Source organism: Scyliorhinus canicula, chromosome 16, assembly GCF_902713615.1.
Source record: "Scyliorhinus canicula chromosome 16, sScyCan1.1, whole genome shotgun sequence".
Lineage (NCBI taxonomy): Eukaryota > Metazoa > Chordata > Chondrichthyes > Carcharhiniformes > Scyliorhinidae > Scyliorhinus > Scyliorhinus canicula.
In genome coordinates this window covers 59,005,084-59,149,262 of record NC_052161.1, presented here as the reverse complement: position 1 = coordinate 59,149,262, position 144,179 = coordinate 59,005,084, and the positions used below count along the sequence as shown (strand labels likewise).

General features: G+C 48.0%; 1 protein-coding gene across 1 annotated transcript; it reads left to right on the top strand.

Annotated features, from left to right (window-relative positions):
- Positions 1-35,272: 35,272 nt before the first annotated feature.
- On the top strand, positions 35,273-87,692 carry LOC119950940 (5-hydroxytryptamine receptor 7). The gene is made up of 2 exons (XM_038773953.1): positions 35,273-36,498; positions 86,257-87,692. The coding sequence occupies exons 1-2, from the start codon at positions 35,969-35,971 to the stop codon at positions 87,008-87,010; spliced, it is 1,284 nt and encodes a 427-aa protein (XP_038629881.1). The 5' UTR covers positions 35,273-35,968; the 3' UTR covers positions 87,011-87,692.
- Positions 87,693-144,179: the final 56,487 nt, after the last annotated feature.

Sequence of the window (144,179 nt, the reverse complement as noted above, 5' to 3'; positions counted from 1 at the left end):
TGATGGGTAATGGAAAGACCACCAGGGGGCAGCACTGGCGTGTATAAAAGTGAGATGCAGACAGCCCTCCCCCTCTCTTTGGCTGATGTGACTGTGAGGAGAACTCAGGGCTGCTAGTGTGGTCAGGCCTAGTTGCAGAGCATAGAAAAGTTGCAACCTTGTTAACTAGTGCAGGTTCTTTAAGTAAGAGCTCACGCAGTTATTTAAGTTGTGTTGTTCAATTAACCTTCTATCAAACTTCTGGACGACTTCTAGCCTCCTTCCAGAGCGTCTACTGTAACTGAGTTGAGTAGCACAGATTACCATCTCTACAGGTAACAAAACAAGGGTAACGGTTTAAAATTAAGGGATTGCCTATATAAAACGTAGATGAGGAATTTTTTTTGTCTGAGTGTTGTGAGCCTTTGGAACTCTCTTCCTGAAAAGGCAGTGGAAGCACAGTCTTTGAATATTTTTAAGGCAGAGGTGGTAGACTCTTGGTAAGCAAGGAGGTGATCGGTGATCGGGGGTAGGCAGGATACAGAATGGAGTTACTGTCAGATCAGCCATGATCTTATTAAATGGTGGAGCAGGTTCGAGATGTTAAATGGCCTACTCCTGCTCCTCGCTCGTATGTTTGTATGTTCAAAGTGCTCATGACCTGTATGCAATTCAAGACAATGAATATACTATTAACAGGCTGCATCCTCTGACAGATCTCCTCACTGCTATCCCTGTCTCCAGCTATGCTGCTGCTCACACGTGATGTGTTCCTCATGATCTGCTGCCCCATCTGTCTATAATAATGGACCCCACTATAGTTTCTGTATCTGTGCTGTTGGAGAGTGGATAAAAGTCATGGAATGGTGCAATCTCAGATTTTTTGTCCTCCTCTGAGGACTCCTCAGCCTCTTCATTCATAATTGACCGAAGGGAGATGAAAGACATGAATTGGCACTGAAATAACAGAAATACTGGGAACGATTTAACAGAAATATTTCTGTGTCACGTTGGCGTGATTGGCAGTGTGTTTCTTGACTGCTGCGTTGGTGAGCTCGCGGCAAGTATTTAACGATACATAATGCTGAAAATGAGCCCCCACGAGCTTCTCGGCACTACTGGCTGTCTCATCGTCTAATTCGCCAGACTCGCACCTCAGTGTCTCGCCGCTAACAAGGGGGAGCTGCTTTTCAAAGCTCCCTTAGCATTCACTCCCAGTCAACACACAAGTATGGCAATGCGCAGACCTGCTTCTCGCTTTGGGGATGCTGACCTGGATAAGCATCTCAACGCTGTGGATGAGAGATGGGTATCCTGTTCCCCCGAGGGGGTCAGAGGACGTGCGGTAGGGCCACCAATACTGCCTGGGAGGCAGTGGCAATGGTTGTCAGTGCAGGCAGCATGACCTAGAGGACCAGCGCTCAATGTCGGAAGAAGACCAACCACCTCCACTGAGCCGCAAGGGTAAGTTAGCACATCTGTCTTGGCATCAGTTCACCCCTCAAGTTCCCAACTCCCCCCCCCCCCCCCCACAAATCACTGGCTGACACCTCAGACCCTTTCCACAGCTGAACTTTGTGCTTGTCCCTCAGCGGTGCTTGTCCCTCAGCACGTACTGGCACCCACCAGCAGAACCCCTTCATGACTAGTTAATGTGCCCACGTATGCCACCTGCTAGAGACACCCTCCCTCCCTCGCCACCCAATCTATTAAGCTTACAAAACCCTCTCTTTATCCCCACAGGAGAATATCACTCATAATAAGTGGAAAGGGCCAAGGCGGGGGTGGAGTACCTGAGATCCGAGTCCTCAACCAATTGTGAGGAACGAGCCCTGGAGGTCGCGGGGTTGACCAAGGAGAGAGCAGACACCATCAACGAGGTTGGCCTGCGTCCCAGATGTGAGGATCCATTGCCCCTTCACCCAGATGACCTGTCTAAAGTGAGTTGTTCATGCCAGACAAAATGATCCTTCCCTCTCACTGGCCACATATCCATTCTCTCGCAGGATCTCCATCTTGTGGGGTCGATAACCCCTTAACACGCAAGAGGCCACCTCAGAGGAGAGCTCCGATGAGACCACCATTGAGGCGTTACAGTTATCACCCCCACCTTCCACCAGCGCAGACATACACCTCAGTGGGTGACATTAGTGGATAGGCTTCTGGGGCACAATCTGGTTAGCACACATAGTTGCTGATGCACATCAGGTGGAGGAAGGAACATCCAAGAAGACAGCTGTTGGAGGTCTGCTGGATCTCAGGACTCTGATGAATCCCAGTCAGATGCCAACCCTCTGGACAAAGTTATTCCAGAGCTGATGCAGAGGCTAGGACATAGCCGTGAGATTCAGGAGGGGATGTCAGTGACATTCCAGTGAGTACGTAGCCAATTGGAGGCATCCCAAAGGCTACGGGCACAGGAAATGATGTTGACAATGTGTGGCACCGAGGCCCGCACTGCTAGGGTAGCAACTGCAGTGAAAAACCTGCAGTACGATGTCCGCGTCTTGAGTGGTGGTGCACATGATTCAGTTTGTGACGACCATGGCTAAGGGCCTCAACATCATGTCCCAGTCATTGAGGGACATGTCCCATATGCAGGTGGTCATTGCTGAGGCACTACAGAGCATGTGTCAATTGCTGAGGGATGTGTCCCATACACAGGTGTACATTCCAGCTGCCCCTTCATCCCAAGGAAACTCCAGGATCCGTCAGGGTGGAGGAAGCACTGGAGGCCAACCCGGGCCTGCCACCAAGTTTTTCCCACTACCCCCCTCCTGACACCGGCGCATTTCAAGGGCAGTGGGTAGAACAGGGTGGCATGACGAAGCCAGTGAAACCAGTAAGTCAACCATTGCCCTCTAGCTCCAGGCCCTCCAGAGGTCATCCGCCAAGGGCATAGAAGGTCAAAAGGCACAGAAAGCAGCAGGCACCCACCACCTCTGATGTGCATCCTGGGGTCACACCTAGATATAGCACGAGGCAATGTAAGAAGATTGAGGAGCAAAGAGTGGGTATGGGGGGGGGGGGGCAGGGGGGGGGGGGGGGGGGGGGGGGTCCACTATGTGTAGACAGGGGAAATGGAAATGTCCAATGTTCACTATAAAACACGTTACACCTGATACATGTGAATCCTCCTGTGTTAATCTTCACGTCGGGTCTACCTGCACCCCCACTCCGTGTTGCCCACCGGTCCCCTAGCATACCCCCACCGCAGACACAGTGGTCCAAGATGCAGACCTCGTTTAGAAGGTTGGTGTGGGCACACTGTCAGCAGCAGAAAGAAAGGCGTCAGGCTTCGGCAAAAATTGAGGAGCAGCAGAACGTACCACACAGTGAGTGATCATCACTCTCCTGCCTTGTATATTGACCGGCTGACGGTGCTGACACAGGCCCATCACCCTCTTGGGAGGGTGGAACATGGTAGTTGACCGGCAGGTAGAGGTGGCCTGCATGAGAGGGAGGAGAGCAATGGGGAGGGGGGGGGATATTGGGGACTGGTAGGAAAAGGAGAGAAATGGGATGGGGAAGGGGTATATGGAGATGGACAAGGCCTCGTCCTATGAGAATCATGTGAGGGTGAGGGTCTCCCAGGCCCTCTGGGCACACCAGAACCCTTGGGGTCCTCCATCTTCCGGTTCCTCCTGCAGCATCTTCCTGGGCTCATCCACCATCCCCTCCTGGTCCACCTCCTCCTCCTCCTCCAGCATATCCCCCACTGCTTTGCCAAATCGTGGTGGCCACAGCAGACCACCACAAAGCAGGAGACCCTGTGGGGGGTGTCCTACACCAGCGTGGTCCAGGGCACTGGAACCGCATTTCGAGCAGTCCGATGCACTGCTCAATGGCAGCTCAGGTGGCGGCATGGGCCTCGTTATATTGGGTCTCCGCCTTCCACACTGGTATCATTAGCCGGGACCTCAGTGCACACCACTTATCCCCCAAATGCCAACCCATCATCCTACAGTGATCCTCGAAGACGCCAGGAATCTCTGTGTCACAGGATCAATTACCTCATGGATCTGGGAGCATCCCAGCAACGGCAGAGAATCCTGAAGCCCGGACATTGTGGTGGGTGTGGTCCAGCGCAACATAATATACCCTGCTGCCCGGGCTTACAAGGTATCCATGACCTCATGGATGCACTTGTGGGCTGTAGCTCGTGAAATGTCGTACAGCTCATAGCTTGAGCCCTGGAATGATCTGGTTGCATAAAGGTTCAGGCCTGTGGTGACTTTCACAGCCACCGAGAGCGGGTGCCCTCCTCCTGCAAGGGATGCCAAGTCTGCGAGGATAAGGCACAGGTGCCACACTATTTGCTGCGACGGAGTCTCAAGGGCGGCATGATAGCACAGTGGTTAGCACTGTTGCTTCACAGCGCCAGGGTCCCAGGTTCAACTCCCGCTTGGGTCACTGTCTGTTCGGAGTCTGCACGTTCTCCACGTGTCTTTGTGCGTTTCATCCAGGTGCTCTGGTTTCCCCCCACACATCCTGAAAGACATGCTGTGAGGTGAATCAGACATTCTGAATTCTCCCTCTGTGTATCCGAACAGGTGCCGGAGTGTAGTGACTAGGGGATTTTCACAGTACTTCATTGCAGTGTTAATGTAAGCCTACAATAATAAAGATTATTATTATTATCTTGCGGCATATGCTGTCCGTCATCTTCTCGAAAGAAAAACGCCTGTACACCTTGTGCTGTCATTGGCGTCCCTCTTTGAGTTCCTCAGCGTGATGATCGGCCAGGTCCTCAGGGTGTGTGGCGGCCCCCTGTACATGGGGTGCCGCCTCCAGCCTACGTCAATGCTGCTGCCGCCTTCTCCAGCACCTGGTCACCTGTGCTTGCACCAGCACCGTGAGGGCAGCCTCTGCAGGAACGACTCCGCCATCTATTTTGGTATCTGTAAGGAATTGGAGAAGGAGGGAAAACACAATCAGTAAGGCTTCCGCCCCGGGACCTTCAAATTCCCCAAGCCTCCCCCACCCTTACATATCCCGTCTTCTCTCAGAGTGCCCTCCAGCAAGCCGGTTCTGCTAGAGAACCTCGCTCTGCACACTCACCCCCGGCCATATCAGGGACCTCTAGACCCCTGACCCCTGCCGAGAATATTAGGGAGCCCCCCCGCCGATCCACACACTCACCCCTTTGGTCACGAGGATATCCCCAGTGCTAAAGCCCAGCTCTTGAGTGTTTGATTGTTGGCAGCTGCCTCTGTGCTGCTGCTGCTATTAGAGTTCAGACAAACTGTTCAGGCTTCAAGGTTTGATTGAAATGTGATGCAATAATCATTGTCTGAGACATGGCACGTGTACCCACAAGAATTCACTTGAGAATATTTTGTTTATTAAATGGTCAATAGTAACAAAGATTTGAAAATCATCTATGTAACATTCCACAGATCACACGAATCATTAAACAAGGAAAGGTCACCTTTCCATATTGGGATCATTCTAAAGCTATAACAGCTCATTTTCACAAAAAAAAACAGACACATGGTATCATTCCTCACAGGTTCCTCTACAAAAATAGAGGATGAGCCTGAGAATGTGTTATCATGCCCAGAATGTTGTTGTAGAAATGATCTTCCCATCAATGTGTGGCTTGTTCTATGAATCAGTGCCATTCTCCATCCAGGAGCCGCAGCTGTGCAGGTCCTCCCACACGGCCCAATCTCACCGGAACCAAATCCTGGCATCCACACATTCCTTTGGCCTTCAAGGTGCAGTTGAACATCCTTGACTTCCAGAGTGTTCACCCCGCGGTGACGTGCCAGATACATGCAGCACTCACCACACCAGCACCAAAAGCATCAGCAATCTGCAAAAGCATCTTGCCGTTAGCAGGTGACCCATTTGGAACAATGTCACACATTAGGTCCCGTAGCATCTTCTTGCTTCAAACCAGATTGTCTTCCGGACTTATACATCCCACTGAACCCGATGTTCCAGGACTCAGGTTTCTTAGAAAAAATTGTCCTTCTTTACGGCTACAGAAAAGGAAGGAAACAGTAACAGCAACCTCCAGGCATCTGCAGCTACCAGCAGGAGCAAACAGCAAATGCAACCTGAAGCTGTGAAGTGCTTTCCCAACTATAAGCCCAATTCCTTATTAACAATGGACTTCAGTTGTGAAGCTAAAGGCTGCTCACTGTCAAGGGAGGTTAAAATGACCATCAACATAACGAAGAACAGGGCTCTGTCCTGGAGGTTTTTAGTAGGGCAAACAGGCAGTAGCTGTAGTTGCTCCTGTTAGGGGCCCCTACAATATTTAAAGATGGCTTGCAGACCTCACGTACAAAATGCCCCTCACCCACACCCACAGTGCCCTTGAGCTGCCTGCTGGAAAATGGAAATGATTACTACCTCCTCAGTTCCTCTGAGCAGCCATTGCACCAGCTTTGCATTTTTAAAAAAGGAGCACATAAACGGCACCCATGTGATTTATCGCTGGGGAGCCAGTTCATTCCTGGGAGGCCATTACATTCTACTTACAATCTCACTGAGGAAAATCAATGCAAATTAAGGTCAATGATATGCTCGCCATATTTGGGCAAGAGTCCGGATCTCTCCCATTGGGAGGTGGGGCAATGCTACTGCCACCTTCTCCAGCATCTGGTCACCTGGGCCTGCACCAGGTGAAAGCGATGGTTAGTGTGTGATATTCGATAGTTTGTGAGAATTAATGGATGGTCAGTGAGTGTTACCAGATAGTGAGTGAGTGATTCCGGATGGTCAGTGAGCAATATCGGAGGGTCAGTAATTGATATTGGATAGTCAGTTCATGATATTGGATGGTCAGTGAGTGACATTGATGGTCAGTTTGTGACACCAGATGTTTAGTGAGTAATATGGGTAGTAGTCAATGTGCAATACTTAATGTTCAGCTGATTATATTGGGTGGTCAGTGAATTATATCAGATGGTCAGTGAGTGATATCAGGTGATTAGTGATGGATATTGGATGATCAGTCAATGATATTGGATGGTCAACTGGTGGCATTGGGCGGTTAGTGAATGATATCAGATGCTCAGTGAATAATATTGGATGATCAGCCTGTAATATTGGATGGTGGGTTAGTGATACAGAATGGTCAATGAGTGATATCAGATGGTCAGTGAATGGAATCAGAGGTCAGTGAGTGATATCAAATAGTCAGTAAATATCATAGAATCCCTTCAGTACAGAAGGATGTCATTCAGCCCATCGAGTTTGTGCTGACCCACTGAAAGAGTACCCTACTTAGATCCATGCCCATCTTATCCCCATAACCCAGTAAGCCCACATAACCTTTTTGGACACAAAGAGCCAATTTATCAGGGCCAATCGACCTAACCTGCATATCTTTGGACTGTGGGAGGAAACCAACATAAATGATACTGGAGGCTCAGTGAGTGATACCAAACATTCAGTGAGTGATACCGGATGGTCATTACGTAATATTGGTTGGTCAGTGAGCAATGTGGGATGGTCAGTTGAAAATATTGGATGGTCAATGAGTGATTCCAGATGATCAGTAATGGTATTGGACAGTCAGTGAATGATATCAGATGGTCAGTGAGTGTTATTGGATGGTTACTGAATGATGTCTGAAGATCAGTTAGTGACATTGGATGGTCAGTCAGTGATAGGGGGGTGGCCAGTGAGTGATATTCGATCAAATTTAGAAAATACTGGACAATCTCAGCAGGTCTGATATGTTCTGTGGAGAGAAAAGGGAGCTAATATTACGAGTCTGGATGACTCTTTGTCAAAGCAGAGTTGTTGGAGCTTGGGTTCTTTAACAGCTGAAAGGAAGAGAAAAAGTTTCTTGTTAAGGCGTCGGATGAGACAAAGGACAGCTTTGGGATGGGGGATGGCACTGCTGGAGAGAGATGTCAACTATGTGCATTTGGCAGTGCATGGTGCTGAACGTGGATCTCAGAATGTGGCAGGAACAGCAGTTTGAGGAACATTGTATGACCTGGAGATACCTGCAATCCTGAGTGGATTCAAAACATGAGGAGTGGAAGTTGAGTTGAAACTCATCTGGGGTAAGTTGGGGGTACAGACGGTCGTTGAGGAAGGAAATATGGCTGTGAAAGCGAGTTGTGGTAAACACCTTGTCAAGTAAAGGAGGACAGGGCAAAACAGACAAACAAAAAACTTGTTGAAGAGAAGAGCAGTACTTTGGCAGGTTAGGAATTCCTGGAGGAGAAGTGGCGGTGAACTAAACACAAAAATAAAAGCAAAGTACTGCAGATGCTGGAATCTGAAACAATAACAGAAAATGCTGGACAATCTCAGCAGGTCTGACAGCATCTGTGGAGAGAGAAGGGAGCTAGCATTGCGCGTCTGGATGACATTTTGTCAAAGTGATATCAGAATGATATTGGATGGTTAATGAACGATATTGAATGCTCGGTTTGTGATATTGGAATGTTAGTGTATGCTGCCAGATGTTCAGTGAGTGATTTTGGATGGTAGAGTATTGATACAGTGTGGCCAATGAGTGAAATCAGATGTGGAAGATGCCTGCATTGGACTGGGGTGAGCACAGTAAGAAGTCTTATAACACCAGGTTAAAGTCCAACAGGTTTGTTTCGAATCACAAGCTTTCAGAGCACTACTCCTTCCTCAATGAAAAATGAAATGAAAATCGCCTATTGTCACGAGTAGACTTCAATGAAGTTACTGTGAAAAGCCCCTAGTCGCCACATTCCGGCGCCTGTTCAGGGAGGCTGTTACGGGAATTGAACCGCGCTGCTGGCCTGCTTTCAAAGCCAGCGATTTAGCCCAGTGTGCTAAACAGCCCCAGTGTGCTAAACAGCCCCAGTCTCAGATTCACCTGAGGAAGGAGCTGTGCTCTGAAAGCTAGTGATTCGAAACAAACCTGTTGGGCTTTAACCTGGTGTTGTAAAACTTCTTACTGAAATCAGATGGTTAGTGAATGATACCGGATGGTCAGTGAATGATACCGGATGGTCAGTGAATAATACCAGATGGTCAGTGAGTGATATCAGATGGTCAGTGAGTGGTGCCAGATGGTCAGTGAATGATATGGGATGGCCAATGAATGATATTGTATAGCCAGATAGTGATACAGAGTGATCAGTGAGTGATATAGGATGGTCAGTGAGCAATATCAGATGGTCAGTGCATGATATTGGATGGTCAGTGAGTGATATTGGATGGTCAGTGAGTCAAAGCAGATGGTTAGTTTGTGATATCAGATGGTCAGTGAATGATATTGGATGGTCAGTGAATGATATTGGATGGTCAGTGAGCAATATCAGATGGTCAGTGCATGATATTGGATGGTCAGTGAGCAATATCAGATGGTCAGTGCATGATATTGGATGGTCAGGGAGTGATATTGGATGGTTAGTTTGTGATATCAGATGGTTAGTTTGTGATATCAGATGGCCAGTGAATGATATTGGATGGTCAGTGAATGATATTGGATGGTCAGTGTGTGATATCAGATAGTCAGTGACTGATGTTGGATGGTCAGTCAGTGACATTGGATGGTCAAGGAGTGATATTGCATGGTCAGTGAGTTACTTCAGATGGTCAGGGAGTGATATTGGATGGTCAGTGAATGATATTGGATGGTCAGTGTGTGATATCAGATAGTCAGTGACTGATGTTGGATGGTCAGTCAGTGACATTGGATGGTCAATGAGTGATATTGCATGGTCAGTGAGTTACTTCAGATGGTCAGGGAGTGATATTGGATGGCCAGTGGATCATATGGAATGGTCAGTGTATGATATTGCATGGTCAGTGAATGATATTGGATGATCAGTGAGTGATATTGGATGGTCAGTGAATGATGTTGCATGGTCAGTTAGTGATACTTGATGGTTTATTTGTGGTACCGGATGCTGCGTAAATTGTATTGGATAGATAGTGAGTGATATTGGACACTCATGCACAAACTCAAATGAGCCGGATGCATTGTAATAACTTTATGATTCAATGGCTGTTTTTTATTGCTCCTTAATGTCTAACACAAAGTTTTTGTGTTTCAGAAATATGAAGCAGAATATTTATGAGAAGGCAGGGTATGTGTGTGGTAGGCTAAAAACAGCTGAAAGTTGAGCAAGGTCAGCAACATGATGGAGCTGCTGATGTAGCAGGCCCCTCATGTTTTTCTCCCATCTCTTTTCCAACAACTGCAATCTGGCCAACTGTGGGGAGAGAAAACTATTTTTGGATGTGGCTAGAGGGAGGATGGTTAGGGCCATGACAGAGAAAAGCCATCAGGGCTGAATGGTGAGCGTTTGCATTTCAGATGGGAAGGGGTGTGGAGGGAGGGGGGGGGGGGGGGGGCAGGGAGAAAAAGTCCCCTATTGCCAGAATGGTGATGAAGGATTCACTGAAAGTTGGGAAGTATCTCTGCTCATCCGGCTCCAGAGAGAGAGAGCTGGAAAACACGCTCACTATCTGGAACCAGCAGTTGCCACCTTTCGCTCAGTGTTGGGTTGCTCAGTCCCAAGGAAACCCACGCACCAGCACTACCGTTTTGAATCATTTCCAATTGCATTGCTGCAGTATGATTTAAATATTTCAATGAACATGTCCTGCCATTCCACAGCGGGTTGGCACAAAATCCGTTACTGTAAAAATTACATGTTGGGATTGTAATTTATGATTTTTATTTTTAACTCCCAAACTTCTTCTGCTCTTCATGAGGAAGTTAATAGCAAGGCCATGCTGTTTAATTATTGCTGCAACATTAATTGAGGACATGGCAATCTTTCCTTATGAGCCACAAGACTAAGCGGCAGCCAGGCAAATGATTCCGAAATAAAGTAGGAGGGAGCTATTTTAAAGATTTTAACATGTTCAAGGACAAGAGTTAGAATGGTAAACAATAAGAGAAACTTAAAAAAAAAGGTTTAATGCAGGTGATGGTCAACTTTGATTGATGGTAGGCCACCTGCTGTAGACCAGGCCCAAATTTCAAGCAGAAGGAACATTGAGCAGAGTGTATAACAAAGTACATGACAGTCAGTCAATCTACTCTCCCCAATTTGAATCCCTGTTCAATGCAACTGTTTACTCCCTACATAAAACTCATACAATTTCAGGGAGCTAAGTAAAACAAATAAGCTTGCCAAAGTATGGGCAATTAAAGTTAATGAAAGATAATCTTTCAAACTCACACAAGGAGGGAAATGCTGGGGAAAACCATACTGAGGGTTGGCAAATGTATCATCACATTTTAAAATATAATAATCTTTATTATAGTCATAAGCAGACTTACATTAACACTGCAATTAAGTTACTGTGAAAAGCCCCTAGTCGTCACACTCCGTGCCTATTCGGGTACACAGAGGGAGAATTCAGAATGTCCTATTCACCGAACAAGCACGTCTTTCGGGACTTGAGGAAGGAAACAGGAGAACCCAGAGGAAACCCATGCAGACATGGTGAAAACGTGCAGACTCCGCACAGACAGTGACCCAAGCCGGGAATCAAACCTGGGACCCTGGCGCTGTGAAGCGGCAGTGCTAACCACTGTGCTACCATGCCGTCCCCATTGGTGAAGCCACATGGGAGGATGACACTGATAATTTGACACCATCACCCGAAAGGAAAATCAACTGGCAAGTAATTATTTTTGGGAAGGTCACCCAATGCCATCTTACTCCAGCTGATGTGCACCAGAAATGAAATGAAATTTAAAGCAAAATAGTTCTCAGTGCTTTTGTATGTTGGGATTCAATGTATGGGGTATCCGTCTAATTTTGATTGTCTTCATCTCTGACTCATTGCCAGACAGTCACTCTGTACCGTGACTATAACATCATCCCTGGACAGTTTTATTGCGATCATTTTTCTTTTTCTTGTCTTTTTTAGGAATTCCTTTCACATCTCTAAATATTAATCTCCATGTCCTCTTTACCTTGGAGCCTGCAATTCACTCCACATCACAGACAAATTCTCCACAAAGACAATAATACCTAATGTTCACAATGAATGATATTCATTTTTAATCTGAGACAAATCCATTGTGCTTCAGTATCTCACTTGTGTGAAAGAAATGTACCCAACTGGGTTTCCTCCAGATACTCTGGTTTCCTCCTACAGTGCAAAGATGTGCAGGTTAGGTGGATTTGCCATGCTAAATTGCCCCATAGTGTCCAAGGTTTGGGTGGGGTTACGGACATAGGACGGGGCAGTGGGCCGAGGTAGGGTGCTCTTTCAGAGGGTCAGTGCAGACTCGATGGGCTGAGTGGCCTCCTTCAGCGCTTATGATTCTATGATTCAACATGAAATACCATCTGATTAGGAGTTAAGATATTCTTAAGAATAATTAGCCTCTCTAATTAGACCCTGCAGACTTCAAAGAATAAGTCAATTTACACACAGTAATCTGTGCATAACTATCTATTAATGATATAATGTTCGGGCTATTTTGAAGGACATTTTTGCTAACAATTGCACTAGTTTTCTAAATTGGAGTTTCCACTCAAATCTATTAGCACCTTGGCAAACATAAAATCTTCCATGAGCCATTGTGATTGGGCAGTATTTTATAATGCAATCGTATGTTGTATTTGTATTTTTCCTCTGAATATATTTCTGGATATGCATAAAATATTCCTTGATACGCATGGGAATCTGCTACAGTTTTATTACTGCAGCTGTAAATGGGTTTATCACAGACACATAAGCATTTTTAATAAGGCTGCCTACTCCACCACCTATGAGTGACCTGATTTTAAATAACTAAAAATGGCGTCAAAAAAACACGATACAGAAACGTTGATCACTGTCATCGGTGTACAGGAGGCTGTTTCACGGAAAATGTTATATTTTCAAAATTGAAAAGTTTATAAAGATGCCTGTTAGTGCCTTTACAACCTAAAAAAAACCTTGAATTTCAAGAGCCCCCGCCCCCTCCCCGAAGACTGTAGCCACCTGAGGTGGCCACTGCCCAACACAAAATGGAAGATTGCAAGGAATGCAGGGAAAATGGACAAGTTGTAAAGAAAGCAGCTTGCAAAGCGATTGTATATTTGGACTGCTGCAGAAACCAGTTTTGACTGCTGCAGAAACCAGACAGCACTGTGAAAAGAAACCAGTTAACATACTAATGAGGCGATACCGGGCGATCCCCAGATACAATGGAAACAAGTTAAACACAGATCGATACATTGAATGGAAGGCCAGACCTTTCGGCACCAGAGAAGCCCAAAACAATAAGTCCCAAGAACCGCCCCAGTGACCGAGGAACTGCCCCATTGTTGGGGGATTCAAATATAATCGATTGGGATGAGACCCAATCAATTCCAAGCAGGTAAGGGAGTCCACCCAAAGGGGTGCGGATCCCCTGGGACCTATAAAAGACAGGTCCCACACATGGTTCAGTCTTCTGATCCAGCCCTCCAGCCCTTCTCTCTCTTTGACCAACACTCCTCCGTGGACCAGCTTTTGCCAAAAAGATCTTGAACGAGAGAGAGGAGAGGTTTGGGACAGCAGCCGCCAACAAGTAAGTGCCTCACAACGATCGCTACCAGAGATAGGCACTCCTGACCACTTTTAACTTATACCAACCTGAAGTCTGCAGACCAGAGCAGAGCAAGAGGCCTTGTTCCCTGACCCAGCAGTTCCTTCGAGATAAGTATTAGTTTATTTAGCAGTAGGAATAAGTTTAATCCTTTTAGCGTGTGCATGGGTAGTTATTATAATTGTATTATAATAAACTCAGTTGTTTGGACTTACTAATTGGTGTATGGTTTTATTGCCTTGAACTTCACCTTGAAGCTTGCGGCGGTGTCTTAACGACACCTGGCGACTCCAGAGCTAAGTAAAGAACACACTCACCCAGAACGACCAACAAGACCCACAAAAGGGGCACATTTATCAAACACGTGACATGGTGATTCACGTGACCCAGGCTGGGTCCCATCACAATGTTTTATTTAAACCAGCCCAAAAAGATGACACTCAATGTAATTTCTGCTCGCTGCTCCTTAACTCTTTGTGCTGGTTTGGCCAATTTCAAGAGAATTGTGTTAAAGAAAAACCTACAGGGAAACTCCAAGTCACTATTCTCTGATTTAGCATTAGCAACAGCATGGAATATTCTCCAGTGTTTTTATGGTTCTGACCTCTTGCTGTCCCCCAGTTCAATTCAAGACATTAGATTTAGTAAATAAAAATAAAGAACATCTCAAAATTAGCCAAACCAATTTGGCAATGAACGACAGATTTTTATTTCAGACAAGAAGTTACTTCACATTCTTATGATGCAGGTACTTCTTAGATTTTTATTTTGTGCATGTGTGATCAGTGCAAACAGCCATCTCATAAGAAACTGGAAGCTTGGTATGAACAGAAACTGGGCCTCGTGCCTGATGTGATGAGAGTTGTTACACTCGGAGTGAAAAGTAAACTCACTTATTGGGACATTGATACCTTATACCTACACTTATACCTTCAGTGTCGGGACAAAGGCAGAATGGTAATTCGCGAAGGGATCCTAGGAAGTATAAAGCTAAGTAGACAGAAATGCAGTGCCAGTTTAAAGGGATTCATTGACTTCTGAGCGCAGGGAGGAAAAACTTGATCCTATTGGACAAAGCAAGAATAGAGGGGATAGTCAATGGTTGGCCACATGTAAACTGGGACAATTACCAAGTTAGAAAATGAAAAATGCTACTCAACTGTCTGGATGTGCGATCGTGTACCACGGTGTTTTGATCAGGGGGAAAAAGGGCAAGTTTCAAGTAAGGACTTTGGAGAAGGCACAGTGAACGGTGAATGTGAGATGGGTCTATATCGGGATGCCTTACACTGCATGCAATCATGCAATGATCATTTTGAGATACTAAAAACAGAAACCTGGGACGGGATTGTCCGACCCCCCGGGGGGTCGGAGAATTGCCCGGGGCCGGCGTCAATCCCGCCCCGCCGTGTCCCAAATTCTCCACCCCCCGAGATTCGGCGGGGCGGGAATCGCGCCACGCCGGTCGGCAGGCCCCCTGCGGTGATTGTCCGGCCCGCGATGGGTCGAAGTCCCGCCGCTGACAGGCCTCTCCCGCTAGCGTGGATTAAATCACCTACCTGACCGGCGGGATTGGCGGTGCAGGCGGGCTCCGAGGTCCTGGAAGGGGGGGGGGGGCGATCTGACCCTGGGGGGTGCCCCCACGGAGGCCTGGCCCGCGATCGAGCCCCACCGATCGGCGGGCGACCTGTGCCGTGGGGCACTCTTTTTCTTCCGCCTTCACCATGGTCTTCACCATGGCAGAGGCGGAAGAGATCCCCCTCCCCTGCGCATGCGGCGGTATGACGTCAGCAGCCACTGACGCTCCGGCGCATGCACGGACTTACGCCGGCCGGCAAAGTCCTTTCGGCCCCGGCTGGCATGGCGCCAAAGGCCGCTCATGCCAGCCGGCGGAGTGGGAACCACTCCAGTGCGGGCCTAGCCCCTCAATGTGAGGGCTTGGCCCCTAAAGGTGCGGACACTTCTGCACCTTTGGGGCGGCCCGACGCTGGAGTGGTTCACGCCACTCCGATACGCCGGGACCCCCCATCCGCCGGGTAGGGAAGAATCCCGGCCCATATCTGAGTTAAAAAATGGTGATTATCCAACACCAGTTTCATGCACAGGTCACAGGAATGGCAGGACCGCTCCAACTGACTGGCAAATAACAGATTGGTAAATAACACTCCTACTGTATCTTCTTCTCCTAAGAAAGAAAGGGAAATAAGATCAATATTGTGAGAACACCATTGGCTCCAAGTCACACATCATCTCGACTTGATCGCATGTCACCATTCCTTCATCAGCACAATGTCAGTGGTTCTAGAAATCCTTATTCAACACTCTTGTGGAAGAACCAGTAATGAATGGAGAGCAATGGTTTCGGGTGAGATACTAATGCCGGAATGGATGGACAATAAATGTGGCGCTAGCACCCACATCAATGAACAAACTAAACATTATTCAGAAGGGAAATCAAACAGAAGTATGGCAAACCAAAGTGAATTCATTGGTTTGCAGTAATAATAATAATAATCTTTATTGTTGTCACAAGTAGGCTTACATTAACACTGCAATGAAGTTACTGTGAAAATCCTCTAATGCGGTATTTGATTTCTCTTTGCTGCTTTCGAGCCATTTTGAAATAACGGATATTTTTGAACGTTACTAGTTTCTGTTACTGAATACCTGCATGTAATGAGAAACATCCTGCATATGAAATTGGATATTTATGGAATGCTTCCACTTCTATGTTCATTGAACTGACTGATAAAGTGATATTTAGAAATAAAACCTTGATGTAGCCCTCAGTTGCACATTTCATTTTCTTCAAAGTCCGCACTGGAACAAATCAACATCAAAAGAAATCTTTCACAGCTAGCCAGAAACAGGAATATTGGTTAGGCTGTACACTGGGGCAAAGATCATCTGCAGCCCTCTGCAGCGTGTCAACCACGGTTCAGTTTTCACTCTTATCTCTAAGTCAGGAAAGTCAGGGGATCAAGATCCATTCCAGGCTCATAATTGAGGCTGAGCTGCACTGTCGGGGCTGTTGCTTTGCAGATAAGATGTCGAAATGAGGCCCTACCATAAAGGATTCAATGTCACAATTCGGAGAAGTGCAGGATGTTTCCCCTTAGCTCTTGGTCAATATTTGTTCCTCCACCAACCTCACTAAAATAGAATATTTGGCCATGAATTTCAGTGCTGCTTGTGAGAACCTGCTGTGCATGAATTGGCTCCCATATTCCCTACATTACAAAGTGAGCCTACTTTAAAAGTACTTCATTGACTGTAAAGTGCTTTGGGACATGCTGCGGTCATGAAAGGTGCTGCTGGCTAATTGCAAGTTCCTTCCTCCCTTTGAAGTGGCACTCTGCATACCAACCATGTGGATTCCGTCCAATACACAAAATTCAAATCAACTGAAATTTCCTTTTGAAGCAGTTGGGAGATATTATTTGAAGGTGGCCCAAAGTTGATGTTCAACAGACACCCAATAGAATATGAACTAGGTCAAATCTATTATTGATCAGTCAGCTTGAAAGTAACCAACATATTTGGCGCTACATTATGCAAACTGCAAAGAAACTCGGTTTCAGTATTTGTGTTACATGAGGGCTATGTGACATGATATTTAAGCTGCAGTAATACCATTGACATCATCCCCTGTGCATCGCAATATGCAAAACAGACTTATGTTAACAGCTTCACCTTACGTCTCAACAAGGCTGGCCATAAAAGGACTCTACACATTTTTCGTGGCATACTCAGCACTCCTGGCATTGGGGAACTGCTTTTTTCTAATATAAGGTGAGGGAAATCAGGATCATATGTTCCCTTACCACCCTAAGCAGATTCCAATCAATTGTTTTAAAATCCCAGTAGAATCATAGAATCATAGAATTTACAGTGCAGAAGGAGGCCATTCGGCCCATCAAGTCTGCACCGGCCCTTGGAAAGCGCACCCCATTTAAGCCCACACTTATCCCCGTACAGTCCAACCGACTGCACTTGGTGGGATTTTAATGGATTTGGGAGGCTTGTCGCTATCAGAATCTCACTTCCATTTCCCCATTGATGCAGAGTATCACTGCCTGCTCAGCTGTCTCATGAATTCACCTGTGCTCACTGCACTTGTAACTGTTGCCCAAGCATTATGTAGTCATTTGCATTTGTTTGCAATAGTTTACGAACCGATCTCTGAAGAAAACTGTATAATTACAAGCTGCTCACCTGAGAGCAATGTGTGGAATCACAGAGAGATGCCAGAATTGAACAAGATGAGCTGGTTGCTATGCAGACAATTCTCTTTGCCTCGTCCTGTCATGTGATGCACGGGGAAACTGCTGGAGTGAATTCCAGTGGATTTTGTGCACTGTGAAGTGTGATGTTGGATAATAATTTGAATGTTAATATATTGCAGTTGGATTTACAGGTAGTGGAATTCAAAGTGTTGTGCATTTGGAATAAATTTCCAATTTCTACCTATGCTTGCACTGTCAGTCCATGTTCCTAAAGTTGCATTATTATGTTTTGAGCCTTCACCTTTTTTCAATTTTTGAACTAAACCCAAATATTTATTTGAGTCGCACCAGAACAGTTACTTCTGCAAAATGAAATCTGATTACATTGTGGAACATTTTGTTAGTGATATTTAATGGAATTAATTGAAATTTCAACTTCAATGTGATTGAACGTTAAATTGGCTGCTATTTGCATAATATAACCGATGGTATGATAATATCAAAAAGTTATATTTTCGAATATCAATTTTGTTTCTTCTATATCTTAATGTCAAGTGGTTCCTACTCGTATCTAGGAAATTGTGTCCACCATCTTGAGAATAGCATTAACAAGAATTTACATTAAAGGTCTTTACTCATGGCACCTCCATTCATTTTAAATAATTTACCATAGATTTGTACTGAAATTCCAGAGACTTAATATAAGTAATATAACATCAGACTGACTTCCCAAGCTATTGATTAATTAAATGATATTGGCAGGACAAATGATTCCATAGATTGAAATTTACAGCGACCCATGATCAATTACTCCCAGAGTATTGATGAAAGCACTTAAGCGAACTGAGTAAAAATGTTTCCAAGCTATGCACACCTGAGTATAGTACACAAATGAGGGACTGTTGAATATCAAAACAGAAATCTGTGCCTACCCTCACAAGAGGAATACAAAACATTCATTTCAGTAACCGCTGCAAACAACATTTATTTAAATATTCAAAACAATATTCCTCAGAACTGTTTAATTCCAGCTTTCCTTTTTTTTATGCTCCACATCTGTAGGGCAGAGGTTCCCACAGGGGCCATTAGCATAGAACATAGAACATAGAACAGTACAGCACAGAACAGGCCCTTCGGCCCTCAATGTTGTGCCGAGCCATGATCACCCTACTCAAACCCACGTATCCACCCTATACCCCCCCTTAACCTTACTTTTATTACGACACTACGGGCAATTTAGCATGGCCAATCCACCTAACCCGCACATCTTTGGACTGTGGGAGGAAACCGGAGCACCCGGAGGAAACCCACGCACACAGGGGGAGGATGTGCAGACTCCACACAGACAGTGACCCAGCCGGGAATCGAACCTGGGACCCTGGAGCTGTGAAGCATTTATGCTAACCACCATGCTACCCTGCTGCCCCAGCAGATGATGGGATTTCAGTGGAATTTCTTCAAAGTAGTTGAATATTGTACTACGACCTTTAGTGTTACACCACCGGCAGGCGATAAGAGAGGGAGAGACTTCCAGTCAGCTATGCTTGGTGCAGAGTGGTGCCTCTCAAGCTACAAGCCTCTGCTGACAGGCTAGCGACTAGTTCCAGGAAATACCTCACTATGGGAATAGATGAACGTCTGCCTTGTGCACTACTAAGTGCAGGAAGAGAAACAAACCTTTAGTCTTAATCACAAGCCATAATTTTGCATTTGTATGCAATATCCAACTTCTCAACTTTAGTGTTTTTCTTGCATTACCTAAACAGGTTAGCACAGACAGTTAGGCCACTACTTAATATCCTTTTCATGTTGTGTGTGATCACAATAATCCTTCAGTTTCTACTGGGGTTTAGTCATAGAATTTACAGTGCAGAAGGAGGCCATTTGGCCCATCGAGTCTACACCAGCCCATGAAGAGCACCCTACCCAAGCCCACACCTCCGCCCTATTCCCGTAACCTAGCAATCCCACCTAACATTTGGACACTACGGGAGAATTTAGCATGGCCAATCGACCTAATCCGCACATCTTTGGATAGTGGGAGGAAACCGGAGAATCCGGAGGAAACCCACGCAGACACGGGGAGAACGTGCAGACTCCGCACAGACAATGTCCCAAGCCGGGAATCGAACCCGGACCCTAGTGCTGTGAAGCATCAGTGCTAACCACTGTGCTACCGTGCCACCCAATTTAGTGAATGCCACTAGTCTAGATCATAATGTGAAGCTATGAGAAACAGGTTCATTAAGATTACAGGAGCTCTCTATTGGTTTCTGTACAGATGAATTCAAATAATTTACATAAATGACTCATAATAAATGCTCAACAAATTATTATAAACAATAACCCTCTTAATTCAGAATAATTACTTTAGACATTGAAAAACTCAGAATTGTATCTTAGTGCCATCAAAAGAGCCCTGAAAACTAATTTTACAACTTACTGCTTTGAAGAAGTTTTTTAATCAGTAGACTATTTTTGGTATTATGCATGTCTGAAATGCGTCAACAAGACCCATTACCATGAATAAAAGTGTTCCAAACTACTGAGGATTTCAATTAGCAGAATTCCTGTTGACTTAACTTGGAGAGTACCATTCTTCCCATAGGGGCACAACCCAAATATCGAAGACCAGATAACTCAGACACAGAGCAGCAAAGTGTCATGGGTCAGGGATTCCCATTGAAAACCACCTAGTTTAACAGCACAGAGACCTGATAAGTATCCCACTGCTTATCCAGTTATGAGCACCTCAATCCAACAGGGTATCGACCTGCTGGGTATTTATTGTCCAAGAAACAAGAATTTCACACTCAAGTGGTAGGTCTGCTGATCTCATTCCTGAGCCCATCAGAATGCAAATTTGATACCCCTAGGTATTGGATTACCGAATATGCCACACAATATCAAACCAGTTCTGAACTCCCATCGCTAACCAGGCATATCACCTTGGGGTGATCTGACCCCAAGAAATTCAATCCCTCTCATTCCCTAACAGAATTGTCTATGACTTTCAGAAAAGAGCAACAACATGTACCAAACAGTGGATAAAAGCAAATTACAGCGGATGCTGGAATCTGAAACCAAAAGAGAAAATGCTGAAAATTCTCAGAAGGTGTGGCAGCGTCTGTAAGGAGAGGAAAGAGCTAATGTTTCGATGAGCTTTGACAAAGGGCCATCTGGACTCGAAACGTTAGCTCTTTTCTCTCCGTACAGATGCTGCCAGACCTGCTGAGATTTACCAGCTTTTTCTCTTTTGGATGTACTAAACAGTTTCTCTAATGTATAAAATATCTCAAGGTGCTTCACTGGATCATTATCAAACAAACAAAAAAATGACACCAAGTCAGATAAGAGGATATTATGGCAATGACCAAAAACTTAGTCAAATAGATAGGTATTAAGAAGTCTCTTAAAGGAGGAATGCGGTGAGAGAGGTGGAGCGGTGAAGGGAAGGAATTTCAGACCATAGTGCTCAAGCAGCAGCCACCAATGATGGAACAATTAAAATCAAGCATGTTCAAGAGGCCAGAATTAGATGAGCACAGGTATCTCAGAGGAGGAAGAGGTGAGGCCATGGATTTTAAAACCAGGATAATAATTTTTAAATGAAAACATTGTCCGACCAGGGACCAATGTCGTGAGAGGAATCAAGCATCTGCAGGTGTGAGCTTGGACCGCAGAATTGGGTACATCCTATTGGAATCATTAAAACCAGTATGAATATCAATGGTATTGCTAAGCCAATAAATAACATTATCCCTGTGAAAATATAACATGATTTGGAAGACTTGAATAATTTAATGCGGCTTAGACATATTGTATAAAATTGCAAGTTGATGCGTATGGAGGAGGAGAATAAGCAGCACCATAGGAGATGAAGATGCACAAGACAGGAGATGAATTAGTGGGGATAGTTTCCCTACAGTACAACATTACTACACTGACCATGAAATACTTCAGGACCTTGTGCACTTCTGAAGTACTCTATCCCATTGCGGTTTTTTCTTCCTTTCTCGATGATGAGGAGGTTCATTGAAACCAACATATTGAACTGATCAGTGAAGTGTGAGCCAAACTGAAGAAGATAAATAGGTTCTTAGGTTTCATTGCCAGAGGCCTAAAGGTTAAGTCGCAGTGCTGAAGGTGAGTTTGCACTTCAGCCCCATTGGGAGTGCTGTGTATCATTCTAGTCATTACATTGGGTAAACCAGACTCCAGGAACAGAGCATAGAAAGACAATTCAAGTGGTAAAGCTGGCAAAAGGCAGCTTAGGGGAAACCTAATGGTGAATCTAAGATTCCAATTGGTAAGCTAAACTCTAAGAAAAGTGAAATAAAGGTTTCATTGGTTTCTTCATGTCCTCATGATTTACCAAAGCATTTCAAAGTCAATTAATTGTTTTTGAAATGTGGTTGTCCTGTTGTTATGTTGGCAAATGCAGCAGCCAAATTGACACACATTGCCTCCTTACAAAGAATAATAGGCCCAAATCTTCCAATCTGGGTCAAAAGCTCACTTTCTGACCCTGATCAGACAAAAGACTACTCATATGTCTTCATCCAATTTGTCTGGCCAATATTCCGATGGAGGATCCTGCAGAATTTAGTCAGCACAGGAAATCTTGGAAACAACAGGAAAGAAATCCGCGCAAAAGCCACGTCTCCATTTTTAAAACCAGCTGCCACAATAACACACTGAGAAGCTTTGGGATATTTAAACAGCTTTTCAGAATGAATGCTATAGGGTGGGTGAGATAAGTGGGTAATGGGGTAGGGTGACAGCTAAGTAGAATGGTAAGGTTGGGTCGGGGATATTGAATGGTGGGGGCTAGTCAGGTCAGGCGGGGGGGGGTGTGATGGGAGGCGTAGTCAGCGAGTCAGTGGGGAGTCAGGTCAGTTTGGGGGTTAGTCAGAAGGTTGGGGGGGGGGGGTTGGAATTGAGCAGGTCAGTTTCATAGTTACCTCGATGTTAGACCAGGGTTTTTCGGTCTAACATTTTCTGGGTAACTATCCAGGTAAGGAAATCGGAGCTGTCCAACTCTCTGATTCTAACTCAGAGTTGGAAACTTTTTCGGAGGGTCAGGGGAATTATCCATTGGAAGTTCAAACACGCCGGGTGATTCCCAGCGAATCAGTGCATTGGAATTTCCAGGGGCCTTGTAGCACAACTTGGGGAAGGTGTACGACCAGTCCTCCAATGATCTGGAGACCAAAAGATCAATAGGATAACAATCAATTAATCTATGGTTGGGTGGTGTTGATCGAAGGATAAATATTGACCATGCAGGAGAAATCCCATTCTCTTCCTCAGATAGTTTCAGATCATCTTTTATGTTCACCTAAATAGACAGATGGGACTTGAGTTTAATAATATCATCCACAAGGTGGCAACTCCAACAGCACAGCTAAATGAAGTGTCAGTCCTGAATATACTCCAACCTGCAAGTGAAGTTTAAATTTATGACTTACAAACTCCACAACAGGAGGCATAGCATGAGCTCAGGTTGTGAACAGACCATTTAGATTTGTTTCAAATTGATTTACAACAGAGTTTTATAAACTTTTTTCCCCTGGACCCACTTTTACCAACTGGCTGACCTTCGTGACCCATGCCAGCTGATCTTTGCGACCCATGCCAGCTGACCTTTGCAACCCATGCCAGCCGACCGCGGCCCATGCCGGCCGACCTTCGCAATGCACCATTTCAGTTACCTTTTTTTTATCAAACAATTTTATTGGTATTTTTCAGCATTGTAAACAGTTACAGATAACAACACAAAAAAAAAGCAAAGAAGGCAAAGATGTGCAAACATCAACGTAAAATCAATACTTCAATCAACCATACTGCACAAGCCCTCCCCTCTCTCATCGACACTACCCGCCAATTTATCCCTCCTCCTCTACACTACTCTCTCTCCTCCCCCCCCCCCCCCCCCCCACTCTCCCTGCTGACGTACACTCTCCCACGAAGAAGTCAATGAATGGTTGCCACCTTCGGGCAAACCCCAGTACAGATCCCCTCAAGGCGAACTTAATTTTTTCCATACCCAGGAAATTTGACATGTCCGAAAGCCATAGCTTGGTCTTCGGGGGTTTTGAGTCCCTCCATGCCAGCAGTATTCGTCACCGGGCTATCGGGGAAGCAAAGGCCAGAACATCGGCCTCTTTCTCACCCTGTACTCCCGGGTCTTCCGAAACCCCACAAATTGCCACCCCTGGACCCATCACCACCCTTGTTTTTAACACCCGGGACATGACACCCGCAAATCCCTCCCAGTACCCCCTAAGTTTAGGACATGCCCAAAACATGTGTACGTGGTTTGCTGGTCCTCCCCCGCATCTAGCGCACTTATCCTCTACCCCAAAGAATTTGCTCATCCGAGCTACCGTCATGTGGGCCCGGTGAACGACCTTAAATTGAATCAGGCCGAGCCTGGCGCATGTTGCGGTTGAATTTACCCTACTCAGGGTGTCTGCCCACAGTCCGTCCTCCATCTCCCCACCAAGCTCCTCCTCCTATTTGAGTTTCAGTTCCTCCCTCTGGGACTCTTCCCCCTTCATGAGCACCTTATAAATGTCTGAGACTCTACCCTCTCCTCCTACTCCTCTAGAGACTATTCTGTCTTGGATCCCTATTGGCAGGAGGCGTGGGAAGGATGGGACCTGTCTGCGGACAAAGTCCCGCATCTATAAGTACCTGAAATAATTTCCTCTTACCAGACCAAATTTCTCCTCCAAGCCCCTCAAACTCGCAAAGCTCCTCTCCAGGAACATATCGCCCACCCTCCTCACCCCCGCCCGCCGCCATGTTCAAAACCCCCATCCAGCGCCGGCCCTAGGGTTGCTGGCGCCCCGGACAAGCTGAACTTCGGCGTCCTTCGGGGGGGGGGGGGCCCGAGGGGGGTGGGGGCGGGGCCGAGGCGGGGGGCGGGGCCGATGCGGGGGGCGGGGCCGAGGCGGGGGTTTGATAGAGGAAAGGAACTAAATTGCACTTTAACCAGTCCTATCAGCTCCTCATGCACAGTTCATCGCAACTGATCCTAACCCTCCCACAATACAATGACTGGCCCCTCCACCAATTACACTTACTGGTCCTAGACACCAAACACCACCCCCTCCTACCCTTACACTGACTCTTACCCCTTTAAGCTGATCCTCTCCACATTACACTGACCCCATCTCATCGTTAATGATCACCTCCTGCCATGTTATTGAGCCCCTTCTTCAACACTCCGACCCAGACACCCTGCCAACCACCCCCAGCCTCAATTAACTGACCTGATCCCAGATTCTTCCTGATAGACTGACCAGATCCCAGGACATCCACGCCACTTGATTCTCACTCTTTGTGCAGATTTCCTGACCACCCACAGAACACATTAGGTGTTTGGGTGAGTGTTGAAACGGGACTCCGTACCTCGCAGACAATGTGCAGATCTTCAATGAATATCTTCATTCTCGGCGGGGCCGAGGCGGCGGGGGGGGGGGCGGCGGGGGAGGGGGCGGGGGGGGGGGGTGGACCCGAGGCGGCGCGCGGGCCCGAGGCGGCGCGCGGGGGGGGGGCGGGCCCGAGGGCGGACGGAAGGGGGGGCGGGCGGAGGAGGTCGCCCTGGGGGAGGGCGGCCACCGCGCATGCGCTGGTTGGCACCGGCCCAACTGCGCATGCGCGGGACCCGAGTCTCTGGCGCCCCCTAACACATGGCGCCCCGGGAGACTGCCCGAGTTGCCGGTGCCTTGGGCCGGCCCTGCCCCCATCCATGCTCCCAGGGGCAAATCGATGGTTATCACATATTGGTGCCCAGACAGATGCACCCACCTCCCCTACATCCCTCCTCCACTGGCCCCATATCCGCAGGGTCACCCCCACTACCGGGCTGGTGGAGTACCTGGCCGGTGACAGCGGTAGGGGAGCCATGACCAGGGCTGCCAAACTGGTGCCCCTATACGAAGCCGCCTCCACCCCCTGCCAAATAGACCCCGTACCCACCATCCACTTCCTTATCATGGCTATGTTAGCCGCCCAGTAGTAGTTGCTCAGACTCGGCAATGCCAGCCCTCCCTCGCTGCGGCTCCTCTCAAGCATCGCCTTCTTCACCCATGGGGATTTTCCCGCCCAGACAAAGCTCATGATTATTTTGCCAGATCTTTTGAAGAAGGACTGTGGGATAAAAATCGGGAGGCACTGGAAGATGAACAGGAATCTAGGGAGGATTGTCATCTTTACAGTCTGCACCCTCCCCGCCAGTGACAGCGGGAGTGCATCCCATCTCTGAAACTCCCTCTTCATTTGTTCCACCACCCTGGTCAAATTCAACTTGTGCAACCTGCCCCAGTCTCGTGCCACCTGTACCCCAAGTACCGGAAGCTTTCCTCAACCAGCCTAAATGGCAGCTCCTTCAGTCTATTCTCCTGGCCCCTCGCCTGTACCACAAACATCTCACTCTTGGCCATATTTAATTTGTACCCTGAGAACCGGCTAAACTTCCTCAGTGTTCCCAGTATATTTTCCATCCCGGCCAGAGGGTCCGACACGTACAGGAGTAGGTCGTCCGCATAGAGAGAAACCCTATGTTCCACCCAGCCCCTGGCCATTCCCTTCCATCCCTTTGCAGCTCTCAACGCAATCGCCAACGGCTCTATGGCCAGCGCAAACAGCAACAGGGAGAGTGGGCATCCCTGTCTGGTCCCGCGATGTAGTCTGAAATAATCTGACACTACCCTGTTCGTCCTAACGCTAGCTTTTGGGGCCTGGTACAGTAGTCTGACCCAATTCACCAGTCCCTCCCCGAACCCAAACCGTCCGAGCACCTCCCACAAATAGCCCCACTCCACCCGATCAAAGGTCTTCTCAGCGTCCATTGCCACCACTGCCTCCACCTCCTTGCCCGTCGGGGGCACCATGATCACATTAAGCAATCTTCTCAAGTTAGCTGTCAGCTGCCTGCCTTTCATGAACCCTGTCTGATCGTCCCCAATCACCTCCGGTACGCAGTCCTCAATTCTAATCGCCAGGACCTTCGCCAGGAGCTTGGTGTCTACATTGATCAGGGAGATTGGTCTGTATGACCTGCAAGGTTCCGGGTCATAGAACATAGAACATAGAACAGTACAGCACAGAACAGGCCCTTCGGCCCTCAATGTTGTGCCGAGCCATGATCACCATACTCAAACCCACGTATCCACCCTATACCCGTAACCCAACAACCCCCCCCCTTACCTTACTTTTTTTATTAGGACACTACGGGCAATTTAGCATGGCCAATCCACCTAACCCGCACATCTTTGGACTGTGGGAGGAAACCGGAGGACCCGGAGGAAACCCACGCACACAGGGGGAGGACGTGCAGACTCCACACAGACAGTGACCCAGCCGGGAATCGAACCTGGGACCCTGGAGCTGTGAAGCATTTATGCTAACCACCATGCTACCCTGCTGCCCCAAGCGGGTCCTTGTCCCGCTTCAATATCAGCGAGATGGTGGCCTGAGACATCGTTGGCGGCAGGGTCCCTCTGTCCCTTGCCTCATTAAAAACCCTCGTCAATGCCGGTCCCACTAACTCCGAGAACTTCTTGTAAAACTCTACTGGGTATCCACCCGGCCCCGGGGTTTTCCCTGACTGCATGGCCTTCAGGCCCCCCAATACCTCCTCCACTGTAACCGGGGCACCCAGCCTGTCCACTAGTCCCCCGCCTACTTTTGGGAATGTTAGCCCGTCCAGGAACCTTTTCATCTCCTCCGGCTCTTCCGGGCTCCCCGAAGTATATAGCTTACTATAGAAGTCCCTGAATACCTTATTCAGTCCTGCCAGGTCCTCTACTCTACTCCCCTCCCCATCCATCACTCTACTTATTTCCCTGGCCGCCTCCCTCTTCCTGAGTTGTTGCACTGGCAATCTGCTGGCCTTCTCCCCATGCTCATAAACCACTCCCCTCGCCTTCCTAAGTTGTTCCACGGCCCTACTTGTGGATAACGCCCCCAGTTCCGCCTGTAATCTCCGCCGCTCCCTGAGTAGGTCCTCCCCCGGGGACCCCACATGGTCCTCATCTATCTGATACATTTCCCTAACCAATCTGTCCATTTCTGCTCTGTCCGCCCTGACCCTGTGAGCCCGAATGGAGATCAGCTTCCTCCTCACTACTGCCTTCAGCGCCTCCCACAGGGTCGCTGCTGAAACCTCCACCGTATCGTTCACCTGCAAGTAGTTTCGCATACACTTCCGAAGTCTCTCACATATCCCCTCCTCCGACAACAATCCTATGTCTAACCTCCATTGCGGGCGTTGGTAACTCGCCCCCCCCCCCGACCTGCAGGTCCACCCAGTGCGGGGCATGGTCCGAGATAGTGATTGCCGAATATTCCGTATTCTTTACCTCTCCTACACAGTCCCTGCTCAGGATAAAGAAATCAATCCTAGAATATACTTTATGAACATGTGAGTAAAACAAGTAGCCCCTTCCCGTCAGCTGTCTGGCTCTCCATGGGTCCACTGCCCCCATTTGCTCCATGAACCCTTTCAGCTCCCTTGCCATTGCTGGGTGTCTACCCATTCTGGGACACGACCGGTCCAGCCCCGGGTCAAGAACCGTACTAAAGTCCTCCCCCCATTATCAACCTACGTGAGTCCAGGTCCGGGATCTTCCCCAGCACTCTTTTGATAAAGTTCACGTCGTCCCAGTTCGGAGCATATATGTTCACCAGCACCACTCTTCTCCCCTCCAATCTGCCCCTTACCATCAGGAATCTGGCCCCCCTCTCTGCGACTACGCCTTCCGCCTCAAATTGAACCCGCTTATTGATCATAATTGCTACCCCCCTGGACTTAGCACCCAAGTCCGAGTGGAAGACCTGGCTGATCCAGCCCTTCATTAGTCTAGTCTGGTCAGACACTTTCAGATGTGTCTCCTGTAACATAATTACGTCCGCCTTCAGAGCCCACAGATGCGCGAACACATGTGCCCTTTTAACTGGCCCATTTAGTCCCCTGTCATTCCAGGTGATCAACCTGGTTGGGGGCCAGACCCCCCCCCCCCCCCCCCACCCCCCCCCCCCCCCCCCCCCACGCCGGTCAGCCATAACCTTTCTCGGGCCCGCCCCCGGCCCGTGCGCCGCGCTATTCTTGGCTCGCCTCTTGGACGCCTCCACCCCCGACCTCCTTTCCATTACCTACTTCAGATCCCTCCAACATCAGCAGAATAACACCCCCTTCCCCCCCCCTAGCAACATCCCCCGGTAGCCCCCCCCCTGCCATCCATTGGCTGTATTCTCCCCCCCCCCCCCCACCTGACTCCCTTGACTAGCCAATCTGCTAGCCCGGTGACTCATCACTCCGGCGCCCACCTTTTTCATTCCCATTGTTTCCCCGACCTCATCCCCACTCCCCAGCACACCCTCCCCCTCTCCAACCCACTGTAGCAAACTCACTAACACAGGAAGGTCAAACAAAATGTAAACCTCAAACCGCCCCGCGAGGCTGCTCCAGGTGCAGTACAGTTCCCTCCGTGTACACAGAAAAGTGTTAATCCACGTCCCTTTCCGAGCATTAATAAAATAACCCCGCAATACCCCATTACCCCTACATCCGAAACAAACCATATAAATAAAACGAAAGCCCCCAACTTTAATCCCCATTGCTGACTGGCCATCTCCCACACCACCCCCCCCCCCCCCGGCAAAAATTGCCCACACAAAAAACAGAAGAAAAAAACCCCAAATACCCCACATGGCACCTTTAAAACAGTAAACAGTTGACCAACAGTCTAGGCATAATCGGCGTCCCTTCAAACGGTAGTTCTCGGACCCTAGTTTGCGTCCGTGTGACCTCGTTTCGGAACCAGCCCCTGATCCCTCGCAAAGTCCATCGCCGGAATGTGGCGACTAGGGGCTTTTTACAGTAACTTCATTTGAAGCCTACTTGTGACAATAAGCGATTTTCATTTCATTTCTTCGGGCTCGAAGAAGTACTGATGCGTAACCCAAAGACGGGCCGGGAACAGCAGACCAAACTTCACGTGCTTCTTGAACAACACCTCCTTAACTTGTTTAAAGGCTGCTCGCCGCCTAGCCGCCTAGCCACCTCCTGGCTTAGGTCCTGGTATATGCGAAGAACACTGTTATTCCACTGCAGCACCCGCTCCTTTTCCACAAACCTGTGGAACCTAATCACCATCGGACGTAGGGGGGGGGGGGGGGGGGAGGGGGGGGGAGGGGGGGGAAGGGGGGGGGAGGGGGGGGAGGGGGGGAGGGGGGGGGGAGGGGGGGAGGGGGGGGAGGGGGGGGAGGGGGGGGAGGGGGGGGAGGGGGGGGAGGGGGGGAGGGGGGGGAGGGGGGGAGGGGGGGGGAACCCCCCGGACACACCTGCCTCGCCTGCACTCTGTGTGCCCCCTCCAACTCCGGCGGTCGCGGAAAGGCTTCAGCCCCCATCAGCTGCATCAACAGGTCCGCCACAAACGCTGTGGCATCCACTCCCTGTGCCCCCTCTGGGAGGCCAATGATCCTCAAATTTTGACTGCGGGCTCTATTTTCCAACTCCTCTACTCTGTCCAGCTGTCTTCTCTGCCTCTCCTTCAACCCGTCAACCTCTAGCACCGCAATTGTCTGCGCATCCGCCTGCTCCTCCACCGCCTCTACCAGCTCCTTACCTTTTTTGTCCTGGGCATCCAGCCCCTGGTTCAGCTGATCCACTGCCTTCTGAAGTAGGTCCAAGTTATCCCGCTTCAACGACTCAAAGCTGCTTTTAATGACCTGCAGCATATTTTCCAGCGCTTGCTGGATTGCTGGGTCCGAGGTCCGCAGGTCCGCCATCTTGGGTCCCGGGTCAGCTTCCCCTGCACCTTGCCTTGTCCCTTCCTCTCCAGTTTCCGTTGCTTCCTGCTGTCCCGCGGTTCCATTCAGCGCTGCCCGCTCCTCCGCACCTCCGTGGCCGTCCTTTCGCCACTCCACAGTCCCGCTATCGCGGGGAATCAGGTCCTAAAGCCCCGCCAGAGTGAGAGCCCCCGAATGTGCGGCTCACTCACTCATTGCCGCAACCGGAAGTCCCCATTTCAGTTACCTTTAATATGAAATGTGAGCCTCACACTATCACTCCAATTAGGTGCACAGCTCAGGTGCAGAGTTCAGCCGAATTCTTTGTGTTGTCTTCATCTTTGTGAGGATGGAAAATCCAACCTCTCACTTGTAGGTAATTGTGAAGGGCAATGGCAACAAAATGCTTGTTTTACTCAGCACTGTATACTCCTTGGAGATGCTACTCTAGAATGCTGACAGTCTCATAGACTTATGGTATGTTTTGAATGTGCTGTCACAGCTGAGGTGCAGAAGTTCAGTCTCTTCATTTGATGTCCACTGTAAATTAATAATTGACTCTGGGGTCTCAAACTCAAAAGGATTTTTCACCAACCTCTTCTCTTTCAAAATCTGAAACTTCTCTGGAAAATAGCGACAAAAACTGTTGATTAGCGTAGCCAGATGCGACTGAATGAAGTTTTCCAGTCTATTAACAGTTCCCTTGCACTATTTTCTTCGCTGTGTCATAGCAGTGTGGGGAACATGTAATAGTTTTGGCTTTGTACTCGCACTTGCCAAACTTTCAATTACTTTTGGAAAGCATCTATTTCTTCACAGTGCCAAAAGCAATCATCATTCTTCTGTTGCAATTTGAGTTTCACTTCATTTATGTTTGCAAGGTAAGATATAATTAGCAACCAACTCTCATTATATGTACTTTCCTACGTACAATGCACATGGGCTTTGGATCCTGATTTGCACTGGCACAATTAACAAAGCCATACGTCAAGAAATCATCTTTATATTGCTGTGCTCCCAATTTCAGTTTCTTCTTAGTCGGCTGTTCACCAGTGGTCCGAAAGCTCTGCATACAGCTCACACTAGCACTGCTTTGTCCTGCCATAGACTCTCCTGTGCAGCTCACACTAGCACTGCTTTGTCCTGCCATGGACTCTCCTGTGCAGCTCACACTAGCACTGATTTGTCCTGCCATAGACTCTCCTGTGCAGCTCACACTAGCACTGTTGTGTCGTGCCATTGACTCTCTTGTGCAGCTCACACTGGCACTGCTTTGTCCTGCCATTGACTCTCCTCTGCAGCTCACACTAGCACTGCTTTGTCCTGCCATGGGCTCTCCTGTGCAGCTCACACTAGCTCTGCTTTGTCCTGTCATTGACTCTCCTGTGCAGCTCACACTAGCATTGCTGTGTCCTGCCATGGACTCTCCTGCACAGCTCACACTAGCACTGCTGTGTCCTGCCGTGGACTTTCCTGTGCAGCTCACACTAGCATTGCTTTGTCCTGCCATGGACTCTCCTGTGCAGCTCACACTAGCATTGCTTTGTCCTGCCATGGACTCTCCTGTGCAGCTCACACTAGCATTGCTTTGTCCTGCCATGGACTCTCCTGTGCAGCTCACACTAGCACTGCTTTGTCCTGCCATTGACTCTCCTGTGCAGCTCACACTAGCACTGCTGTGTCCTGCCATAGACTCTACTGAGCAGCTTTCTCCAGCAGATCCAGTTGTGAGATCCTGGCCTGTTTGTGTCTCTGGCCCTCTCTGCCTTATAACAAAATTATCTATCTTCAGTTATTCACAGTTCTGTTGCCTTGCGTGCTCACAGCTAGAAAATGGAGGAACTTTCTGTGATTTTGCACCGAAAGCACGGATGTACAGGGCACATGCCATTTGTGTACGTGTCAGGTACAGACCTGCTTTCTGCTGCCACTTCTGACAGGAAGGCTGCATCATTCACATTTAAAAGCAGGTTGCGACTGGCATTCTTAAAATGTTTGCTGCTGGCATTGTTAAATGTAGGTTGCAGCCTTTGGGCACTCGCCTCGCGATTGGGAACACTGCGACCGCCCTCCCGACACCCATCTGTGATCCACCTGTGGGTCGTGACCCGCAGTTTGAAAAACCCTGATTTACAAGATGTACTGTGGGCATCGCTGGCTAGGCCAACATTTATTGCCCATCCATAGTTGTCCTTTAGAAGGTGATGATTTGAACCACATCATGGTTCAAAGCAGCAGGGTAGCATGGTGGTTAGCATAAATGCTTCACAGCTCCAGGGTCCCAGGTTCGATTCCCGGCTGGGTCACTGTCTGTGTGGAGTCTGCACGTCCTCCCCCTGTGTGCGTGGGTTTCCTCCGGGTGCTCCGGTTTCCTCCCACAGTCCAAAGATGTGCGGGTTAGTTGGATTGGTCATGCTAAATTGCCCGTAGTGTTCTAATCAAAAGTAAGGTTAAGGGGGGGGTTGTTGGGTTACGGGTATAGGATGGATACATGGGTTTGAGTGGGGTGATCATGGCTCGGCACAACATTGAGGGCCGAAGGGCCTGTTCTGTGCTGTACTGTTCTATGTTCTATACGGACGTGGTGAATGTGTTTACATGAATAGGATGAGAAGGTTTACTAGAATTGTTACAGGGATGAGGAACTTCAGTTATGAGGATAAATTGGAGAGGTTGGAACTGTTCTCCATGCAGAGATAAAGGCTGAGAGGAGTCTTTATAGAGGTGTTCAAAATCATAAACAGGCTGGACGGAGAAGATAGGGAGATATTGTTCCTGCTCATAAATGTATCAAGAACGAGAGGGCATTTAAAGTGATTTAAAGTACTGTGCAAAAGAAGCAAATGAGATGTGAGAAAACACTTTTTCACACAACCAGTGATGGGGGTTTGGAATGCACTGCCTGGATGTGAAGTGCAGGTAGGTCCAATTGAGACATTTAAGAGAGCATTAGATGATTATTGAATAGAAACAATGTGCAGAGGTATGGGGAAAAGACAAGGAAATGACACAAAGTCAAGATGCTCGTTTGGCGATCTGGTGCAGACACGATGGGTGGAATGGCCTCCTTCTGCGCCCTCACAATTCTGTGTGGAACATGCTAGTGGGCCAGGGGTCATAGATTCATAGAATTTACAGTGCCGAAGGAGGCCATTTGGCCCATCGAGTCAGCACTGGCCCTTGGAAAGCACACCCTACTTAAGTCCATGCCTCCCCCCTATCCCCGTGACCCAGTAACTCCACCTAACCTTTTTGGATACTAAGGGCAATTTAGCATGGCCAATCCACCTAACCTGCACACCTTTGGACTGCGGGAGGAAACCAGAGCGCCCGGAGGAAACCCACGCAGACACGGGGAGAATGTGTAGGCTCCACACAGACAGTGACCCAAGCCATAATTGAACCTGGGACCCTGGAGCTGTGAAGCAACTGTGCTAACCACCATGCTACTGTGCTGCCAGTGCACGTCAGTGAAGGCAAGAGCGAGAGTTGGAAAGGTTTTATTTTGATCAAAGTCATTTTTGAAGGATGCCAAGCCGTTACGTGCTGATCATGAATGTGTAAACTGTGTCAGCCATGGCTCACTCCTGCCTCAGAGTTACAATGTTGTGATCTCCAAATCTAGGCGGCAGCACTGAGGGAGTGCTGCACTGCTGGAGGAGCTGTCTTCTGGATGAAACATTAGATGGGGCCGGGCTTTCAAAGAACAAAGAACAGGCCATTCGGTCCTCCGAGCCTGTACCGGTCATGATGCCAACCTTTGCACAAACCTCAGCACTTCCTTGTGCCGTTTCCCTCTGTACCCATCCTATCCATGTGTTTGTCAAAATGCCTTTTGATCGCCGTTAATATATCTGCTTCCACAACCTCCCTTGGCAAAGCGTTCCAGGCACTCACCACCCTCTGTGTAAAAAAGCTGCCTCGCACATCTCCTCTAAACCTTGCCCCATGGACCTTAAACCTATGACCCCTCTGATGGATAAGGGGTACGCGCAGTAGTTAGCGCTGCTGCCTCACGGCTCCGGGTCACTGTCCGTGTGCAGTTTGCACATTCTCCCCGTGTCTGCATGGGTTTGACCCCCACAACCCAAAAAGATGTGCAGGGTAGGTGGATTGGCCACGCTAAATTACCTCTTCATTGGAAAAAAAAATGAATTGGGTACTCTAAATTTATAAAGGACGGATTGAACAGAACATCTGGTCAATGGCTCATGGGGGGGGGGGGGGGGCGGAGGGACAGTCCTGCAGATTGCCTGCCGCCCCTTCCCTCCATGCCAGCGGTGACTTATCTCCCAAATCACTGCAACGGCAGGCGCCCTTTGGGATATCCCGAGGCCAGGAGAGCCACCGTATCCAAAACAAAACGCCAAAGTTTGCTGCGCGCGATCGCAAGATTAAAAGACAAATGAAATTACCGCATCCAATAAATCATTGCAAATGGGATCACCCTTCAAAAAGAATGCACTAAATCATTTCCAAAATGACCATTTTGGAGCGGTGTTGCCAGTTTGTCGCTGGGGAAACAATCCCGAGCCCAAATATGGCAAGAAGCAGCCTTGATGTGCAGTTTCATTGCCCCGACTGAAGCAATATGCAGATTAACCAGAGACAGAGCCCAACGACATTTATATAATTGCTCACCCTTCTTGCCTGCCACGTCAGACTGCTGCTATATATTTCACCCTCGCGCGTCTTCAAAGCCCTCAGTGTGTGAGCGAGCAGAGAGGGCTCTGCTGCTGCAAAGAGATCTGGATGTCACCAAGACTATCAGCTGGAAAAAAAGAAACTTTTACCCCAGGGGGAGGGGGGAACAGACGGCATCCTTCAAAGATATTTCAGTGGGGGACTGTCTGCATCAGCCCCCTGTCCCCCAGGGGCTGTGAAGGAGAAATGTCGGAGCTGAAACTCAGGACTGTGTGTTAGGGAGATGGTCCATTTGGAAGAAGGACCATGTGGAACGGGGTCCAACCAGGGAAATTCCCAGTGATATCCAGCAGGGAGAATTAAACAGCGAGTTTGCAATCTAACCCCACTCGCCTGGTTGTGGACAGAACGGACATTTGGGGTGTTGTTGTTGCTGTTGCTGTTTTATCCATCCTTCCGATCCTCCAGACTTGGGAATATGCTGCTGGCTCTGGGACTGCGCGGCGCATTGTCTCTGAGGCTGGAGTCTTCCCTCCGGAAGCAGCAGCCAGTCCCCGCTCACATCTGGCCAGAATTTGCGGAGTCCCAGGCTCTGAGCGGCACCGGTAGAATGTTCCTCTTGGACAGTCCCAGGTAGACCTTCCAGATCCCAGCGGCTTGTTCACACTTGTCAACTCGGCTCAGCAGCACCCACCCCCAGCACAAGGGACAACTTCAGAGGAAGCCTATCTGGCCGAGTGCGTGGGCAGGAGGAGTCTGAGCTGGTGGACTGGGATAGAGATAGGGGGACTCTGGATGCAGTCTGCTCGCTGGCCAAATGCTCTGGGCAGTCTCCGACCTGATTATGGACATTAACGGCAGCTACATAAGCAATATCCGTTGGCACACCAGAGAGGGAGCGCTGCAGGAACTGCACACCCCTATGATGAGACCTGGCTCTGTGGACAGCCAACTCCTTCACATTGTCCACTACCCCACCGCAGGCAGCTCGCTGCAACACAACAGCACCGACTGCGGGGAGCAGATCCTGCCCTATGGCGACACCGAGAAAGTGATCATCGGGGCCATCCTCTCCATGATCACCCTGCTCACCGTCTCCGGCAACTGCCTGGTCATGATCTCGGTGTGTTTCGTCAAGAAGCTGCGGCAGCCCTCCAACTACCTGATCGTGTCTCTCGCCCTGGCTGACCTGTCCGTGGCTCTGGCCGTCATGCCCTTTGTCATCGTTACCGACCTGATCGGCGGACAGTGGATATTTGGACAGGTCTTTTGCAATGTCTTCATCGCCATGGACGTGATGTGCTGCACAGCTTCCATCATGACTCTGTGTGTCATCAGTATAGACAGGTGAGCGGCCTCTTCCCCTCCAAATACCTGCTCCAGAATAATCTGCCCTTAATTCCCTATCCTCGGAGTAATGTTGCCTCTTCCAGGGAATGAGTGGCGGGGTAGGAACTGGACGGGAGATCAGAGATCTATTGCTGTTAAAGGAAGACTTAGTGGGTTCAGCTTTCAAGAAACAATCGAAATAAGAATTAATAAGAGGCAAATAGTATGAATGTAGGCACTTAAAATAGAGTCAAACATTGGAACTAGTTAACTGTGCTGAGGTAATTCGAGGTTAGCCCTCAGCAAGAAGTAACTGTGGAGTCAATGTACCGTCTTGAACGCTGGACAGGAATATGCATGTACATATACACGGGTAGTATTCAGGCGAGCTAAACATCCCAATGCAAATTCTCATGTAACTGAGTGTTAAAGGTACAGACTGGCGATCGGTATACCCGGTGAGGAGATGAGAAGAAGTGAAGGATTCAGCTGCAATCGAGTCTTGTCGACACGTTCACGGTCACACTGGTTACATCTGATTTGTAGTTACCGATGTGCGTGCACAGTGTGTTGTACAGCAGGTCAGGCGGCGTGAGTGGTAAAAGAGACGGGAGTCACTTTCCAGGTCAATGACCCTTCAACGCTGCCGATTACACACGAATTTAAACCCGAACAACAGGTCAGCATGACCCTTTCCATCAGTTTGCTAAGTTGTGTGTTGCTGGTGAAACTGCAAGAGCGCCTCTGTCCAAACCTTTCCGAACGGCAAAACTGTTGAGAATCCATATTTAATGTTGCAAACATGCCTTAAGAAAAGGAACCCTGGTATAAAGAGTGAGGGCAAAGTCCTCCAGCCGGCACATTGATGAAGTTTACCCTTTAGGTAATCATTGTCATTCAAATAGCAGGTGTTTGAATTCAAAAACTTGCCTTTGATGAAAGGGAATCCTATTGTTAAGTTTTTGCGTGGACATAAATCCATCAAGACTGAAAAACCAATCACCAGCTTCGCAATCCTGAATTAGAAGTTGCACCTACGTATATTTTAAATGGATCCTTTAAAGGAAGGAATGTGTAGTAACCTGCGCGGTTCCTACAGGGTAGGGACAATTAGCTACCCCTTGGCCCTCGGGGAATATAAACTCCCCCCCTCCTCATAAAGGGGCGGGAAAATCGTTAAACTTGCCTGTGTATAAACAGAGCTGGTTAGTTAGGTACCAGCTGGCGAGAAGATCCAGTGGTGCATGAACTGCTCGTGTTGGGGAAATACTATTGTAAATAAAGTTAGGTTTCCTTTGACTCAACGACCGTGTGGTTGGACTCTTCCTGGCCCTCACAAAAGTGGCAGCAAGGATCCGAAATCTGCTACCCCACTTCCCCAGACCTTTTTGTTTTGGATACAAGTTGGAATTTTTTTCTGTTGCACCATGCCTCTCTTTGGGCGTTTGGATGTTTTTGATGCTGCGTGGGAAGACTGGAGCGAGTATACACAGAGAATGCGTTACTCCTTCCGGGCAAATAACATCACTGAAAATGACTGGCAGGTGCTTATTTTGCTTGCTGTCTCTGGTGCACATACATTTGGGGTGATAAGAAGCCTTGTGTATTCAGCTGCATCTGACACCAAAACTTTTGATGACCTTGTGACTTAGGTGGGACAACATTTTAACCCAACCCCGTCCGTGAAATGAAATGAAAATGAATGAAAATCGCTTATTGTCATGAGTTGGCTTCAATTAAGTTACTGTGAAAAGTCCCTAGTCGCCACATTCCGGCGCCTGTCCGGGGAGGCTGGTACGGGAATCGAACCGTGCTGCTGGCCTGCTTGGTCTGCTTTAAAAGCCAGCAATCTAGCCCAGTCAGCTAAACCAGCCCCTGATAGTACAACGTTACCGCTTTAACACCGCGGAAAGGACCCCGAGTGAATCTGTTACCAAGTTCTTATCCAGGCTACGCAGGATTGCTGAGTACTGTGAATATGGTGACACTTTGTCGGAGATGTTACGTGACCGGTTGGTTTGTGGAATCAACAATGCAGCCTCCCAGACAAAGCTATTAGCTGAGCCGGCCTTGACCTTGCAACAGGCCATTCAGATAGCAATGTCCTGAGAGAGAGCATAGAATGAGGGGTGCAAGATGCCCAGTCTGATGCCAAAAAGAAGCCCTCCTTCACCAGGGTCTTTGGTTGATCCCTCAAGATTTGAGGGGGGGAGAAGGGGAGGAGGAACATTGCAACCTATGGGGCAGGGATAATTAGCTACCCCATGGATCTTGGAAATATGTGCTCCTCCCCTCCCCATAAGGGGCTGGGGGAACCTTTCCAATGTACAAATAGAGCTGGAAAGTAAGGTACCGGCTAGAGAGCAGACCCAGTAGCAAATTACTGATGCTGTGTAAATACGATTGGAAATAAAGTTGCGTTTCCTTTAACTCAACAAACCCGTGTTGGATGCTTCATGACCCTCAGAAAAGAATGCTGATGACATTTTCTTTAACATTAAGCAGGTCCGATCTGTGCAGTATTAGTTTCCATTACATTTTGAAGTTTTGCTCATTTTCCCGTGTCCCATTTACAAAATCAAACCAGAGGAAGGCAGTATTAAATCTATTGGCATAATTTTACTGAAATTCTATCTCCTTATTGTTCAGGGAATGTGGGTGTCACTGGCTAAATGAGCATTTACTGCCCATTATATTGCCCTTGAGAAGATGATGGTGAAGCTGCCTTCTTGAACCTCCTAAAGTCCATGTGATGAAGTTAGGGAGGGACTTCACAACTTTGACCCAATGACAGCGAAGGGACTACACTCTATTTACAAGTCAATGTGGTGCAGAAATGGAATTAAACTTGCATGTGATGGTGTTTCCATGCATCAGCCACCCTTATTCTTTTAGTTGAAAGAGTTGGGTGTATTGTTGCTGCGGCATATCTTTTAGCTGGTACACACTGCTGTCACTGTGTACCAATGGTGGCTTAAATGGAGAATGGGTGCTGAATGTGCAGGTTGCTTTGGCCTGGATAATGTTGAGCTTCCTGAGTGTTGGGGCTGTGCGTCTGGGCAGGTGGAACATGTTGTGTCATAGTGTTGATTTGTGGATGATGGACAGTTGGGGAGTGGGAGGTGAGTTTCGCACGGAACTCCCAGCTCTTGCAGCCACCTTGCTTGGCTGCTTGTCCAGTTGAGTTTCTGGTGGATGGTGACCCCTAGGACATTGATGGTTGGAGATTTAAGTTAATATTGGCGTTGAATGATGCTGGTAGTTAGATTCCCTTCTGTCTGAGATAGCCATTGCCTGGCATTGGTTGGAGTCATGCTTTGCACAAAGGAATATGATGGTTGTTGTTCTTTGGGATCAATCATCTCACCCCAGACATCACTGCAGGAGTTATGTGATGTTCCTTCTATTATAAGGTCAGAGATGAAGATGTTCACTGATATTATTCAGCACCATTCGCCATTCTTCAGATAGTGAAGCAGTCCATGTCCAAATGCAGCAAGACCTGGACAATATACAGACTTGGGTACACGAATGGTAAGTAATATTCATGCCACACAAGTACAGGTAATGACCATCTGAAACAAAAGAAAATACAGTTTTTGCTCCTTGACATTAAATGGCATGGCATTGCCATCGCGGAATCCCCCACTATCAACATCCTGGGGTTCCCATTGACCAAAAACTGGACAAGCCTTATGAATACTGTGGCTAAAAGAGTAGGTCAGAGACTAGGAAGCATGAGGTGAGTGGCTCACCTCTTGGCTCCCCAGGTCCTTTCCTCCATCTATAAGGCACTGGTGGGAGTGTGGTGGCGTACACTCTACTTGTCTGGGTGGGTGCAGCTCTGGCATTGCTTGGAAGCTTAACACTATCCAGGCCAAACCAACTCTTTTGATTGGGATTGACACCCCTTCCACCAACATTCCCAGTAGCAGCAGTGTGTACCATATAAAAGGTGCATTGCAGAATCTTGCCAAGAGTCCTTAGGCAGCACCTTCAAAACAGTCACTATCACCTAGAACTGTTTCTCAAAGTTTTTTCCCCCTGGGACCCACTTTTACCGACCGACCAACCTTCGAGGTCCACGGCGGCTGATTTTGGGACATACAGCATGCTCACATACCTTTTAATGCGAAAGGGGAGCCTGCTTGGTTCTTATGATCTCAGTCCAACCAGGATCACAGGAGGCCAATGAAATGTGCATATCAGGAGTACACTTCAACCACTTCCTTCGTGCAATCTTCATCTTTGTGAATAATTAAAATCCGACCCTAACACGTGGGTCAGTGTGAAGGGCAATGGCAACAAAATGTTTGTTTTACTCAGCACTGGCTACTCCTGGGAGCTGTTACTCCAGAATGTTGACAGACTCATGGATTTTTGGTATGTTTTTAATGTGCTGTTACAAGTCGGGTACAGCAGCTTAGTATTTTCTCTGGTGTTGTGGAAATACTACTGTAAATAAAGTTAGTTTTCCTTTGACTCAACAAACCACCGTTTGAATCTCTCTGGCCCTCAAAACTGGCAACCGGGATCAAAAATCAGATAGTCACCTCCCCAGACCTTTTTTTGATGCAAGTTTGAAGATTATTTTTCTATTGCACCATGCCTCTCTTCGGACGCTTGAATGTTTTTGATACTGCGTTGGAAGATTGGAGCGAATATGCATCCAGAATGTGTTACGACATTTGGGCAAATAACATCACTGAAAATGACTGCCAGATGGTTATTTTGCTTACTGCCTGTGGTACACATACATTTGGGGTGATGAGAAGCCTTGTGTATCCAGCTGCACCTGACACCAAATCCTTCAATGAGCTTGTGACTTGACTTTGGTGGGACAACGTTTTAACCTAACCCCTTCTGTGAAAGTACAACATTACTACTTTAACACCACGGAAAAGGACCCTGGGTGAGTCCATTACCAAGTTCTTATCCAGGCTACGCAGGATTGCAGGATACTGTAAATATGGCGATAGCTTATTGGAGATGTTACATAACCGGATGGTTTGTGCATCAACAATCAGCTGAAGCCAGCCTTGAGCTTGCGATGTGTCTCTCAGAGAACAGAAAACAAGGGGTGCAAGACACCCAGCCTGATGCCAAAATAGTTCAATGCCCTCCCTCACCAGGGTCTCCCTCACCAGGGTCATTGGCGGATTCCTTAGACTTTGGAGGGGAGGAATGTTGTAATTTGAGGGTCCGATGGGGTAGGGACAATTAGCTACCCCATGGATCTTGGGGAATATGAGCTTCCCCAATAAGGGGCGGGAGAATTGTTAACGTTTTTTATGTATAAATAGAGCTGGCCAGTAAGAGAAGACCCAGTAGCGAATTACTGATGCTGTGTAAATACTTTTGTAAATAAAGTTGCGTTTCCTTTGACTCAACATACTCGTGTTGGACTCTTCGTGGCCCTCAGAAAAGAATGCTGATTACGTTTTCTTTAACATTAAACAGGTCTGATCTGTGCAGTATTTGTTTCCATTACATGGCCAGTTTTGTTCATTTTCCAGTGCCCAATTTACAAAACCAGAGGAAGGCAGTATTTAATAAAGCCATCCATTGGCATAGTTTTACTGCAATACTGTCGCCTATTCGTATTTTGTACCTCTTTTTAATTGTTTAGGGTCGTCGGTGGCTGGATGAGCATTACTGCCCATTATATTGCCCTTGAGAAAAATGGTAGTGGAGCTACCTTCTTAATTTCAATATACTAAAAATCCTCCTGTTTTGCCAGATGCCTTTTTGAAACACCATCAACTCTATTACTTCATTAAAGAAGTCCAAGTTTTGAAGGTACACCCACAGTGCTGTTAGGGAGGGAGTTCAGGATTTTGACTCAATTACAGTGAAGGTACGAGGATCTATTTATCAAGTCAATATGGTGTAGAATTGGAAGGCATCACCTCTTCGTCCGAACAGGTGTTTCTATGCATCAGCTGCCTTTATTCTTGTTGAACGAGTTGGGTGTTTGGAAGATGCTGTCAAGGAAAACTTAACGAGTGTCGCTGTGTTTACCAAAGGTGGCAAGAGTGAATGTTTAATGTGGAGAATGGTCCTAGCTGATGTTGAGCTTCTTTTGTCGGAGCTACACTCATCTAGGCAAGTGGAGCATGTTCCTCCATACTCCTGTATTGTGGAGGGTGGGCAAGAGAGTCAGGCGGTGAGTTGCTTGCCACAGAATTCCTAGCTCTTGTAGCCAGTGTTTAAGTGCCTAGTCCAGTTAAGCTTCTGATAGTAGTAGTAATAATAATAATCTTCCTTGTCACAAGTAGGCTTGCATTACACTGCAAAGAAGTAACTGTGAAAAGCCCCTAGTCGCTGCATTCGGTGCCTGTTTGGTATACAGAAGGAGAATCAGAATGTCCAAATTATCTAACAACACAAATAGTGCCCCCCCCCCCAGGATATTGATGGTTGGAGGTTAAATGGTAGTGTTGGCATTGAATGACACTGGTGGTTAGATTCCCTTCTGTCCAAGATAGCCATTGCCTCGCACTGGTTGGACTCCTACCTAGCACAAAGGAGGATGATGGTTGTGGTTGTTGGGGATCAATCATCTCAGTCCCAGGACATGACCCCGGAGTTACTCAGTGTAGTGTCCAAAAGAAGCTCGACATCAGCTAGGACCATCCTCCACATTAAACATTCACTCCAGCCACCTTTGGTAACCATTTCAGCTACTTCACCAATGACCCTTGCTTCCATTATTATAAGGTCAGAAGTGGGGATGTTTACATATGACTGCACTGCACAATGTTCAGCACTATTTGTGATTTCTCAGGTAGTGAAGCAGTCCATGTCCAAATGCAGCAAGACTTGGACAGTATGCAGGCTTGGGCTGATGAGTGCCAAGTAACATTCATGCCACACAAGTGCCAGGCAATGACCATCTCAAATAAGAGAAAATTGAACCATTGTCCTATGACATTGAATGGCATTATCATCACTGACTCCCCCACAATCATTATCCTGGAGTTACCATTGACCAAAAATTGAACTGGCCATTTTAATACTGTGGCTGTAAGAACAGGTCAGAGACTCTTGCAATGGGTAATTTCACCACCTGATTTCCCCAAACCCTGTCCACCATCTACAAGGCACAAGTCTGGAGTGTGATGGGATACTCTTCACTTGCCTGGGTGAGTGCAGCTCCATCAATACTCAAGAAGCTCAATGCCATCCAGGGCAAAGCAACTCTTTGATTGGCACCCCTTCCACAAACAGTCACAGTAGCATCAGTGTATACCATAAAAAAGATGCGTTGCAGGATTTCACCAAGTATCCATATTCAGCACTTTCCAAATCCACTAACATCTGGAACAAAGTTTTTTGTTGTTTTTGTTTTGCTGGGACACACTTTTACCAACCAACCGACCTTCAGGCCCCACGGTGACTGATTTTTGGGACACACACCATGTTTATTTACCTTTAATGTGAAAGGGAAGCCTGCTTGGTTCTCACAATCTCCTTCCAATCAGATTCACAGGAAGACAGGGAAATGTGCATATCAGATGCCCCAAAAATGCTTGTTTTACAAAGTACTGGATACTCCTGGGAGATGCTACTCCAGAGTTCAGATAGCCTCATGGACTTTTGGTGTGTTTTTAATGTGCTGTCACAAGTCTGGTGCAGAAGCGTAGTCTTTTCATTTGGAGTTAACAATTGACCCTGGAGTCTCAATCTCAAAAGTATTTTTTTGCCCACCACTTCTCTTTCAAAATCTGAAACTTGTCTCATTTTCCAGTACTTGCCTGCATATGACACACACGTGCTTTGTATTGGCACAGTTGATAAAACCATACTTGCTTGCATATAACACACACAAGCTTTGTATTGGCACAGTTGATAAAACCATACCCCAAGAAATAATCTTTATACTGCTTTGTTCCTGACTCGTGGCTCTGCCCGTCTCTTTCTTGTAACCAAATGATTAATCTTCACAGTTGTTTTGCCTTGCTTGCTAGCAGCTGGAAAATGGAAGAAGCTCTCTGCTGTGATTTGACGTCAAAAGCAAGCACACACAGGGCTGTTGATGTCGCTGTTGGCGTCAAGTATACATGCAAGGCATGTGACGTGCTCACCGCTACCACTTATGGCTGGAAGACCGCACCGGTTAAAAGGTGGCAGCAGCTGCCATTCTCAATACAAATGCCGGCAGTGGCCATTGGCCACTTCTCCCGTGATTGGGACCACTGTGGAAACTCCACCACCCGTCACTCCACGACCCACTTGCACGTCGCGGTCCACACTTTAAAAAACCCTGATCTAGATAGTCACATGGGGACAACACCACTTGGAAGTTCTCTTCTTGGTGGCTCACCATCCTGACTTGGAAATATATCACTATTGCTGGGTCAAAATTCTGGAAAACCCTCTCTAACATTACTGCGGGTATACCAATATGCAGCAGTTCAAGAGGAAGCTCACGGCCACCTTCTCAAGGGCAATTAGGCAAGAAAGGTTGCCGAACCAGTGACGCCCACATCCCATGAATGAATATGTTACTAGCCACTTATTATCCCTAACCTGGCTGTTGCCCAGGTCTTGCTTCATGCTACCCTATCTTGTACTACCATCAACCTATGGCATGAGGTCTCGTAATTTAAATAAAAATGGATCAGTCTCTGAGCACTAGGGCTGAATGTTATGAAATTTAAATGAGCTTTGTCGTGAATGTGCATGGAAAATAACTGCAGAAATTCAAGAAGAACTTGTATTTTGATGCCTGAATTACTGAAGAATCCATTTGCTAACAATGTCTCCAAATATAAGATGCATAAACAAACATAATTTAAAAGTTAATGCATTTAGAGATCTCTCTGCCTACTCAGGTACTCAATGTTACAAGCACTGCGTAATGGAAGACTTCACCAACAAGTTTTTGGTGATATGGAATTCCTTTAATCATGAAAACCGACCATTCCTATGAAACAATGGCAACTTACAGAAAAGGAGACAAGTATACACATAAACAACATTAAATAGCAGCGTCTGTTTAAATAGGCGGGTTATACTTCAAAGCCTAGCTATAAGGGTACAATAAATCAAGCTGTAGAGCAATAAAAATTATTACCACAACTCACACAAATAATAAGCACTTGGCAAGTCATCAGAGGACCATCAGAATTCCTGGAATTATTTACTGGCAAGGTACTAGGTGAAATATCAGAAGATCACCAGCATTGTTCCCTGAAGTTTTTTTTAAGAGTGCCCAATTATTTTTTTCAATTAAGGGGCAATTTAGCGTGGCCAATCCACCTCCCTGTACATCTCTGGGTTGTGGGGTGAAGAATGTGCAAACTCCACCTGGGCAGTGACCCAGGGCCAGGATCGAACCCGGGTCCTCGTCGGTGTGAGGCAGCAGTGCTAGCCACTGTGCCACCATGTCGCCCATATCATCAGCATCGTTGGTACGGCAATCCAGGAAGATACCAGACAAGGTATTGGACCACCATCAACAATTTTGGAATTATGCATGATATGACTTATGCATAATATAAAGCAAGGTATCAGAGATTGATCCGCATTCTTGGAATGATATCCCAGCACAATGTCAGGTGAGGTTAAAAAGGAATAGCAACTCCTTTGGGGCAATATTCTCGCAAGATATCACATGTCACTGGATGTCCTTGGAACCATAGAGAGCTGATGATGTGTTCAGGAGGGGAGGAGAGGAAGGGAGGAAAAGTGGACAGATTTTGTTTTGTTGAAGGGAAGCGAGGTTTCCTGATAAAGTGGGTTGTACTTGAGGATTCAAGAGAGTGACGCCATAATCTTGTTTCCCTCACATAGTTCACTGTTGGGGACTTTCAAAAACTTGGGGAAATTTCTTTATTATCATTACTGATTATTGAGGCAAGTGCATTCTCAGTTTTAAGAAATTGATACAGTTTGAGGTCCTTATAAAACGACACTATCTTAAAGATTAAAGAGAGTTTGAGAATACTTTACTATTTCACAACAATGGTGTGAGTTATGTGCTTCAACAATATAATCAAAAAAATTAACAAATGAAACTTTTATTTAAAAAAAATATTTTTTTTTTCTAGTTTTTACAGAGTAACAGCTCAAGTGTATCTGATATTTACAAACCAGTTTGTATCTTATTTACAATGGTTTTTACATGAGGTCTCCCCCTTCCCTCATTGGTAGTTTAGCTTCCCTCTTAGTGTTGCCATCTGCCCTGGCACCCTGCCCCTTTATCTTGTGTGTGTCCTCCCTTGTCTCTCTCCCCCTCCCCCCCGCCAACCTCTTCATAGTCGATATTGGCCTTGAACAGGTTTTGGAACAGGCTGATGAATGGCTCCCACGCTTTGTGGAACCCCTCGGCCGACCCTCGGATGGTGTATTTGACCTTCTCCAGAGGGAGAAATTCCAACAGGTCTGCCAGCCAATCTGAAGGGTGGTGCTGCTGATCCCCAGCCGATCAGGATTCTCCAGCATGCGATTGGGGATGCAAAAGCCAGGGCATCAGCCCTCTTCCCATATGAAGATCTGTCTGATCCGATACCCCAAAGACTGCCACTCTCAGGCACAGCTCCACCCTCACCCCACAACTTTGAACATCGCCTCGAAGAAGGCTGTCCAGAACTCGACAAGTCTGAGGCAGGCTCAGCACATATAGACGTGATTGGCCGGGCCTTCATGACACTGTTCACATTTGTCCTCCAACTCCGGGAAGAACCTGCTCATTTGGGTTCTAGTCAGATGGCCTCCGTGCACCACTTTAAACTATTATTGTTATTATTGCATGAGGCATAGCCTAGCGCAGGAGGTGGTGGAGTTGGCTCTGTTCAGTGCTTCGCTCCAGAGTCCCCAGCCCACTTCCATTTAGCTTTGTCCAGTGGTAGTCTTGCCCTGTCCAACAACTGTCCATATATGTACCCACAGTTCCCCCCTCCTTACTGTCCGTGTTGATTAGTTCCTCTACTAGAGCTTCTCTCAGAGCTCGGGGGTACTTTGCAGAGAAAGTGTTTAATTTGGCGGTGCCTGAGTTTCTGTCCTGTCGGCAGGTCCTCTGTCAGCTCGTCCAAGGTCTCGTGTCGTTCCCCTATGTAGAAGTCCCTAACCCCTAGTGTCCCCCCCCCATCCTGTCTCCATTTTCTAAAGGTGGCATTATGCATGGCTGGCGCGAATTTGTGGTACCACAGATGGATGCCATGGAGGATATCTCGGTTCGATCTAAATGCTGCCTCATTTGGTTCCACATCTTCAGTGTGGCTACCACCAGTGGGTTGATGTGTACTTGGGATGGGAGCGCTGCTGTGCCGTTGGCTCTGAGGGTCGTTCCCTTGCAGGATGACTTTTCCAGCCTCATCCAGTCCATATTTGGTTCTCGTATACATCCCCTCACCTTCTCTGCTGTGGCCGCCCAGTGGTTGTACTGTAGATTTGGCAAGGCCAGACAGCCCATGTTTTTCCTCCTTTGCTGTGTTGACTTAGGGATCCTCTGGTTCTTACAACCCCACACAAACGCCATAATCATTTTGTCTACTTTGTGGAAATAGGCCTTGGGGATGAAGATCGGTATGGATCTCAACAGGAAGAGGCACCTCAGCAGTATATTCATTTTGATCGTCTGCACTCACCCTGCAAGGGAAAATGAGAGTGCATCCCATCTCTGTAGGTCGTTTCTTACTTCATCCGCCAGACTTGTCAGATTCCATTTCTGGATCTATTTCCAGCCATGGGCTATCTGGGTCCCCAGGTAGCGTAATTAGTTTAGGGCTCATTTGAATGGTACCCTGCAGCTCTGCTTCTCTCCCATTCGGGTTCACCGGGAATGTCTCACTCTTGCCCAGATTTAGTTTGTAGGCCGAGAAGGCTCCGAACTCTCTCAGAAGTTGCATGATTGCTTTCAGGCCGTTCTGTGGGTCTGAGACATAGAGGAGCAGGTCATCCACATGGAGTGAGACTCTGTGCTTTCTGCCTCCTCTCTGGATGCCCCACTAACTTTTTACGTCTCAGGATGCAGAGCGATCACCAGGAGTTCGATTGCCAGGGCAAACAGGAGAGGGGACAGTGGCCCTGCCTTGTGCCTCTGTGCAGATGGAAGTATTCAGAGCTGGTGGTGTTGGTCTGAATGCTCGCCTTCGGGGTGTTGGACAAGAGTTTCACCCATGTGCTGAATCCTGTTCCCAGCCCAGTGCCTCGATGAGGTACTTCCATTCGACTCTGTCGAAGGCCTTTTCTGCGTCCAGGGTGACTATTACCTCTTGTGCTCTCTCCCCGGAAAGAGTTATTATTAAATTCAGTAGCTGCCTGATGTTCGCAGTAAGCTGCCTGTCCTTGACAAAGCCCGTATTGTCCTCTGCGACCACCTCTGGTACGCAGTTCTCCAGTCTCTTGGTCAGGACGTTCACAAGTATCTTTGCGTCTACATTAAGCAGGGAAATAGGTCTGTGTGATCACATTCCGTCGGGTCCTTGTCTTTATTGTGTATCAGTGATATCATGTTGTGTTAGCATAGGGGGCAGGATGTCCCTCATGAGCTGGTCTGCGAAATGTCACATAGGTGTGAGGCCAGGGATAGTGTGAATTTCTTAGAGGTTTGCTGGAAACCTGTCAGGTCCCGTCGCCTTCCCCGCCTGCATGGAGCTGATACTCTCCATGATCTCTCCCAATCCTATTGGTGTTTCCAGCTCCCACCGCCTATAGTCTCCCACGACTGGCATGTCCAGTCCATCGAGGAATCGTTTAATCTCTGCATACCCGTTGGGTTCGGAGGTGTACAGCTCTCAGTTGAAGGTCTTAAACGCTCGGATGATCTCTTTTTGTTGGATAACCAGTCTACTTCTGCTATCCTTCACCTGCTCTATCTCCCTCATGGCTGCCTGCTTTCTCAGCTGGTGAGCCAGTAAGTGGCCAGCCTTTTCCCTGTGTTCGTAGAAGGTCCTCCATGTCTGGCGGAGTTGGTGCACTGCTTTCCTGGTGGATAGCAGTTTAAAGTCACTCTGGAGCTTTTTCCTCTCCGCCAGAAGCTCTACAGTCGTTGCCTCGGACTATTTTCTGTCGAATGGAGTTGATCAGTTGTTGCCTGACCACTCTCTCTTCTCTATCTCTTCTTTTCTTGGAGGCTATAACCTCTCGCCTAATCAGCGCGTTAGGTACCTCCCAGAACGTGGAAGGTGAGACTTTCCCATTCTGGTTATTTATAACATACTCGCCTATGGCTTGTGATATTTTTTGGCCGAAGACCTCATCAGCCAGCAGGTTTGTGTCCAACCTCCATGTGGGGGGCTGGGCACGGCCCATCTCCAACCTCACATCCATGTAATGTGGATCATGATTGGAGATAACTATCATGGAATATTCTGCTCTTACTATTCCTGGAAGCACTATTTTCCCCACTGCAAAGAAGTCTATCCTCGAATATGCTTTGGGCAGCACAGTAGCATTGTGGATAGCACAATTGCTCCACAGCTCCAGGGTCCCAGGTTCGTTTCCCGGCTTGGGTCACTGTCTGTGCGGAGTCTGCACGGTACCCCCGTGTGTGCGTGGGTTTCCTCCGGTAGCTCCGGTTTCCTCTCACAGTCCAAAGATGTGCAGGTTAGGTGGATTGGACACGCTAAATTGCCCTTAGTGTCCAAAATTGCCCTTAGTGTTGGGCAGGGTATTGGGTTATGGGGATAGGGTGGAGGTGTGGGCTTGGGTAGGGTGCTCTTTCCAAGAGCCGGTGCAGACTCGATGGGCCGAATGGCCTCCTTCAGCACTGTAAATTCTATAAAATTGTCGACCAGTGAAGAGAAAGAGAATTCCCTCTCACCAGGTGTAGGAGCCTCTGTGGGTCCATCGCCCCATGATTGTTCCCAGTTCCCGAGCCATGCTGGGGTTCGATCGGTCCATTAGTGGGTCCTGTACACAGTTGAAGTCAACCCCCCCCCCCCATGATCAGTTGGTGCGTGTCTATGTTGGGGATTTCCAGCATGGTCTTCTTTATGAAATCTGTGTTGTCCCAGTTGGGTTTGGACACATTTACCAGAGTTACTGGTCCCCTTCAAGTTCACCGCTGAGCACGATTTATCATCCCCTTGATCCGTAACCGTCCTTGTCACCGTGAACTTCGTTCTCTTACTAATAAATATGGCTACTCCCTCGTCCACGTCCCGTAGCATGAATGGTACCTCTGTCCGACCCAGCCCTTTCTTATCCACAGTCGGTCTTTCTCCCTCAGGTGCATTTCCTGCAGGAAGACTGTGTCGGTTTTCAGGCTTCTTAGTTGGGTGAAGACTCTGCATCTTTTTACTGGGCCGTTAAGTCCCCTGAAATTCCAGGTGAAAATCCCGGTAGGCGATTTTTGGCTCCCCGCTCCAGCATGATCAACCATACCTTCCTGGTAGACGTGCCCCTGCACTCTGGGGTTTCCCTTTGTTAGAGGGCCATCCAAAATGGCCACTGTCGCCGATCTCACCATGAGGCCAGGCCCCTGCACTCCAGGGTCCCTCTTTGTTTCGGAACCCTCCAAAGTGGCTGCTTGTGGCACCATTTGTTTCTTCAGCCTGTTCCTCCCCTGTTGAAGCCCCTACGAAACCCAACTCATTTTTCCTGCTCTGTTCCTTTTATGTTCCTTCTCCCCCACTCCCCAACCAGACGCTCCATTCCTGCTGGCTGGTGCTCCGTTGTCCCCCTTGCTTTCTGTCTTCCTGTGCTAGCTACTTCTGCTAATGTGGTGACCCTCCTCCTGGGGCTGGTCTAGCCCCTTCCTTATGCTCTCTGCTGCCCGCATTCTCTGCCTACACCCTCACCTGCCTTCTCCTATCCTCACTTCTTTTTATGGCCCAGTCTTCCCTTCATGATCGGAATGAGGCAGCACAGTCCTGCACAAACATACTCACAGTCCAATGAGTCTTTTGTTCTTTCAGAGTCTTTCCCTGCATAACTCTCATTGTTGCCATGCCTGTCCCTTGTCCAGGCCGTTGGCTCTGACAAATTAATTTGCTTCTTCCGGGGAGTTAAAGTAGTTTCTTTTTTTTTTTGGTATGTGACTCAGAGCCTAGCTGGGAACAATGTGCCGAAACGTACCCCGTTCTTGCACAGAGCTAATTTTGCCTGATTAAACTCGACCCTGCATTTTGCAAGATCTGCTCCAATGTCCTGGTTGTCCTCCCCAGGTGCTCGCTTTTGTCTGCCGTACCCACCGCAGGATCCTCTCACAGTCCTGGAATTGGTGGAGCTTTGGGATAATCGCCCCCGGCTGCTCGTTCGCCTTCGGTTTCGGTCTGAGCGACCTGTGTGCTCTGTCGAGCTCTGAAGGTTTGTCGAAGCTGTCTCTCTCTAAGTTGCCCAGCATTTGGGCGATCTAGTCGTCGGGTCTTTGCCTCGATACCTTCCGGCAGGCCCACGATATTTTGTCGTCAGGACCTGTTCTCCTGGCCCTCGACTTTTCCCCTTAAGTTCCCCTGGAGCGCCACCAACCTTATTATTTCTGCCTCCAGGGCAACGATTCTGTTGCTCTGGTCCATTGAGGCTTTTTCCAGGTCGAGGATCATCCTCTCCTGAGTTGCCACTTTCTTCTCCAGCCCATCGATTGCCTTCTGCATGGTGGCCATCACCTCTGCCATCACCACCTTGACTCCCACCTGGATTTCTCTGCTGCTCGCCTCCTTCATGGTGGTGAACTCCTTCATAAGGAAGCTCTTCCATCTGTTTCCAGTTGGTGGTGGGGTGGGGGGAGGGGGGAGGCTGATGCTCGGGTCGTTGGTCGCCTTCTCTCCTGGGTCGCCGGGGCCATTTTGCATCGTCAGTCCACTATCTTATCCACCTGCAGTTCGTGGCTCCTTCTGCCGCTTCTGCTGTCTCTTCAGCCCCTCAAGCTCCTGTTTGCTGGCATCATTTCTTGGTTGCCCTCCTTTTGCAGTGAAGGATTTTTTTTTCCCTTCGATATTTGGGCAAAATTCGACTGAAAATGCCTCTTTTGTCCTGGTTTGGAGGAGAGCCACCTGATGTGCGTCTGCTCCGCACATCACCGTCAACAGAATTCAAAATGAAACTTTTAAAATGTGACTCGTCACTTGAGTTTATCCACAGTTTTGGAAGAAGTAAAGTAAGTTACACAAGAGTGTAGAAGATGGCATCTTGTGTGGATACAAACACTTATAAATATAGTTTTGTAATGAGTATACTGTGTCTCATAAGCATTCTAATGAATATAGAAATTATCATTGCAATCTTGCATCATGCTGTAAACCTCTATGACTATTTGTTTTGTTACATTTATTCTCCTTGCTAGTCCTGACTGTATTTATATTTATCAAGGTAATTCAATCTGACATGTCAATATTAGGTTAATGTCAATTTTCCTCGCTTTAAGTAAACTGAATTTGAGATAATACTAGAAGTTTATGTCTATTTATTGCTTTACTAGAATTGCTGTTGATTTGATTAGTTTCTCAGGGTGATTTATTGTTCATGCTCCACAGAATATAACAAAGTTGTTTAAGTATTCTTATATCGCGATCTGTAACTTTATGGCCCAGCGTATCCCTCATGCTACCACCTACCATCACCCTCAAGCCGGGGGATCAACAAGTCAGGAGATCAACCCTGGTTTAATGAAGAGTGCAGGAGGGCATGCCAGAAGCAGGACCTGCCATATGTAAAAATGTACTGTCAACCTGGCGAAGCTGCAACACAGGTCTACTTGCAAAGAAAGCATGCAACAGACAAAACTAAGTTATCCTATAGCCAATGTAGTCCCACCACAACCATTCGTGAATGATAGACAATTAAAAAACTGGAGGAGGAGACCCCACAAATATCCCCATCTGCAATAACTGGGAAGCCCAGTAGATCAGTGCAAAAGACAAGGCTGAAGCGTTTGCAACAATCTTCAGCCAGAAGTACTGTATGATTCATCTCGTGCTACACTGAGGTCTCCAGCATCACAGATGCCAGTCTTCAGCAAATGCAATTCATTCCCCATGACACTAAGAAATGGCTGAAGGCACTGGAAACTGCAAAGGCTATGGGCCCTGACAACATTCCAATAGTAGTATTGTCCTGAAGACTTGCGCCCCTAGCCAAGCTGTTCCTGTATGCTACAACACTGGCATCTACACAGCAATGTGGAATATTACACAGATATGTCCTGTCCACAAAAAGAAGGACAAATCCGATTTGGATAATTACCATGCTCTGAATAACTCAATCCGTCTATGCTCAATTACAGCAGAGGTGTCAACAGTGTTAACAAGCACCACTTACACAGCAATAATCTGTTCATAGTTTGAGTTCCACCAGGATCACTTAACTCTTGCCTTCATTATAGTTTTGCTCAAAACATGAACAAAAGAACTGAACTCGAGAGGTGAGGAGAGAGAGCCCGGCCTTGACAACCAGGGAGCATTTGACTGAGTGTGGCATCAAGGGGCTTGAGAAAAATTCAAGTCAATAGGAATCAGAGGAAATCTCCCTGCTGGTTGGAGGCATACAGAGAACCAAGGATAATGATTGTGGTTGTTAGGGGTCAATCACCTCAGTTCCAGGAACGCTGTGCAGGAGGGCCTCAGGGTAGTGTCCCAGACACAGCTATCTTCAGCTGCTTCACCTTCCATCTATTGTAAAGTCAGAATTGGGCATGGTCACTGATGAAATGTTCAGCACCATTCGCAAATCCTCAGATATCGAAGCAGTCTACGTCCACATGCAACAAGACCTGGGCAACATTCAGTCTGGCATGTCACACAAGTGCCAGACAATGATCATCTCCAACAAACCAGAATCTAAACATTTCCCCATGATATTCAATGGCAATACTATCACTGAATCCTCCACTACCAACATCCTGGAGGTTACCATTGACCAGAAACTGAACTCCATAGAATCCTTACAGTGCAGAAGGAGGCCATTTGGCCCTTTGAGTTTACACTGACCCTCAGAAAGAGCACCTTAACTAGGCCACTCCCCCACCCTCACCCCTTAACCCCACCTAACCTGCACATCTTTGGACACGAAGGGGCAATTTAGCACGGCGAATCCACCTAACCTGCACGTCTTTGGAGAGTGGGAGGAAACTGGAGCACCTGGAGGAAACCTATGCAGACATAAAATCATAGAATCATAGAATTTACAGTGCAGAAGGAAGCCATTCAGCCCATCGAGTCTGCACCGGCTCCTGGAAAGAACACCCCACTTAAGCCCACACCTCCACCCTATCCTCGTAACCCAGTAGCTCTACCTAATCTTTATGGACACTTGAGGACAATTTATCATGGCCAATCCACCTAACCTGCACATCTTTAGACTGTGGTAGGAAACCAGAGCACCCGGAGGAAACCCACGCAGACACAGGGAGAATGTGCAGACTCCGCACAGACAGTGACCCAAGCCGGGAATCGAACCTGAAACCCTCTGGAGCTGTGAAGCAACTGTGCTAACCACTGTGCTACCATGCTGCCCACAGATGAAGACCAACCATATAAATACTGCAACTGCTAAAGGAGGTCAAAGGCTGGGAACTCTGCAGCAAATAGCTCACCTGCTGCCTTCCTAAATTGTGTCCACCATCTACAAGGCAGAAGTCAGGGGTGTAATGGAATATGCTCCATAAACTTTGATGACTGCAACTCTAACAACACACAAGAAGCTTGATACCATCCAAGGCACAATATTCCACCCCAACCACCACCTTAAACATTCACTCCCTCCACTACCGGTGCATATAAAAGATTCACCACAGCGACTCTTCAAGGTTCCTTCTATAGCACCGTCCAAATCTGGAATGTCTACAACCTAGAGGGGCAAGGGCAGCAGAGACTGGGGAACACAACCACATGCAAGTTCCCTTCCAAGCCATACAGTACTCTGCCTTGAAAATATATCACCATTCCTTCACTCTCACTGTGTCAAAATCCCGGAACACCCTCTCCAACAGCACTTTGTGGTGCAATAACATCATTTGATGGCATTGCTTCAGGAAAGGGAGAGGTCACCACTGTCGTCTCATTAGCTATTAGGGATAACAAAGGCTGGCCTAGCTAATGATGCCCTCATTCTATGAAAGAATACATTTTTTTAAAGTTCCTAAAAGATAAAATATAAATTACTTAATGAACAATATTATACTATACTGCTTGAGAACACTGGGAATTTTTACGAATGTTTATTTTATTTCAGTACTGTGATACTTCCTGGCTGATATTATCATAGAATTTACAGTGCAGAAGGAGGCCATTCGGCCCATCGAATCTGCACTGGCTCTTGGAAAGAGCACCCTACCTGAGGTCAACACCTCCACCCTAGCCCCATAACCCAGTAACCCCACCCAATACTAAGGGCAATTTTGGACACTAAGGGCAATTTATCATGGCCAATCCACCTAACCTGCACATCTTTGGACTGTGGGAGGAAACCGGAGCTCCCGGAGGAAACCCACGCACACACAGGGAGAATGTGCAGACTCCACACAGACAGTGACCCAAGCCGGAATCGAACCTGGGACCCTGGAGCTGTGAAGCAATTATGCTATCCACAATGCTACTGTGCCGCCCGATATATCATGATGTATTGTATTGTAATATCTAGGCAAACATACTCAGCATTCAGTGATAGAGAAAAGTTTTGTGCATTTATCGTATTTTCGGTCATTCCTTACCCAGTCTTGCAGCTGAATAGAGATGACCTCATCAGCCTTTTGCGCGAGTAACTGGGTAGTATAACATCGCAGCCTGTAGAAAATTTGAAGAAAATGACCGGCATGTGCTCTCAGTAGCCTTGAGTAGCAATTATACTGCAACAACAGACCTGGGGGTGTTGTAATACACAAAGGAAATCAGGCTGAGCTCAGGTTGTGTCTTGTTTGGAGAGGAAAGGAGGTAAGTGCTAAAAATTCATGGCATGTTATGAAAATGCAGGTCCTTCCATGGAAGTTAACATCCTTAAGAATCTGGTAAACCAGAAAATCCAGACACAAATACCTATGAAGAAATAGTGGAAATATTGCAGGCCCACTATTCACCAAATCCTTTAGTCATCGCAGAAAGGCTTAGGTTTCATAAGCGCAATCAAGGAGAAGTGGAATTGATTGCACAGTTTCTAACTGCACTGAAAGGATTGGCTGAACGCTGCAAATTTGGGGGGTGTTAAAACAATATCATCAGAGAAAGACTAGTCTAGTGGTCTCCAACCTTTTTTAGGCACAAGATCACTTTTAGAATCTAAATGCAGCATAAGATCTACTCTTAAACATTTGACTTTACAAAGATCCCAAAAATGTACACTATGCATAACACTCATCTAATCTTGGTGTGATGCCTGTGTTTGCACACTATCTGTGAGTACTGTGAAGTCTGGTTTGCAGTTTGAGATGACCAGTCTCATACCATCCATCAGATAGGCATCTGTGAGACAAGTGAGATACTTAGATTTGATTATATTAATTTGGAGAAAAGCCATCTCACGGAGGTATGTGGAACCAAAGTAGCCCTTCACCTTGTGGGATGTCAGAAGAGAGAACGTCCCTCTGTCTACAAATCCTGAAAAGTCTTTGTCCCTTGACCTAGCTTTCAGCTCTGTCTTTTTGCATGGTCATGACATCCATGCCAAGTCCACTGTCTCCAAATTTGGGAAGGACACAGAATTTTGTTCCTTAACTGAGAGGACCACGAGCCCAGTTTGACAAATCTCTGTCCCTCCCCTGCAGTTCGTGATTCATCTCAGTCAATTTTGCACTGATGTCCGTAAGAAACGGCAAATCTAGCAACCACACATTATCTGACAGCTTGCTGTGCACCTCATTTCTTAATTTAAGAAAGGGGACAATTTCAGGCAGCAGATCTAAATGATGCCTCTTTGCTAGCCTTGCCTTTAACCACAGGCTTTAAAAAGAGTGACCATTGAACTTTCAATATTCCCTTGAACTCAACAACTTTCTCTGTCTGAATCGTGATGTTTAAAGGAAAATTTACTTGAAATTTTGCATGCGTTGTCTTGTAAAGTTGTTCCAAATGACCTCTTTTAGTCAAGGCTACACTGTTGACAAATAAGACAAAATCGTAAAAATAAATTTGCTTTTCCCATTCCTGCTGCAAATGGTAGATTTTTATCGTCCTTGGATGTCCCTGGCTCCTCCCTCATCATTTTGTTTTCACCCAGCTTATTCTACGTTTTGGCACCTACGAGAATCTCTTTGCCCGAGACCGCAGAGTTTTGGCGTTGTTAGGCAGTCAATAAGATGATTCACTCACCATTAGTAGAAATCCTGAGTCTCGTGCAATTTGGCGGAGTTCAGCATGCAACAACGATCGATTGTTCGAGACCCCGATTGCAATCGACCTTTTGGAGACCGCTGGACTGGTCTGTGGGTTGAGGAGCGAGGCAATTCAAAAGGGGTCGGTAACCGAAAGTAACTTGACTTTAAAGAAGACTTTGGAAGTTGTGAAATCAATGAATTAGTGGCAAAAGAAGCTCAACAGTTGAGTTCAAACACAAGAATTCACGAAATGTCAACCAAAACTCAAATGCAACCAACAGACCCGCACTTGTCATAGGTGCATCAAAACTGGACACTCAGCAGCAGATTGTTAGTACAAAGACATCATATGCAGAAACTTTGGGACAAAGTGCCACATTGAACACGCAAATTGGAAAAAGAAACCAGCTTCAGGTGAGGGCAGCATGGTAGCATACTGGTTATCACTGTGGCATCACAGCGCCAGGGTCCCAGGTTCGATTCCCCGCTGGGTCACTGTCTGTGCGGTGTCTGCATGTTCTTGCCGTGTCTGCATGGGTTTCCTCTGAGTGCTACAGGTTCGCTGGTGCCAGAGACTGTTTGTAAAGACAGGCTCTGACAAATCTCTCGGAAACCCTCGAAGGTAGTGTTAAAAGCTTAAGAAGTGCTTCTGTTCAGGGGCTGTATTGATATTACAGGACAGGTAGATTTGACATTGTAATTGTCAAAGGAAATTATTCGGCACTAATGGGAAGAACTTGGTTCAAAGCAAACCTCATGACAGATTCCAAACCAGCCCTTCCCAAAATCCTGAAGAACAAACCCTGCTATTGTTTTTAACGGTGATCTGGAAAGTATGAAGGATATTTCCATAAAGTTAAAGATCAAAGAAGACAGTTAGGTGCAATTCTTAAAGGCTAGATCGGTGCCTTACGCAATCAGACCTAAAGTAGAGGCAGAATTAGAGCAACTCTCAAGATGGGAGTGTGAGAACATGTTAACATGAATGAATGGGCTACATCGATCATGCCGGGCATCACCGATGGTGCCAGTGATGAACAAATAGATTCATATGGATTTGTGGTGATTTCAAAGTAACTATTAATCCTGTACTCCATGGAGAACACAACTCTCTACCTCTGATTGATGACCTGTTCACACAATTGGCTGGAGGCCAACACTTTTGTAAGATCAACCTCAGTCTAGCATATCTACAAATGAATATGGATCAGGATTGACAACATTTCCTAAGAATTGTGTAACACAAAGGGTTATTTTGATACAAAAAATTACCATTTGGAATCACTTCAGCTCTGGCATTGTTCCATGGACTATGGACCAAACTTTAAGTGGGTTAAACGGAGTCCAGTGTTAGCTGCATGACATCCAGTGACTGGGAAGAACATCTCCACAATTAGAGATTAGAAGATTCTGAAATAAGAGTCCAAAGAGACAAATGCATATTTTTCCAATCTTCAATCCAATATCGGGACATGTAATTGCCGCCAAGAAACTGTGTAAGTCGCCTTCGAAGGTCAAAGCTATTACCGAGGCACCTACACCTCAGAATGTGAACAAACTTCAGTCTTTCTCAGCCTTACTAAATTACTACATAAGGGTTGTCCCTTAACTGGTATCTATTCTAAAACCTTGCATGATCTACTGTGTCAAAAGTGGAAGTGGAAGAATCAATGTGAGGAAGCATTAATGCAAGCCAAGGGAGCACTGCTGAAGTCAGAAGTCCTGACAGATTTTGATTCAAAACTACCTTGTAGCTGACATGTATGCATTGCCCTATGGTGTTGGGGCAGCAGTTTCCCACATCAAGCCTACAGGTGAAGAGAAGCGTCCTGAATTTTGAACAAAGTCAAAAATAATTGTATGCAGATAGAGAAAGAAGCTGTAGGAATTGTTTTTGGGATAAAACGGTTCTATCAATTCCTCAATGGGAGGAATTTCACATTATTGACAGATCATTGCCCACTAATGACAATTTTTGGACTACATACTGGGATTCCATGACTGGAAGGGAGCAGAATGCAGAGTTGGACATTACTGTTGTCAGTGCACACGAATACTATCAAGTACCATTAGTCAAGCCTTCATGGTAGTGGCCTAGTTTTGATGCTGAAATAGAGGAGAAGGCAGGAATGTGTTAGTCTTGTGTGAATATGCGAAAACTGTCATTAGCACTGTTGCATCCGTGGGAATGGCCAGAAGTGGCAATTGGTGAGTGACAATGGACCACAGTTCACATCTCAAGAGTTTGAAAAGTTCTTGATGGAGAATGGAATACAGCGCAATCAGGTCTGCACCACACCATCCTGCTGTGAATGGACTGGCAGAACGTTCTGTGCAAACTATGGAGCACATGTTAAATGTAAACAAAGAATAAGATTCATTGACCAAATGCATGAAACACAAGAAGTTCTGGCAAGAAACTAGACAACAGGTGAAAAATGGATTCCTACCACCATCTAGCACAGACCGGACCAGCACCCGACATGGTCCAGACACGAGATGATGTAATCTGGAGGAGGCACGCAGATCAACCTTTGGCGACAAGAGTCAATCCACAGAGGCAGAACTGACAGAGAATCTAAATCCAGCTGTGCCAAGAGTCAACCTAGACATTCTCAAAAACCTGACAAGAATGGAACTGATTGGGAGAAACTGTACATCAATTGCCAATCAAACACCGAGTCAATCTCGGATCAGAACGTCGATTATAGTTAAAGCAATCACTGACATACTTCACCACAAGCCAAAGACACCAGAGTTTGCATCAAGTATTATGAAGCAGACGCCTGAGATTCGCTGACCACCATAGGGAAAAGATGACTTCCAAAATGTCTGACTTATTGACTGTTGTTGTTAATTGATTGTGCTTGTTATAATGTTTAATATGTTGGGGAACATTTGATTTGAAGTGCGAGGGAATGTTGTGTATTATTAATATTTTCAGTAATTCCTCACCAGCAACCTTGCAGCTGAACAGGGGTGCTTTAAGAGAATGCTTGTGTGATGTCATCAGAGATGATATTTTCGGCTATTTGCACGAGTAACTGGGCAAGGTAACATCACAGCTTGTGGTGTTAACATGTCCTGAATGAAACTCTTAGTTTTTGTTAAACCTCCATGGCCTTGTAAAGTCAATCCTGCAAACCCCTACTCCCCACAACGCCAACTTTGGAGCGGCCACCTACTCTCCCCCTCACCATAGTCCTGGGGGCACCCTCCCACTCACGGGCATCAGCCCTCCCTAACATACACAACGCCTCCCATGGGGCTGCCCAGAGAGTTCATTCCTGACACTGCCCTCTGGCACAGGTGGGTACTGTCAGGTTAGCACTGTGCCAAACTGGCAGTGCCAGCTTATGCCAGTGCGCAATGCAAGGAGGAAGTGTAGTCTAGTTTCATGCCAGAAAAGCCAAAACATGGCTTTTCGTTTTACTTTCCCGCTGTATGACCTGATCCTGTTGCTTTATTTAGACGATGTGTTTTGTCTTTGGTGGTTTGAATAAGTAGATTGCCCGGGCATGTCCTTCCCCACCCAAGGGCTATACTTACCTTTCCGCCTCTGGGGGGGAATCCTCCCAACTGGATCTAGTTTTTCAAAACCTAGTGTAAACCTTGCTGACATGACGTCATGCCGGTAATATTTGAATATTAAGTGAGGGAGGGGGATCTTGTGGCGGGGGTTGACTAATTATATTAAAATGCTTGTAAAACCATTAAAATGAGGTTCTCGCGCTTTGTGAGCATGAATATCACGATGTCACCGGTGAAGGGCTTGAAAAATCAGGAAATGCAATCTCTATGGAGAGAATTGTGTTTCCTGATTCTCTCCGGATTTCCCCTCCGACATTGGCATGAATGAATGTTGGAAGTATAAAATAAAAACATAACACTCAACAGATTTGGCAGCATTGATCTGTGGAGGGCGAAATCGAGTTCACGTTTTATGCAGGTGACCTTTCATCAGAGCTCGAGATGCAACAGGTTCAAAACAAGTGCAGAGGCAAGAGAAGCACGGTAGCATGGTGGTTAGCATAAATGCTTCACAGCTCCAGGGTCCCAGGTTCGATTCCCGGCTGGGTCACTGTCTGTGCGGAGTCTGCACGTCCTCCCCGTGTGTGCGTGGGTTTCCTCCGGGTGCTCCGGTTTCCTCCCACAGTCCAAAGATGTGTGGGTTAGGTGGATTGGCCATGCTAAATTGCCCGTAGTGTCCTAAAAAGTAAGGTTAAGGGGGGGATTGTTGGGTTACGGGTATAGGGTGGATACGTGGGTTTGAGTAGGGTGATCATTGCTCGGCACAACATCGAGGGCCGAAGGGCCTGTTCTGTGCTGTACTGTTCTATGTTCTAGAAGTAGGGTAAGTGAAAATGTGATTGGGGGGGGGGGGTTAGAAGGCACTAAAGATAAATGACAGCAGGATTGATGGTGCCCGGAAACATGTTGTAGTAATGGGACAACTAAAGAAACAAAATGTGTGTGCAAAGGCGATGTAAGTGATTCCCAACAGCTGCCAGCAAAAATGGAAAATGCAAAAAACATAAAAGAGGCAAGATGTTACTATTTGAAATTGTTGAACTCCATGTTGAGTTCTGAAAGCTGCCAAATGCTGAATGAAAAGATGAGCTGCTGTTCCTCGAGCTTTTCAACTTCATTGGGATATCATAGGATTTCAAGGACAGAGAGGTCAGAGTAGATGTCGGGTAGAGGATTAAAATGACTAGGGAAATTTAGCTTCTCGGTCAACAGATTCAGAAATACATTCAGACATTCAGCCTGTTTCAAACTCCAGTATTTAATCTCTGAAGTAAATCATGGAAAGAACTACTCTAATCCTGTAAGTAAACAATGCTAGTAATTCAAACTTCATTACACTCATAAAACAGTCTATGCGTCACAAACCTAAAATATACAAGAACTGCAGCTGCCCAACGATCACGTTGTATATTACAGACAGAATAATTATTAGTCAATACTGTAGTAAAATACTCCAGATGTTGTAAATCTGGAGTGAAAAGGGAAAATAATGGAAAGACCCCGGGTCAGGCAGCATCTGTGGCAAGGGAAGCCGAGTTAGCATTTTAGATCGATGACCTTTCATGAGAACGGAAGATGTTAGCCATGAACAACTTCTGAACGATTACAGGGCCAGGGAAAATAGCACAGGGAAAGAAACAAAGGGAAGAGATCTGTGCAGTATGGAGGACAGGAATGATGAAATAAATATTGATCCCGAAAGGCGAAAGGGGCTTGATAATGGAACAAGTATTAAAGCAAAAGATGCAAATGGCTGCAGCAGAATAGTAAAGGGGAAAGGAAGCACCGAGAATATGGCACAGCGGAAAAGGCTTCCAATTCCCAGGGAAGTGGCGGGAGAAACGTAGATACACTTCACGGGCGCAGAGCACCCTGACAGATATGCACTGAGAGGAGGTCCTCCAGCCCAAGCACCAGCCCACCAGCCCCACCACTCACAGTGACTCTGTTGCAGCCATGCCCATTTCCTGCTGCCTGAGAGAAAATGGAAGCAATGGTTAAGACCCAACGTTATTGCATTCAGTGTTGAGACTGGAAGGCTGCACTTTTAAAAAAAATGTAGAAGTATTTCCACATTTCACATTCTTAAAGGTAACCGCTAAGGATACAATGCAGGGATAGCTGATCAATTTTCAACATGCACACCAATCTAGTTGATGTATGTCTTTGCACAAACAAAATTGATTCAGTTGCACGGTATTGATGATCAATTTACCTTTCGCGACCATGGCTAGAAATTGGTGTGAGTGTGGAGGGCTCTGATTCACAAAGTGGACAATATACAAACATCTTGTACCAGCCGTATCTGAATGATTGTAGCCTTGATCTGAGAATCTCCTGCTGTTCTGTCTGCACCTGCCCTCTGCGGATGGCCCCTGTGCTTAGCAGGAGGGCCTGGCTACGTTTCCTGTAGACTGTGTGGTACAGCCAGGTTGCTGGCCTTAAAGGCATGCTGTATCTGAAAGGGAAGCCGCACAAAACTATTTCTGCCTCCCACACTGTCCAATGCATCCACACACCCGTCACTCACCCAGCAGGCATTATTCATGTGTAACATCCAGATATTCCACTTCATCCTCACCAAACCACTGATGCTGCCAGCCTTACTCCACCTTTCTTTGCCTCCAGATCCCCCCCCCCCCCCCCCCCCCCCCCCCCCCCCCCAGCTATTCAGCTATGTCATACACACCAACCAAACACAGTGCAACAAAGCTACGACATTTCGCCCTCTATATTGCTGGATTAGGTGGTATACAATTGAAAGGGACAGAGGAGAACAAATGGGGGACAAGGACATCTGCATTTCCTGAGTCCTACCATGCAGGTTGACAGGAGGAGATAGGCCATGGTTCCATGGGGCTGTCAGTAGTGAGATAGCTCCTGATAACACTGAGGATGATAGTTTGTTCTTGCTTTGGTCTCTTCTCAACTCACAACTCACCCATGTCCGCTGTCTGGCCTGGTGAGCAAGCTGTTGATGGCATGACCATTGCCGCTTTTCTATCCACCTACCTCCCACCCACTGAACGTTCGGGTGAAGAACTGCTGTTTGCCAAGCCACAAGGAGGATGAAAGGAAGCAAGAGTGTGGCACGGATAAAGAATCCTTGGGCAGCACGGTGGCCTAGTGGTTAGCACAACCGCTCACGGCGCTGAGGTCCCAGGTTCGATCCCAGCTCTGGGTCACTGTCCGTGTGGAGTTTGCACATTCTCCCCGTGTCTGCGTGGCTTTCGCCCCCACAACCCAAATATGTGCAGAGTAGGTAGATTGGCCATGCTAAATTGCCCCTTAATTGGAAAAAATTATTGGGTAATCTAAATTTATTTAAAAAAAGAATCCTTGAACGGACTCTGGCAGCAACCAGCTCAGATACTGGCACTTTACTTACATTGGAGTCTAGAGTAGAATTGGGATCAGAATTTGGTGAAACAGCTAGCATGAGCTGACTGCAGCCAGGTCAGGGGCAAGTTCACCAGAGGGAAAGGTGGCAGATGGGTGCTGCTATAGAGGACTTGGATTAGGGCATAAAGGAGAGCATTGATGGACATGCACACGGAGAGTCCGGGTGCACTGATGCACTGACTGGCCCGCCAGATGCCTCCTGTCACTATCATGGAGCACAAAGGAATCCACCTCAAACGTAACAAAGGGGATCACAAGGAGCTTGTCTTCTGCACAGCCCCTGCTCCACCTGCATGTCATACTACAGACACTGGACGGGATTTTTCCAGGTGGTAGAAACGGCTCGCCATTGTGTAGTTCAGACTCTCCGCTACCGCGGAACCCACCACGGGGGTGGCCAGTGGCGGGACCGGAAGATCCTGCCAGCGTGGGAATGGCCGGAAATTCCAGCCTTCTGTGCTCTGACTCTGCTGCCCCTCTACTAGTCGCAGCCTTTGTGTGAACACTACTTCTCTGCACGCTTCCACCACCCCAACCCGCCTCCCCAAACATGAGAATGAAGCAACACTATGGCAATGCAGGAACTCACCAAAACACCCCGAAAAACACAAGGGAATATCTCCAAACACTTTACAATGGAAAAGAAGTACCAAATATTAATTTTAATCTGCATCAGGTTGCCTGGCCCTTTAAATAAAGCTGCTTTACACTTCTTTATTCTAAGTAAATATAGACGGTGCTTGGATAATTGTTGCCCAAATTTGGGTTCCTAGCATCACATCTGTGTTGGGTTGTGTGATGTCAGATTAGCTCTAAATCAGTGTCTTGCGGTCACATACAAGGTGCACTTTTGCATCCACCTCACCCTAGCGGAACCATATGTGAGCCATCTAGAGAGACACCAGCGGAATAGGAACACCAATATAGAAAATACTTCTCCTTTCCCGTGTCTGATAGTTGGGTTTGAAGCATGGAGCAAGTGCTAATTGTCTGTGGATAATTTCACTGTTAACAGGCAAGTTTGGTAAGGTATTTGGATCTATTAAGGCTGCATTTTTAAGTAAGTTAAGTAAGTAACTGTCAGAATGTCGTAAAGAGAATTGTTTTTATCAAAAACAATTCCACTTTACTTTGTTTCTTACATGAATTGGAAGACTTGGGTGCCAGTAATTGTTAGGCATCACAATGCAGTGACAATATTGTGTTATAATGGGAAGGAACAGGGATTTTCCTTTTCAAGATGTTATGATAGAAATTTTACTGAGCTACATTAGTGTATGAAAAGAAGTTCTATCTCTTTCATTTGTATTGAAATTAAGCTCATTAAATGGTCACTTAGGTTTTGGCAGCCTGGAGAAAAGGAAGTTGTTGTAGAGAGATTAATGATCAGCTGGAGTTGGCAGCACGGTGGCACAGTGGTTAGCACTGCTACCTCATGGCGCCGAGGTGCCAGGTTCGATCCTGGCCCTGTGTCACTGTCCGTGTGGAGTTTGCACATTCTCCTCGTGTTTGCGTGGGTTTCGCCCCCACAGCCCAAACATGTGCAGGATAGGTGGATTGACCACGCTAAATTGCCCCTTAATTGGAAAAAAACAATTGCGTACACTAAATTTTAAAAACAACATGATCACCTGGAGTTGTCATGAAGTGAAGGCTCATGACCACCACTTTGATAATGTTTCAAGTACAACAGCTGGAGGTCAGTATGTGAAGGAGAAGGGAAATATCCATTTACCTTGCCCATTTAGATTCTCACTAATCTTCAGTGTATTTCCAGCACTTATGGGTTTAATCCCCATTTTTAGTATTTTCTCTTTTCATCGCTACCTTTTGAAACCATTGTTGCTGTTTTCCCCTTTTTTAATCTTATAAAATGCTATTCATTTTATTACAGAACATTTTTCTAAGTATTTTACGTAGAATTCCTACAGGCCATTTGGCCCATTAATTCTGCACCAACCCTCAGAAACACTCACTCCCCTGCCCTATCCCGTAACCCCATACCCAACCTAAGCTGCACATCTCTGGACACTAAGGCGCAATTTAGCATGGTCAATCCACCTAACCTGCACACCTTTGGACTGTGGAAGGAAACTGGAGCACCCAGAGGAAGCCCACTAGGACACAGGAGGAATGTGCAAACTCCACCCAAGACTGGAATTGAGCCTGAGTCCTTGGCGCTGTGAGGCAGCAGTGCTAACCATTGCGCCACCGTATCGTGCTGATGTTTTCCTGATGTTTCCCTTGGAGTTCCCTTTTTATTTTAAGGATACATTTGTATTTTAAGGATACATTTGTTTGCATTATTCAATAAATAATTCAGTGAAGACTTCCCTAGAGTTTGTGAACAGCCATACTTAGGAGATAATTAAACTGTGCACTTCATCTGCCCAACAACCGCTTAATCACTGCACTGTCAAAGTACTTTGTCGATTATTCTTTTTGTCTACTGTCTACGTACTGTGTATGTTCCCTTGGCCGCAGAAAATTACTTTTCACTGTACTTTGGTACATGTGACAATAAATCAATCAATTAATCAATTAAATGGCTAAGACTACAACTTTAGTGGTTATTTGATTGATGTTTGACTATTCCATTGCACTCCTAACTGACACTTTGCACCCTTCATTATCTTGAACTTTGAACTGCTGGCTGTATGTGAACTCACACGGTTCTGCTCACCTGTCACTCTATTGTGCTTGTTAACCAACATTGACTGCCAGTCCAAGATTTAATTGTGAAATCCTTCCAGGGCTTTACCATAGCCCCAACCCTTTCCCATCTCCGTAATTTCCTCCAGCCCTACAATCCTCTAAGATTTCTATGTTCTCCCAATTCTGGCCTCTTGTGTATCCCCAATTTCTTTTATTACTTCACCATTTGTTGTTATACCTTCAGCTGCCAAGGTCCTAATCTCTGGAATTTTCTCAGTAATAATAACCTTTTATTGTGACAAGTATGAAGTTATTATGAAAAGCCCCTAGTTGCCACAAACCGGCGCCTGTTTGGGTAAGCTGGTATGGGAATTGAACACGCGCTGCTGGCCCTGTTCTGCATCCCCAATGGGCTAAACCAGCCCTGCCTCTCCACCTCATCGAAGTCACTGCTTAAAATCTACCTCCTCAAACAAGCTCTTGAACACCTATTTTAATTTCTCCTTATGTGGCTCAATATTGAATTCTGTTTATTAACACTCCTGCACAGCACCATGGAACATTTAGCTACATTAAGGGTACTATATAAATGTAAATTATTGTTTGCATTGTAAATCAGCCGATCGTGAAATCCTATTCTGCTGACCATCTCCAAACTTTGCATTTGCTACAATTTTATTCTTTTGCAGAGGTGTTTTAGTTTTTCTTGATTGTTTTTATTCATTCATGGGGTGTGGGCATCACTGACAAGACCAGCATTTATTGCACACCCCTAATTGCTCTTGAGAAGGTGGTGGTGAAGGCCTCCAGTGTGTAGGTACACTCATAGTGTTTCTGGGGAAGAGAGTTCCAGGATTCTGACCTAGCAACAATGAAGAAATGGAAATGGGTACAATTCAGTGACCCAGGTGTATCCGCTGCGGAGTCGGGTGAATCATAAATCGGGCTCTGTGCCAGGCTGATCACGAGTCACCTAACTGCAGTGCCGAGAAACATCCCATTAAACACAGCCAACAGTGGACTTAGTTTGTGGTCCGTTGAATCGAGCCCAATATGTTCAATGAAGAAATAACAATATGATTCGTAGTGAGGTCGTAACTTGAAGTTGGCAATGTTCCCAGTCACCTTCTGCATTTGTTCCTCTACTTGTAAAGATTACCGTTTTGGGAGATGCCTTGGCAAGTTGCTGCAGTGCATCTTGAAGATGGTACACACAGCTGCCATGGTGCTCTGCTGGTGGAGGGAGTGAATGTTTAGGGCTTTGGACAGGGTTCCAGTCAGGAGGGCTTCTTTTTTTGTGTGGTGCTGAGCTTCTTGAGTGTTGTTGGAGCTGCACTCATCCAGGCATTTGGAGAGTATTCCATTACACTCCTGACTTGTGTCTTGTGAGGGCTAGCATAACAGGATTTCAGAATATACAATTCCTGGCTCCTAACCTTTTTAAAAGACCACAGATACTCATATGAGTAAACTTATTATGTCTCACGTAATGCAATTTATTATAAATCATATCACCGATACATTTTGGATTTATGACTCTGGAAAGGGCATGCACATTAAATAATAAACCTTTAAAAAAGAAGACAGATTTATTGCTTCAAATATAGCAATCTTTAAAATAGATTTAATTTGATTTGAAAAAAAGTTTTTGGGCTGTTATATTTTATAAATGTGGGTATTGTATATGAATTCAAACAGATAAAGCTAACTCACACAAATTGTAAGAAATCACTATTCTGATCCTATAGGTGAGAGACTTTAGTTACGAAGGGCGGGATTTTCCATCCCACCAGAGCCGTTTTATGGCCTGCACACCTTCGCCGGCAGCGGGGTCCTCTGGCAGCTGGCTAATAGGGTTTCCCATTGTGGCCACCCCCACACCTTGGGGAAATCCGCGGGCGTGTGTGCGCTGCTTGCGAAGAGGAGGATCACGCCGACGGAGAATCCCTCCCTAGATAAACTAGGGCTCATTTCATGAGAATAAAGAAGGTAAAGAGGAGATCTAATCAAAGCATTTTAAATGAAGGCATTCAATAGATGTATTCAAATAGTAAATCATTGGCTGCTGAGTCTGTAACTATAGCCGATAAATTTAAGATTAAGGCACAAAAACAAAGGGAGTCAGAAAATCTCTTGTGCAAAGATTGTTAGGACATGGAAAATGCTAGCAGAAACAGGAGCGTCATTTTCACCTTCACTGCTGAGGTGAACATCATATGGAATGAACTGTCAGCTCATTATAGAACCTGCTTGCTTTTCATTTCCACAGAATGGGGAATCTGGGGGTTCTGTAACTGACGAGAAATCCGTAAAATATTCCCTTAATGAGTGGAAATAGAAGTCTTTGAAAGAAAAGTGAATAAATATTTGAAAATTGCCATTTTTAAAGGTTACATTGAAGGGACGGGGCAATAGGCCTAAGTTGATGGCTCTGCCAGACAGCCAGCACAAATGTAATAGGACGAATGACTCCAGCTGTGCTGCAAAATTCTATCAATGCAAACAGCTCTGAATTGTTCCTTTAATGGTTCTCAGTGGTAATGATGATACTTTAATTTAAGAGAGTCCCTTATCCATTACTGGCTATTGTCGAACCTTCTGGTGCCACAGATACAAGATCGGAGGCCTTGATGCAGTACAAACATAGACCAGCATGGCTGACTGTCAGTACAGATTGTGGATTTAGGATATTCAGAATGAAGAACATGTAACCATATGATGTTATTAAAGTAAATAATGTAGATGCATTTAAGGGGAATCACAATTAATAAGTACATGAGGGACAAATTAATTGAAGGATATAGGGCGGGGGTCTCCAACCCCCCCCCCCCCCCCCCCCGCGTGAATCTTGCCCCCGCTGGCTGCCGAATTCTCCGGTGCTGGGGTTTTGGTGGGGGCGGGAATCGCGCTGCACCAGTCGGCGGCCGCTAGCAGCGGCCCCCCTCCCCAGCGATTTTCCAGCCCGTTTTTTTGCCAGTCCCGCTGGCGTAAATTAGTGTTGGTCCTTTCCAGCGGGACCTGGCGGCGCGGGTGGCCTCCGGGGTCCTCGGCAAGCCACGGGGGAATCTGGCCCCGGCATGTGCCCCCACGGTGACCTGGCCCGCAATTGGGGCCCACCGATCCGCAGGTGGGCCTGTGCCGTGGGGGCACTCTATTCCTCCGTGTCGGCTGCTGTGATCCTCCGCCATGGCCGACGCGGAGATGAACCCCCCCGTGCATGCACTGGGATGACGCCAGCACGCGCTGGTGCTCCTGCACATGCGCCAACTCGTGCCGGCCGGCGGAGGCCCTTCGGTGCCGGTTGTCGTGGCGCCAAGTCCCTTCCCCGCCGGCCGGCGCGGCGCAAACCAGGCCGGCCTAGCCCCTGAAGGTGTGGTTCATGCCACTCCTCGGCGCCGGGACACACTGCCCCGCCGGGTAGGGGAGAATCCCGCCCCTGTTTTCAGATATATTTCTATAGGAAACCAATGAAGGTGCTTGGAAATATAATTAAGTTATTGTGAAAAGCCCCGAATCTCCACATTTCGCCGCCTATTCGGGTACACAGAGGGAGAATTCAGAATGTCTAATTCACCTAACAAGCACGTCTTTCGGGACTTGTGGGAGGAAACCGGAACACACGGTGAAAACCCACGCAGACATGTGGAGAAGTGCAGACACCGCATAGACACTGATCCAAGCGGGAATCAAACGCAGAACCCTGGCGCTGTGAAGCAACAGGGCTAACCTATTACCAACTCCCCCTAAATCCTGCACCCAATTTGCAGACAACAGGCCCCATCTTGTCTTTCCCCTTCCAATCTTAATTCCTTATCTTGCATTTTCAGAGAATCAACTTAAAACTTTGATTGCTTCCTCTCTTGTATTGTCTACAGGTGCCTTTCTGTGTAGTTCACCTTCTGACACAGGACCAAACTACTATGCAGAATCTGCAGGATAATTCTCAATAATGAGCTCCAGTTAATAAATGGAAACTGATACTGTCGATAGAAGTGCAGGATATGGAGGGCAGATGTGGGGTTTGCCTATGTCCAGTACTTTTCATCTTTCATTCTAAGTGTAGGCTTTTCCATAATACTGGTGCCTGATAGTTTTCTTTCGCAGTTCCTGTACCTCCCCTCCCATGAATGAACTCTTAATTCAGGCTTTCACTTGAGCCAGACATGTACAGAACAGGGATGGATGGGTAACAGGATCAAGTTAGTACACCCATAATCTGGTGGCAAACAATGTCAGATGTCTTTGCCTCGAATTTGTACATGTGACTGCACTACATAATTCAGCAGTTTGCTCACCAGTATTCCTGTTTCTGGACTCAACAAATATGATACCTCTAATTTTTCTTTGCTTTGCTCACCTACTTGTTTGTGCACGCTAACAAGTAACGCAAAGTTGTGCAGGTGGCGCTTTAATCGCTGCAAATCTGTGTCGCTTAGAGGGAATAATCTTCACCAGTCACTCCATCTCCAGCATACAGCTTGGCTATAGCACATATGAGTTATAGGATGCCTTGTAGCAACTCAATAAAGTTACTTTGACAGCATATTCCTCTCCATGATCTTCAAGGGATTGGATTGGATTGGATTTGTTTATTGTCACGTGTACCGAGGTACAGTGAAAAGTATTTTTCTGCGAGCAGTTTAACAGATCATTAAGTACATGGGAAGAAAAGGGAATAAAAGAAAATACATAATCGGGAAACATAAGTTATACAATGTAACTACATAAGCACCGGCATCGGATGAAGCATACAGGGTGTAGTGTTAATCAGGTCAGCCCATAAAGGGGGAATTTAGAAGTCTGGTAACAGCGGGGAAGAAGCTGTTTTTGAGTCTGTTTGTGCATGTTCTCAGACTTCTGTATCTCCTGCCCGATGGAGGAAGTTGGAAGAGTGAGTAAGCCGGGTGGGAGGGGTCTTTGATTATGCTGCCCACTTTCCCCAGGTAGCGGGAGGTGTAGATGGAGTCAATGGATGGGAGGCAGGTTTGTGTCATGGACTGGGCGGTGTTCATGACTCTTTGAAGTTTCTTGCGGTCCTGGGCCGAGCAGTTGCCATCCCAGGCTGTGATGCAGCCAGATAGGATGCTTTCTATGGTGAGAAGGAGAAAGTCAGCAGTGCCATGGGAACACTATCACCTCTCAGTTCCCCTTCAAGTCACACACCATCTGGACCTAGATATATGTTATATAAAAGCAAATTACTGCGGATGCTGGAATCTAAAACAAAAGGGAAAATGCTGAAAAATGTCAGCAGGTCTGGCAGCATCTGTAGGGAGAGAAAAGAGCTAACGTTTCGAGTCCAATGACTCTTTGTCAAAGCTGTATATATATTATTCACTATTCCTCAATCATTCCTGTGTCCAATAGTCTGGAGCTCCCTACCTAACACCATGGTGACATTACCATTACTACAAGAACTATAAATGTTCAAGACGGTGAAAAATAAGGATTGGCAATAAGTATAGGCATTGTTCACATCACAAGAGCAAGGACAAATTAAATTTTGTTTCCAATCTGCAAGGCCCACCACTGAAGTCAAAAGGAGGTGGTTCCCTCATTTCAATGGGCAACAATATCCGGGGAAGTGTGTTGCCACCACCAGTCTTATCAAATATAGCTGCCGCCATCCAATTAGGATGGTGACCAGACCCCAAAAGCTGTTGACCCAATCAGAGGGCCAGCAGTTCCTGGAAACACTGCTAGCAGTGGCTTATACCGAGTCTGCAGCACCAAGGACGGAGCTCCTCAATGACAAGGCAGCCTCAGAGGCAGCTGAGCAGGATCGCATGAAACCAGCAGGCCCTAATGGTCAGAATGGGATTTGGTGGTCATTCCGCATCGTCAACACTGCTGCCATGAGAACATCTATTACCATGGGGAGCCCTCTCTGTGTATCATGGAGCATCCATACAGGAGGGTCCTCCAGGAACCAGCTGGGAAGCTGCCGAGCAGTATTTCCACAAGGCCCTCCCAACATGTCAAAGCGCCTGCAGGAATGGGAAGTGACATTTAATTAGCCACTATATGGCTCAATAATCCATTAGTGGACAATAAGTCATGACAGCTAGAAGACATCAGGCTCTCCTACTGATACCACCCGTTGCCGTTTTTCCAGCCCGCCCATCACCAATGGGCCAGGAAATTTCAGCCCAGTATTAGATTCCAATTGAAGGAAGGAACCTTGCCACTGTTGACAGGCTGGTAAAGAGGGGGCAACCATTCAAAATTTGCTCTGGAAAACAGTCTAAACACAAGTTCCTCCACAATAAACTTTGAAAATATTTTTATTACAACTTTTGAACAATTTTAGTACAAAACCTACAAAAACACGGAATAACAATTAAACAGTAAGAGTCAACTCCCCCAACACTTCTTCTCTTACAAAAGTAAAACTTAGTTACCTTGCCCTCCCCCCCCCCCCCCCCCCCCCCCCCCCCCCCCCCGCCCTTAGCAGTGACTAGCTCTTTAAAGTACAATATACACAGCTGCCATCTGCGGTAAATACCTTCCACTGACCCTCTCATTGTAAACCTAACCTTCTCGAGATTAAATCTCCATCAAGTTTCCCAGCCACGCTGAGGCACTTGGCAGTGTAATTGACCTTCAGCCCATGAGGATCCGCCTCCGTGCCACCAGTGAGGCAAAGGCCAGGAAGTCAGCCCCCACATGGAGTTCTTCCAGAACCGAAACCCCAAAACCCGCCACCAATGGGCAAGACTCCAACCCAAATTCAGGATTGGTAACATTGTCTCAAAAAAGGACTTTCAGAAGTCCGCCAGCTTTGAGCACGACCAGAACATGTGCGCATGATGTGATGGGCCTCCCCAGACACCGATCCCATCTATTACCCACCTCTTTGAAACAATCGACTCATTCTAGCCATCGTAAGTTGTGCTTGGAAAACGACTTTAGCTGGATGAGACTCAGCCTCATACAGGACTGATGCACTATCAATTATACTAAAGACTCGGATTGGTACAACAGAGGCTTTATTACAGTCAGATGCGTGGCCTCCTAATGCAGCTGGCAGAATAGCTGATCAGGAGGAGTCATGCATATTTATACAGCTCCTTGTGGGCGGAGCTAGCCAGCAGGGGCTACCGGCGAACCTGTAGTATAGGTACTATCGTACATCCCCTAATACAGGTGCATACAGTTAACACTGTGGATCACCACAAGGACGAGGTCGAGTTCACCCTCCTCAATCCCTCGCTCCAAACCACCTCCTCCAAGAACGATCCAGCTCCACAGTCCACTTTGCCTTCACACCCTCAACTGTGCTGGCCTCCTCTCCCATCATCCGCTGGCATGTACTCGACCTCCTAACCAGAGTAGGAAAGATCCTCTCCTAAGGTAGAAGGCAGCTTCCTTGGAAAAGTGGAAAAGTACTTTTTGACCCAGCTGCGCACCTGGAGGTACCTGAACCCATCAGCATCGTGAGCTCATATTTTTCTTTCAGTTCTCCTAAACTAACAAACTGACCTTCTAAAAATAAGCCTCCCACTTTCTCTGAACCTTTATCCTTCTATTCCCTAAATTTCACTCCAATCTAGCAGGTTCGAATAACTAATTTGAGCGGTGTTGCCTCCAATTTGTTAACGTGGCTACTACTACCAAGTTAGACAAATATTTCTTTGGTACCACTGGTAATGGAGCTGATATCAGCGCCGCTCGGCTTGCTCCCCTCACAGACTCTGCTTCCACCCGAACCCAAAGCTCATCCGAATTTCCAAACTACTTCAGCCCTTTTCAGCATTAGCTGCCCCAATAATAATATTAGAGTTTGGCAAGGCCAAGCCCCCTAATTATCTCTCCCTCTGGAGCAACGCTCCTGATCCTTGGGCTCTTACCCACCCAAATAAACCCAGTCAACAGGCGATCAATCTTTCTGAAAAACACCTTGGGTAAGAATGAGAAGGCGCTGGAATTAGGATAAGAATTTCGGTAAGGTGTATATTTTAATCGATTGCACTCTGCCTACTAGGGATAATGGGAGACCGTCCCAACTTTGTAGGTCCGCTTTGACCTTTGCCACCAGATTCGTATAATTCAACCTCCGGAGATTTCCCTAGTCCCTTGCTATCTGGACACCCAAATATCGACAATGACTTCCAGCTCGCCGGAAAGGCATTCTCCTAAACCGCACCTCCTCTGTCTCATCAACCTAACCTCAAAGTGTTCACTTGTAAACAGAACAGCCCCCAAAACACTGCAAGACTCTCAGAATGTTATCTATTGATGCCTCCGGATCCCTTACATGCAATCATAGTAAGTGGTCGGAAAACCACATCTCTAACTATTCCTTCCCAGATATTCAACTAGCTCAGGGCTGTGGCTACTGGCTCAATTGCTAGTGCAAATAGAAAAGGGGACAACGGACACCTCTGACTGGTACCCCGGTAAAGACGAAAGGGGTCGGAGGTCACTTTGGTAGTGCAAACACTGGCAAATGAGGCCATATATAACAGCCACACCCACGTAAACAAAGCCCGATCCAAATCCAAATTTTTCTGAAACCGTAAACAGATAGTTCCACTCTCCCCTGTCGAACACATTCTCTGAGTCGAGCGAGATTATGATCTCCGGGATCCGATCCACTCTCGGCGCAAGCACCACATTTAACGTCTCACGTTCTCTGTCAACCTCCGCCCCTGAACAAAACCTGTTTGGTCTTTCACCACCACCTCTGGCAGGTCCCAGTCTTAATACCAGCACCTTACTAACATCTACGCATCCACATTTAATAAGGAGATTGGACGATATGTCCCACAATCTAAGAGGTCCTTGTCCTTTTTCAAGAGCAGGGAAATTGAAGCCTGCCTCAGATTCTGTGGCAAATCATCTCTCTCCAAGGAGTCCCTGAACATCCCAAACAATAAAGGAGCTAATAGGTCAATGAATTTTTTATAAAGTTCCCACTAGGAACCCATCAGGTCCTGATGCCTACTCCGTCTGCATCAATTTCATTGCCTGCTTGATCTCATCCAACTCCAGTGGAGCTTCAAGGTCATCTCGTAACTCCGCCTCCACCTTGGGAAACTCCAACTCATCCAGGAATTCAACCATATCTTTCCTATTCCGTGGAGGTTCTGACCTCTATAAAGTTGAAGAAAAGGTCTTAAACACCTTTTACTTTCTCCTGATGCGAGAGCAGCACCATCCCGTGTCTTAATCTGGGCAATCTCCCTCTCAGCCTTCTGTTTCCTCCATTAGGAGCTGGTTTAGCACAGTGGGCTAAACAGCTGACTTGGAATGCAGAACAATGCCAGCAGCGCGAGTTCAATTCCCGTACCAGCCTCCCTGAACAGGCGCCGGAATGTGGCGACCAGGGGCTTTGCACAATAACTTCATTGAAGCCTACTTGTGACAATCAGCTATTATTATTATTAATATGCCAGGAGCCGACTTACCTTCTCACCATATTCGTGAATAGCCCCTTGACTCGCCTCAGCTGTCATACCCCCCTAGCTGTAGTCACCAGATCACATTGTATGTGTAGTTTCCTCTCTCTGCTAATAGTCCTTGGGAAGGGTGACCGCATACTTATGATCTACTTCTATAATATCGTCGACTAGTTTTTTCCCTGCTCCCTCCTTGCCTCCAGCTTTACTTAGGCCTTAAAAGATATAATTTCTTATTTAGTTCAACTTTCGGTGCTTCCGATAGTGTCGAGGGAGAGACCTCCCCATTGTCATTTTTCAAAATATAATCGTGAATAGGCTCTGAGATCCTTCCACTGAGCCCAATGTCCGCTAGCAGATCAACATCCAGCCGCCCCCGCTTTCGATGCCCTTTATCTACCCCCAACTCAAGATCCATCCAATGTGGGGCATGGTCAGAAATAACCACCGTTGCATACTCAGATTTCTTCACCCCTGCCACCAGTGCCCAGTTTATGACAAAATCATCAATCCTGGAAAAGGCATTGAGTACTGAGGAGAAGAATGTGATCTCATTTTCCCCTGGGTGACCGAACCGCCAAGGGCCTGTCCCTCATGTTTCTCCCATAAAAGCAATTAATGCCTTTGCCATACCCATTGGGGTCAGCGATCTTGGCCTAGAACAATCTACCCTTGGGTCGAACACAAAATTCATGTCTCCTCCCATAATAAGCTGATTGGTGTCTTGTTCTGGTATCCTTGCCAGCAGCCATTTCATGGACATTGTATCATCCCAATTTGGGGTGTAAACATTCACCAACAACATCTGTGTCCCTTATAACAGCTCCGTTACTATAATAATATAACTCCATCCAGAACGAAAACTGACCTTACTATTAATAAGGACTGCCACCCCGGGGCCCAGCTATCAAATCCCGAATGGAAAACTTGACTCACCCAAGCCTTCCGAGGCTGCACCTGATCTTGTTCGCACATGTGGGTCTCCTGGAGGAATGCCACATCAATGAAATGAAAATCTCTTATTGTCACAAGTAGGCTTCAAATGAAGTTACTGTGAAAAGCCCCTAGTCGCCACATTCCACCACCTGTTCAGGGAGGCTGGTACGGGAATTGAACCGTGCTGCTGTCCTGCCTTGGTCTGCTTTCAAAGCCAGCGATTTAGCCCTGTGCTAAACCAGCCCCTATCACCTCGAAAGTTCTTTAAATTAGCAAACCCATGCTCTTTTGACTGCCACCCCCCCCCCCCCCCCCCCCCCCCCCCCACCCGCTTCCCCAGGCCCCACACATGGTTGCCTATCTCCCCGCCGGATCCTCTTTCACCACCCATAATAAACGAAGGCCTCAAACTGAGGAAGGACACCCTCATCATCTCAGCAAATATTAAGCCCATAAAGAAGGAAAATCTTTTTTAAAATACCCAGAACAGAGGAAACAACCCAATCCAAACACCTCCCCCATTAACCCAACTCAACACCTGAAATGAAATGAAAATCACTTATTTTCACAAGTAGGCATCAAATGATGTTATTATGAAACGCACCTAGTCGCCTCATTCCGGCGCCTATTCGGGGAGGCTGGTACGGGAATTGAACCGTGCTGCTGGCCTGCCTTGGTCTGCTTTAAAAGCCAGCGATTTAGCCCTGTGCCAAACCAGCCCTTAACAACGGGAAAATGAACAGTAAAGACAGTAAAATATTAACATCCCAACTGATAAACCGACCACACCCCTCAAACTGTGCCTCGCCTGCTCGGCAGTTTCAAAATCGAAACATTTTGAGTCAAACGTGACACTTAGTTTCACTGGGTACACAGCCCCAAATCGCACTCCTCAATTACACAGGACAGTCTTCACCTTCTTGAAGGCTGCCCGTCATTTTGCCAGTTCCGTGCCAATGTCCTGGTAAATCCTTACCACGTTGCCATCCCAGTTGATGTTCCGGGCTCTCTTGGCCTATTCCAGGGCCCGCTCCCTTCTCTGAAACCTATGAAACTGAATGATCACCGCTCGAGAGATAGCTCATTCAGTTGCGGTTTCTGCCTCAAGGCCCTGTGTGCCCTGTCGAGCTCCAGCATAGCAAATACCTCATCACCACTCTCAATTGAGAAACTTTGCAGTGAAGTATTCAGTCGGCCGTGCACCCTCAACTCCCTCAGGTAGACTCACCAGCCTCAGGTTCATACGCCTGGACCTATTTTCTAAATAATTCAGCTTCTCCTTGAGGCCCTTGTTCCTGTATCCAATGATCACCATTTCAGCCTCCAAGGACGCAAGTCTGCCTTTGTGCTGGGATAAAGCCCCCACATTTTTCAATTTCTCCGTCTGCGTGCCTACCTCTTTAATTGTTTTGTTCAGCTGCTTCCTTACTGGGCCCAGTCCTTCCTCCACCGTGGCTTTAAATGAAGCCTTTAATTCCTGACCCTGGTTCTTGAAGTGTTCGTCCATTTCTGCACCAAATTTTTTACATTCTCTGGCTACCACCCCGACCTTCATGTCTAGGGTGATAGGCATGGCCGCTTTCCCCGCCATCTTTGAGGCATCCTTGTTCAGGCTCGACGTTGTAATTTTGCCCCTCCACCCCCCTTCAATGTCAGTTTTGACATCACGTTCTTCATGGTCAGCTTCCCTGCTGGGAAAGTCCATTTTTAAAAAATGATGACTTCATGCCGCAGCACCATGAGTCAGAATTAAGGGTTTTAGTCAGAACTGTTACTTTGCCATTCACTTCATGTAGATCTGGCTTAAACGTACCTCCTGTCAGTACTGAACCATGGCATGTAGCAGGTTTGTCTTGAATTTTCAAAGGAGTAGTCATGGCAGCATGCTCTTCAATATAAAACAATCACAGTGAGCAATATGCCAAATCCTATTTTCTGCTCATATAACATCCATGATTGGTAGAATGCAACAAATGTTCCTGATCCTTCAGAAAACACAATTCCAATCCAGCAGTACAGATTTCCAGTCTGTTGGTAGAATTGAAAAGTTGCCAGCTGGAATCTGAAGCTGCCCATTGTTACATGTTACAAACAGGGTAATGAAGCAATTATAATAGCTTCTGTAATCTTGAAAGCAATATGCAACTTGTCTTTCAAATGATTATTTATCAGAGACTATTTTCCGGCTTGTAACTTATTCGGTCACTAGCAACAACCCGAATTTGTCATAGCGACCAATTACGCTTGCAAAAACAAATCGCGACTCAGTTTAGATCTAGTTTTAATTGAAAGGAATGTTCAATTGTAATGAAGGCTTGTTGGATAGTCTACTAATGTGCTTCACATGAATGTTCTTGATTTTAGTCTGAAATGGAATAAGATGTTCAGAAATGCAGTGTTTGTTCAAAAGGCAAAAAGGACCATGTGAAGATGGTGCCTGATAAGTACCGCATCATTTACTGACTGACCTTGAATGTAGAATCTGAATCATACCTTTTTTAAATTAAATTAAACTTGTAAAAGTCACTTGGCACTGACACTAAAGCATTAATGTCTTTAATATTTGACAGACTGGTTGCTTTTGAACCTATCTGATAGCACTGATCCAGTATTTTTCTCTCCATACCTTGTATTGATTCACAATTCAATGTTTAATCTTCAGCGCTGTAAATTTAAACTTCATTTTCAATAGACAGCCTACCCACATTCATTGTCTAAATCTGATTCATTTAAACGATCAAGACTACCTCCTGCCCTCTATCCCAATTCATTCTGAATTCTTTCCCCTTTCTTGTTCTCTCTTAATCTCTTCCTCCATACAAATTCCTCTTCACATACTCGCAGTCACCTCCTTGACCAAGTCACCACTTCCTTGTATCCCCCTCCAACCACGTTCCCCTTTCCCCCATCCTTCTGTGTCCATCCCTGAGCAAAACATTCTCCCAACTGACCTTTCAAAATTCAAACTCTAGACTCAACTGCTGGTCTGCTCAATCGTGCCCTCGCCTCCATCGTTGATGCCCTTTTTCCCGATTAAAACCATGATAGTTAGAAGCTTTTTCCCAGATGTTGCCATCTTTATTATCAGACCACAAGCTGCGAGTATGTTCTTGTATTGACCAAATGACCACACAACCAGTATCTTAGTTCAAAGGATAGTTTATTATAAAACACAAGATTTATTTCTATTTGCAATGATACACGCGGCTACGTATTAAACTACATCTATCAACTAAGATGACCTTTACTTAACTTCTGGATGACTGGCTCTTTGTGGGTAGATAAGGCCTTTATCTGAGTCCCCACGTCTGTCAGCTGGAAATCGTCAAGTTCGTCTCGGCTGTGGTTCATCTCTCTCAAGAAGCGATCGCAGGACTTGAACTTGGCTGGTCGTTATGCTGCAGTTAGTGTGGGCAAGGCCGTTCCCGAAGGAGACCGATCCTTAGTGCGCAGGGCTTCTTATCCTTCTTCTCTTTCGTGACCTTTTGGGCGGGGTTAACTCAGGGTCCAATGGATCGATAAAGTCTCAATCACTCTGATCGATACTAGCCAATTAGGGGCGGGTACCTTGATGGCTGGGCGGGTCCTAGTCGTTATTATTCCAAGTGAGTATGCCTTTCCAAATAAGGTGGAGTGGCACTGGGGAGTCTGCTACTGTTGCTTTTCCTTGATTTGAGTCTATTGCCCTGGGGAAATCGGTGATTGACCTTTAACAGGTGCAGGTTTCAGTTTGGTCTGGTTTTTCCTTTGCTCAATAAACAGGGACTGTGCACTGTCTGTGTCCCAGCTTGACCACAATTCCCATTACCCATTGCAGGTGGCCATTTTAGATGGCCATACAGGGTGGCAGAGTCAATTACTAGGGGAATATATGTTTAATGTGCGAGAGACAAAGTTTAGAGGAGATGTGCAAGGGAAGTTTTTTACACAGAGGGTAGTGGGTGCCTGGAACTCGCTGCCGGAGGAGGTGGTGGAAGCAGGTACAATAGTGACGTTTAAGGGGTGTCTTGACTAATACAGGGGGATGGGAACCTAAATTGTAGTCCCAGTGTACAGGATGTTGAGAGTAGTGAGGTCAGGGATAGGGTTAAAAGTTCGAAAGAGGGCACTGGCAAGCAAGACGCTGGTTTGAAGTGTGTCTACTTCAACGCCAGGAGCATCCGGAATAAGGTGGGTGAGCTTGCAGCATGGGTTGGTACCTGGGATCTCGATGTTGTGGCGATTTCGGAGACATGGGTAGAGCAGGGACAGGAATGGTTGTTGCAGGTTCCAGGATTTAGATGTTTCTATAAGAACAGAGAAGATGGTAAAAGAGGGGGGGTGGCATTGTTAATCAAGGAAAGTATTACGGCGGTAGAAAGGACGTTTGAGGACTCGTCTACTGAGGTAGTATGGGCCGAGGTTAGGAACAGGAGAGGAGAGGTCACCCTGTCTATAGACCTCCAAATAGTTCCAGAGATGTAGAGGAAAGGATTGCAAAGATAATTCTCGACAGGAGCGAGAGTAACAGGGTAGTTGTTATGGGGGACTTTAACTTTCCAAATATTGACTGGAAATACTATAGTTCGAATACTATAGATGGGTCAGTTTTTGTGCAGTGTGTGCAGGAGGGTTTTCTGACACAGTATGTAGACAGGCCAACAAGGGGAGAGGCCACATTGGATTTGGTACTGGGTAATGAACCCGGCAGGTGTTAGATTTAGATGCAGGTGAGCACTTTGGTGATAGTGATCACAATTCGGTTATGTTTACTTTAGCAATGGGCAGGGATAGGTATATACCGCAAGGCAAGAATTATAACTGGGGGAAAGGCAATTATGATGCTATTTGGCAAGATTTAGGATGTATAGGATGGGGAAGGAAACTGCAGGGGATGGGTACAATCGAAATGTGGAGCTTTTTCAAGCAACAGCTACTGTGTGTCCTTGATAAGTATGTACCTGTCAGGCAAGGAGGAAGTTGTCGAGCAAGGGAACCGTGGTTTACTAAGGAAGTTGAAGCACTTGTCAAGAGGAAGAAGAAGGCTTATGTTAGGATGAGACATGAAGGCTCAGTTAGGGCACTTGAGAGTTACAAGTTAGCCAGGAAGGACCTAAAGGGAGAGTTAAGAAGAGCGAGGAGAGGACACGAAAAGTCATTGGCGGATAGGATCAAGGAAAACCCTAAGGCTTTCTATAGGTATATCAGGAACAAAAGAATTACTAGAGTAAGATTAGGGCCAATCAAGGATAGTAGTGGAAAGTTGTGTGTGGAATCAGAGGAGATAGGAGAAACGTTAAATGGATATTTTTCGTCAGTGTTTACACTGGAGAAAGACAATGTTGTCGAGGAGAATACTCAGGTTCAGTCGACCAGGCTAGATGGAATTGAGGTTCACAAGGAGGAGGTGTTAGCAATTTTGGAAAGTGTAAAAATAGATAAGTCCCCTGGGCCAGATGGGATTTATCCTAGGATTCTCTGGGAAGCTAGGGAGGAGATTTCAGAGCCTTTGTCCTTGATCTTTATGTCGTCTTTGTCGACAGGAATAGTGCCGGAAGACTGGAGGATAGCAAATGTTGTCCCCTTGTTCAAGAATGGGAGTAGAGACAACCCTGGTAATTATAGACCTGTGAGCCTTACTTCGGTTGTGGGTAAAATGTTGGAAAAGGTTATAAGAGATAGGGTTTATAATCATCTTGAAAAGAACAAGTTGATTAGCGATAGTCAACATGGTTTTGTGAAGGGTAGGTCATGCCTCACAAACCTTATTGAGTTTTTTGAGAAGGTGACCAAACAGGTGGATGATGGTAAAGCGGTTGATGTGGTGTATATGGATTTCAGTAAGGCATTTGATAAGGTTCCACACGGTAGGCTATTGCAGAAAATAAGGAAGTATGGGATTGAAGGTGATTTAGCGGTTTGGATCAGTAATTGGCTAGCTGAAAGAAGACAGAGGGTGGTGGTTGATGGCAAATGTTCATCCTGGAGTTCAGTTACTAGTGGTGTACTGCAAGGATCTGTTTTGGGGCCACTGCTGTTTGTCATTTTTATAAATGACCTGGAAGAGGGTGTAGAAGGATGGGTTAGTAAATTTGCAGATGACACGAAGGTCAGTGGAGTTGTGGATAGTGCTGAAGGATGTTATAGGATACAGAGGGACATAGATAAGCTGCAGAGCTGGGCTGAGAGGTGGCTGATAGAGTTTAATGCGGAAAAGTGTGAGGTGGTTCACTTTGGAAGGAGTAACAGGAATGCAGAGTACTGGGCTAATGGCAAGATTCTTGGTAGTGTAGATGAACAGAGAGATCTCGGCATCCAGGTACATAAATCCCTGAAAGTTGCCACCCAGGTTAATAGGGCTGTTAAGAAGGCTTTGGTGTGCTAGCCTTTATAAGCAGGGGGATTGAGTTTCGGAACCACAAGGTCATGCTGCAGCTGTACATAACTCTGGTGCGGCCGCTTCTGGAGTACTGTGTGCAGTTCTGGTCACCACATTATTGGAAGGATGTGGAAGCTTTGGAAAGGGTTTAGAGGAGATTTACTAGGATGTTGCCTGGTATGGAGGGAAGGTCTTACGAGGAAAGGCTCAGGGACTTGAGGTTGTTTTCGTTAGAGAGGAGAAGGCTGAGAGGTGACTTAATAGAGACATATAAGATAGTCAGAGGGTTAGATAGGGTGGACAGTGAGAGTCTCTTTCCTCGGATGGTGATGACCAACACGAGGGGACATAGCTTTAAATTGAGGGGTAGTAGATATAGGACAGATGTCAGAGGCAGTTTCTTTACTCAGAGAGTAGTAGGGGTGTGGAACGCCCTGCCTGCAACAGTAGTAGACTCGCCAACTTTAAGGGCGTTTAAGTGGTCACTGGATAGACATATGGATGAAAATGGAATAGTGTAGGTCAGATAGGCTTCAGATGGTTTCACAGGTCGGCGCAACATCGAGGGCCGAAGGGCCCGTACTGCGCTGTAGTGTTCTATGTTCTATGTTCTATGAATTGGATGGGACTAGAGGGATATGGGCCCCGGAAGTGTAGAGGGTTTTAGGTTAGACGGGCTGATCCCTAGTCACTGATCCCTTATGTCTTGAAGCACACAGTCTTGAAGGGATATGGTGGGTAACTTGTTCAGCTACTCACTACCACTGGACTACATGAATCATAATCCGGTCTTGCTCTGACGTGTCTAAATAACTCATTATTCCAGGATTGTTCTGGAGAGCAAAGATAACCCCAGCTTCTCTCCTCCACGAGAAACTGTCTTATTAAACCCCACTTCACCCGCACCCCCAACAACAGGTGAGAGGTTCAACGAGATTATTTGTTCAGCCACCTCTGCTGGCTTCCTCCTTTCCCTTAGCCTGCTGAAGCAAAGGTTCTCCAAGCCCGAGCCCTGAACCTGTATCTTTCTCTAATTATTCTCCTGTCTCCCCTCATGCCCTCTCTGAATTCATCTTGTCTAAGAAACCCATCTCCTGACCTTTCAGCCCTATTCCCACTAAACCACCCAACCTTCCCTCCGGGTCCTCACATTGCTCATGATTATAAACAGAAATACTGGAAGTACCCAGCAGGACTGGCACCAGGTGTAGAGAGAGCCATTCAATGATCTATCATCAGAAAAGTTAACAGTTCTCTTCTCTAGCACTGTTTCCTTCTCCTTCACATCTGTCATCATCAATACTCACCTCAGAATTGAATCCATGGCCCTTTTTCCCATGCAAACTACTATCCCATCTCCAATTTTTAGATTTTAATAGCATGAGGGGGGATGGGGAGAAAGTGGGAATGTGGGTTTGAGATCAAGGATCAGCCATGATCATATTGAATGGTGGAGCAGGCTCAAGGACACAAATCGCCTACTCCTGCTCCTATTTTCTATGTTTCCTCTCCAAAGACCTTGAATGTGCTGTTGCCTCTTAAATCTCAGCACAACCTTCCAGCAACTCTTTATTTCCCTGTCACAATACTGATATTGCCTTTTATTAATGTCACAAGGGACACCCAATCTGACTGTGAGAATGGTAAGCTATCCCTCCTCATGCAGCCTCTGGCACATTTGACAACGCCATCCTCTTTATCATCCAGATGAGTGGACTCGCCTCTGATTCCATTCCCACCTTTGTGGCCACAGCCAGAAAATCTATCCTGGGCTTCCTCCTGATTCTTATCGACATGCTGCCCCTTAGCAACATCACCTGAAAACCTAACATAATATTCCATCCATACGCTGACAACAGCATGTTCTACCTCACCATCACCATTCTCGATCCCTCCTCTGTCTCTGTCAAACTGCTTCTCTAACATCCAGCACTGAATGAGGAGAAAGTTCCTCCAGCTAAATATTGGCAATATTGAAGTCATTGTTGTCAATCTCCACCACGGACTCCTTTCTCGAGCTACCAATTCCATCCCTCTCCCTGGCAACTGTCTGCGGCTGAACCAAACCAAATTTCATAATTGCTCTTGGAGAATTTTACTCCAGTGAAGATGCTAAATAAATGCAAGCTATTGTTGTTGTTCTGGACTCAACGGTGCACATAGAAATAAATGCAGACTGTAAAGATTTCTTTATTATGTGTTGCCAGTTTTATTTGACAGACATTTTTTTAAACACTCAATGGAATAGAAAATGAGTGCACTAAATGTGAAAAGTTACCAATTATTCTTTTCTGTTCCAGGTATTTAGGAATAACAAGACCATTGACGTATCCGGTCAGGCAGAATGGGAAAGGCATGGCTAAAATGATCCTTTGCGTGTGGCTCCTCGCTGCATCCATTACACTACCGCCTTTGTTTGGCTGGGCCAAGAACATCAACGACGGCAAGGTTTGCCTGATCAGCCAAGACTTTGGTTACACCATTTATTCTACTGCAGTGGCTTTCTACATCCCGATGTCAGTCATGCTTCTGATGTACCATCAGATCTTCAAGACGGCCAAGAAGAGCGCTGCCAAACATACGTTTGCAGGGTTCCCTCGGCAGGGCGGCAAACGCATGAGTGAGGGCGGTAAAATAGGAATGAAACCACGCAAAGAGTCGGAGGAGTGCGCCCACTTTGCCCGACTTTTGAAAAATGACAGGAAGAACATGTCAATCTTCAAAAGGGAGCAGAAAGCTGCAACTACGCTTGGCATTGTAGTCGGGGCATTCACTGTGTGCTGGTTGCCATTTTTCATACTTTCGACCGCAAGACCTTTCATCTGTGGCACCGAGTGCAGCTGTATACCCTTGTGGTTGGAAAGAACGATCATGTGGTTTGGCTACACAAATTCTCTGCTAAACCCATTCATTTATGCATTATTCAACAGAGATTTGCGAACAACCTATCACAATCTGTTGCGGTGCAGGTACAGGAATATTAACCGTAAACTCTCTGCTGCAGGAATGCACGAAGCTCTAAAGCTGGCGGAGAGGCCAACTCTGGTACTGTAAGAGGGGCGGGTTCCTTGAAGCAGAAATACCTCAGGGAGAGAAGAATTCTCTTTAAGTCTGTGAACTATTGTAGCTATATCTTGGGCTCTTAAAACAGAAAAAAGAATTCAAAATTGTTCCATTCATCAGGTATCCTTCACGCAGCAAAGGGATTGCCTGAGCTGGGCTAGCTCTAGAGATTGCACCAGATGGGAGTAGGGGTTATTGCTAGCTACCTTTTTGGTCGGCACCATGAAATGGGTCACTCTGTTTATCAGTGGAAACAGGTCGGAGTTTCATGAGCACATGTAACCTGGGGACTTAAAATGTTGACCTGATGCAAATTTGAAGTACCAATTGTTGGAGCAAACTGTACTTGGCACAGAGGCCTAAGCAGAGGTTTCCTGCATTAATGATCTTCCAGAGCCCACAAGGCCACTCCTCCCTGATGGATGGCCCTCCACAATGCCCCTTTACGCTTGCCACCTCCCCAATTCCATCATCCCTTTCAGTTATTGTCACCAGGCAGAGCAGCTGTCACGTTTCATGTCATCCCCAATCAGTCAGCTGCTGCTAATACTGAATAAATAACGATTCAGGTCTGACCACTTCCACTGGTCTCCCACCCAAAAAAGACACTCCCTCCAAAATCAATGTAGCCATGTGACTAGCAAACCCTTAACACTGGCAGCTGTACTTTATCAGAGCTCCCAATCCCATTGCATGAAAATTTTCAGGATCCCTCACTGGGTTAGCTCTGCTTTCCCCTCTTTTCGGAGGATGTTTTCTGTCTGGCATTGCAATTTCCTAACCTCTGGAGCCATTCTTTATAACTTTCATTCTATATCAGTAGGGGTAAGAATAATGTAAGAACTAGTATTTATACAGTCCTTGCCTCAATCTCAGGGCATCTCAAAGTGCTTTACAGCAAACAAAGCACTTTTGTAAAGTGCACTTATTGTTAAATTGGTGAAATTGCAGCAACCAATCTGCACACAGCAAATTCCCACAAATATCAAAGTGATAATGATTGGACACTTTGTTTTTCGGTGTTGGTTGAGGGATAAATATTGACCAGGAGACCAGGGAGGACTCCCCTGCGCTTCTTCAAGATGGTGTGATGGGACCTTTTCTGTTTATTTGAGAGGGCATCAAGGCCTCAGTTTAGCACATCATCTGAAGCACACCTACCAACAGTGCAGCACTCCCTTAATAAGATCATACGAAATAGGAGCTGGAGTAGGTCATTCAGTCCATTGAACCTGTTCTTCAATTCAGTAAGATTATGGGTGGTTGTGGCATTAACCCCACTTACTTGCCTGACCCCTTTAGCTCCCCTGTAGATTAAAAATCTGTCAAATTCAGCCTTGAATATATTCAATGGCTGAGGCTCCGCTATTCTCTGGGAAGGGAATTCCAAAGATTAATGACCCTCCGAGAGAAGAAATTCCTCCTCATCTCCATCTTAAATGGGAGACCCCTAATTTTGAAACTGTGCCGCCTAGTTCTAAATCCCCCCAGTGAAGGGAAAGGTCTTCTCAGCGACTACCCTGTCAAGGCTCTTCAGAATCTTACATAATTCAATGGGATCATCTCTCATTCTTCTAAGCTCCAATGAGTATCGACCCAACCTGCTCAATCTTTCTTCATAAGACACCTCGCTCATCCCAGGAATCAGCTGAATGAACGTTCTCTGAACTGCCTCCAACTCATGTATGAGTTAAAGTAAAGATTTTATGACTGAATCTCTAGAATGGGATCCAAACCCAAAATCTTCTGACTGAGGTGAGAGTGCTAAGCTATCACTGATCTACAGATGACAAAATATGACAGTAGTCCCTTTGATCTGTTCCATTTCATGGTGTTCTCTTTTAACACCTAGAACCTTGAATAGAAATTCAGGACAAAACATAGGCAAACAATAAGTTGCCATAAGTGTTATGGGCCAGGGTTTAGAGAACCCCAAAGTGTATCATGGAGTTCACCTGACCCCACAACTTTTAATAGATTGTGGTATGGGGAGCACATGACCCACTCTACAGGTATGGTACAGCAGAAATGGAAAATAATTTTTTAAAGCAAAACAATGTTTATTCTATGAACTCAAGTTAATCTTTTTAAAACATACAGTGAACATCTTAGCAACCATTAATTCAAATACAACCCCCAAAGAGTAAAACACTAAGTAAATCTTCAAGCTTTCCCTTTTAACATCCATATGATTTAAAAACAAAACCTTTATCAGAAGCACATCAGGTTAAAGTCACTACTGAAAACATTTATAATTCTGAATTCACCAAAATAATCAAGAGATAGTCTTTTGATAGCAGAGAGAACAGCAGTACACCTGCTTGGTCTGTCTTCAGCTCCAACACTGGAAACAAAACTAAAACACACCCTGCAGCCTGCTCAAAAATGGAAGCAAAAAGCTGACAGCCAGCCAGCTCCACCCACTCTCTGACATCACTGCAGTAAACACTCATTTCTTAAAGGTACTCTCACATGACTTTAACTTTAGGAGACCTGTTGACCCTCACTAATTGGAGACAAAAACATACTTCTTTAAGATTGGAATATTCCAACAATTTTGTTAAGTCTCATGGTCCAGAGTTTATATCCCCCCCCCCCCGCATCCCCCCCCCCCCCCCATCTCCCCCCCCCCCCCCCCCCCCCCCCCCCACCCCACCCCTCAGTCCTGCCGGAGTCAATGTCAATTTGCAACACTCGCCACCCCACTGCCGAGAAAACCATGATGTGGCGGAGGGGGATGGGGAGGTGAACTTCGGCGGGACCAGAAGATCCCGCTGGCGGGAAGAACGGAAAAATCTCACCCTTAGACTCTGACAAAGAGAAGTAGAAAACACTACAATGTTAATAAGCGTTCAAGTGGTTTTCAATGCCGAGCCAAGGTTGAGAATGCAACAATAAAGCTAAACGGAAGTCAAACACCCAGCCACTCTCACTTGTTGTGGAATAAAAAGAGTTAAACTGCTAACTGAGACTACGTGTGGTAATGACACAAAAAACTGACACAATATCCAAACATGTCATTGTGAGAGATTCAGGAAAGAGGAGGGAATATGTTTTTCCTTCCTATTTTACCAGAAGATTTAATGTTGTAATATAATATGGCAATCTGTGCTCCACGATACAGGAGCAAGTCATTTGCTCAAATTGAGTTTCTCTAAAACGTGATCCATTATGTTGGTACTTGGGTTTCACTGCGATTTATAACTGGCAGCTGAATCAATATCACCCATTTTACACATCATCCCAAAGCCTACTTACTGTCTTAGAGACATTGCTTTGTTTCACCCCAGTGAAGAGGGTGAATTTTACAAAAGGTGGCGGGTGGGGGGTGCAGGTGGGAAGGATGGGGTGGCATATTGCTTTTCCCCAACCCTGGTAGAAAAGTTGGTTAGTGGCTTGTCAACTTTAGAAATGGCTGTATTGCAACAGTAATACACTGGAGGTTGTTTAAAGAGGTGGGAACAGGACTTCTGCCCTTCAGGGACAGGCCATCCCTCCCCCAGGGACAGGAAACCGTATCCTCAGAGACAGGAAGCCCCACCCTGCAGAGCTGCCGGCCAATCTGACTGAGCAGCAACTTAGCCCCAGCAGCGGCAAAACAAACTCGTGTCCACTGCTAGGACTACCAGGGAGTACCAGGAAGACGTTTCTGAATATTGCACTTACCTCTGGGGCTTTTGGTCGGGAAGTAATTGGGGGGCAAGGTTTAGAGGTCGGAAAGGAGACACAAAAGGGAGTGGCATCATTTTGAGGGGGTAGGTGCCCTCCTTCCCTCCTGCATTTTACCTCACCTAGGGCAAGTAGCAGGCTGGCCATTTTCGTTCCGCTTTCTCCTGTCCAAAATATTATGGTGACAGAGGTGAAAAAATGCCCTGAAGTGGTTTTTACTTGGCCAGCTAACGGCCTCAATAGGCCTAAGGACCTGTGGGCTGCCTGATGCCCTACCCGCCTGCCCACCATAATATGGGGGACAGGATAGCTCAGGTGTGGATAGGAATGTGGTGGGCTGGCTACCCATTTTATTTTACATGCCCTCCCCATCCCTCCCTCGACACCTTCAAATAGGAGGGAGGGGCATAAAATTCACTCCATAGTCCGAAAAATCATTCTTTGTAAAGTTCTTCTAGGGACGTTATGTTGCAATTGTATAAGGTGTTAGTGAGGCCACACCTGGAGTATTGTGTTCAGTTTTGGTCTCCTTACTTGAGAAAGGACGTACTGGCACTGGAGTGTGTGCAGAGGAGATTCACTAGGTTAATCCCAGAGCTGAAGGGGTTGGATTATGAGGAGAGGTTGAGTAGACTGGGACTGTACTCGTTGGAATTTAGAAGGATGAGGGGGGATCTTATAGAAACATTTAAAATTATGAAGGGAATAGATAGGATAGATGCGGGCAGGTTGTTTCCACTGGCGGGTGAAAGCAGAACTAGGGGACATAGCCTCAAAATAAGGGGAAGTAGATTTAGGACTGAGTTTAGGAGGAACTTCTTCACCCAAAGGGTTGTGAATCTATGGAATTCCTTGCCCAGTGAAGCAGTTGAGGCTCCTTCATTAAATGTTTTTAAGGTGAAGATAGATAGTTTTTTGAAGAATAAAGGGATTAAGGGTTATGGTGTTCGGGCCGGAAAGTGGAGCTGAGTCCACAAAAGATCAGCCATGATCTCATTGAATGGCGGAGCAGGCTCAAGGGGCCAGATGGCCTACTCCTGCTCCTAGTTCTTTTTTTTTTTTTTTTTTATTTTTTTTTTAAATTTTAGTGTACCCAATCATTTTTCCAATTAAGGGGCAATTTAGAGTGGCCAATCCACCTAGCTTGCACCTTTTTGGGTTGTGGGGGCGAAACCCACGCAAACACGGGGAGAATGTGCAAACTCCACACGGACAGTGACCCAGAGCCGGGATCGAACCTGGGACCTCGGCGCCGTGAGGCAGCAGTGCTACTCACTGCGCCACCGTGCTGCCCTCTGCTCCTAGTTCTTATGTTCTAACCAAGAAGTATTTGGTCTCCCCTTAAGGGAAGGAGCAGACTGCACAAAGATATTTGTGTATCTAAGGCATTGATCCTTCGGCCAATTTCAGGAAGTGGAATGGGATAGCTGACTCAGGCTTATTATCAATAAGCACCCTATGCAAAGCCAACAAATATCTAATTTACCTCTGGATGTACCTATACGACAGGGAAGTGTCTTATTTTAGTTGTGCTCATGGAGGTGTTACCAGAATACTAAGTGGTAAGGAACAGTCGACCAACACGTTCCTAGAAGAATACCATTAATATCACAAAATCACAGAATTGTTATAGCACAGAAGGAGGCCATTTGGCCCATCTTGTTTATGCCAGCTCACCGAATGAGCAATGCACCTAGTGCCATTCCCCGCCTTCTCCCATAACCTGACCTATTATTTTTCAAATAATAATCCAACTCCATCATGAATGCCTTAATTGAACCTGCCTCCACCACCCTCTCAGGAAGCACATTCGAGATCTCAACCACTCACTGTACAAAAAAGTTTCTCCTCCTGACTCCATTTCTTCTTGAGCCAATGATCTTAAATATGTGCCCTCTCATTCTCCATCCTTCTATGACTGGGAACAGTTTCCCCCTACCTAGTCTGTCTGACCCCACCTGGTTTTGAATACCTCTATCAAATCTCTTTCTCATCTCCAAGGAAACAGTCCTAATTTCTCAAATATGTATATTTATACATATAATATATGACCTAAATTTCTCATCCTTGGGGCCATTCTTGTGAATCTTTTCCACAATCTCTCTATTACAAAGAATAAAGAACAATACAGCACAGGAACAGGCCCTTCAACTCTCCAAGCCTGTACCGGTCATGATACCACCATTGGCCAAAACCCTCAGCACCTTCTAGTGCTGTATCCCTCTATACCCATCCTATCCATGCATTTGTTAAGATGCTTTTTGAACGCTGTTAATGTATCTGCTTCCACAACCCTCCCCCCTGGCAGCATGTCCCAGGCACTCACCACTATGTGTGTAATAGAACTTGGCTCGCACATCTCCTCTAAACATTGCCCCACGGACTTTAAACCTATGCCCACTGGTGACTGACCTCTCGACCCTGGGAAAGAGTGCCTGCCCATCCACTCTATTCATGCCTCTCATAATCTTGTAGACCCCTATCCCGTTGTTCTCCACCTAACTCAGCTCTTACCCTTCCCAGCTGCTACCTTTACCCCACTTACCTCACCCACCCTAACCCCCTACACACCTTCCCATTCACCCATTCACTCATGTGCTCACAGTAACGTCCTCATTAATTAATTAAACGCATACAAGCAAAATTATGTTTTCTGAAATCATACTTTTTGATGCCATATTTTCCAATGATGTCACGGGTAGGTTAATAATTCTGGAGATTTCATTGCCTTTAATTAAATGATAAAATTCTCACCGCCCTTCAATCTCCGTTGTTCTAATGAAGACAGTCCGAGTCTATTCAGCCTCTCCGCATAGCCTAAAATGTGGCACCCAGAGCTGGACACAGTACTCCAGTTGAGGCCAAACGGGTGTTTTATACAAGTTTAGCAACCTCCTTGCTCTTGTACTCTACACCCCTATTATCAATAAACAAGCATCAAGAACTGGAATCTGGTGGATTTCCCCTTCACTAATCTACAGGCATGGAGCTCAATGGACATGTTCCAACTGCTGCCTTTGATGACACCAATTAACTCAGCAGCGACTAAACCTAAACCTCCCCCTTTTCTTAGCAACAGCTTCAATAGAAACAATTGTGGTTGCATCAAGGCAAACAACCTTTAGCATTCTTCCTCGATTAACTATGATCCCTTCAGGAGCTGGCTATCTATGAATGAAGGATTGTTGAACCCTGGTCATCTAAGAAGCAACTATTGGCTCGCAGCACGGTTCTGGAGCTAAGTACAGTATTTAGCCCTTCAAACCTATTCATCCATTCAATCACATTTAATATAATCCCATATAACCCATCAACATTAAAATGATCCCCCAGGTTATACCCATAACTTCAAAGTTGCATCTGCTAAGAGCAAAAAAACTTACTAGATCTTCTGATCTTCTCATCCTACACACCAGGTGACCAAATAGTACTATGTGGATGAAAATTGTAACCAGAATATGAGGAACCGCTTTTGGAATGAATGTAAACATTTTTAGCCACCCTAGTGTTTACAAGGAGGTACTTTATTATACATACACCCAAGTAACTTCAGCTAAGATGGCGTATATCAGTTCCATTTATTGTTGGAAGCTTCGGTAAACACTTGTGAAAAATAGTAAACGGTACTCATTTGCCCAGATCTTCTCGTCTCCAGATCATGTAACTGGAGTTGCGTATTGCGACCCCATGGAAGCGCTGATGCACTGACTCTGTGGGAATTGCCTTGGTTTTTTGAACTTCCGTTGGTCAATTCCCCAGCTCCCCAGGACCTTCCCAAAATATCTCCAACTCTGAGTCAGAATCGGGGAATTTAGACAGTTCCGAATAGTTATCCAGGGAATGTTAGACAGAAGAATTCTTGCCTATCTCCTGGGTAATTATACAACTGACACCTCACAACCTCCCAACGCCTCCCTGATCCCCCAACTTCCTCCCTTGACTGCCTTGACACTCTCTGACATGACCTATCTAACCCCCACCACTTGACTATTTTCTCTGATTGCACTCCCAACCTAACTCAGCTGTTAGCCTTCCCAGTTGCTACCTTTACCCTACTCACCTCACCCACCCTAACCCCTTACACACCTTCCCAAGTCACCCATTCACTCATGCGCTAACAGTAACGTCCTCACTAATTAATTAAACGCACGCAAGCAAAATTATGTCACTATTTTCCAGTGATGTCATGAGTAGGTTAATAATTCTGGAGATTTCCCTGCCTTTAATTGAATGATAAAATTCTCACCCCATCAGTCTCCTGTAATCAGCTCCTCTGGTGGCACAGTTAATAAGTGTTGGACTTGGTTTTGGTACAACGTCTATTCTAGTGGACGTTAAATATCGCCAGTGCAGTCCACAGCAAAAACAGATCATGCGCCGAGAAACATAAGAATATGTTTTCTTTTGCTGTGAATAAAGTGAAAGGGAGTTATTGTCCAGTTTTATTTTGTACCAAACAAAATGGCTACTCTTTAATGGGAGACAAAAGTGCTCAGATGGGTTGCAAAGATGAACATATCTGCTTTTTGACACACCTTCCCTCCAGAACTTTTCAAAGAAGCTTTGGGACTTTTAAGCTATTCCTTATCGGAATACAGCACCTGGAGGCAGATTCTGTGCGGACTCCCTTCACTGATGTCTCCAAGATCTCCAGTGCTGAGGGAATTTTGCAGGAATCTCTATTGGACGTTTGGCCAGAAAAATTGGAGGAAGATAAGTGGGTTGTTTTTATGTCTGATCAGGGTGGGACGCAAGAGTTCCAACCCTGATCGGAAATTTGGACCATTAGGTTTGAACACCTTTCTCTGCATTGCCAAAGTGGCTGAAGGGCGTGGAACAACAAAGAGACATGGGGTGAAGTACACCATTTTCTTAAATTGTGAGAGCAGGTAATGTCACGGAGAAAAGGTCAATAATATCCATATGTTTTATTATTTTCGGTAATAACATTGATTCCTGGTCCCCAACCTCTCAACATCTAAAATCCCTGTCCTTGCCTTTAATTCCATCCTTTGTGTCACACTTGGGTTCCTGATTATGCCTCCACAGAAGAAACTTAGTATAATTAATATTACACTTAATTAAACTGAACGTAACTGTCAAGCAATTGAAATCATTGAACAACCAAGAGCAGGTAAATGCGGGTTAAAGCTAATTGTAAAGTGGTGCTTCACACAACCACTTCAGATAAAGAGAATGGAAACCAATTAGCCCTTCCCCTGGACCGTGTCTGCCCATTTTGTTATTACCGTCTATTCATTTCAAGATTTCAGGAGGTAAGTTCGAGGAATTACAATAAGAAAGACTAGTACTTGGTTTAATTGGAATAATAGCTCATCAACTGAAATGTAGAAGTTGGCAGATAGTCAAAGGTCAAATTTCTAGCTTCCTATTCAACTTGAGAAATAAGATCGGCGAATTAACTGGGCTAGAAATTGCTCGTCATTTCGACTGCTTTCTAAGCTGAAAATGGGGTGTAGTGATTGAATGCTGATAGCTGTTAGGATCAAATTCTTTTTTTAATGGCATTAGCAGCTTGACTGATTCTCATAATACATATACTAATGGCTTAGAATGTCAAATGGAATACATTAAAAGAATGACATGTTGCCCAGTCAACTAAACTGACCACATATGGGTTGCAATATATTAGAATAGATACAATGTTAATTTGAACTGGGCTTAAAGTACAATTCTTTTCACTTGTATATTGCTGCTATTAAAGCCTTTGATCTTGAAGTTGACAAAATAAAAATCCTTTAATGTCACACTTCATGTGGGATGTCAGGAATTTACGTTTAAGCGGGCCTTCCGTAGTTTTCAATTGCAATCTTGCATAGTCCATTGTAAACTAATGGATACCATTCACACCTCTTAAAAGATGCAATTTAGAGCTTCTGATTTATTAGTTACTTTGAAGAAGACCCTCCTGCCCATCACCCTGGCCCTATCTCTGAAAGAGTTACTAGCCATTATTTATTTAGACAGGCAATATTTTGTAAATGCGGAGTTTGGGACCAACCTTTCTTGACTTGACATGAGGAAAGAATAGATATTAGATTCAGCTTGGCTTCTCCCAAATTTGTTTCCCAATTTAAATTAAGTCATAAGAATCATCCTCATTTTATTTATTAATTAGGTATCAATGTGCAGATGCTCACAAAGTCTTTTTGCCTCGCATGTTTGAGTGTTCAGTGAATGTAAAAAAAAACTAGGTATACCCCATAAGCAACCCTAGATGCACGGTTGCACAGAGGTTAGCAGTGTTGTTTCATAGCGCCAGGGTCCCAGGTTCGATTTCCGGCTTGGATCACTGTCTGTGCAGAATCTGCACGTTCCCCCTGTGCCTACGTGGGTTTCCTCCGGGTGCTCCGGTTTCCTCCCACAAGTCTCGAATGATGTGCTGTTAGGTAATTTGAACATTCTGAATTCTCCCTCTGTGTACCCGAACAGGCGCCGGAATGTAGCGACTAGGGGCTTTTCACAGTAACTTCATTGCAGCGTTAATGTAAGCCTACTTGTGACAATAAAAATTTATAATATTGTTAGACAATTTGAAAGTTGGGCAGCAGGTAGGGTATGTTATTCAGTACTGCCATCTACCTGAGAAACAGCCCATGTAAAAATTATTTCACCCATTCTACAGTCTTTTCTTCGGCATTGCTTAATCAGAATTTAATTGACAGTGGGTTCGAAGCAACTCCCAGAAATACTGTTAGCACACATACCAGGTACCACAGTTAATCCTGACTGATGCATGGTTGATGATATTGGTAAATTTGTTTTGACAGTGGGGTTTAGAGTTTTCCAGTTCAGATTCCCTATTCCTTGCTACTACTTTGTCTCCTCTGCTGTGTGATGGATCCTTGAATGCAGGGAGATTACAGTCTTTGTCGGGCCTTCTTCATAAATCAAATGACAGACATCCTTCCCAAACTTTGATCCCACCCTGCCAAACCCTGTTAGGGTTGATTTGTATTGGTTCGGATTATTATTGTCAGTGCTTGTTAATTTCATGATGAATCAAATTGGTGCTAGTGTGTTGTTGCTTGGGCTTCACACAATGAGGGAGTCGGAGATCCCATGGACATATCGTGCCAATGGCACAGTGATAGAAATGTGACGGACTTTCAGAAGAATCTCCATTCCTCAGAAACAATCAAGCTTGTACAAGCTACTAGAGTGTGAGATTGATGTCTATCATTCAAAGAATGCAGGAACCCCACAAGATAGCTAATTTATCATCTAAAAGTGGACGATTATTCCATATACTGAGTTGTTTTGCATCTGGCTTTGTGCTGTCCTTCCTGTGGTGTAAGTTGTATGAAATGTGAGCATCAAAATGACTGCAGAATATGTGTAAATGTAGGATTTTGTCTTTGCTGATCAATGTTTAATATATATCACATACTGCAATGCAATTTATTGATGGAGAAATTCTTTTAGATGCAAGATTGTATAGCCACCAACAACAAATTGTATTGAATGGAACTGAATGAATACACACAAAAAAAAACTCCTGACATGGGTCTGGTTTGTGGATATGGTGGAGAAACATTGGAAAGTATTGCTCGATGCCAACATTCCGTCTGAGCTGCATAGCCGCACTGTGACTGTTGAAAACACAGCGCAGGCTGTTCACAAGCTGTCCCCTTTAAGGCATTGTGTGGGGAGCTGCAGGAAAAATTTAAAGGTACCACACATGACACATGCCGTTCACAACGAGGAACATTTAGAGGGGATCATTGCTTCATGTGACAGCAAATTTCAAACAAATACGTTTCCATACTTTTTGACAGCTTCTTCCAATTAGACTTAATGGCAGCAAATCTAATTACTGTCCTTGCAATTAATTGTATTTACACAGGAATAGTTGCTGCTTGAAATTGCAGTTTATGTGAAGTATTTTTCCCAAGAAATGAACTATTGCAAGAAAAAATTCTTCTCGTAAAGCTGCCAAAGATTAATCCAGATGACATTCTGCTCTGAAGATTAAGCTAGCTGTTTAGCTTCAGAATTGAAAAAAAATGGTTGCTCCTCGGGTATCCAGCTGTTTGAATGTGATGCCTGGATCTGAGCAGGAACACTGTTGCTGTGTTTATGGAACCTGTCTGGCCACAGTAGGTTGGCACGGTAGCACAGTGGTTAGCTCTGTTGCTTCACAGCTCCACGGTCCCAGGTTCGATTCCTGGCTTAGGTCACTGTCTGTGCAGAGCCGGCACGTTCTCCCTTGTGTCTGCATGGGTTTCTTCCGGGTGCTCCAGTTTCCTCCCACAGTCCAAAGATGTGCAGGTAAGGTGGATTGGCCATGCTAAATTACCCTTACTATCCAAAATAAAAGGTAGGTGGGGTTGCGGGTGTAGGGTGGAGGTGTGTGCTTAAGTGGGATGCTCTTTCCAAGGGCCAGTGCAGACTCGATGGGCGAAATGGCCTCCTTCTGCATTGTAAAATTCTATGATAAGGCCGGCTCCAGTGGCTCGGTCAGCAGGAGTGCATGAGCAGGAAGTGTTCATACCCATTTCCGGTTGCTGCTCTTATGATATTTTTCTTTTTGTAAATACACAGAAAATTTAAAATCCTAGACTGAAAAGGAATCGAGGAAAAATAAATTGGATTAATCCAAAATTAACCTGGTTTGCTGATACCAATTGCTGTCAAAAGGTGCATACCATTAGAAGTCTGTAAGCATTAGAAATAAAGCTGATTTTAAAATTTAAAAAAGTCTGCAGATTACAGCAGTTAGACATAGCCAAAAACATTATGTCCTCACTTATGTGGTTTATGTTAAATGTTCCTTGTAATTTGGGGTGGATATTAAATCAGAGGCAGGATGGATTGGAGGCAGGGGTGGTGGGGTTGGCAGTGGTTGCTGGTTTGAAGTCACAACACCGAGAACGACAAAATGCCTTCTGAATTCAGGGGTTGCATCTGAGTATCCTTTTCCATCTCTATTTCCTGGCAGCAGGATTGAGAGGTTGTCGGGAGGCTAGGCTTTTGCCACCAGACCACAGTCTGGGAGCGATGAGGAGGAAAGGACAATTTGGTGGAGTTGCTGGAGGACGCGAGGTGGGAGGGGGGTCACAGGGCAGGTTGTGGTTCTTCATTGCGGAAGAATGAGCAGGCAGAGCCAGGAAGGATCAGGATGTGGAGCCGTGCAACTTTGGGAGTGTCAATGATTGGGTAGATTGGTGTGTGGAGATAGATCAGAGGCTGGGGGGTCAAGGGAAATAGGAAGCGTCAGCGGAGAGATCGGAGGCTGCATGGTACAGATCGGAAGGTTGGTATGGGAGATCACAATGCTGATGGAAGGGGAATAGAGATCCTGGATCCTGCCTGTTTACTTGCTATAAATACAGCAGTCAATATGGTCGCCTTTCTTAATCCGAATTATGTGTATACTTTCAGAGTCGCCAGGTATCTCTCGATACCGCCACGAGGTTCAACCCGAATACCGATCAAAGAGCCAACACACCAGTTAGCTAGTTCAAAGTCAATACTGTTTATTTACATGCAGTAAGATCTACTCATGCAAAATAATACTACAAACTAAACTATCTCTATCGCTAACGCCGATACTTAACACAGATGCCCACTTAGTTAGAGGAATAATGGCCGTTGTTTGGATCTGAGGCTGTTGAGTTCGAAGAGGTAATAGGGGTACAGCTAAGGTCGTCCATCTGGTAGCGAGCATTGACCTTGAACTTACTTGCTTCTGGTGATGCTGGTGGATGGGTCTCTCCGCTTTGAGAGCCAAAACCAAGAGGCTGAATCTGTGTCGGGGGTTCCTTCTTAAACTTGGAGGGGCTTTGCGCGCTTATGGCGGGCCTTAAACGTGGCCCCAATTAATTGGGCAGCTTCTTGATCATTGTCATCGATCTAAACCAATAAAGGGGCGGGTGCCCTGATAGCTGGGCGTGTCCTAGGTGGCTGTTGGCCTTGCTTTGTTTGTGTCTTTCGGTTGGGGTACTGGCGCTGGGATGTCTGCGACAGTATCAACTATCTGAGTGTTAATCCTTTGTTCCTCGGAGATGGGCCATCAATATGCTAATCAACCCAGGGTTTCGATTCCGTCTGCAAACTGCCTTCCAAATATACATTCAGGCTCTGTGCCTGCTTGTTGCTTAGTATTGTCCACATTTCCCTATAGGCTCTGTGAGCATCCATTTTATATACCGAAAGTGGCCATCCCAGATGGCTACACTCCCTCCATGTGATCCTCAACCCGAAGCGTGAAGGATCATATTACTGAATCTTCCTTGTTCTCTGCCTATGTCGAGCAACCGCAATCCAGGATAGGCTCTACTCTACTCTGTCCTATGGATTGGAACTTTTACCTAAATTGTTTTATATACATCACATTATTATAAAATCCTGAGGGGTGCTATGACATTCAGGCCTGCAATACAATTAAAAACACGGGAACCTCTAACTATTCTTATCTAAAGTATCCTTAGTCAATTTAAAGAATGTACAACAGTATGAACTATACACAGCAGCATTACATGTTTCGGTATCTTGGCGGTCAAGTACAGAATTTCACATCTTTTATTCGAACAAAAACGAAAAATTTGTCAACGCACTTTATTAACTTAGAGAGAGTGGGGAGTTTGCTGAAGTCCGAAAGTAGGGGATCTGAGGGTGTATACCGGACTGCGGAAGGTTTTCCTTCGCCATTTCCTAAGTCTCAGTGTCTGGATGACGCTGCAGAGTATTGATATGTTAACAGTGCTTCTACGATGTATGACAGGGAATAACATTTGATAGATTTGTCACACCAGGTTGGTGTATCAGTGGCTGTCTCTTGGTGTGGTGTATGGCAGGGATGTGAAACATTCACAGCCTGTGGGGTAGGGGTCAGGGGGGTTGGGTCCACGTGCAACTGGAGGGATCCCATGAAGATCCAGATGTAGATCATGATGTTTGTCTTCATATTCTCTTTTACCTTCTTGGTCTTCCTTCGTATTCTGTTGTTCTGGATTTCCTGTGGACACAAGCATAACATCTGTTATTACCTTGTTTAAGATCTCGTATGTCTGTCTGTCTGTCCCTTATTACCAATTGCCCATTAGAATTGTCACCATATGTGACTGCTTCATTTTTTTTTACACCAAATATTTGGGGACCAGACATGCGAAAAGAAAATGCTGTCACGGCGTGAGCAGTCCGCAGCCTGTGTGATCAATGCGGTGAGTCCAGCAGTAAAGTTTCCATCCAAGTGTTTAAGGATGTAAATAGCATATGGGAGAGCAACCTAAGGGTCGCCGGAAAACAAACAAAAGAGTTTTGAAGCAAAAGTACCGAATGGGGTGCGTATGGGCCGCGGCGGGTAAGAATGGGTGGAATCCCCAGGTAGGACGGTGACCAGTGCCGTAGGTGCACTACTCAAGCATAGCTGACCAGATGGGAGTCCTCAGGCAGGGCGGGGATCAGGCCATTACTCCACTGCCTGAGTGACCGGACAAGGATGGAAAGAATTTGTGTTCATCGTGGATACTGCCTCTTATGATTACCTTCAAATCAGAAGAGTAGCTATGATTGGTTGTCTGCCAACAAACTAGTTCCTTTAACTGCCAGTGGGCGTTAAAAGAGTGGTTATGACCATTTCAAAATGTGGCGTGGGGCCATGAATAAACTTTAAGTGCACAAACAACATTCAACATTTACAGTGACAAACATTTAAAGGAACAAACTAACATAACAAAATCGGGCAGGCTCCATCAGAAGGACACCGTAAATCTCCATCGGTTCCTTTTTACCATTATCTGGACACCTCATTGCTCTATAGCGAACAGAGTCGCAAAGGGGCTCGTCTGGTGGGAGTCAGATTCTGAGCCATCATCTTCTCCCGGTTGCCATACTCGTGACTGGAGTAGCCGTGCCAAGGCTGCTTGGGGCGAAGTTTGGTCCATCTCATCATTCTGGATGAGTCTGTAAGAATTGTCACGGTGCCAATGTTTCGTGTCGAGGTTGGAGGTGGTAGGGTTCGACCATTGGCAGGAAATGAAGTGGACTGAGAGTTGGAGCAGAAAACTAATTCCTAGGTATTTCGAAGTCGTCGGGCGGTGGGTCCGGATCAGGGGCTTTTATGTACGTGGTCTCAAAGGGGTCGAACAAATCTTGTTTGGAGTCACTGGGAGTGGGGCCTGGTGCGGGATTGAAATCGTGTCGCGGTGCCATGGGGCTGTCTCTATCGCTGTTTGTTTTGACAAGACAGTACATGCCACAGAATTTGTAGTAGGGCAGCAGGTCACGCTATCCCTATACAACCCCAGTTCATTCCTCTCCCCCAAATTTGCAGGAACCTACTCCATCTTCGATAAAGTCAGCCCATCTGTATATAAGATCACCTATCCCAATGGCAAGTCTGGATGGTTTTACATAAACCATCTCAAGGCTTATGGCACACAGAACAACCGCTCACACCACATCTCACTTGCAGCAGCAGATGAGCTGATGTCAGTGCTGGTTGAATGGAGGGAGAGGCGGAGTCGTGCCTCCGGGGGTGGAGTCGAAGTAGTGTCTGAGGATGGGCTGGACTGGTTGAGGGAGGGTAGGAATAGGTTGTTCATGGGCGGGGCGTGCTCATCTGCTGCTGCAAGTGAGATGTGGTGTGAGTGGTTGTTCTGTGTGCCATAAGCCTTGAGATGGTTTATGTAAAACCATCCAGACTTGCCATTGGGATAGGTGATCTTATATACAGATGGGCTGACTTTATCGAAGATGGAGTAGGTTCCTGCAAATTTGGGGGAGAGGAATGAACTGGGGTTGTATAGGGATAGCGTGACCTGCTGCCCTACTACAAATTCTGTAGCATGTACTGTCTTGTCAAAACAAACTTTACTTTGCTTCTTTCGTGTCCCAAGCCTAACAGCTGTGGCGAGCTTGGCTGCTTTAACATTTTCAATAATCTTGTGTACTGCTTTCTCATGCGTGAGGGCGGTGACTGCGGGGCTGGCCAAATCAAGTCCTAACAAGTATTCTGTTCCCTTCATGGGTCGTCCGTCATGAATGTGTGAGGGTGTATCTGAATCGAAGTGGATACCGTGTTCCTTCTGAACATTAGTGCAAAGGGGAGAACTGTGTCCCATGTGGTATTGTGCTGTTGCACCGTTTTCCTGAGGGTTGTCTTGAGGGTTCTATTCATTCTCTCTACGATTCCCCTTGATTGGGGGTGATAGGCAATGTGAAATTTTTGGCAGATGCCGAAAATTGTGAGGACATTTTTCATGACGAGTCCTGTAAAATGTGAGCCTTGGTCGGACTCTATACTACGGGGAAGTCCCCATCTTGTAAAGATGTGCTGTGTTAGGATCTTGGCTGTTGTTTTTGCCGGATTAGTTCTGGATGGAAAAGCTTCCACCCATTTCGTGAAGGTGTCGATGACTACCAACACATACTTAAAACCATTCTTGCAGGGGGGGATAGGGGTCCTATGTAATCAATCTGCAAATTCGCCTGAGGCCATTAACGAGGCGGGTGTGACGAAGCTGACCTTTCCTTGCATATCTGTCCGGATTGTTCTGGGCGCAGATTCAACAGTTTTCAATGTAATGCGTTACATTGGGTTTCAAATCAGGCCACCAGCAGAGAGGTCTGAGGTGGGCAAGGGTTGCTTCTATCACTTGATGTCCATAGTTGTCATGGAATTGGCAGATAATTTGGTTCATGTCCTGGGTGGGGACCACATAAATACCTTCTTTTAAAATTATACCGTCATGTGTCGTCAAAGTGTTTTGTATTTATCATAGGGGCTGGGAAGTTGCCTTTTAAAACTTCCCTGAGCTGTGCGTTTTCCTTTTGGGCCTGAGCTAGATCCTGAATATTGGTCTGTGAGACCTGGACAGCGTGTACTGGGGCACTCTTGGGGGGAGGGGGGGGTGTGTTCCAAAAGTGACCGTGTCTGGAACCTGCCTTTGCTAGGGCATCTGCCTTAACGTTACCCGGGTGGGAAGAACGATGGTGGCTACAAACTTTAATGATACCATATTTCCGATCTTTAGCTGTCCTTAGAATATGCTGGAGTAATGGAGCTGGGGGTAGGGGTTTTCCATCTGCGGAAACAAAAACCTCTAGATTCCCACAGGGGTAAGAATTTCATTAAACTATTGCAGACAGATAAGCTGTCGGAGTATATGTTGGCTGGGGTTGGTAACAAGTCAGGGTGCTCTACAATATACGCTACGACTGCTAATTCTGCTGCCTGTGAGCCTAGATGTCCTAGCAATTTCAAGGACATCTCCTCTAACGCGCGTCCCTGCGCGTCCTCTACAATTATACCACAACCGGTAATCCGTTTACCGTTCAAAACTGTGAAGGAGACATCCACATAAAGCCTAAGGGATGCGCCTATGTCTGTGGGCTGGGGTCTCTGGGGTGTAGTACCTGGTATCGGGGGAGCTGACTTTGGTACAAAAGGTCCTGTGTTGTGTCTGGTGGTGATCATCTCACACTCATGTGGGGTGCCTGCGTAATGTAAATTGTCTGCGAGGAAAGTGTGTGTTTCGTCCTTTTTACTGTAATGCCCCATCCTTGTAAGAGGAGGGTCCATCGGGCAGCAAAAATTTGGCTGACTGTGCCGTCCTTTAGTCTACCATCTAGGAGCAGTTGGGTTGGGGTGTGCTCTGTTAAAATGGTGATGCGGTTGAGTCCTGTTATGTAGGCAAAGTATTGGGCAGCCCAAAAAACTGCGAGCAGGTGCCTTTCGCACGCAGAAAATCCTTGCTCTACTGGATCAAGTACTCGTGAGGCATATGCTACAGGGCCTAAACGATCATGTCTTTCTTGGAGGAGCACGGCCGAAAGGGTTCAGTCGGTGGTTGCAACCTCAATTGCGTATGGGGGGAGTGGATCTGGGACCTGTAATGCGGGAGCTGTGCTGAGGGCTGGTTTTAATGCATCCACGGTGTCCGTATGCTGTGGAAGCCATTCCCATGGGGCTTGCTTCTTTAGGAGTTCGGAAAGAGGGGCTGCCTTTGTGGCAAAACTGTCGATGTGATTCCTACAGTAGCCAATCAGTCCTAGAAATGACCGGAGGGCTGTGACATTATGGGGCAGGGGTAACTTGACAATGGAGTCGATGAGTTTCTGCTCGATCTCGCGTTTGCCATGGGTCAACACTGTGCCGAGGTAAATCACTTTTTCTTGGAGAATCTGGGCCCTTTTGGGGTTCACTTTACATCCAATTTGTTGAAGGAGTCCTAATAATTTGTCGAGAAGCAAAATGTGCTCTTTCTTAGTGTCTGCCTGTAGAAACAAGCCGTCTATATACTGGACAAAGCAATCGGGGCTGGAAAATTTGGCTAATCCATTCGGCAGCTGTCGGTGAAAAATGGAGGTTGAGTTGTGGAAGCCTTGTGGAAGGCACGTCCATGTGTATTGCTGTCCCTGGAAGGTGAAAGCAAATTTATATTGGCATGCTTTATCCAATGGAATGGACCAAAAGTCATTGCTAATGTCCAAAACTGAAAAAAAAATTGACTGGAGTGCCTGTTTTAGCATTGTCTCGGGACTCATGGCTATGATGGGGGCTGCTACTGGGGTTACTTTGTTTAGTGCCCTATAATTGATGGTCAATCACCATGAGCCATCGGGTTTTCTTACAGGCCAAATTGGGGCATTGTTCGTGGAGGCTACTGATCGGAGTACGCCTTGAACAAGCAAACTCTGGATAACCTTTGCGATTTGTCCCTCTGCTTGTTGGGGCAAACCGTACTGTTTTGGGGGTTTGGGGTCGGGTCCTGTAATGTTCACTAAGCCAGTGATCTTGCCACAGTCATGCTTGTGCTGGGCAAAAGCTGCTTTGTGTCGCTGCAAAACATCCCTAACTTCTCTGTCCTGACTAATGGCTCGAGGATCGAACCAGAAATCTCCAACTGCGCTAATTCTATGTGCGTAGTCTCCAACTGCGAGCGTGGAAGGGGCTCGTGCTGCCTTTGTCATTCTCCACACACATTTGTCTACGGGGTCGAACGATAGATTGTGGGAGCTCATAAAGTCTATCCCCAAAATGTGTTTGGCTGTCTGGGGTAGATCGACTAGAACTAAGGGGTGTTTGGTTTTAATGTTGCCTATCTGATTTGCTACAGGGGCTGTGATGTGTCCCTGCTGCAAGTGTCCAGTGAAACCGCTGAGGGTAATGGTAACTGTGGTGGGCCATTATTCTTGTTGAAACATTGTGGAGGAATTGAGCGTGGTGCGGGACCCTCCTGTGTCCCAAAGAAATTCCACGGGTGTCCCCGGACTGTGCCCGTTTCTACCGGTCTTCCGGACTTGTCCCAAAGGGTGTCACAGACCCAAGTTGGGGAGTCCGAACACGGTCAATCGGTGCCGTTCATGTCTGCGTTCTCGGAATGGGCGCTAACACTATGAAGTGACTTGGCCCTATTCTTATTCAGGGTATTTGCCTGCTGGTTTCGCTGCTGTTTCTGGGTGGCATTGCACTCACGTGCGTAATGTCCTAACTGTCCGCAATTGTAACATTCGTGGGATTTAGGCTGCTGTGGGCTATTTATTCCCTCGTTTACCCATGTGGGGTTCTGATCTGTCCTAACTGGATGCATGTTAGCATCTGCCTGCTCTTTCTCTGTCTTACTGTAATCTGATTTTCCCTGAATGGACTGTTCCCAAGCTCGGGATAATCTCTTTAGTACCCATTTCTCATTGTGGGTCTCGTCTGAGGGGTCATAATTGACGCAAGCTCTCTGTCCTGCTTCGGTCGCGTGAGAGACTAGGATTCAAGTCCATTTGGCGATATTGTCTGGGGTCAAATGGGCACGGGCAAACTCTCCAAATACTGCTGTGAAATGAATCCAAAGGCATCCAGCAACCGCTGTTGGGTGCTCTGTCTTTTTCTGCCTACATTTATTGAGGCCTTCTACGGGGTCTCCCTTATTGTAGCCGATCGCATCTAGGATCGCTGCATGCATTTCTTGGAGGGTGCCTCTTCCTACATTTTGTGGGTCAGGAAGGGCTGCCACGACTGAGGGGTTGAGGCTCAAAACTGTGAGCATAACTTGCTCTCTTTCGTCCAGGCCGTACATGGTCGCCTGTTGTTTAACCATTGCAAAATAATGGTGCGGGTCCGATGTGGGTTGGAACGGTGTTATTTTATCACACGCGAACCTTAATTGAGTGACGGTTAATGGGGTGGTGTACAGAAAATCGAGGTCTCCATCTGTTATGGCCCTGCGCTGTGTGGGGACAGGGTTCATGGGATTGTGCTCTACCTGTGCAGTCTGGGGTGGGGGTGCTTTTCTGTTCTGTGGTTTGTCCTGAGTACATGTGCCATGTACATATCTATGGGCAATTTCATTTAACTCCTGCCAATCGGGGCCATTTTCTTGGTCTAATTGGGGTCCGAATGTACCTTGGAACCAATTTTGTACAGAAAGCAGGGATTACAGGTCGGCAGTTTGCTTTTGGCATTTAGTGTGGTCTACCGAGCTCTGCCTTTGTTCCATTGTGGAACTGTGGAGTGCTTGTAGGGTTGATTTTAAATCATTACATTGTTTCTTTAATTGCTCGACTTGGTGTTCTGTCTCTTCTCATACCAACACCGCGCGTTGCGTGTCTTGGTAGGCCTTACCATATTGCGACTGAAAGCTGCTTAAATGGGTGAGTCAAGATTGGTGTGCCCGTTTGACATTAGCTATCTCCTTGTCCTTCGCCGCTAACCGCTCTCTCAGTTGCCTGTTAACTTCTTTGTACTTACTAACATCTCCCTCACTATTCTTATCTCTCTCTTCAATTTCTCTGCAGAGCGTCCTCACGACCTCCTCTGTGCCTCGCAATTGTGCCAAGCAGGACACGATTGCCATCGGCTTACGAACATTTCCAGTTTTTCTTATGAATCTCGGTCAGGTTCTCCCACCAAGTATGTCCTGTACTTCCGGGACCTGTTTTGTCATTTGCACAAAATTCACTCCAAAGGGGCCATCCTTTCCCTTTGAGATATTTTTAAATTTCCTCTTCCCATACGGGACACTGTCCTACTCTACTGGTCGCTGCGACCTCAAATTCCTTGGGGTTCATAAGGAGTTCCATTGCCTTCATTGCCATTTCTACTGCTATCTCTGGGTTTCAACCAAACAGGGGGAATAAAATAGTGATTTAAACACGGGTACGGCTCACGTTGTTTTCCGGTCTACAAAACTCCCGACAGTTTTACATAACAAAATCTATTGAGGTTACCTTATATCCCTTGTTAGTACGCATGCAAATAACACACTTCCGAATCTTGGAGGTTTGATCGACATTGGTCTTACGCTTGTGGTTTTTTTCCTTTTTCAATTGGATTCCTAATTCAAATTTGGGTTCTCTCGGAGTGACAAAGCCACCTCTAGGTCGAGTCCCACCAGAGTCGCCAGTAATGTTGCTCTGTTTACTTGCTATAAATGTAGCAGTCAATATGGTCGCCTTTCTTAATCCTAATTATGCGCTTACTTTTAGAGTCGCCAGGTATCTCTCAATACCGCCACAAGGTTCAACCCGAATACCAATCAAAGAGCCAATACACCAGTTAGTTAGTTCAAAGTCAATACTATTTATTTTCTCACAGTAAGATCTACTCATGCACAATAATACTGCAACCTAAACGATCTCTATCGCTAACGCCTATGCTTAACTTCGGGTGCCCACTTAGTCAGAGGAACAATGGCCGTTGTTCGGATCTGAGGCTGTTGGGTTCGAAGAGGTAACAGGAGACCAGCTAAGGTCGTTCATCTGGTAGCGAGCGTTGACCTTGAACTTACTTGCTTCTGGTGGTGCTGGTGGATGGGTCTCTCCGCTTTGAGAGCCAAATCCAAGAGGCTGAATCTGTGTCGGGGGTTCCTTCTTAAACTTGGAGGGGCTTTGCGCGCTTATGGCGGGCCTTAAACGTGGCCCCAATTAATTGGGCAGCTTCTTGATCATTGTCATCGATCTAAACCAATAAAGGGGCGGGTGCCCTGATGGCTGGGCGTGTCCTAGGTGGCCATTGGCCTTGCTTTGTTTGTGTCTTTCGGTTGGGGTACTGGCGCCGGGATGTCTGCGACAGTATCAACTATCTGAGTGTTAATCCTTTGTTCCTCGGCGATGGGCCATCAATATGCTAATCGACCCAGGGTTTCGATCCCCCCCCCCCCACCCAACTCGCCTGCACTCACAAGAAACACTGATCAGGGTTTTAAAATAAAAAATTAAATACCCAATTAATTTTATTTCCAGTTAAGGGCCAATTTAGCATGGTCAGTCCACCTAGCCTGCACATCTGTGGGTTGTGCGGGTGAGACACACGCAAGCGTGGGGAGAATGTGCAAACCCCACACGGACAGTGACCCAGGGCCAGGATTGAACCCGAGTCATCTGCACCGTGAGGCAGCAATGCTAACCACTGTGCCACCGTGCCAGGGTTAAAGTTAAATGATTGCTGAGAAGGAAGCACACAGCCTCATGATACTATTTATCCTGCCACATTCTCTGAGCAAGTTGGTGGCTGGCCCTCATACCCCATCCCATTTCAGTTAAAAGTGGGTGAGTTGGAGGTAGGTTGGGACCAGGATTCAGAACGTTAATAGGTTAACATCCTATTTTGAGTGTCGCCATCCAAAATCATGTTACAGCAAGAGACAGATTGTAGAATCCCTAAAGGTTACTAAGAGAGTGCCCATATAAGAGTAAACTTAAACAAGAAGATAATAAGTGACGATGATGAAAATATGTCACGTCCCGCAATGACCATAGATTCTAAATGTGATTTCATGCTCATGCATTATTCTGTCTATGCAATAATAGTATCTTTTTTTTTAAGTTTCACATTTCTACTCCGATGCTTCAGATAACTCCCATTTTATTGATCTGAGTCATTAAATGGTTGTGTTCTGTTTTTGCACTTTTAAAATATTTTTGGAACTTTTCTTCAGTGGTATTTCTACATGCTTGAATTTATTGTTTTGTTGCATGTGTCCAATTTTATTTGTTCCAATTTAGTTTTCAAAGTTTGAACAACAGGTGAGATAGCTGATCATAGCAGATCAGTGCAATACTTGCAATACATCCTGCTCCTCAGGTCAGACATAATTTGCATTCATAAAGACCTTTATACAGTGTTTTATATTAATGAATATACTGTGCAGGGGAGATGGAGGTACACAAAATATCTTATACCCCTGCTGTTTTATCAGTTATTAAAGACACATCGAGGACAATGAATCGAGATTTCTGCTCACATTTGTAGCAATTTTATGATAATAAACTCCATTGTGCTTGAAATTTGATATCCTTGAAAAGGAAAGCACATTTCTGGTAATTAAGATGTAGAACTGAAAAACCAGCCTGCTTTTGTGCCCACCCCTGATTGCCTTTGAAATGAATGGCTATTTGAAAGGGTAGTTCAGAGTCAACCACTCTGGGTCTGGAGTCACATGTAGGCCAGACCGGGTAAGGATGGCAGATTTCCTTCCCTAAATGGCATTGGTGAGCCAGATGGCTTTTAACGACAAGCAATAGAGTTGCCATGGTCTGCGATTAGCTTCGTATTACAGATTTTGTTAATTAACCTTAAATTGGGGCTGGTTTAGCTCACTGAGCTAAATCGCTGGCTTTTAAAGCAGACCAAGCAAGCCAGCAGCACGGTTCGATTCCCGTACCAGCCTCCCCGGACAGGCGCCGGAATGTGGCGACTAGGGGCTTTTCACAGTAACTTCATTGAAGCCTACTCGTGACAATAAGCGATTTTCATTCATTTCACCAGCTACCGAGGTGCGATGTGGATGCGATGTGGATGATCTCATTCCATGTATTCTGGAGTGAGGATGCCTCCCGACCAGCCTGTCCTTTCCCTGTTTAGTCCTTCCTGTCCGACAAAGAACTACAGGGGAACACCCAAAGGGAAAACTGATTGCAGCTTCTTCAGAATGGGGATCAGGAAAATAATGCAAAACTCCACATTAAAAGGTACATGTGAAGCAATTGCAAAGAGAAGATCAAAATCAGATGCTCAATAAGCTTTTAATAAATCCTTTCACAGCAGCCTCCTGCCCCTTTAAGTCTACTTAACTTTACTTTGTCATTTCGCAATACTTTACTATCCTAAACTGCTTGCATTACTATGGGTCTGATTTGTTCTCAACGCTCAAGAAATGGAAGGGATGAGATGACCCTGTCATTGCCTCATTTAAAATAGAACAGGAACTTCTGCCATTGCCTGAAAATTTCACCGAACAATTGGGCAGGCAGAGAAACGGGTGGAGATCCAGAAAACAGCACATCTCTGCTTCATTTTCTGCCTTTGCCCTCCAAAATGCCCCCCTGAAAGTTAGATGGTAAAGGTAGGAAGGTCCAGATTGTAGGCTCTAAAACTCACGAAATTAATGGAACTTTTCAACTCTCATAAGTAGAGGTTTATATGTCTCCACACTTCAATTGCCACCATACTCATCAATAATATAACTGAAGTCCTGTGGAACTTTGAAAGTTAAGATTTAAGGTATATTTTGCAGTCTAAAGTCATATGCAGATGTCAGTGAACTCAGCAAGACTAGAAATACTGGAAAGGAGCCAGGAAAGGAACTCGACCCTTTCAGAAACTTAAAACAAAATGAAGGGGCAGCACGGCGGCGCAGTGGTTAGCACTGTTGCCCCAGGGCGCCGCGGACCCGGGTTCAATCTTGGCCCCGGGTCACTATCCGTGTGGAGTTTGCACATTCTCCTTGTGTCTCACCCCCACAACCCAAAAGATGTGCAAGGTAGGTGGATTGGCACGTTAAATCACCCCATAATTGGAAAAAAATTAATTGGGTACTCTGAATTTATTTTTAAAATTAAAAAATTAAAAAGTGAAATTTGTACGGAGGGAGAAAGTTCATCGTCAATTTCAGAGAGATTTAATTCCATGGCAATTGATTTAGTAGCAGTTATAAAAAGGTAGGGAATGCCCATTCCAGACAATTTGTAATTTAACCTATATACTCCAGCTTGCAGATGCAAAAGCATATTGCCACAAAATAAAATTTCATTTTGATATAATCAACCCATTTAAGCAGAAAATCATGGATTTGAATGGAAAACACACACTTGCTGTTGGTTCTCATGGAATCATAGAATCCCTACAGTACAGAAAGAGGCCATTTGGCCCATCGAGTTTACACCGACCCTTTGAAAGACCACCCTACCTGGGCCCTATCACGTGCCCTGTAACCTCACCCTAAGCGGCAATTTAACTCCAATCCAGAGGAAACCGGAGCACCCGGAGGAAACCATGCAGACATGGGGAGAACGTGCAAACTCCATATAGACAGTCACCCCAGGCCGGAATTGAACCCAGGACCCTGAAGCTGTGAGGCAGCAGTGCTATTTGCTGTGCCGCCGTTCCATGTTGGTAAACACACTGTAGAAGGAACGCTACACATAGTGTAGTCCCAAAATGTATAAAGCTGAACTGGGCAAGGTAGTGATGCTGTAATGTTAAGGTTGTGATTGTACTATATTAATTTGAAATTGGTTGGAGCTGAGCAGTCAGGACTCTGAAGCCAAGTTACAATTCTCCTTGTGATGATCATTCCAGAAACTCTTTGCATATTAAAGAAAATAAAGAATGTTAAATATTTGTTGCATCGCTGTTCATGCTTGATTTCTGGCTAGTTAAGAGTTAAATGGTTTCCAACCAATGTTGACTGTATTAAGCCCGTTGATAGAATGTCTTTTCAATGCTCGTTATTCAGGATGTTTGGATTTTGACCAACGCTGGTACATCCAGTCTCATATCTCAAAACCTAAACACGCATTGATGAATCCTACAATGCTTTGTACATCATGTGTGGGGATTGTAAGGTTGCATTAATTATTCCTACATTTGTGCGTGTTCCTGGCCCCAAAATTGGATTTGTGTGTTAACTGGGCTCAAGTTAAGACACTTTACTTATAGAATCATAGAATCTTAGAGATTAGAAGGAGGCTATTTCATTCAGCACTCTGTGCTTTAAAAGAGCTCTCTGAATAAAGATCTGCACTGCAGCTTCTTTTCTGCAATGTAGCCATCTTCAAGTACATATCAGATTGCCTTTTCAAAGTTTCTGTGGGAGTTGATTTCACTGCACTTTCAGGCAGCTTCTTCCAGACCTCTGTGTGAAGAGATTTCTCCTCATTTTCCCTCTAGTTATTCTCCCAATTATTTTAGAACTATAGGCCGGAATTCTTTTTTCGTGAGGGCCACGGAGAATCCAACGCAAGTTTGTAGAGTCGAACAGAAAATAACTTTATTCACAACAATATGTACACAGTATCAGCAGTTCACTATTGGTTCCCTATCGAGCCGGTACCATACTGGCCAGCTTTATTTATAGAGCTGCACAGCTAATGATTGCATCCCCCTTCCCCCCACGCCCCCTCATTAGAGGAGCTTATGGGCGGGATTCTCTGACCCCGGGGACGGTCGGCGAGGCGCTGGTCGGGGGCCACTACTCGGTGCCCCCGATGATTCTCTGCGCAAGATGGGCTGAATGCTGGCCGAAATAGCCCAAGTCCCGCCGGCGCCGTTCATATGTGTTCTTACCCGGCGGGACCTCAGCATCCATCCTGCGGGGGGTGGCCTGGTTGGGGGGAGGGGGGGATCTGACCCAGGGGGAGCCTCCACGGTGGCCTGGTCCACGATAGGGGCCTACTGATCGCTGGGCCGGCTTCTCCTGTTGGGGGTCTCTTTTACTTCACTTCGGCCCCTATAGCTCTCCACCATGTTGCGTCAGGGCCGGCGCGGAGAAGGAAGCTACCGCGCATGCGTGAGTTCGCGTCAGCCGCAGTGCGCATGCGCAGACCCAAGGTGCCCGTTTGAAGCCAGTATCAGCTGCTGGAGCTGCGTGAGTCACTCCAGTGCCATGCTGGCCTCCTGTAGAGCGCAGGATTGCTGCTCCTGGGGGCCTGTTGGTGCAGTCATAAAACATGACAGTATTTACGACGGCGTCAACACTTAGCCTCAGGATCGGCGAATCCTGCCCAGGATTTCCTGAGGAACATGGGGCAACCAATTGTCCCCAGCCAATAGGATCCGGGCAGGTTATAACACCTCCGTTCGTACGTCTAAGTGCTCCCGCTATCGGAGAATCACGACAAGTATGCGCTGGCGCTGGGAACGCTGCCCAGGTGCAGTCTCACTCCTTAACCATGCAACGTTATGCATGATGGAGGGCTCGTTGGATTCCATCCGAATCCTGGTATCGGGCCGTTATTTTCAGTGGGTGGCCTGATCACAAAGCCTGCCAACAGGCCCACCTTCCCCCCACAAGGCCAATTCTGACCCTCCCCGCTGACAAAGAGGGGCATCCTTACTCCCCACCATGGGGGTAATGGTTCAACCCCACCTCTCAAGCTCGCATGAGAGTGATTCAGCACCCCCACTCAACCCCCCCCCCCAAGCATAACCCTAGCCCACCATCAGCAACCCCCATCAGCCCTCACATCAGCACCCCCAATCAACCACCCCATCAGTCCCCCAACAGCCACCCCCCTCCCATGGCATTACCAATTGTGCACTGCACCCTGGCACCATGGTACCTACATCCTGGCAGTGAAAGCCACACCTGGCCTGGTGGAATCCGGGGGTCATCAAGAAGAGTGTTTAAAAACATTGTGGTTAGCGTCAAAGTTAACTTGAAATGCAATCAAGCGTGAAGGGAAAGATAAATAAACAATCCACCAAACACCTGTTCATGAATGATTAAAGTGTCAATCAGGCTAGTGAAAGGTAATTATTTGTGAAATTGAATGGAGTTTTGCTTTTAAAGGGTCTCAGGGATTTGAACCCTTTTCAGGCTGTTCCAGCTTTTCAGGAAGCTTCCAATACTTAGAACATCTGGTGTTTTAAAGGTTTTTCTCTGAGATAGCAGATGTTAGGAAAGGAGGACAGTGTTCCTGCATTGATTCTTCACACAACTTCCTGCACTGCCCTTCAGCTGTCAGTTCAGGCGGAGGATGCTGATCAGCAGAGGGTTACCTGAGATCGCCACACCAAGGATGATCTTCAGGTTGCCCAGAGCTGGATGGGGCAGACCAAACACGGGACACGCATCCTGGGGTGTGGCGAAGGTGCAGCATGGTCAACACCTCACCTACAGCTGAAGCTCACCCAACCCCCTTAGCATGCCTTAGCATGGCAGAGGGGCGCATTATCAGTGCCTGAACCCCCTTAATCCCCTCTAGCTCCATCCTGCCAGGGCTGCACTTGGCCAACCTCGCACCATGCCCGCCTGGTGGATTTCCCACTGTGGAGGTTGGAGCATCATGGTGGGGGGGGGGGGGGTGAAAGGGTTTCAAGCCCAAGAATTGCATGCATATGCATGCTTATTCTGATTTTGCATATTCCCATCAGTGCGGGCTGGGTAGCGAGCTACAATCGGCGGCTGGGGAGCGGACAATGGCATTGGTCTGGTGCCCGTCACCAAACCTGTTTTTGGGGGATGCTCCATTCTCCACCCTATCGGGATTGCAACGGTAAGGAATGGAGAATCCTGGACATAATCCCTGTTTATTGACCCACTTGCCAGAATAAATAGATTCTCCTTGCTTGTTCTATCCACCTTCTATCATTTTGAATATCTCTAAAAGGTATTTTCTTAACCTCTGCTCGAAGGAGAAGAATCTCAACTTCTCCAATATCTCTGAACTGCCTCATTGTCGGTATCATCTTGATAAGCCTCCTCTGTACCCTCTCCAGCATCTTGAAATCTTTCCTAAAGTATGGCAATATGTACACAGGCCTAACCACAGAACTAAGGAGGTTAAGGCGGTTTAATAGGATTTCCCTTTTCCCAATTCAATGTTACTCCTGAGGTACATCACTCCACATTTACCCCATTAAACTGTATCTGCCAAGTGTCTACTCATTTCACTAGTTAGTCTATGTTTCCAAAGTCGGATTCTCTCCCGTTTGTTACTTACTGTCCACAACCTTAATATCATGCTCTCTATACCCATGTCCAGATCATTGATGTAAACAAGAAAAACAATGTGTCCAATATTGGCCCATGGGGATGCAACTGCATACTGCCTCCAGCCAGAAAAACAGAAGTTCACCATTGTGTTTTACACCCTAACCTTTTGCCAGTTTAGTATCCAAGTTAACACCATCCCTTTAATACCGTATGCTTCTATTTTCCTAAATTAGTTGTGCTGGTCATCTCTCACTAACATAGAAACATAGAACATAGGAGCAGGAGGAGCCTTCGGGCCTGCTCCACCATTCATTATTATCATGTCTGATCATCCAACTCAATAGCATAATCCCGCTTTCCCCTATATCCTTTGATCCTATTCGCCCAAAGTGCAAGGGCTGTTTAGCTCACAGGGCTAATCGCTGGCTTTGAAAGCAGACCAAGGCAGGCCAGCAGCACGGTTCGATTCCCGTAACAGCCTCCCCGAACAGGCGCCGGAATGTGGCGACTAGGGGCTTTTCACAGTAACTTCATTTGAAGCCTACTCGTGACAATAAGCGATTTTCATTTCATTTCTAACTGCTTCTTGAAAACATACAGGACGGGATTCTCCTTTGGGAGATACTGAAATCAGGAAACCTGATTGGGCTGAGAATTGGTTCCAACGCCAAAATCGCGGAAGGCTTCAATTTGAGGCCAAATCGCAATTCTCCGTCGCCTCAACAGCGACATCAATACGTTCCAGAATGCATGTACAGTAAACACTGTTTGCATATCATTAGTGGGCCTGATGTTGTTTTTTTTTTAAAATAATTTTTATTGGAATTTTTTACAGAAAATATAAAATATAACAACAAACAGTGAAATGCAACAAAATAACCCATAACAACTGTAACACCCCCCAGACCATATTGACGCATGTATCATATCCCCCCCACCCCCCCAACCCCAACAAAAGAACTTAAAAATAAATTCAAATTAAACAAACAAACATAGTCATCATCCCCCCCCCCCTTTTCCCTCCCCCTTCCCCCCTTTCCCTCCCCCTTCCTCCCTTTCCCTCCCCCTCCCCCCTCCCCCCCGGGTTGCTGCTGCTACTGTCCCAGTACCCTATTGTTGAGCCAGAAAGTCGAGGAAAGGTTGCCACCGCCTAAAGAACCCTTGTACCGATCCTCTCAGGGTGAATTTGACCTTCTCTAGCTTAATAAAACCCGCCATGTCATTGATCCAGGTCTCCACGCTTGGGGGCCTCGCATCCTTCCATTGTAGCAAAATCCTTCGCCGGGCTACTAGGGACGCAAAGGCCAGAACACCGGCCTCTTTCGCCTCCTGCACTCCTGGCTCCACCCCAACCCCAAATATCGCGAGTCCCCAGCCTGGCTTGACCCTGGGTCCTACCACCTTCGACACCGTCCTCGCCACCCCCTTCCAGAACTCCTCCAGTGCCGGGCATGCCCAGAACATATGGGCATGGTTCGCTGGACTCCCCGAGCACCTGACAAACCTGTCTTCACCCCCAAAGAACCTACTGATCCTCGTCCCAGTCATGTGGGCCCGGTGCAGCACCTTAAATTGGATGAGGCTAAGCCGCGCTCACGAGTAGGAAGAATTAACCCTCTCCAGGGCATCAGCCCATGTCCCGTCTGCGATCTGTTCCCCCAGTTCCCCCTCCCACTTAGTTTTCAGCTCCTCTACTGACGCCTCCTCCACCTCCTGCATAACGTTGTAGATATCAGATATCTTCCCCTCTCCGACCCAGACCCCCGAAAGCACCCTGTCACTCACCCCCCTCGCGGGAAGCGAAAGGAATCCCTCCACCTGCCGTCTAGCAAATGCCTTTACCTGCAGATACCTGAACATGTTCCCCGGGGGGAGCCCAAATTTCTCCTCCAACTCCCCCAGACTCGCAAACCTCCCATCAATAAACAGGTCCCTCAGCTGTCTGATGCCCGCTCTGTACCAACCCTGAAATCCCCCATCAATGTTCCCCGGGACGAACCTATGGTTCCCCCTTAACGGAGCCTCCATCGAGCCCCCCACTTCTCCCCTATGTCTCCTCCACTGCCCCCAAATCTTGAGGGTAGCCGCCACCACCGGACTCGTGGTATACCTCGTAGGAGGGAGCGGCCACGGCGCCGTTACCAGGGCCCCAGGCTTGTGCCTCCACAGGACGCCCTCTCCATCCGTTTCCATGCTGCCCCCTCCATCACCCACTTGTGCACCATCGACACATTGGCTGCCCAGTAGTACCCCGAGAGATTGGGTAACGCCAGCCCCCCCCCCCCCCTCATCTCTACCCCGCTCCAAGAAGACTCTCTTCACTCTCGGGGTGCCATGCGCCAAAACAAAGCTCATGATGCTGCTGGTCACCCTTCTAAAAAAGGCCCTAGGGATAAAGATGGGCAAGCACTGGAAGAGGAACAAGAACCTCGGGAGAACCGTCATTTTGACGGACTGCACTCTACCCACCAGCGATAGCGGCACCATGTCCCACCTTTTAAATTCCTCCTCCATCTGCTCCACCAGCCTGGTAAAATTAAGCTTATGAAGAGTCCCCCAACTCCTGGCCACCTGCACCCCCAGATATCTGAAACTCTTCACTGCCCTCTTAAACGGGAGCCTCCCAATTCCCTCCTCCTGATCTCCCGGGTGTACTACAAATACCTCACTCTTGCCTAAATTTAACTTATAGCCCGAGAAGCCCCCAAATTCCGCTAACAGCTCCTTCACCCCCGGCATTCCCCCTTATGGGTCCGCCACATACAACAGCAGGTCGTCCGCATACAGCTATACCCGATGTTCCTCCCCACCCCGCACCAGACCCCTCCATCTCCCTGACTCCCTCAACGCCATAGTCAGAGGTTCAATCGCCAGTGCAAAGAGCAAGGGGGACAGGGGGCACCCCTGCCTGGTCCCACGGTAGAGCCTAAAGTACTCCGATCTCCTTCCATTTGTAACTACACTCGCCATCGGAGCCGCGTAGAGCAGCCTCACCCATTTGATGAATCCCTCCCCAAATCCAAACTGCTCCAGCACCTCCCACAGATACCCCCACTCAACTCTATCAAACGCTTTCTCTGTGTCCAGTGCCACCACTATCTCCGCCTCCCCCTCCACTGCCGGCATCATGATAACGTTTAGCAGTCTCCGCACATTCGTGTTGAGCTGCCGTCCCTTGACAAATCCTGTCTGATCTTCGTGTATCACCCCTGGCACACAATCCTCTATCCTGGTGGCCAGGATCTTCGCCAGCAACTTGGCGTTAACATTGAGGAGCGAGATAGGCCTGTATGATCCACACTGCAAGGGGTCCTTATCCCGCTTTAGGATCAGAGAGATCAGTGCCCGCGACATCGTCAGGGGCAAAGCCCCCCCCCCTCCCATGCCTCATTGAAGGCTCGCACCAACAGGGGGCCCACCAGATCCGCATACTTTTTATAAAATTCCACCGGGAACCCGTCCGGCCCCGGGGCCTTACCTGACTGCATTTGTCCAATCCCCCTGACTAGCTCCTCCAACTCTATCGGTGCCCCCAGCCCCTCTACCAGCTCCTCTTGAACCCTTGGGAAACCTAGCCTGTTCATGAAGCTCTCCATCCCCCCCTCTCCCCATCGGAGGTTCCGACTGGTACAGTTCCTCGTAGAAGTCCCTAAAGACCCCATTTACTTCTGTCCCCTTCTGCACTACATTCCCACCCCCATCCGTCACTCCACCAATTTCCCTAGCATCATCTCGCCTACGGAGATGATGCGCCAACATCCTGCTCGCCTTCTCCCCATACCCATATACCACGCCCTGCGCCCTCCTCCACTGTGTCTCCGCCTTTCTGGTGGTCAACAAGTCAAATTTGGCCTGCAAACTACGCCGTTCCCCCAGCAACCCCTCCTCCGGTGCCTCCGCGTATCTCCTGTCCACATCCAGGAGCTCCCCCACCAGTCTCTCCCTCTCCCTCCTCTCCCTCCTTTCCCTATGGGCCCGGATGGAGATCAGCTCCCCCCGGATCACTGCTTTCAGAGCCTCCCAGACCATCCCCACCCGGACCTCCCCCGTGTCATTGATATCAAGATACCCCATAATACTTCTCCGGACCCTCCTACACACCTCCTCATCAGCCAGCATCCCCACATCCAGGCGCCAGAGCGGGCGCTGGTCCCGCGCCTCCCCCATCTCCAGATCAACCCAGTGCGGATGGTCTGAAATCGCTATGGCCGAATACTCGGCATCCTGCACCCTCGGGATCAATCCCCTGCTCAGGACGAAAAAATCTATTCATGAATAAACCCTATGGACATGGGAGAAAAAGGAATACTCCCGGGCTCTCGGCCTCCCAAACCTCCAGGGATCCACCCCTCCCATCTAGTCCATGAATCCCCTCAGTACTTTGGCCGCCGCCGGTCTCCTACCCGTCCTTGAACTGGACCGGTCCAGTGGGGGATCCAGCACTGTGTTAAAGTCTCCCCCCATGATCAGGCCCCCTGCCTCCAGGTCCGGAATGCGGCCCAACAAGCGCCTCATGAAGCCAGCATCATCCCAATTCGGGGCATATACATTAACTAGCACCACCTTCTCTCCCTGCAGCCTACCCTTCACCATAATATATCTGCCCTCCTTGTCTGACACCACCTCAGCCGCCTCGAACGCCACCCTCTTCCCCACCAGAATCGCCACCCCCCCGGTTCTTCGCGTCCAATCCTGAGTGAAAAACCTGCCCCACCCACCCTTTCCTCAGACGAACCTGGTCCGCCACCTTCAGGTGGGTCTCCTGGAGCATAGCCACGTCCGCCTTCAGCCCCTTCAGATGAGAAAATACCCTAGTTCTCTTAACCGGCCCATTCAGCCCCCTCATGTTCCAGGTAATCAGCCGGATCAGAGGGCAACCCGCCCCCCTCCCCCGCCGGCTAGCCATAGCTTGTCAACTGCTCGCCCCAGGCCAGCTCGCCCCGCCCGACCCGTTCCCCATGGCGATAACGCCTCTCCTCTACCCCCCCGGCCCACACAAGCTCCTTCCTGACCATTCCAGCAGCAACCCGGTATCCACCCACCCCCCCCCCCCCCCATCCCCCAGGCTAGGACCCCTCCTAGCCGTGACGCACCCTCCATGGTACTTCCGTGAGTCAGCTGACTTCTGCTGACCCCGGCAGCTCCCGCCAAAACCTATCCCCTCCAGGCATGGGGTCATCCCCCTCTTGCCACACCTCCTTGGCACCGCTTCAGCGCGGGAAAGAAAACCAGTAGAGGCCACGCCCCCACCACTAGCTCCGCCCCCCCTGCCCCGCGGAGCAGGAAACCAGAGGAAAGTCCACACTGCCACACCCCACCCTTCTGACGCAGCTCCCCAAAATCCAGTTTCACCCCAACCCCCAGCCCCGTACAGAAGAGAACATATAAAATACAAACCCCAACATTCCCCACATACCCCACACCCATACCCAACAAACAGACCCACCCGGAAACAGAGCAAAAAGAAAACCAGCATAAAAACGCACATGTCAAAGTTAAAGAACAGCAACAGCGAAAACAGCAACTGCCATAGTGTGTCCCCAGGCCCTAGTTCGAGTCCAGCGTCTCCGCCTGTACAAGGGCCCACGCCTCCTCCGGGGACTCGAAGTAGTTGTGCCGGTCCTTGTATGTCACCCACAGGTGCGCAGGCTGCAGCATTCCAAATCTGACCTACTTGGCATGCAGCACCGCCTTCGTCCGGTTGAACCCGGTCCGCCACTTAGCCACCTCCGCACTCCAGTCCTGGTAGATTCTCACTACCGAATTCTCCCACTTGCTGCTCCTCTCTTTCTTGGCCCAGCGCAGCACACACTCCTGGTCGCTGAATCGATGGAACCGCACCAGCACCACCCTCGGGGGCTCATTTGCCTTAGGCCTCCTGGCCAGCAGTCTGTGGGCTCCCTCAAGCTCCAGGGGCAAATGGAAGGACCCCGCCCCCATCAACGAGCTCAACATCGTGGTCACATACGCCGGGAGATCTGACCCCTCCAGCCCCTCCGCCAGGCCCAGGATCCTCAAATTATTTCGCCTCGTGCGAACGTCCAGCTCCTCCAAGCGGTCTTACCACTTTTTGTGAAGTGACTCGTGCAACTCCACTTTCCCCACGAGGACCGCGGCCTCCTCCTCCCTCTCAGCGGCCTGCTGCTGCAACTCCCGAATGGACGCCTCCTGGGCCGCCTGGGTCCCAAGCAGCTTGTTGGTAGTCGCATTCAGGGAGTCCAGCAGCTCAGCCGTCAGCTCCTCAAAACAGCACAGAAGAGAGGCCTGCTGCTCCTGCGCCCACTTCCACCAGTCCTCGGGTGTTCCGCCGGCCGCCATTTTGTCTTTCTTCCCCCTGTCTTCTTGGGGAGGTGCTGCAGCTTTTTCCTTTGCCCCACTCCGGGTGAGCACCATAAATTATGGGGAATGCTCCTCTAGACACCTTCCCCCACTGGGATTCGTCGAAACAGCGCCGTTTGGGGCCCTCAAATCGGCCCAAAAGTCCTTAAATAGCGGGAGCTGCCGAACGTGCGGCTTAGCTCCGCATAGCTGCAACCGGAAGTCGTGGGCCTGATGTTGTTGATGGCACGGGTTCACTTGTGGTTGATGAGGGAGAGAGAGGAGGCAGGACACAGAGAAGCGCGACTGTGAGCTGCCGGGCCGGACAGTGGGCTGGTTGGGGTGAGGGTGGGTGAATCAGGGGAACAGGCCAAGTGGCCGGGGGAGGAGGGGCGGGGGAGACCCCTCTCAGGACTGGGGCAGTGTCCAGTCACGGCCTGCCATTGCCAAGGCCAACAATACAGCCTCTTGCTGCGCACTCCACTGACCACCCAACCCCCACACTCCCGCACCCCAGCTCCCACTCCTGCACCACACATTTTCCCCCAAACAGCAAGCCAGCCACCACCCACCAGTGGGGCATCCACTGTAGTCCCCACGGGGGTGCCAGATGAGGGCTGCGAAGCATACTGCTGGCAAGGGTCGCGTCAGGGATGGGCTCGAAGGTCAAGGGTCCCAAAGGTGCCGAGCGCCGACAGGGCCAGGTGTGCAGATATGGGGCGGGCATGTGGGGGCAGAGCCTGTAGTGCCAACCGGGGCCACCATGTAGCCCGTTGAACCTGATTGGGCACGGGGGTATGCACCGTGCTAACATGTTACCCCCAGTAACTACCTTTCTGGCCTTGCGGGCCCTAACGATGCATCTAGGTGGATCCTGAGATGGGATATCATGGGTGGAGGCGGCTTGCTGCGACTCCCACCCTGCGCACTGGGTCCCCGTTGGCGGCCGTCTTCTGGGGCTACTGGGTCTGGATGGACCCGGCTGCTGCTCGGGTGGCCCAGGTGGCATGATGCCGCCCTGTTCTGTCGACTGGCCACCAGGTGCGCCAGGGACAGGAGGGTGTAGAGTTTGAGGTGCTGCGGTGTTCCCTGCGGGAGTTGCCAGCACGGGCCCAATTACCTCCTCCTCCCTCGGGGTGCCTGATGGCCCCCGGACTACTCCATGGGGGTGCGAGCGGAGCTATGCCCTGCGGCTCACCAGCCACCAGTTGCTGCCAGTCCTGGAGGCCCGCTTTGGTCTTGACCAGAGTTGCAGGCTCGTGACCATGGAGCACAGGGAGTGGATCATCTCCTTCTGGGACAGCGTCACATCATGCTGCAACTATGCGACCACGTTCTGAGTCTGTGCCCTGTGCTGGGGCAGGATTCATGAAGTTCCACAACAGCAAAACTGGCGCCCCATCTGATCTGATTCAGCGACAAGGGGCTAATGCTGACGCCACATGGAACACAATTGATTCCAATGAGAAACGGTGCGGGATTCGCGATTGACACTCAGGAAACTGATTAGCTGCAGCCACATTAGTACACTTCACTCCACATACACACCATCCCAGCCAACAAGATTGCTGTAAAATGCACGACCCCACCCTTCATGGATGCTGACCTGGAGACCCTCCTGGACGCGGTGGAGGAGTGGCAAGCCATCCTGTACCCCAGCCTGGGAAAGACGCCGCCATTCACCGTGACTGGGTGCAGGTAGCAGAGGTGGTCAGAGCCACCACTAACACCGTCCGGACCGGCCAGCAGAGCCGGAAGGAAGTGCAGGACCTCCTCAGGGAGGCCAAGGTGAGAATACCCCTGGCACAAACCCCCGTTCCACATACCCATGACCCTCCCACCCTCCCCCCACCGACCCCCCTGGCCACTGAGGCGCCCAACCACTGGGCTGCATGAGTCAAACTGTCTAACACTGTCCTTTTCTGTTTCCCCCCTCCACCCCAGGAGAAGGCCGCCCATAATTGCTAGGAGCAGGAGTAAACTGGAGGGAGATCGCCAGACCTGCGGCCCCACAACGTGGCACAGCAGTGGCCCTGGATGTGGTTGGCTGCCCAGGGGGAAAGGGAAGTCGCTGGGCAGGAGGTCAGCCGTGGGTGAGGGAGTGAGACCCCGCTTAGTTGCGGTTCCCATGACGTGTGTCAACCCCCCCATCTCCACCCCCACCATTCTCACCCGCACACCTCCTCACCCTCGCATCACCCTGACCTCCACCATCACCCCCACACCACTCTCACCTACACACTACCTTCGCCTCACCCTCACACCACCCTCACCCCCACAACCACCACTTTCTCCCGGCCCGCGGTCTAATGATACAATGTGTCGTGTGTCTTGCAGGACGTGCTGGTGATTCAGCGGGTCCATCTGGCAAGTTTTCAGAGGCTAGAGTCACAGTATAAAGGTGAGCCAGCTAGTGCAGACTTTGTTTGCACTGAGTGCTGATTTTGGGGCATTTGAGTGCTATAGTGAGAGTTTGGTTACTGAGGGATATTAAGGGTTCATTTTTATCTCAAGTCTAGTCTTTCTTTTATTTAGTTATTTGGCTTAAAATTTGCTGTTTGGTTTAGACCTTTTACATGGCCTTACTACTCTAATTTAACAAATAAAAAATATTTTTGTTTATGTGTTTTGCCTTTTTTATTTTTTTTAACTTTATTTTCCTGAATTGATGACCTGTACGTTTATCTACATGTGCAGGATTAGGCCAGCATCCACCACTGACACTGGCGTGATGCTGGGTGTGACAACCAAGCAAAAGAACATAAAGTAACTGATGGATAGAAAAAAAGAGGGAAGTGCCCCAAAACAACGAGTGGAGCACAGCCCAAAAAGAACGAGAAAGGAAACAAAAACTGATCAAAAACCTGTCAAATTAAAGTGTGAAAATCGGGGTCGATAAGGCAATCCAACCCCTGCCGTGCCCATTGTGGAGGAGGCTCAACGTACAGGTATCGCTGCCGAGTCTGAAGGCGGAAGTCGCGACCTGGGTGCGAAGGCACACCAGCGCAAACCGCCCTCTAAAATCAGGACTCAAGACCCCCGCAGCAACCCAGTGCAATCCTTTGTCCCAGAAGAACCGAAGCAGGGTTCTCGGGATGCGTGTGACAAAGTCAGGGGGAGTGGTCAAAGTGACCAGCCGCTACCACAGCATGGAGGCGATCAGCTGGTTTATGACGAGAACTCGACCCCTGTGTGACTGCACTCGGCGGAGTCCTGTCCAGCGTCCCAGGCGAGTGGCGACCTTGGTCTCCAGCTCCTGCCAATTCGCTGGCCAGGCTTCCTCTGCCAGGCAAAGGTGGACTCCCAAGTAGAGAATGTTGGTCCGGATCCAGCTAAAGGGCCCGAGCTCCTCTGGGAGGAGGTCCATCTGCCACGGACTGACCAGGAGTCCGGAACATTTAGCCCAGTTGATCCTAGCAGAAGTCGCAGTGGAGTACGCAGCCTGGCACTCTCACATTCTTCGCAGGTCACCGGGGTCAGTGAACGTGAGGAACACATCATCAGCGTAAGCCGAGAGGACCACCCTCGCGTCCGGCTCGCGCAGAACCAGCCCCGACTACCTCCTCAGCAGGAGGCGCAGGAAAGGCTCCACGCATGAAGAATAAAGTTGGCTGGACAAGGGGCAGCCCTGACGCAATCCTCTCCCAAGCGAAGGGGCACCGTCAGGGACCCGTTATCCTTAATCAGACACTCTGAGGCAGCGTACAGTAATCGGGTCCGGGCGATGAAGTGCGTCCCGAACCCGAAAATCCGCAGATTCCCAAGCAAATACTCGTGCCCCACCCTGTCGAACGCCTTCTCCTGGTCAAGAGACAGGAAGGCAATCGACATACAAGTCCTCTGGGTAAAATGAATTATGTTCTGGACCAGATGGATGTTATCGTAAATGGTGCGGTCTGGGACTGTGTAGGACTGGTCAAGGTGGATCATATGGTCCAGCACGGGGCCAAGGCATAAAGACGTTGCCTTGGCAAAGATTTTGTAGTCCATGCTGAGAAGGGAGACCGGTCGCCAATTTTTAAGAAGGCGGAGATCCCCCTTCTTGGGCAGCAGGGCAATGACGGCCCTGCGCCACGAAAGGGCCATCTCCCCGGCCGTGATACATCCCCCCAGGACCCCCGCATAGTCGTCCCCAGGACGTCCCAGAATGCCCTGAAGAACTCCACGGTCAGCCCGTCCAGCCCTGGGGTTTTGCCCTGTGACAAGCTGTCCAGGGCACCAGTCAGCTCTTGGAGGTTAATGATTTGATCGAGCTTCCCGGCACCCTCCGGGCCGACCTGCGGTAGTCCTCCCACCGAACTCTGCAAGCGTCCTCGCTGGACGGATCCGGAGAGAAGAGGTTGGAATAAAAGTCCCTAATCAGGGTCCTGACCCCCTCCAGATCCGAGATGAGGGACCCGTCGTCGGCCAGCAGTGTAGAAATCTGCCGATGGGCCCCGCTTCCTCTTTCCAGCGAGTAGTGGGGGAGCCGCGGTCCATGTCCGTCAGGAGACGGATCCGCAACCTCACGTACGCGCCGTGGGACCCAGCAAGTTGCAGGCCCCTTCTTCTCTCTGTGCACCAGCCCAGGGCCGGGTCCTCATCGGGCTGAGCAAGACGTGACTCCAGATTGAAGAGTTCCCCAGCCAATTTGGCAATCGTGGAGTTCCGTACCGCCATAGACCCCCCTCGTGTACCCTGACAGAAGGCGAGGACGTGAGTCTTGCTCACGTCCCACCATAGCCTCAAGGAGGGGAAGCCACCCCGCTTCCTTCTCCAGCCGGCCCAGAACAGCGAAATGAGTCCAGGAACCGCTCGTCATCCAGCAGCAGGTTGTTGTAGTGCCAGTATGCGGACCGTGTCTGACGGTGGGACAGGGCGAGCCCCGCCCACACCAGGTGGTGATCTGAGCATGGTACCTGCTCCACAGAGGCCGTCAGAACGCTGGGCAAGTACGCCTTGGAAATGTAAAGATGGTCAATTCTGGACCCTCTGAATGGAGGGCGCACAGAGGTGTACACCCACAATTCAGGATGGAGAGTCCACCAGACGTCCACCAAGTCGAAGGACCTAACCAGGTCCCTTAAGTTCATCACCGTTGCCGAGCTGCGCTGGACTCCACGATGGTCCTTGACCTGGAGGGTGAAATTAAAATCCCCTCCGAGGATGATGCACTCGCCCACCGGGATGGTGCCCAGAATAGTGGACACTTTTTCGTAGAAAGTCGCCTGCTGCGGCCCGACCAGACATTGACAAAATGAAGCACCACATCCGTTAAGTGCAACAGACGGCCTGGCACTGGCTCCTTGAACCCCCAAGATCTCTGGTTGAAAATGTTGATCCAACCAGATAGCCACCCCGCCCGAACGTGGGGCCAAGTGATTCATGAAGACTCCCCCCTGCCACTCCAGAGTCCACTCAGCTTCGTCACCCGGAATGGCGTGGGTTTCCTGCAGGAAGCACACCCGTACTTTCCATCCCGAAGAACAGAGAAGCGCTGGAAATGGCGATGTGCGTCCTTGCTGCCGTTGATGTTGAGGCTGGCTATGGTTACCTCCATGTCAATTGTAGCTTGTGTCCTTCACCAATCACCTCATTGCTCGGAGGAAGTAGAGGGTTGTCGACCTCTCCACTCCCTCAGGAGCCCCTCGAGGAACAGAACAGCTTGCCGCTGCTCCCTCTGGTCCTGATCGAATTTCTGCGCCTCTTGGCATAGGCGTAGGCGGACTCAAGGAGCAGCCCCAGATTTGCCCCGCTGTCCAGGGCCAGCTGCACACGGTCCTGGTGACCGGGCTGCGTTTCCAAAAATGCTCGGAGTTCTCCCAAGGAGATGAGGGGAGACTCGGTGCCAAGTGTGAGGGCGCCCTCTGCCTTGCTGCAGAGAGCATCTAAATCCTCCTCCTGAGCAGCCGTCCTCCTCCAAGTGGTCACCACCCGAGCCCGAGTCCCCGCCACATGGAGTGCGGCGGGCAGCACAGGCCCACCGGCTAGCCCTAGGCCCGAGTCGATCCCACCCCCAGGATCGTCCACAGACGGGTCCCTCGCAAGCTCCTCCTTCTGGGTCGGTCGGCGGCAGCGGCTCCGACCCCGTCTCCACCGTCGATGCCGAGCCCTTGGAGAGACCTGGGAACACCCCCGGGAACAGCTCTGGGATGGAACCTAGGCTGCCTGGCATCGTCTGCTTGGGTGTTGTGAGCGGGGAGCCCTCCTCGCCAATGCCCGGCCATGACCCGAATACATAAGGACACTGGTGGCTGCCGCCGGTCCCCGGCGATGAACAAAAGGAGGTGACCCATGAGTAAAATTCCCCGGGCGGAACGAGCCCTCGGTGGTCACGTCTCCGCTTGGCCCCAGGCCTCCCTGCTTGGGGGACGACGGCAACTCGGACACCTCGGTGGCCTTGGAGGCCTCCCTGGCTTTCTTTTCAACGGGGCTGGGCGTCAGGGCGATGGGGACAAACACGGTGTGGTGAATGTATTATACCAATAATCCACCAGTGTATTTGTATCTGTGCTGTTGCCCTTGTTTTTGTATCTGTGCTATACTGTTGCACTTGTCGGCTTCTCCTCTGGGCCATTGTTCAACTCGACGGGGCCTCCTCCTAGGCAGACGCCCTCGCGATGCTCGAACATCTCTATGTATGGCCCGTGAACGAGGTATACGTGCAACACATCCTCACCACTCGCCGCCAGCGTCCTGGGGAATCGCTAGAAGACTACTTACGCGACCTCAAAGTCCTCGCACGCAGCTGCAATTACCAGGCCATTATGGCCACTCAACATATGGAACTCGCCGTCCGAGACGTCTATGTGGCGGGAGTTCGGTCCAACTATGTCAGACAGCGCCTACTCAAAAAGGGGGCCCTGGACCTGGATCATACGGTAAAGTTAGCCTCCTCTCTGGAAATAGCGTTCCAGAGCCTTAACGCGGTCCCGGCTGACCACGCGACCCCCTCGTGGACCCCCGACCAAAGACTACCCCAGGCCTGTGCTGCTCGCCAGCCCATCATGGGGGGCTACCCTGCTATTTTTGCGGCCAGTCCCAACACCCCCGGCAGCGCTGCCCGGCACTGTAACGCGAACTGCAGTAGCTGTGGGAGAAATGGACATTTCGCCAAAGTTTGCCTGGTCAGGTACAAGAACTCTAACTTACAGGCCCACTCCTCAGACTCACAGGCCCGCAGACCCCGCTGTGTGGCAGCGTGTCTGCTGACTCCGCCCCTTGCAGACGCGTCATCAGCCTCGTGCTATCCGTGGAGGCAGCCATCTTCCAGCCCTCACAGCACACGCAACTCACGGAGGCCGCCATTTTGGCCATCCTCCCCCACGCGGCTAGCCACGTGCGATCCATGGGGGCCGCCATATTGGACGCCATCTTCTTCACCGCCCACCACGCTCGACCAACGGGGGCCGCCATCTTGGCCGCCATCTGCTGCACCGCTCGACGCGTATGATCAACAAGAGCAACCATCGCGGAGCCGCCCCAACACCTCCGACCACGCCGACTACCCGCAACTCAGCGCGGTCACCCTGGACCAGTCGCAACCCAAGCACCTCCAGAGCTCTATGATAACCGCCCGGGTAAACGGGCATGAGACGCCTTGCCTTGTCAACTCTGGGAGCAGAGAGCATAATTCACCCAGACATGGTAAGACGCTGCTCGATCACAATTCTCCTGGCGCACCAAACCATCTCCCTCGCCTCTGGGTCGCACTCGGTGCAAATCCAAGGGTGCACAACCGCAACCCTAGCAATACCGGGCGCCGAGTACGCCCATTTTAAATTATATGTGCTCCCAGACCTCTGCACTCCTCTCCTATTGGGGCTAGATTTCCAATTCAACCTCAGGAGCCTAACCCTGAAGTTCGGGGGGCCCCTACCCCCACTCACCATATGCAGCCTCACGACCCTAAAAGTCGACCCTCCCCCACTCTTCATAAACCTCACCGCTGACTGCAAACCAGGCGCTACCAGAAGCAGGCGGTATAGCATACAGGACAGGACTTTTATCAGGTCTGAGGTCCAGCGACTCTTACGGGAGGGAGTCATCGAGGCCAGCAATAGCCCCTGGAGAGCTCAGGTGGTGGTGGTCAGGACCGGGGAAAAGAACCGGATGGTTGTAGACTACAGCCAGACCATAAACCGGTACACGCACCTCGATACGTACCCCCTTCCCCGGATCGCAGACATGGTTAACCAGATCGCACACTACCTGGTGTTCTCCATGGTGGATCTGAAGTCTGCATACCACCAGCTCCCAATCCACCGGAGGACCGCCACTACACGGCATTTGAGGCCGACGGTCGCCTTTTCCACTTCCTCCGGGTTCCCTTTGGCATCACGAATGGGGTTTCGATGTTCCAAAGAACAATGGACCGAATGGTGGACGTGTACGGGCTGCGGGCCACATTTCCGTACTTGGAAAATGTCACCATCTGCGGCCATGATCAGCAGGACCACGACGCCAACCTCCACAGATTTCTCCAAACCGCCCAAACACTAAACCTCACGTACAACAAGGAGAAATGCGTTTTCCGCACAACCAGACTAGCCATCCTCGGCTACTTCGTGGAAAACGGGGTTCCAGGACCCGACCCTGATGGTATGCGCCCCCTCCTGCAACTTCCCCTCCCCCACTGCCCCAAGGCCCTGAAGAGGTGCCTCGGGTTCTTTTCATATTATGCCAGTGGGTCCCCAACTATGCGGACAAAGCCCGCCCACTAATCAAGGCCACCATCTTCCCACTGGCAACTGAGGCCCGCCAGGCCTTCAGCTGCATCAAGGCAGACATCGCCAAAGCCGCGATGCGCATGGTGGACGAGTCCGTCCACTTCCAGGTGGAGAGCGACACATCAGAGTTCGCTCTCGCCGCTACCCTCAATCAAGCAGGCAGACCGGTAGCGTTTTTGTTGCGCACCCTCACCACCTCGGAAATTCGGCACTCCTCAGTCGAGGAGGAGGCCCAAGGCATCGTGGAAGCCATATGGCACTGGAGGCACTACCTCGCTGATAGGAGGTTTACCCTCGTCACCGACCAACGGTCAGTAGCCTTCATGTTCGACAATACGCAGCGAGGCAAAATCAAGAACGATAAGATCTTGAAGTGGAGGATCGAACTCTCCACCTATAATTGCAATATAGTATATCGTCCTGGGAAGCTCAACAAGCCCCCAGATGCCCTGTCCCGCGGCACATGCGCCAGCGTGCAAAATGACCGACTACGGGCTATCCACGATGACCTCTGCCACCCGGGGGTCACCCGGCTTATCCACTATATCAAGGCCCACAACCTGCCCTACTCCACCAAGGAGGTCAGAGCCATGACCAGGGACTGCCAGATCTGTGCGGAGTGTAAACCACACTTCTATCGACCAGATAAGGCCCACCTGGTAAAGGCATCCCGGCCCTTTGAGCGCCTCAGTATCGATTTCAAAGGGCCCCTCCCCTCCAATAACCGCAATACATATTTCCTCAATATTATTGATGAGTTCTCCTGCTTCCCCTTTGCAATTCCTTGCTCCGACATGACCACGTCCACCGTCATTAAAGCCCTACATAGTGTCTTCACCCTGTTTGGTTTCCCCACGTATGTTCACAGTGACCGGGGCTCGTCATTCATGAGCGACTAACTGCGTCAGTACCTGCTCAGAAAGGGCATCGCCTCGAGCAGGACTACCAGTTATAACCCCAGGGGAAACGGGCAGGTGGAGAGGGAGAACGCGACGATCTGGAAGACCGTCCTACTGACCCTGCGGTCCAGGAATCTCCCAGTTTCTCACTGGCAGGAGGTCCTCCCCGATGCACTCCACTCTATTACGTCCCTACTTTGCACGGCCACAAATGAGACCCCTCATGACCGCCTATTCGTCTTCCCGAGAGATCCACCTCAGAGGCCTTGCTTCCATCCTGGCTGAAGACACCGGGGCCGGTCCTACTCAGAAACCACGTCAGGAGCCATAAGTCCGATCCTCTGGTCGAGAGGGTCCAGCTCCTACACTCCAACCCCCAGTTATCTTTATATCGAACACCCCGATGGCCGACAGGATGCAGTCTCCCTCCGGGACCTGGCGCCCACCAGTTCCACCACCACCGCCCCTCCACCATATCCCGCCCTACCTAGCATGACCAGTGCCTCCGCCCCTATATGGCTCCCATATTCCTCCCGCCCGCTGTCCCCCTTCACCGATCCACAGGAGTGAAGCTCCAGAAGAGACGCTCCCGGAGTCCATGTCTGTACCCGTACCGGCGCCCTCACTACCGATGCCAGCACGGACGAGTTCGACACCCGGGCCATCAACAACGCCAGAGCTTCGGCGCTCACAGCGCACAATCCGTGCGCCGGACCAGCTGAACTTATGAACCCGTCACCCCCGCTGGACTTCATTTTTTTAACAGGGGGAGAATGTGGTGAATGTATTATACCAATAATCCACCAGTGGATTTGTATCTGTGCTGTTGCCCTTGTATTTGTATCTGTGCTATGCTGTTGCACTTGTGGGCTTCTCCTATGGGCCATTATGTGGCATTATCCATGGGGGAACATGTTGGGGCATGTATGGATTCTGCCCATGACTCCTCCCCTTGAAGGGAGGTATAAAGAACAGTCGACCTGTGGGCTGTTCTCAGTATTGGTTCAGTCACAGGCAGGCACTGTTCTAAGTTCATTAAAGCCACGGTTTACTTCTACTCATGTCTCGAGTGAATTGATGGTTGCATCACACGGGAGACACTCAACCACGCTCACCCGGTGTGGGATAGCGAGATCCACCACCTCCTCCAGCCCGGACAGGCTGCAGTGTATGGGCAGCCAGACACCCCCCGACCTGAAATCTGCCTACCACCAGCTCCCCATCTGTAATGCTGACTGCCCATACACTGCGTTCGAAGCAGACAGCCGCCTTTACCACTTTCTTAGGGTCCCCTTCGGTCTTCCAACGGGAGATGGACCGAATGGTAGACTGGTACGGACTGCGGGCCACCTTCCCTTACCTGGACAATGTCACCATTTGCGGCCACGATCAGCAGGACCATGACGCCAACCTTGCCAAATTTCTCCACACCGCCACTCTCCTCAACCTCACATATAACAAGGAGAAGTACGTGTTCAGCACGAACCGCTTAGCCACCCTCGGCTATGTGGTCCAGAACAGAGTTCTGGGGCCCGACCCCAATCGCATGCATCCCCTCATGGAACAGCCCCTACCCCTCTGCCCCAAGGCCCTCAAATGGTCGCTGGAGTTCTTTTCGTATTATGCCCAGTGGGTCCCAAACTATGCGGACAAGGCCCGCCCACTCATCCAATCCTCCCACGTTTTCCCACTAACGGCCGAGGCTCACCAGGCCTTCAACTGTATCAAGGCCGACATTGCTAAGGCCGCGATGCACACGGTCGACGAGACGTTACCATTCCAAGTGGAGAGCGATGCATCAGACGTCGCTCTGGCCGCCACCCTCAACCAGGCAGGCAGGCCCATGGCATTCTTTTCCTGTACCCTCCATGCCTCCAAGATTCGGCAGTCCTCCGTCGAAAAGCAGGCCCAAGCCATATTTGAAGCTGTGTGACATTGGAGGCATTACCTGGCCGGCAGGAGATTCACTCTCCTCACTGACCAATGGTCGGTTGCCTTCATGTTTAACAACACACAACGGGACAAGATCAAAAATGATAAAATCTTGAGGTGGAGGATTGAGCTCTCCACCTACAACTACGAGATTTTGTATCGCCCCGGTAAGCTCAACGAGCCCCCCCGATGCCCTATCCGACGTACATGTGCCAGCGCACAAGTGGACCGACTCCTCACCCTGCACGACAATCTCTGTCACCCAGGAGTCACCCGTTTTTACCATTTAATCAAGGCCCGCAACCTGCCCTACTCCATCGAGGAAGTCAGGGCGCTCACCAGAGACTGCCAGGTCTGAGTGGAGTGTAAACCGCACTTCTACCGGCCAGAGCGTGCACGCTTGGTGAAGGCCTCCAGCCCCTTTGAACGCCTCAGCGTGGAATTCAAAGGGCCCCTCCTCTCCACCGATCGCAACACGTACTTTCTCAGTGTGGTCGATGAATACTCCCGATTCCCCTTTGTCGTCCCATGCCCCGACATGACGTCTGCCACCGTCATCAAAGCCCTCAACACAATCTTCGCTCCTTTTGGTTTCCCCGCTTACCTCCACAGCGACCGGGGATCCTCATTCATAAGCGATGAGCTGCACCAGTACCTGTTCAACAGGGGCATTGTCTCGAGCAGGATGACCAGCTACAACCCCAGGGGAAACAGGCAGGTGGATCGGGAGAATGGGACGGTCTGGAGGGCCGTCCAACTGGCTTAGACTTAGATCAGTACAGCACAAAACAGGCCCTTCGGCCCTCAATGTTGTGCCGAGCAATGATCACCCTACTCAAACCCACGTATCCACCCTATACCCGTAACCCAACAACCCCTCCCCCTTAACCTTACATTTTTTTTAGGACACTACGGTCAATTTAGCATGGCCAATCCACCTAACCCGCACATCTTTGGACTGTGGGAGGAAACCGGAGCACCCGGAGGAAACCCACGCACACATGGGGAGGACGTGCAGACTCCACACAGACAGTGACCCAGCCGGGAATCGAACCTGGGACCCTGGAGCTGTGAAGCATTTATGCTAACCACCATGCTACCATGCTGCCCCTATGGTCCAGAAATCTCCCGGCCTCCCGCTGGCAAGAGGTCCTCCCCGATGCACTCCACTCCATTCGGTCGCCCCTGTGTACCACGACTAATGAAATCCCCCATGAACGTATCTTTGCCTTCCCCAGGAAGTCCACCTCCGGGGTGTCGCTCCCAACGTGGCTGGCAGCTCCAGGTCCCGGTCGCCTCCGTAAACACATTCGATGCCGCAAGGCAAATCCGTTGGTTGAAAGCGTACAGCTTTTCACGCCAACCCGCAGTACGCTTATGTAGCGTACGCCAACGGCCACCAAGACACAGTCTCCCTCAGGGACCTGGCACCAGCTGGTTCCCCACACAAACCCCCTTCCAACCCGGCGGCACCCACCCTTCCCCTGGAACACTCCACCGCAGCCCCCGCTCCGGGACACTCCGCCCTCGCCTTGCCCACACCCGGGGATGAAGAGGATTTCGACACGCTTCCTGAGTCTCAGAAGACCAAGCCGCCGCTGGAGTCGCCACCAGCACTACGGCGCTCTCTACAACAGATTAAGGCACCGGACCACCTGAATTTATAATTTTAACTGTACTTTTAAAACACAATTTCCTGTATATAGTTCTCCACCACCCCCGCCAAACTCTTTTTTAACAGGGGATGAATGTGGTAGTCACCACTGATATATATATTGTACATAGAGGATGTTGCTATAGGTGCTTTACGGTAAGGCCCCTGTACTACAGGTACGGGGGTAGATCCCTGCCTGCTGGCTCTGCCCAGTAGGCGGAGTATAAATATGTGTGCTCCCCGTACAGCAGCTATTTCGTCAGCTGCTGTAGGAGGCCACACATCTTAGTGTAATAAAGCCTCGATTGCATCCAACTCTCGTCTTTGTGTAATTGACAGTGCATCAATCCTCTCATTGGCACGAGGCATCGGAACAAGCGCTGAGCCCATTTTTAGCCTAATGCTCGGTTATCACCGGATCGGGAAGCCCGCTCTGTATGCTATTATTAGGATAGAGGACCAGCTGTACCCCAAATCAAATTGGGGAATTTGACAATATCCCTGTGGCCATCCTCCTTGTTTTAAGCCACCTGTCATAATCGTGACCTTTGGCCCGATGGTTTTGTTTGTTTTCGTTGTTTGACTAAACCCTTGCTCGCTGTCGATCCACACCCTGGTTACTTACCTTTCCTGACAGAATAACCCGGTGCTGGTCCTCTCAATGTTCTGTCCCACTCACTGAACAGATAGGCAACACGCTGCAATCTTACCACGAGGGATCCATGCGCTTACCAACTCTTTACTGGAGCACCATCTCTGCACTGTGTCTCTAATGCTTGTCTGTGCAGTCACCACACTGTGATTTCAGCACTCTCTGACGCTGCAAAATTGTTGTTATCTGTCCCGTTCCGTGTAACATGATTAAAGGTTGTTCACCATTTTGTATCCGTACTTAATCTTGCCCTCAGACTTTTTGACAACCACTGAAGACAATGTTGTGTTCTTATAATTACACATCACTCATAAAGGATTGAGTAAACATGCCGTGGGTTCATCTATATTGAGAATAGGCAAAGGAGAACATTTGTGCAAAGTTAGCAAGCTTAAATATATCAGCAATAGAGCTGTGTGCACAGTGTTCAGCTCAAAGTGAAACTGAGACTGGATCACATGACAGACTCCCCCTCCACCCCCTCTTTCCCCCAGTGATGACATGCTGCTTTATCTTAAAGACATATTACAACAGCAACTTATGTTTAAACCGTGTCAACTTAATTTGTGCCATTCCTCGCATGGATACATTTCAACACAATGCTAGTTGGATTTTTTAATCATCTTTCTACCCTGTTTTTTGTTCTGTTGTTGTTTGCCCTTTCTAGTGCTCTATGCACTCTGGTTGAAAAATTCCAGTTCTGAGGTTGATGAGACCATCAATTCACGCAACACGAGGTTAGAAGTGAACAGTGGTTTTAATCGTCTTACAACAGAGCCTGCCTGTGATGAGATGAACTCTAGATGAACTGGTAGGCAGGCTCCGACTGCCAAGCTTTATGCAACCAGTGGGGGGGAGGAGTCATGGGCGGAGCCAAGGGTGGAGCCCAGTACAAACTTCCGTACATTCCCAGTACACCTCTCCCTAGGGGTAGAGCCGCGCAACTGCTCGTCTGCCGAGCTTACAGAGGCATGGTACAACATGTGTGATAACAGAGTGAATTATGCTATTATGATTCACCACATTCACCCCCTGTAAAAAATCAAGTCCGGCGGGGGTGATGGTTTACAGATTGAGCCTGTCCGGTGGCCGAGTTGTCCGTTGTGATCGGCGGAGCACCAGGGTTGCAGTCTCTTCTGGTGGCTGTATGATCACGGTCGGTTGGGGTACGATGGCGGACTCCGGGGGTGATTATGTCCGAGTTTCGTATCCGTCAGGTTCGACTGGGGAGTGGGGATGCTGGGAGCTTGCGTGTGCGGGCGCGCGGAACATGTGTAGCGAACTGGTAGGCGCGGGGGCATGGGGCTCTGCGAGTTGGGTGGGATGTAGTGTGAGGGGTACCTCAGCGGTGGTAGTGGTGGAGTTTGATCCTGCAGGCACTAGGGCCTGGAGGGATACGGTGTCCTGATGGCCGTCAGGGAACTCTATGAAGCGGTACTGGCGGTTCGAGTGTACTAGGAGCACTTTTTCCACAAGCGGGTCAGGTTTGTGTGCCCTGACATGCTTCCTGAGGAGCACTGGGCCCGGTGTCTTCAACCATGCTGGGAGCGAAACCCCCATGGTAGTACCCCTGGAAAAGATAAAGAGCCGCTTGTGAGGGGTCTGATTGGTGGCGGTACACAAGAGGGACCTAATAACGTGGAGCGCGTCTGGGAGGACTTCTTGCCAATGGGAGATAGGAAGATTCCTGGACCGGAGGGTCAGTAGGACGGTCTTCCAGACCGTCGCATTCTCCCTCACCATCTGCCTGTTCCCCCTGGGGTTATAGCTGGTAGTCCTGCTCGAGGCGATGCCCTTGTTGAGCAGGTACTGACGCAGCTCGTCGCTCATGAAGGACGAACCCCGGTCGCTGTGTACATAGCTGGGGAAACCAAACAGGGTGAAGATACTATGCAGGGCCCTGATGACTGTGTGGGAGGTCATGTCGGGGCACGGGATAGCAAAAGGGAATTGGGAGAACTCGTCGATGACATTTAGGAAGTACACATTCCGGTTAGTCGAGGGGAGTGGCCCTTTGAAATTGATAGCGAGGCGTTCAAAGGGCCTAGAAGCCTTGATCAGATGGGCCCTGTCTGCTCTGTAGAAGTGCGGTTTGCACTCCACGCAGATCGGGCAATCCCTGGTGACGGCTTTTACCACCTCGGTGGAGAAAGGCAGATTTCGGGCTTTAATGTAGTGGGTGAGCTGGGTGACTCCCGGGTGGCAGAGATCATTGTGGATGGCTTTTAAGCGATCGCTCTGCGTGCTGGCGCACGTGCCGCGGGACAGGGCATCTGGGGGCTCGTTGAGCTTCCCCGGTCGATACATAATATCGTATTTGTAGGTGGAGAGCTCGATCCTCCACCTCAGAATTTTATCATTTTTAATTTTGCCCCTTTGCGAGTTGTCAAAGATGAAGGCAACAGATCTTTGGTCGGTGATGAGGGTGAACCTTCTACTTGCGAGGTAGTGCCTCCAGTGACGTACAGCCTCCACAATGGCTTGTGCTTCCTTCTCGACTGAGGTGTGTCGAAGTTCCGAAGCAGAGAGGGTTCGGGAGAAAAATGCGACTGGTCTCTCTGCCTGATTTAATGTGGCTGCAAGAGCTACCTCTGAGGCATTGCTCTCAACCTGGAAAGAGACGGATTCATCCACCGCCCGCATGGCCGCTTTGGCGATGTCCTCCTTGATGCAGTTGAAGGCCTGACGGGCCTCAGCTGACAGGGGAAAAAGTGTGGCCTTAAAGAGTGGGCGGGCTTTGGCCGCATATTGAGGGACCCACTGGGCATAATATGAAAAGAACCCCAGGCACCGTTTGAGGGCCCTGGGACAATGAGGGAGAGGGAGTTCTAAGAGGGGGCGCATACGGTCCGGGTCGGGTCCCAGGACTCCGTTTTCCACGACATAGCTGAGGATGGCTAGCCTGGTCGTGCGGAAAACGCATTTCTCCTTGTTGTACATGAGATTAAGCTTCTGGGTCGTCTGGAGGAATCGATTGAGGTTGGCATCGTGATCCTGCTGGTCATAGCCGCAGATGGTGACGTTATCCAAGTACGGAAACGTGGCCCGCCGCCCGTACTGGTCCACCATTCGGTCCATTGCTCGTTGGAACACTGAGACCCCATTTGTGACGCAAAAGGGAACCCGGAGGAAGTGGAAGAGGCGGCCATCGGCCTCGAACGCCGTGAAGTGGCGGTCCTCCAGGCGGATTGGGAGCTGGTGGTATGCAGACTTCAGATCCACCGTGGAGAAAATCCGATACTGGGCTATCTGATTCACCATGTCTGCAATCCTGGGGAGGGGGTACGAGTCGAGGAGCGTAAACCGATTAATAGTCTGACTATAGTCTACGACCATGCGGAATTTTTCCCCGGTCTTGATGACCACCACCTGAGCTCTCCAGGGACTGTTACTGGCCTCTATGATCCCCTCACGTAGGAGCCTCCGGACCTCGGTTCGAATGAATACCCTGTCCTGTAGGCTGTACCGCCTGCTGCGAGTGGCTACGGGTTTACAGTCCGGAGTGAGATTGGCAAAGAGAGGAGTGGGGGGGGGGGGATTCGCAGCGTGGCTAGGCTGCAGATAGTGAGTAGGGGTAGAGGTCCGCCGAAGCTGAGGGTGAGACTCTTGAGATTGCACTGAAAATCGAGTCCCAGTAAGAGTGGGGCGTAGAGTTCGGGCAGGATGCATAGTTGAAAATTAGAGTAACTAGCGCCTTGGATCGTTAGAGTCGCGACGGTGCGTCCTTGGATGTGGACAGAGTGGGAACCCGAAGCAAGGGAGATAGTTTGCCGTGCAGGAAAAACAGAGAGCGAACAGCGTCTTACCAGATCTGGGTGTACGAAGTTCTCGGTGCTCCCGGAGTCATAAAGGCACGGTGTACTGTACCCGTTGATTTGGACCGTCGTCATAGAGTTGTGGAGATGATTTGGGCGTGATTGGTCCAGTGTGACTGCGTGGAGCTGCGGGTAGTCGGCAGCTCGGTCGGCTCCGCTGGGGTGGCCCCGCGATGTGTGCCCGCTGAGGTCGCAGTCTTCAATCAAATTTTCTGAGTTTTCAGTGGATGGAGCCCATGGTGGCCGCCCCCGTGGATCGCACGTGGCGGGCGGCAAGTAAGATGGCGTCCAAGATGGCGGCCCCCGTGAGTCACCCATGGTGGACCGTGTGGTGGGGGTTTGCCAAGATGGTGGCCCCCATGGATCGCATGTGGCGGGCAGGGGCGGAGTCGGGGTATAGGCCGCAGTGTTCCGGGGCCTGCGTGCCTGCGAGTGCGGAGAGCGGTTGCTTTGTGCCGCGGGAGGGTTAGGGGCTGGGGCCTTCCTTGCCAGACACCCTCTGGCGTAGTGACCTTTTCGCCCGCAGCTGCTGCAGGTCGCGTTGCGGGCCGGGCAGTGCTGCCGCGGGTGCTGGGACTGGCCACAAAAGTGGCAGGCTGGGGCAGCATGGTGGCTGGGTGGCTGCGCGGCGCAGGCCTGCGGCAGTCGCTGGTCGGGGGCCCATGACGGGGTCACGGAGTTCGCAGGAAACGAGGTGAGGCTACAAAACGAGACCTCCATAGTTGTAGCGAGTTCAACAGTATCTCCTAAATTTTGAGCCCCTTTCTCCAGCAGTCGCTTGCGCACGTAATTTGATCTAAGGCCTGCAACAAAGACATCGTGGACAGCAAGTTCTCTATGTTCAGCAGCATTTACTGCCTGGTAATTACAGTCCCGGGATAAGGCTTTTAAGTCTCTTAGAAATTCTTCTCGCGATTCTGTGGGGCGCTGGCGGCGAGTAGTAAAAGCGTGGCGCGCGTAGACCTCATTGACGGGCCTCACGTACATTTTGTCGAGTAGGGCCAGGGCCTCTGTATATGAGCCGGTATAATTTAACTGAGTAGATATGCAATGGCTCACCCTTGCGTGCAGTAGGCTGAGTTTCTGCTCCTCCGTCGTTTCTGTGGTGCTTGCTTTAGCCAGGTAGGCCTTAAAACATCGGAGCCAATGTGAAAAAAATGTTCGCCTCTGCATCCTGTGGGTCGAGTTCCAGTTGATCAGGCTTGAGGGCTGATTCCATAGTCGTTCCTTACTGTTTCTTAAGACGATTAAATTGATGAGACCATCAATTCACGCGACACAAGGTTAGAAGTAAACCGTGGTTTTAATCGTCTTACAACAGAGCCTGCCTGTGATGAGATGAACTCTAGATGAACTGGCAGGCAGGCTCCGACTGCCAAGCTTTATACAACCAGTGGGGGGGGAGGAGTCATGGGCGGAGCCAAGGGTGAAGCCCAGTACAAACTTTCGTACATTCCCAATACACCTCCCCCTAGGGGCAGAGCCACGCAACTGCTCGTGTGCCGAGCTTACAGAGGCATGGTACAACATGTGTGATCACAGTGTGAATTATGCTATTATGATTCACCACAGAGGCCATGGTTTCCTGCCCTATCTGTACTAGTTCCTGATCTATTAGAGGCGGCCAGCATGTAAACTTGCAGCACAGCACTGAACAGATTTTGTGCTCCGAGCAAAGAGTGCAAACAGCCTGCTCTTCTCAAGGGCCTCTAAAGGGAAGCTGCACTGAATAATTTTGCTGGAATTCAAAACATGGAACAAGAGGAGAGAGAGAGAATTCCAGGGTGTTGGATATGGTGCTGGAGGCATTGGTGGAGGAGGTGGGCAGGAGGAGAGAATCTGTGGTTCACAGGGGCCCAGGTGGACCTCAAAGATCACCCTCAGGAAGGGGTGGGAGCAGGCGATCAGGGCGATCATGCCTGGCTCCGAGAGCTCCGGACCTAGAAGCAGTGCCACAGGAAAGCTAATGATCTCATGATCAGTAAGTGCATCTTCACATGACATCTCCTACTTGTCACAGTCAATAAGAAGTGATCGAATTATTCTCCTCTCTTTCCACCGCTCGGGTGACTACAACCAGGATTTCTAAAAATAAATTGTTTGCCAATTTAGCTGTGACTGTAAAAGACATACCCAGGTTTTCTTGCACGTTTAAAAAGAAATGAGAATAATATTTATTGCACTTAACACCTGATCCAAACATACATACATACATATTAATTAATTAATCAATACATTCATTCATTGCCAGTGTTATGCCACGTACGTGGGCCGTATGTCTCAATGACTGGTGGATCATATCAAACAGCACATTCCTTTGATTAATCACAAGAGGCAAAGCACTGATCGTACTCACCAGCACCTGCTTGCAGAACATCGTTTCCAATATTAGATGTGATTCTGTGATTGGACAACAGAATACCAATTTTGCTAAGAATTGCACTGACAATCAATTTAAGATTAGCAGTTGGGCTGGCAGTGTGGCTCACTTACGTGTGTGTGAAGCTACATATATTCACAGAAAGAATATGCCCATATAGTGTGCCTTTTTCCAAATATATTACATCTTGAAGAACAGTCATTCCCTGTTTCATTCTCCCTGGCACATGCTTTGACCAATCAATTGACTCGTCTGGTTTGAATTTAAACAAAAGCTTGGCAGTTATCTTTTCCCTGGTGCATTCTCCATTACAATACATCTACCAGCCCACTTGCCAACCAATCAGCACCCTTTTCTCATGTAGTATAAACTGTTGTTCCCTTTGAGATTTGGTATTCTTGTATTTCTACCCTGATGAGTGCAACACAAAAAAGCTTCAACAGCATGTCTCTTTTTTCAACAATAATCAAGGCCTGTCAAACAACTACCAATAGTCAAACTGTTCCAACTCTCATTCACACACGCATTCAAGAGATCATAAACACACATATACACACACACACACAGTGTGGAAAGCAAAGGTAGTTTTAAGCTATTTATATTTGTATTGGTAAAGATTAGAAATAAGGCGTAGTTTTAAATGTGTTTAATTTAATGTTTCTGTGCCTGGAATGGTAAAACCTATAGTTAGATTCACGTTGACAAAGGTGTTTGTACATGTGGGGATTGCTTCCAATTCCAACTGTAATTCTGTTGGGCTTAGAGAGATCTATGGCATGAAGCGTAAATAAACTGGCAGTAGCTGCTTAGCAACTGGGGCCGTGCAAGATAGAAAAGCTTCTAAGTTTTAATTTATCTGATTTTGATTTCAATTGGAGATAGGTAGTAAGAGAGAAGGCAGTTCACACAGTTCTGCTGGAAGTAGTTGGTTTAGAACAGTGTTTTTCAAACTTTTTTTCCGGGGACCCATTTTTACCAACGGGCCATCCTTCGCTCTCATGCCGGCTAACCTTCGCGACCCACACCGGCCGACCTTCGCGACCCACCATTTTCACTTACCTTTAATGTGTCAGGTGAGCCCTCTTGTGTGATGTTCTCTGTCAGGTCGATCAGGATGCTCAGAGTAATTAGTGTTAACAAAGAACATCAAGCTGAGTTATTGAACAAAGCTCATTTATTTTACACCACTAAATTAGAGATTCTAACTCGTCAACAAGGAATAAGTTATTAAATAA

Coding starts and splice junctions, on each gene's coding strand:
- LOC119950940 (XM_038773953.1), top strand. CDS start 35,969: ATGCTCTGGGCAGTCTCCGACCTGATTATGGACATTAACGGCAGCTAC. Junction 36,499..86,256: donor TGTGTCATCAGTATAGACAG/GTGAGCGGCCTC, acceptor TTTCTGTTCCAG/GTATTTAGGAATAACAAGAC.